This window comes from Cynocephalus volans, chromosome 5 (genome assembly GCF_027409185.1).
Source record: "Cynocephalus volans isolate mCynVol1 chromosome 5, mCynVol1.pri, whole genome shotgun sequence".
In the NCBI taxonomy this organism is placed as follows: Eukaryota; Metazoa; Chordata; class Mammalia; order Dermoptera; family Cynocephalidae; genus Cynocephalus; species Cynocephalus volans.
Window position 1 is genome coordinate 120,178,928 of NC_084464.1, and position 133,059 is coordinate 120,311,986.

General features: G+C 38.0%; 2 protein-coding genes across 4 annotated transcripts; one reads left to right on the plus strand and one right to left on the minus strand.

Moving 5' to 3' along the window:
* Positions 1-29,622: 29,622 nt before the first annotated feature.
* MCM9 (minichromosome maintenance 9 homologous recombination repair factor) lies at positions 29,623-121,215 on the minus strand. 3 transcript variants are annotated; one of them, XM_063096373.1, is made up of 12 exons: positions 118,196-118,499; positions 105,913-106,229; positions 101,538-101,619; positions 97,210-97,410; positions 93,349-93,474; positions 91,296-91,415; positions 55,447-55,621; positions 37,833-38,035; positions 37,007-37,210; positions 35,419-35,501; positions 34,740-34,885; positions 29,623-31,533 (listed from the first exon to the last, which is right to left on the minus strand). In XM_063096373.1, the coding sequence occupies exons 1-12, from the start codon at positions 118,497-118,499 to the stop codon at positions 30,063-30,065; spliced, it is 3,432 nt and encodes a 1,143-aa protein (XP_062952443.1). In that variant the 3' UTR covers positions 29,623-30,062. The 3 variants fall into 3 exon arrangements, with proteins under 3 accessions (XP_062952443.1, XP_062952442.1, XP_062952441.1); XM_063096372.1 differs by lacking the exons at positions 29,623-31,533; positions 34,740-34,885; positions 35,419-35,501; positions 37,007-37,210; positions 55,447-55,621 and adding an exon at positions 121,047-121,215 and having other exon boundaries at positions 37,948-38,035; positions 118,196-118,514; XM_063096371.1 differs by lacking the exons at positions 29,623-31,533; positions 34,740-34,885; positions 35,419-35,501; ... (1 more) ...; positions 37,833-38,035; positions 55,447-55,621 and adding an exon at positions 121,047-121,215 and having other exon boundaries at positions 91,270-91,415; positions 118,196-118,514.
* On the plus strand, positions 75,485-87,721 carry ASF1A (anti-silencing function 1A histone chaperone). The gene is made up of 4 exons (XM_063097539.1): positions 75,485-75,917; positions 81,500-81,615; positions 85,791-85,967; positions 87,345-87,721. The coding sequence occupies exons 1-4, from the start codon at positions 75,809-75,811 to the stop codon at positions 87,555-87,557; spliced, it is 615 nt and encodes a 204-aa protein (XP_062953609.1). The 5' UTR covers positions 75,485-75,808; the 3' UTR covers positions 87,558-87,721.
* Positions 121,216-133,059: the final 11,844 nt, after the last annotated feature.

Here is a 133,059-nt window from a genome sequence, read left to right on the forward strand (position 1 = left end):
TTAACTTGTAAATGGCATGGACCTTACTGGGCAGATGAAAATGTTCTAAAACTTCATTGCAATGATTACTTCCCTATTGTAGTGGTTGCTGCATAACTAGGTAAATTTTCAAAGAATCGTAGCACTGTACATGTAAAATGGGTGGATTTTATGTTATGTATGTTATGTATACCTCAGTAAAGTTGTTTTTTTTTTTAAAAAAAAAAAAAAAAAAAACCTTAAGGGGAAATCTGAGTGGATAACCTCTAGAGAACAGGAAGTCTGTACCTTGTAACTGAGCAGAAGAAAAAGGGACAATGGGGTAGGGTAGCGGGTGAGCAGGATGAATGCCTGGAACAGGTGCTGACCTTTGGAACTTCATTTTGTCCACTTTTATTGTCCTTAGCTCATGCCTAAGTGGGTCACCTCAGGCTAGCATGCTAGAGGCTGAAAGGATACCACCTCCTGACTCAGCCTCCCACTGTAGGTCAGGGCTTCTATGGACTCAAAATGGAAAGTTTTGATGATTCAGGGGCATTTCTGATGGGGCAAGACTATCAAAGCAGTTGCAGATGCAACTTAAAGCAGTTGCATCAAAATGACCATTTCGAAATGTAAAAACCGTGTTTTCTTCATTGTTTTCCTCAGTAACAGAAATTCATAAAAATTCAGTGTAGTTTGGGAATTAGATGAGATTAATGTGTGAGCTGGGGGGAAAATGTCTATTTTTTATATTGCTTACTAATAGAAAATGTGAACATGAGGATTTATTTTTAAAAGTACCAGAAGAAAATTTAGGCAAATATCTCTATAGAATTACTGTAGAGAGAAACTTGTTAGGAATAACATCCAAACCAGAAGCTCTAAAAGAGACAATAGATGGATTTGGTTGGTTGGAAGGAAGGAAGGAAGGAAGGAAGGAAGGAAGGAAGGAAGGAAGGAAGGAAGAGAAAGAAAGGAAGGAAAAGAAAAATTAAGACACAATGTATTAGGAAATTATTATAATACCATATCATATATACCAGACAGATGTTTACTGTGCTCAATATAGCAGATACCTACAAACCAGAGAAATGTGGACAAAGGATGGATATAAGTAATTCAAAGGAGGAAAAATAAATAAATACAATCTGTCAACATATGAAATAGCATTTAACCTGGCTACTGTTTAATAAATGTTATCAAGATAACAATGAGCTATTTTTCACCTATGAGTTTAGCAAAGATTAAGAAGATTGCGGTTGATTAACCACAGTATGCAGGTAAATTGGTATGTAAATATGCATACCTTTCGGCCCAACTATTCTATTTTGGGGAATTACTTTATGGTAATAATTACACATGTGTGAAAAGATATGTACATTGGGATGTTCATGACTAAGTTATTTGTAAAGGCAAAAAATAAGAAGGTTCTCAAATGCCTGTCAACAGGGATTTGATTAAGTATTATACATTGATTCAATAGAATATCTGCAGTAATTAAAAACGAATGGGATCTATATTTTGGAACTTGTGGAAAACGTTTACAATCTGTTGCTAAGTAAAGAAATCAGTGTCATGACAGCATAAATAATATGATCACATTTTTGTTTAAAATTATACTGTGTGTGTGTATGTGTGTAACTTGAAGATGTCCTACCCAGATCCCCCTTCAAGGACAAACATGTTGCCCCAGCTGTCCCTTTAGGGATTGTCTCAGCTGCAGAGCCACCTCTCCCACTGTCCTGCCCTCCTAAGCAGGTAGGGTGGGCACATCCTGACTGAGGCGGGAGTATAACGACAGGTCATTTCAGCCCAACACAGAACAACTCTGATGGGCTGTTTCCACTGCAGAGTTCCTGGCGGGGTCAGCCAAGGCTGTCAGGCCTGCAGTGTAGCTCAGTATCTCTCTATACCCAATTCTGCTTTCTTCCTCCTTTCCACAGGTGTTGATCCCAAAGTCAATTCCTGAAAGATGCCCTGCACAATCAAGTCCATCTCAGAATCTGCTTCCCTGAAAACCCAACCAGCAATTTTTATACCTATATAATGAACAAATTCTAGAAAAAAAATCCATCAAGTATTTTGTATTGGATGGCTCTTATGTTATAATTTTTGGTATTGTTTGATTCCTTTAAAATTCTTCAGATAAAAATAATAAAGCCATTTTCACTTTGGAAAATAAAAAGTTAATGGTTTGGTTTTAGTCCATGCTGTGGTTTGAATGTCCCCCCAAAACTCACTGAATCTTGATCCCCATTGTAACAGTGTTAAGTGGGTAGGAAATCAGACAATGGTATTTGAAAGTTGGGGCCTTTAGGAGGTGATTGGATTGTGAGGACTCTGCTCTCATAAATGGATTAACCCATTTATGGATTAATGAATTAATGGGTTATCAGGGAGTAGACTGGGGGTTTTATAAGGAGGAGAAGAAGGCATGTGGAAAATGCTCTTGCTCAGCCCTTGTTATATAATACTCTGCATCTCCACGGGACTCTGTAGAGAGTTCCCACCGAGAAGAAGACACTCGCCAGCAGTGCCCCCTGGACCTTAGACTTCCCAGCATCCAAAACTATAAGAAATAAATTTCATTTTTTTTTCATAAATTACCCAATTTCAGGTATTCTAAGTAACAGAAAATGGACTAAACTGTCTGGTTAGAATGACTACCTCAAAGTGTCTGTGTCAAAATGGCAGCATCTAACCCATCTGGCATATATCCCTCTTCATGGTGAGGTAAGCTTTTCTGAATACCCTTCTGGCCCATACTCTTCCTACTGCTCTAGCTATTGAATCTGGTAGGAATTGTGGCACTTCTTATACCAAGTTATTTGAGCCTTGTTGAGGTTGACTGTGAAGTGTGAGATGAAGAGCAATTTTGGAGGGCTGTGAGGAGCCATTGAAGACGATGTGCACCACATGAATAGGAGTAGAGGGAAGCATTAAATTCTCACCTTGAGTAGTTCCAGGTAGTCTCTTCTTTTTCATTATGGACAGGTGGAATATACATGTTGGAAGGAGAGCCAAATGATCTGCCACCCAGATTCCCTAGCTTAGAACCCTGAACCATTTGGCAAAAACCTTATGCTGCCTTTACCAGAAGGATCTGTCTTTCAGTTACCCTTTGACTGTGTTGTGGCTTTTCCATATTCTGGCTGCATCTTGTGGTCATGTTCTGGGATGTAGGGAAACTGTAGGGTTAAAAGCCATTGCTGTTGAGAACAGTTTTGGGGCCAACACAACCTTAGGAAATATTGAATTAATTATCAAATTGTAGCAGAGATCGTGAGTCATTCCCTAAAATCCATCCTCCCCTTCTTCATTTAGTAAATACAAAACCCAAGCTTTTGCTGGCACATGGTCTCCAGCTAAAGGCTGCCTTTCCTGCCCTCCCTTGCAGCTTAAATGAGTAGAATCTGTGAGCAGAATCGAAGTTCCAGGTTATCTCCTTAGAGAAGCAACTTGCACATTTCCCTCTTCCTGCTAGTGAGGATGCAGATCCAGCGGGTATGGTGGTGAGGTGTCTATGCAACACCCTAGGGGATGAACAGGCAGCAAGACAGAAGAAGGCTGGGTCACCATCACAGGGTCCCCACCATAGCATCCCTTGACTACCTACATTTGAACTATTAAGTAAGAGAAACAAACTTCTCTCTTGGTTAAGCCTCTGCATTTTGTGAAGGGAGAAGTGCAAAATTATCATTGCTTTTATATTACATTCTTATAACTCTATTATAGTGTTAATTATACTCATAATTATTTGTTTACTTATCTGTCTTCCTCTCTAGAATATTTCTTTCTGAACTACTAGCATAGAGGAGGCATTCCACAAGTGTTTTTAAAATGTTTAAATAATTGAATGGTGGGAAATTTTGTGAAAAGGGGAAGGTGAGAAACTAAATACTTCAATATCATAATTTTGTGCAACCAGAGTTTCCCAGGCCTCTCTAGTCTGGGGGACAACTAGGGTCCCATCAACAATGCATAGAGACAACAATTATTAATGCATAACTATTCACAGCTTTCCCTTCCCTTACCCCCAGAGGAAAATTCTGGTGTTTCTTACTTAGCATTCTGTGCCACTTCACCACTGTCCCGAGCAAGGCTCACAACCATCTTTCAGATCAGGTTAATCAGCATGAGGCCCACCACTGAGATGGAAGGTTTGTGTCAGAAAGGGCTGAGAAAGGGAGACAGGGAGGGGAGCCTGAGGAAACTACAGAGTGTGGGAGCATGGAAGCCTAGGAAGAAGGGGGACTGGAGATTATAGACTATATTTCCTCTGAATGTCACTTGAGAGGTACAAATAAAGACTAGAATTAATTTGCTTTTGATGGCTGGTCTGTGTTTTCTGAGAATGACACTATAGAAAAAGACTGGGCCAGAGGACACAATTTTTTTTTCTTTCTACACCAGTAATAGCTAAAGTTTCGCTGGCTTTTAACCCACATTTTTATGAAAGGCTTCAGACCCTTCCCCAATCCATGAATTATTTTTAAGAGTCCCTGGATGTTGTTTCCCTCGTAGAAACAAACTCTGACTCTCATCATAATGCTGGCTGCTCATAAAGTCATAGGAAGGCAACCCAACCCTCCATGACTGCCACTGGTATCCTGGGGAAAGCTGATATCTCTGTCCAAAGCATGGTCCTCACATGCTCCCCAAATCTTCTATCCTTAAGTACAGTTTTTTCTAGAATCCTTACTATGCCAGAGTCATGATCCTCACAGAGGTGGAAGGATGTTCTTTGTACCCATCCCTGACCTGGTACTGACTTCACCTTCTGCATTTGTCCCTTTTTTGCACAGAGCCCAGACGTGAGTCAATAGCAGGGGGTTGGCAAACTTTTTTTTGTAAAGGGGCAAGTAGAAATATTTCAGGCTTTTCAGGTCACATACCACTCTGTCACATTTTTTTTTTTTTTCTTCTTTACAATCCTTAACAAGTGTAAAAACTATTACTAACTTGCAGACAGTACAAGAACAAGCCTGAGTTTGGCCCACAAGCCACAGTTTGCAGACCCCTGGTCTCTAGGAATTGCACAAGCAACTGGTATCTGTGATACAAGTCCTCCTCATCTTAATTTTTCTCCCCGATGCAGATGCAAAAATTAAAAACAAAAAATACTTCCTTTTTCCGTTAGCTGAAAAGCCATCGTACAATTCAAACTCTTGTGGTCCTGTCCCCCAATTCAAAATGCAGGTCCAAATCACTCTTAGGCTCAAACTGGGACCTGGCATTAGTCTAGTTAAACTCACCTGCAGCAGAAGGCACTGAGCTTGAGATCCTTGTCAACTCTCCAGTGACAGATTAAACAACCTGAGGGTTAACACTCCTGAGCTGTGGGGTGGCTCAGGCAGGCAAGCCGCAAATGGCCAGTGGTTGCCTTGGACATCAGGAGTCCAACTGTATCTTTAGAGGGCTGACAAACCCATTTTTGTTATTCCTCAGACTGATGGATTCGCAGAGTGAAGTCATAGCCGAAAGCTATTTCTGAGTTTTAGCAAGCATTATCAGTCTGTTTAAATGATCTAGAAACCTGTAGCCTGCAGATTACTGAATTTTGAATGTTCAGGAAACTGAGTTGATTATAAAAAAGATTACTGACTTGCAAAAATGCACTTTGTTCTTATCATTTGACAAATAAATTTGCTTCAGTTACTTCAGATACAGCTTCTCATGGTTGGTAAGGAAACGATCTGCTGTGACTGTGCAAAGCAGTGACATTTGCGATACATGGGACCTGAGGGCAGTGACCATATGGCTGATTTCTGCTGGCGAGTGAGATCCCTGATGGACTGTGTGTGAAGACATGCAGGCGTTACTAGAATTTCTGTTTTACCAAGGCAGGATTAGGGGATATCTGCCAACTGGGTTTTCTATGTATCCATATTTATTAGAAGAATTCCAGAGTGGGTCAGGCCATAAAATCAGTCATTTATTTCATAAATATTCTGTGTGAGGCCCTGTACTGAGTACCAATACTAAAATATTTAAGCACAGTGAATGTATTTCTCAATAAAACATCATGACACATCCAAAAGAAATAGAAAACTTAAAATAATTCTCCTAATGTGTAGTCACCTTATGTAGCAGACATAAAGCCTGTAGCTATTTGCAGCTCCCAGCATTGCAAAATCTTTGCAAAAATGCCAAGTAAAACACACACTCTCTCCCTCACACATGCATGCACACACACACGTGCACACCAGTGCTTTATGGGAATGGAAAAGGAAGCTAGGTCTCCCCCTCTAATTAAAAGATATATTCTTTAACCTTTTAGATATTTGAAAGCTAATGTAAGCTCTGAAAAAAAGGGAAGGTTCATCTATTGAGTGATCATTGGGATGCCCCAAGGTGACTAGATCCCGAAAGTAATCACTTCAATGTCAGCATATTTGTTCTCCTTTCCTGCAGTGATACAGAGAGCTCCACTGCCTGTTCTCTCAGGCAGTGCCTGCTGGCAGATTTCACACGAAGACAGAGGGCAATTCTTCCTTGGGAATGGGAGCTGGGCAGGGGCTTTGCTCTGCCAGTTAGTTCAGCTCACACAGCTCCGGCCTGCTGGGAGGAGAATAGACTCACCTGGGCCAGCTTCGACAGGTGAGGAGCTCTCAAGCCTGAGGCCCGGCCCTCACTGGGACCGGAGCCCGCTGACATACCCCCGCTGACCTAGGCACCAGGTGGAAGCAGGACCCCCAGGCATCATTGGGGTATTTCACGAGGCCAGCCAGGTGCCTGTTTCTATGTGCTGAAAAGTAGTGCTTCAGGGGCTCCTCTTGGGTGATACCTAGAAACAGTGGAAAAAACTGAGTTTTGGGTAAATGGAAAGAATTTGCATGGAATGAAAGAGCTGTCTCGCCTCTGTGCGAGTATGCGTTTGTGTGTGTGGTGGGTGTGTTGGGCATGGGAACTTGTAAGGGGTGGTGAGGGAACACTGCCAACTCTTCTTGGGAGCTTGAGAAAAATCCAATTACATTTCTACCTCACAGGATGCAATAACAAAACCAAAAAATTTCAGATGGATTACTTACATGTAAAAAAATAAAAAGAGATTGTGGGCAGATTTGAGAAATATTTAGGAGAATCAACAGCACTTTGTGACTGATTTAGATGTGGAAAGCAAGCAGGAAGGAAGAGTTGGGGCCGATGACTAGATTTCTGGCTTCGGTAACTGTGGGGCTCGTGTGTCCCGTCAGATGTGGAGACAGGGCAGACACTGCCTGGATCACCAAACCACCCCCACCCTGGCTGCTCTGTCACCAAACTCTCAAACAAAGCAGTCCCTGAATTCCTCATGAAAACAATTGCTTCATTTTGCTTGCATGGAAGGAATATGCTTTTTGAAACAAGACTTGGGACACAGATTCCTCTGCTGTCTGACAACAGAGCAAGGCTATGTCTCAAATGAGGGTGTGAGGACTTCAAGATGGTCATGTTTTTAGGACTCCAAGGGTGTGCTCCATTGTGGGATCAGAAATGTTTGATGGTGTGTGTTCTAGATCAAATCTTTAGGAGAACCATGACTAACCTCACAAAGGCACATTAATAAGAAGCTTGATCTGGATAAACCTCAGGATTCCAAAATCCTCACATGTGGCCTCTGAAAAAATTCTGTTTGGGAAATCATTTTAATCTCATAAAGCCCAAAGAAAGTCAAAAAGGAACAAAGCTTACCCCTTTCCTTTCCATTAACGAAGCAACAAAATAAATCCCTAACCCATTTTTTCATCATGGGGTGAAAGTTCCATTTCCAGGCTAACTGGAAATCGCATGCAGAAAAAAACCTCACCGTAGGCCCTTCGGCAGTGAGGGCAGCAGGAGGTGCCTCGTCCCCTCACCACAGCTGAGGTGCGTGATCAGGTGCAAGGGGCAGCTTTCAAACTAGCATTTGAAAAGCTTTCCCCCGTAGTCTCTGTCAACTACAGGAGCTATGTTGTTTAAAATTTGATAGGAGATTATCAATTTTTTTATTAAATAAAAAATTTAAGACCCGTCACCTAATCACAGTGTATTCTTTTGAATTCTGCTTTTGGCTGTGTCTTACTTGTTGGGAGTGGGAAGCAACTCTGTGGTATTTCAACACGTCTTGTGACAGCTCTTGTCCTAGACTGTCTTTTCAAGGATGTTTGGATGCAAAACCACCTTGGAAGATAGAGCCTCTCTCTGGCAGAGGGTAGCCTTGTTTCCTGGCAAGGAGAATGAAGATAACATGTCTCTCTGCGGGACAAAGGTTGGGCAGATTTGTCAACAGTCCACTTGTAAGATTTGGGGCATCCTAAGCTCAAGGTTCCTCAGCTGTGACATAAACACACTGTGTGCACAGCATCCACCTGGGCCTACCTCTGCATCATCTCATGGGACTTGGGGCTCCAAGGGGATCTATGTGAACATCAAGTTCGTGCTGCCTGCTATGCTGTAAATAATAATGTCCTTTGTCTTTGACTGGGAGTCTCATGTCTTCTGCTAGTGCCAATGAAGCTGTGACTGGCTCCACTTGTTAGCTTTCAAGCAGGACAAAAATCTCAGACCCTCCACAGTTTTTGACTTTAGAGTTGGGGGAAATTATAGCAACGATGTGATAAGGACAACAAAGGTAAGTTAAGTAGCTGATGTGAGATTGATGTTGTACTCATCTGGGCCCAGCCAGCTTCCGGGTGATCTTTACTTTCTTGCCCCCATCAAAGGCTCATCAGGCCAGTACATTGTGGGTGCACACCTAGTTATTAACAATAGTTCTGTCATGGGGCAAGAGCCTCTATGTACCAGCCACTCAATACATGCTCTCTGTTTCTTGCAACAGTTTTGAAAGCTTGGTATTAACCCTGACTCGAGGCTCAGAAGGGTTAAGAAACTTCCAATTTCGCAGAGCCTAAAGAGAGGTGGGATTCCAGCCAGTGTTTATCTGGTAGCAAAACTCATGTTCCTTCCACCACAACCCCATGCTATCAGCTATTCAAATCAGGTTTCAGAGGAAAACAAGAAATGTTTCAGTGGTGACGTTGGCTGGTTGCCTAACTTCCTCTCCTCAAATGACTACTGCTACCTTGTTTCTGATTTGCTGCCCTACTTTATTTGACCCCTACTATTGCCGCTGCATAGCTGCTCCTCAGCCCTTTTCCCATTAGCATCTCTTCTTGAATGCAGAGATATTAATAGTGGTTTTCCACTATTAATATTAGATATCTGTGTGAGAGGAAATCGGCTAAGAGGCATTGTGCTATGCATGATGTAAGAGAATAATGACCGGAAGTATAAGATGAACTGACACTCGACAGCCATGAGAAAGTAATCCATGACCTCAGCTCCCAGTCCGTGGGGTTTAACCTGCATCCACCGGAAAGCTGAGTTGGGAGCTCGTCTCTATGTCTTCTCCATGGGGGATCATTTGAGGGATGGCTGCCCTCCAGCCTGTATTTCCAGGAAATGAGGCTTCGATTCCTTGTAGTGTTAACTTTAAAGGGAAGGCATTTTGATGACTTATGAAAGGAGAAGAGCATTTGAAAAGTTGAATGAAAACAGAAAAATCCACAGCTCGCGTTCATTTTCAATTGCCTGGCACCTGCCCCGACATATGTACTGGCTGTGAAATTCCCTGTGGTCGTGAGCAGGTGGTGGGACATCCGCGAAATGAGCTACCAGCTTAGACATTTCCAAGTACCTCTGTTTTCCCAGAATTCATCAAAATTCTCAGCTCTGGGGATGCCTGGGGTCACAGAAGATTTGAAAACAAAAGTATGTTTACAAATTCACCTTCACCATCAGAGGAAATGATACTGTATTTTTGCAGCAGAATTTTAATTCATGCTGCCTTCAGGATAAAGCCAAGGGTAAACACACTCTAAAATGTATCAGAGTTCAATAGCTTACTATTAGTTTATCACCAAAATTGAGTTAGTGAAAACTATATAGCTGGGTAGCCATCTGAAAAGGAAGAGATGCAAAGAGACCAGAGAATATAAGAGGATAGGGAGATAGTTCCAAAGGGCAGATAATAGAAAATATTGTTACACAAACTAACCGGGTTGATCCAAGTCACTGTGGCTAATCAAAAAGGCCCAGTGAAGGGCAAGAAAACTGAAAATCCTCATTTACGTGTGTATTTGTTCTCACTCAACTATCCCCATTCTGTTCGGGTCATGCAACGCCTGCCTCTTGAACTGTACAGGAACGCAGCAAAGAGCAGTGATGAGACCGGAGGGCACCAGGCCTGGCCTCAGGAGGTGCACCCCAGGAGGTTCCTAAAAAGAAAGAAGGGACATAATCTGCAGTTTTGAGTCTGCTTACCCGCAGCCTCTGACCATGTCCACAGACAGTCCAACCACAGCCTGCATCCCTGTCAGCCCAGCCAGCAGCTGGCTGTTCTTACGACTGATGTCAATCCCTATCACCGCAAGTCTCCTTACTCTGGCTGGTTTTGCCAAGCCAGACTGTGGGATTTTTTTGGGGGGCGGGGGGGCAGAACAGTAGATGCTCTCATTATCCAAAAACATCAGTTTTGTGTGGCTCAGCGGCTTGCGGAACCAGGTTTATTTCCTGTTGATGTAATTTTGATGTTTTTGTTTTTGGTGTGAAAAATGTGACACAGCTTTTAATGCAACAGGACCTTAAAGTTGAGGTATTGGATGTCATGAAAGTTGGGGTATATGATCTTCTGTATGTCTGTGCATTTCTTTCTAATGTACATATTTCTGCCTATCTCTCTCTAGGCCTAGGCACATATTTCTCTCTGCATTGCTTTTTTTTTTTAAAAAACTGTCTGTCTCTTGCTAGTTCTGCCTTTTGTTTTTGTCCTTTCCCCTCCTTTTCTTCCCACTCATTTATTCAAAGTTGGATTGAGTGCCAACTACTATATATTGTCTCTAAAAATTATAAATGTCCCCTGCCCTCCCAAATCTGAATCAAGTAGCTTTTTCATGTAGGCACCTAAATCAATCTTATTTCTCATGGTTCAGTGCCCTTTGAAAGAAAAAATATATATTCTTTACCATTCCCTGACTTGTGATGGAGTTTTCTAAGGATGCATATCGTGTTGATCCTATGACAGTCTGTATACAGAATGTTGAGGCCCTTCAAGGCTGGTGAAAAATAAGTGGGTAAAAAAAGAGCATGAGCTCCCAGGTGTAGGAGAAACGAGGCAATAATTTCTGTAAAAATGAAACATTTAATTAAGCTGCCTGATTTTAAACTTTTTAAACATGAAGCATATGGCTCTATAAAGCTTGTAACAAGAACTGAAAATGCAACAAGCTGGTCCAAGTTTGAATTTCTTTCAAATCTATAAACAAGGCATTTTAAATGTTAAAATGATTCAGACCTGTGACTGGGATTTTCCTAATTTATTCTTCTCTTTAAATAGCCAAAATACAGACCTTCTAAGGACCTCAGGCTACAACTTCCAGATTCCTAAATGCGATAAAACCTCCAGGGCCAGCACAGAAGAACCTTGCATGTAATGTCGTAGGTACTAAATACATGTGGGTTGAAATTCATTAGAAAAAAAAGTAAATATGCTGGAAATTGTTTTTCCCCTTTCTAAGAATCTCTCAATTGCTTACAATTACTGGAAAGCCTCATATTTCCACCAATAATTCCAGTCTTAGCAGGAAACTCAGAAGACATGAGGAAAGACAGAATTCATTATTAATGAAAGTACTGCCGCCCTGTAAGGAAACACTGCACTTAATGCTCAGCCTACTCATCTTTCTGTCAATAGCCCCATGCTCTCTGATTGTTTATGGCAGCCCCTGATGCTCACTGGAGAGGATGACAGCTCATTAACAAACACAGGGTGGCCTTAATTAAGCTGCCCTTCCCTGTCTGTGATACTACTTCATGGGTCCTACTTCAGTATAAATTGAGACTTTTCCTGCTTTACTTATTTTACTCCCATTATAGAACTGAAGTCAGATTATTTCTTTAAAAACATGATACAGGACCGGCCCATGGCTCACTCAGGAGAGTGCGGCGCTGGTAGGCTGAGGCCGCGGATTCAGATCCTGTATAGGGATCGCCGGTGTGCTCACTGGCTGAGCGTGGTGCTGACAACGCCAAGTCAAGGGTTAAGATCCCTTTACCAGTCATCCTTTAAAAAAAAAAAAACATGATCCAATTAAGCTTCACTTATTTAATGTCACATTTTCTCACATATTTTGTATTTTAACATGAGGGGAATTCATTTAAGAAATTTCTTTTTGGCCTTTTTCTCCCACTCCTTAACTGATGCTCTATGAGTGCATTAGTTTGCTAGGGCTGCCATAACAACAGGGGCTTAAACTGGGGGGCTTAAGCAACAGAAATTTATTTTCTCACAGGTATGGAGGCTAGAAGCCTGAGGTCAAGATGTTGTCAGGGTTGGTGCCTTCTGAGGGCTGTGAGGGAAGGATCTGTCCAGCCTGCTCTCCGTGGCTTGTAGATGGCCGTCTTCTCCCTGTGTCTTCACAGCGTCTTCCTCTGTGCTTGTCTGTGTCCAAATTTCTTCTTATAAGAACACTAGTCGTATTAGATCCGGGTCCACCCTAATAACCTCATTCTAACTTAATTACCCCTGTAAAGACCCCATCTCCAAATACAGTCACATTCTGAGGTACTGGGAGTTAAGACTTTAACATATGAATTTTGAGAGGTGAGGGAGAGGGGTACAAAATTCAGACCATTACAATGAAGAGGTGAGATTTTCAGGGAGAGGCAGTAGAATGTGTGGTTGAAGGCACCTCCCCTGGGGTCAGATCACATGGGTTCAGACCTCAGCTTTTCCACTTGTCATCTATGTGACCTTGGACAAGCCTCAAATTCTCTGCCCTTCAGTTTCCCTATCTATAAAACGGGTTAATATTGATACCTACTGCAGAGAGATTGTGAAGATCAAATGAATGCTTTTTATATAGAAAGCCCTCTGTGTTTGCTATAATAATTTCCAGCTTTTCCCTTAAAATTCTTCAAGTGCTTATGTATTTTCCTCCCAGGGGAAACGAATTGTGTGTTGATACACCATTAATATGAGAAAAGCATCCTGGCAATTGAGATGATTATATTTAAACTTTTACATTTTCTTTTATACTCAAACTGATAATGACCCTTGTGGTAGGGTATGAAGTGGATTGTGAGCCATATGTGGCAGATTTCTGTCAGGACTATACACTGCCACCCTTTCCACCCCATCCTACATCTTTTCCCCATCTGAAACAAAGGCAACTTTCACTTATGTGCCTAGTTCTTCCTGAGCTAACCCAGCCCAAGATCAGGAGCTCTAAGTTCAGGTGCCTGTCTTCATTTTCACAATAAAACCCTAATTCTGGTCCAATATCCTTCTCTATATATACTGGTAGCTAAATATTTCTGGAGAAAATCTGAAAATCACATGAGCAGATTCCACTAAAATATAATGGTCTCCAGCCTCTCCTGGCCCCTCTGCACCACAGAATCTTTCTCCTTATGCCTGCTCCACACCATCTCCCACTCCCCTAGGCAACTATTCCCAACCCTTCCTCTGCACCTAAGTCCTGTATTGAAAGCCCACTCCTCTCTCTCTCTCTCTCTCAGCCCATGGTGACTGCCTTATTTTTTACCAGGAACACAGTGATTCTAGCAAAACTAAACTGCTTAATCCCCCACACACCATGATGACTCTCTCTTCTGGTCCTTGGCTCTTGCACAGGGGAATACCATCTCTTCCCCTGGGCTCTTCTGTCTTTGTCTAATTTACTCTTATTCTTCTTTTAAGACTGGGTTCAAACATCACATTCCCTCTCCAAAGCATTGCTCATTCAGCATCTGCTATGGTTTGAAAGTTTGTCTGCCTCCAAAATTCATGTTGAGACTTAATCCCCAATGTGATAGAATTAAGAAGTGGGGCCATTTGGGAAATGCTTAAATCACAAGGGCTACACTCTTATGAATGGGACTAATGCCTTTATAAAACGGGCCTCAGAAAGCTGCCTGGCCCTTTTCCCTTTCTGCTCTTCCTCCATCTGAAGACGCAGGAAGAAGGCCCCATTGTGAAAGCAGAGAGCAGCCCTTACCAGACACTGAATCTGCTGGCGTCTTGATCTTAGACTTCTCAGCCTCCAGAACTGTGAGAAATAAATTTCAATTATTTATAAATTTCCCAGTCTTTGGTATTTTGTTATAAAAGCAGGAAAGGACTAGACAGCATCCCTGTCTCACCTAAGCTGAGCCATGTTCTTCGCTGGTGCCTGCCTCACACCCTGCACACGTCTCTATTGCTGTTTTTATGAGACTTTTATATCTTTATCTGTTGACCTATTCATCTCTCCTAATAGGCTGCAATCAGAAGCCCTGTGTGTTCATTTCTGAATCTCACTGTCCAGCATAGTAAATGTTCCTAGAGGGTCCTGTCTTTTCCTCCATTACATGGACTGTATTGAAATCAAATCATTTGTGTGCTGAGCTCCTGAGGGACAGTGGTCAGTGTCTAAATCATTTTCACCCAATGTCAATCAGGCATCTTAGCTGCAAGGAACAAAACCCATCTGTGTTGATTTAAGTACAAAAGGATTTTGCTAAAAGGAATTGGGTAGCTCTCTCAATCAGTGGCAAGATCAGAAAACTGAACATGAAAGAAGGTATAAAAAATGGGAACTAGAAGCAGCCAGGGCCAACATCAAAAATCACACTATTAAACCAGGCCACTTGATGTCCAGCATGCACTGCCTTCCCATGGCATTGCCAACTGTTCCTGGAAACTTGAGATCATTGTGGCATCCACTGTAACCCTCCCGCTGGGTGGATCACCCACCCTCCTACTTCCTGGCTTTTCTGCTCCCTAGTTAGACTGGGGCATGTGCATCTGATTGGCTGAGCCTCAGAATGCCCATACTCTGAGTTCAGGGGAAGCTGGGAAGGTGAGTAGTTGGTGTTTGTAGCTTGGTCAGAGAAGGTGTGAGAATTCCTCAAACAATGAAGGCAGCTCAGATAATGGTGGGCAGAAAAAATGACAAATATCTGTGATAGATCTTTCAGGCTTAGCAGAGCCTGGCAAGCAGATAAGTAAAGGCAGATAAAAAATAAATAAATCATGGGTGAATCTATGTGTTTCTAGAAACCCACTTTGCCAACGGGAATCATGACCTGGCCCTACAATACCATATTTTTGAAAGAGAGAAGAAACAGAGGGAAGAGGATGGGAGAAAAGAACTAACATGTGTTGAGTGTCTGTGACATGCCAGGTGCTGTGCAGGCACATTAGAGGTGTTCCCATGGGTGATACAGTCCTCACTAGAATGTAATGTTCAAGGGGCAGGGACCAACCACATCTGTCTTATCCATCCATCCCCAGTGCCTGGCATACAGGAGGTACTCGATAAATACTGGTTGGCGTTGAACAGTCCTCCAAAGGAGATCTTGTGCTGTTTGTTGATGTTCAGAAGCTTAAGTTCTTCAGGCAGTCACAAAGCCAGTGAGCAGCAGCTCTGCGGGGTGCCCAGTCCCGTGCTTTTCCCATCACAGCACCTGCTAGGATGCTAGAATGTGAGCTGCCAGTACGCAGCCTATTGCTTGTGTGAGATTCTGAGATTTGGAACCTGACTGCCTGTCCCCCACCTCCCAAAGGAGGCACATTATTAAATGTATATTCTTTCAGAGTATAGGTTTTTATAGAATGGGCCCTGCTGTCATGGCTCAGCGGATTTCAAAGCCCTTACAGCTTTGCTCTTTAGGTACAAATTTTCAAAGTTTTCACGAGAGTGAGCAGTTTTTCCACAATGATCAAACGACCTGCCTCCTGAGGTGCCTCCCTTCTCCCAGCCCGTTCCTCAGCTGGCCTCTGTGTCTGCCCAGAGTGCCCAAGTGAGAGTGACTTTTGAAGGAATGTTTTCATCATGAGAGCTGACCGCAGGCGAGCCTCGGTTTCGCCGGTCCCTTCACGCGTCCCCAGCCTCAGTTCCTCCAGCAGAGGCGCCCCCGCCCCCTAGCGGTACAAAGCGGCAGGAAGCGCGGCGCACTCGTTTGTCAGAGCTGTCACTGTGCAAGGCCAGCGAGAGCAGCAAACGAACCGACAAAACCCCTTCAGGACAGTGACCAGGGTCCAGTTGCTAGAAACTTTAGTGAGGAAAAGTTCTCCGTATGTATCCGAGCCCCTTTAACGGGAAATAAAAAGCACTTTCGCAGGGCCACCCCTTGCCACCGTCCAGGGGCGTCGTTCTCAGTGTTCTAAGTGGGTGCAGGCCCTGCTCAGCGTGGCGAGGCCGCCTGCAGTGTCACTGCCTTTCTTAGGTGCTGAACCAAGGCCGAGGCAGTAGGACCCCCTGCTCCGGCCGATGTGAGCAGCTGCGGGGTCTGCATGTGGAGGAAAGAACCACCGCCGCCCTGGCTTAGTGAGCCCCGGGAGGGGGCCGCCCTTCACTTTTGTTTCTGGAAGCGAAGGACGACAGAATGGGAGATGAGCCAAGAACCCTCATGACCTTGGCAACTTGGCTGTGCCCTGCTTTGCCCTGAACAGTCATTCCTTTTCAGAGCTGTTCTGATACAGCTGAAGGAGCAGCACTGGCTCCGGAATCAGAGTTCCAGCTCCACCCGAATCCACTGTTGGCCGTGTGACCCTGACAACTTAGCCCTCCAATCCTGTTTTCATCTGTAAAACAAGGTTAACGATACCTTTCTCACAGAATTGCTGTGAGAACTAAATAAATACTTATGTATCTCATTTACATTACACATATACATATGCGAACATAGTAGGTGCTCAATACCAGTCACTTCCTTCGTCCTCCCATCTTCACAACTGTCCACTCTCCTCAGAGCCGTGTCTGGGAGGACGGCAGCCCGTACAGGTCACGAGGCAGGACCCCCTCAACACCCCAGCAGTCTTCCCATACTGCTCTTGCTCCAGACTCAGTTCACCTGCTTCTGAAATTTTTCAGATGTAAATTTTTATTTGGCAGATTTATCTTTTGTTTTTAAATAACATTGGTGGTTTGATGCTTACGATTTCTTCTGTGCTCTAGCCTTGGCAGGACACAATCTCATTTTTCTATGGTGAATGGGAGCTGCCTTCAACCCACAGAGATTCTTATCTGACCCACAGATTCCCAAGTTCCTTTGATGGATTAAAAAAAAAAGTTAGAATTGGCTGAAGTGCAAAAAGGGTGTGGTGTGGCAACAACAGGCCCTGGAGTCAGTGCCTGGCAGCTCTGGCCACATCCTGAGAGCATCACGTGTGAAAATGCTGCCATCTAACCCAGAAGGTATTCATCTACTGGTATGACCGTAGAGCCTCCCCTCAGTGCCATACGTCTCACTGTGACAGACAGCAGGGAAGCAAGCAGCCTTGTCCACTCTGTCCAGGTTTTCTGTTTAACTTTTGGTCCTGGAATTCTAAGCCCATCTATACTTGGCAGCAGGGCAATTTTTGGAGGACAGAGCATTTCCAAAAACTTTACTGTAATTAGACAGCCTGACTACTAATAGTTGTGGATCGTTAGTACAATGAAGCACTACACATATCTCTTAAATCTGATGATGAAATCAATTAAGAAAACTTTTCTTTTTTTAAAAAAAGATGACCGGTAAGGGGATCTTAACCCTTGGCTTGGTGTTGTCAGCACCACACTCTCCAAGCAAGCTAACCAGCCATCCCTATATAGGAGCCCAAACCTGCAGCCTTGGTGTTATCACCACCACACTCTCCCAAGTGAGCCACGGGCTGGCCCTTAAGAAAACATTTTTAAACATACTCATCTCAAAATTGTTCTTCATAAAATATGCATTCTGTTTTGCTCAGGTGCCTTCCCTAGGTTCAGCATTGCTCCTCTGTCTCAAGTCTTGTGACTAATTTGAAGACAGCGTCTCATGTACAGTCAACACTAGAGTGAAAATACTGGGAAAAAAAAAGAGGGGAAATGGGAAATGAGGATAAATGGTCTTAAATGCCTCATTTAACAAACATTTATTGAACACCAATTACATGCCAGGCACTCTATTTGAGGTATATCAGTAACCAAAAGAGAAAAGAAACCCTGCCCTCATGGAACTTACATTCCAGTGAGGGAAGACAGTGCCATGCTAAGCCATATTGGAGCTTGAGGCAAAGGGAGAAATCAGTAACACTGATCTTGTCTTTATTTAAAATTTTAATATTCTGTTTTCATGGATTTTTTTTGTATTTTGATTCTTCAAAATATTGCATCAAAATATTTATCTTGGTTACTGGATTTTCTGGTGTCCCCTTAATTTTTGTGCCTGAGACAAATGATTTCCTCTTCTCACCCCCATCTTGGCCCTGAGACAGGTACTGGTAGACACAGGTAGTGTGGGTGCTGAGGTACACCACCCAAACTTCCACTTCAAGACCAAAGCACCCATGTTCTCCAGCTGCTCAGTGCTGGCAACTGAATCCCAATCCAGAGATTGCCTTCAGCTATACAGATGCCCAGCCCAAGGCCATGCTCCTTCCCCAGGGGCAGCCTGCAGCCAATGATTGATCAATGTGGAGAGAGAAGATCTCAGAATAGAGGGCAGGTGACAGCGCTGAACTGTCAGAAGCAAAGTGGGAGCAAGTATCTTAATGAGCAGCAAGGTCAGAATGCTGGGCAGGGAAACTGAGAGCTATGGAAATGGCTAGAGTCCCTGGAGACAGACAGATGGGCTGTCAACAAGAGTATTGCTCAACTGATACCAATGATTCGCAAAGTACGGTTCCAGCAAATTGTCAGAAACACCAATTCTTAGGCTCCAGCCCAGACCTACTGTTAGAAACTCTGGGGTGGGGACCAGCAATCTGCAGTTTAGCAAGGCCTCTGATGCACACATCAATACAGTCAAAGGATCATGAGGCAGCTGAAGGCAGCTGTGGCAATAAAAAGTCACAATTCTTTGACCAGCTTCTGGACCTGAAACAGTTTTTGGACTTAGGGCCCGCCCACTGGCTGAAGGAAAGACTGGGGCCTCAGGAGGAAATACCGTGCAATGCCTTGGCAAGTCTATACGACAATGATCACCCCAGTTCTCCCCCAAAGGGACCAAGAGATATTTACATGGGTAACTATACCCTGGGGAAAGGAAGTAGCCCAACATGTTGAGAACTGTTGGATACGAGAGCTGAGTTGACAATGATTCCCAGCTGATACAAAACATGGCCCCCCTACCGCTCCCCCACCTCGCCCCATAGAGTGGATGTGTATGGGGGCCAGGTAATAAATGAACTCCTGGCCCAGGTCCACCTCACAGTGGGTCTAGTTGTTCCAGGGACCCACCCAGTGGTGACGTCCCTGGTCCCTGAATGTATAATTGAAATGAACAATACTTACAAGTTGGCAGAACACCCACATACTCACATTGATTCCTTGGCCTGTGGACAAAAGCCATCATAGTGGGAAAGAACTCTCAAGCTTTTCCCACACACCCCTCTGGGGCATATGGCAGAAATTAGTGCCACCCTTAAAGACCTAAAGGAAGCAGAGTAGATATCCTCATCAGATCTCCATTGAATTCATCAGTCTGGCGCCTACAAAAATCAGGCCCTGAAAAATGTCAGTAGAGAACCGCAAGTTCCATCAACTAGCAGTGCCAATTGCAGCTTTTGTGCCAGATGTGGTATGAGCCACAGCCCCCACTACATCAGCTGATCTGGAGGTAGCAATTGATAGTCTTCTCCTCTCTACCCATTCTAGATTCCCTTCAGCCTTGGTTAGCAACTATGATACAGACAATAAATGAATACATTTCATAGTACATAAAACGGCAAAAATACTATGTAAAAGTTGGATAAGAGGAGGAATGTTTTGCAGTTTTGAATAGGTTAGGGTATTCTTCACTTAGAGATGACATTTTCGCAAAGTCTTGATGAACTCAAGGGTATGATTCTTTGGTAATTAAGGGGAAGAGCAATCCATGCAAATGGAACAGCAAGTAAAAAGTCCCTGAGGCTGGATTATGTCTGGAATATTACATGCACAGCAAGGAGGTTGGTATGTGATATGTCAAAGAGGTAGTTGGTGGCCAGCTTAGAGATCATTATTATAAGGACTTAGGCTTTTACCAAGAGTGAGATGAGCTGATAAAGGGTTTGAGGTAAGTAGTAACATGACCTGACTTTACCTGTGAACAAGACCACTCTGATTACTGTGCAGAGGAACAGCCTGTAGGGAGGCAAGGCAAGAGATAATGGTGGCTTAGACTGCTGTGATAGCAGCAAATGTGGTGAGAAGTGGTCAGATTCTGAACATATTTTTAATAGAGATCCCATGGGGTTTCCTAACAGATTGGATGTGAGGTGCAAGAGAAAGTACATTGTCAAGGATGGCTGAAGGTTTTGGCCTAAGCAAGTGAAAGGACAAAGCCTCCATTCAATTTATAGACATGGATAAAATCTGGGAAGGGAGTAAGTTTGGGGGAAAGAGATCAGGAGTGTAAGGTTGAATATGTTGCAGTTGAGATGTCCTTTAGATTCCCACATAGAAATGTTGAATAGGAGTTGGATATAGCAGTTTGGAGTTCAGGAGATTGGCTAATAGATGGGTATTGAGAGCCCTAAGAATCAAGCACCAAGTGTGGGGATAGAAAAGAGCCCTGGGTTACTGAAACACTGAATGTTTAGGAGATGAGCTGAAACTGGTAAGGAGTGGAAAAGCTTTGTCCAAAAGAGGTTAGTAAGGAAAACCACAGGCATCCATCCAATGTCCTGTAAACCAAATGACAAAGGATTTCAGGGCGGGGACAGTAATCAACTGTGAAGAAGAAAGATAAGGACTAAGAACGGAGCATTGAAGGTCATTGTTGACCTTGATAAGAGAGTTTTGACACAGCGGTAAGGGCAAAAACTTAACTGGATTGGAGAGAAAAGAGACCAAGAATTGGAGACAGGCAATAGGAAACTCTTTTCAAGTTTTGCTTAAAGGGGAAGTAGAGTCAAGAGAGTTGTTTTTTTGTTTGCTTTTTTAAAGATAGGTGAAATATCAGGATGTCTGTATGCTGACAGAAATGATACAAGGGATAAACTGATGAAGTGGGAGTGCAGGGAGAATTGCTGGAGTCTTGTCCCAGAGGAATGAGGGACAGCAGGGGACAGGATCGAGTGCACAGGTGGAAGGGTTTTCTTCGGATACAGTACTACAGATAGTCCATCTATTGTAATGGAGAAAAGGCAGGACACATGGTGAAGATCCTGGCAGAGAAGGGTGCATGGTGGTGGGAACTAGACGAAGAGCGTGGTTAAATAAGGAGTTTCGTAGATAATATTCTCTATTTATGAATTAATATAGGTATTACATTGCTAATTAGTAATGTAATTCTGGTCAAGTTATCTAGTATCTCTAAGATCAGTTACCTAATCTGTAAAATTTAGATAATCATACTACCTATATTACAGATTGTTGTGAGGGTAAAATAGAATAAATAGCACGCAGCAAATAACCTAAATAAGTAACTTTTACCCTTTATCAATATATATTATTTTTAATGGAGCAAAAAGAAGTGAGGGAAGGAGTTGGGATGTATATGTTCTTTCAAATAAGGTTGCGTTAAAGACCTTTAAAAAATTACTTAAATACTGGAAAAAATTACTTGGATCATAATATTATGATTATTATTATAATTAAATTTTCATTGGGGCAAATAAGTACTTAGAATTAATTTGGCAGATTTTAAACTGCTATGAATTTAATTTTTGCTCAAATTTTCTTTGAAACTCAATGTATTTTAGCCTTTTTGGAGAAAGGTCTTATAATATCCATATATGTAATTATAATAAAATTAAAATTTCCTTCACTTTGTAACCTTCATGAAGAAGTTAACAGTATTGGGAAGAAAAAAAACAACTGGATGGTGGCTGGTATGTACCTTCCCATTCAGGGATGGATCATGTTGTACAGATAATTTTTTCCACCCTTACTAGTTCTTAGGGACAAGGCCTAGGAACAAGGGAGTCTCTCCAGATTTACTGTGTCCCAGGCAACAGTGTCATTCCCCATTCAAAGGCAGCAAATCAAGCTTAGATATGTTAGATCCCTCAAGCAGCTTTAGGTTCTCCTTCTTAAAAAGCAGCTTAATTTCTCAACAATGATACAACAAGATTAAAGATTAAAGTTGCAGTACTCCTCAGTTTAAAATTATTCTGGACCAAAAAGGATTAAAGTAGGCCTAAGACACTTATGTATTTCCTTCTCATAGTGGATCTAGTCCCTGCTCCATTGGCAATTGTAAAGTTGAAAATCTGGAAAATGTTCAAATATGTCTTAACTGGAGAGATAATTCCTAACATATATTTTAGAGTATTTTACCTTTCACATACTTCCACCTATTTTGACTTTCATCCAAGTATTCTGAAGATCTATGCTGTAATCATAATGAGCAATTTATGCACAGGAAAATGGAAGCTTGATAACCAGTGACACAATAAACAGCTCCCTCTGTAGCCTGTAGCCTAAGCTGCACTTTCAACACTGCCAAAAATGGCTAGAAATCCCTGAAAAGCATCTAGCTGCTGTCAGGTCCAGTATTTACATGGCTCCCTTGGGAAAGGTGGTCCAAGTGGCTTCAGAGGCATGCTCTCTCAACTCAGTCACTGTAATAGAACTAATAAAGGCTGCAGAATTATAGGACTGATCACCAAAAACCCTTTGGAGATTGGGATGTGGTAGACTCGCCAATCACTGCCTCCCACCCCACACTCTGAGACCATCTCCACTCACAGCTCAGGCTGCAGTGTTTGTACCAGGTGTCCACTTGCCACCCACCCCCCCGCCCCCACTCCCTTTTGAACCAAAGTGAAATCAAGAATCTGAAATAAAAAGCAGAGCCTGAATCAGTAAGATGAAAGTGGATGTATCATCTGGAAAGGTCAAAGAAAGTCACAGCTAGAGCTAGGACCCAAAGCAGGTCAAAAGCTATAAGGTACCTGGTGAAGCCTTGAGTGAGCACAGAAAGTGGGGCTGCCGAGAGGGGCAGTAAACTGGAACACACTCTCTGGGAGAAGCAGCAACGAGGACTGTGAGGACCCATGAGAGGCTGAGTGAGCAGCTTGAGTCTCAACTTTCCAGTTCTAGGCCCACGTAGCCTGGTTAGACTTTGTTTCCTGTCCTTATTGAGACTCCTTGCTGTATCCTTATAGCAAACCTTCTTTTATTTCAGCTAGCCTCTGAGTCCTCTTTAGTGACTCAGTAATACCCAACTTAGGTGTGCTTGATCCTCTACTTTTACGGACGAGATCATTTAAGACAGGTGAAGTCACGCTGCTGGCTAGTTCTAGAATCTGATTCACCTGATTCCCAAGTTCGTTATTTATATCTGGTCTCCTTCATGTATCAGTGGGCACTGAAAAAGTTAGATCCGAAATATTAAGCAACATTTCTTTTTCTTTTTTTTTTTTTGAAAAGATGACCAGTAAGAGGATCTTAACCCTTGACCTGGTGTTGTCAGCACCATGCTTTCCCAAGTGAGCATGGGCCAGCCCATTAAGCAATATTTCAACACTGGTTTGGTTTATTAAGAAAGCTCTAAGTTAAACCAAGTTTGTCCCTACATAAAAACACACCTCATTCAAATGCTTTCTTTTGAGGGCTCAACTCTGCTAAGGCATTAAGGTTCCAACCAAACATGAAGAGTGGCCTAAAAATAATTTGTGTTCATAAGATAAATAATTTATTCCCTGCTTCCTGGGGAGGTCAGGCCCAGTGTGTATATCCCATTTCCTTCCTTGAACTACATCTTCCACCAGAGCTTTACACAGACACATCAACAATTTTAAGTCTAGTTTAACAGTTGTCAAGTTCACTTTTATAAATATTACCTGCTGATGCATTTTTAAGCCTTTAAGAAAGAGGGTGACAGTGGAATTGATATAAGAACAACTGAAGAGTGTGCATCATAAGAGCAGTTACCAGCACTTCCTGTGTATGTCCTCTGAGCTACAGTGAACAGGATGTGTGTAGGTAATGGCTCCCCAGGAAACCCCAAATGAAGTGAGGACTAATGTAAGCCAGAAGCCTTTTATCTTTCTTGAATGTTAACAATATGGAAAGCAGACTTGAAAGACGTTATTCTGAACAATGAGGAATATGCAGTGGCCTTGCCTCCCACTCTTGTGAAGGTGTCGGGTTTGGAACTAGATTACTTGATAAGGTGTACCTGAAAGGGTCACCTGGTCTCACAGTCCCTAGTGACCTAGATTTCCAGGCTAGGTTGGTTTTGAATTCCTAAATATTGTCGATTGGCTAAAAGTAAGCTCCAGGGATCCTCCTGTGGCTGACAGGTTTTTTCTAGCATTGGTCTTCCAGTAAATTCACCAGTTAGGCAGGTTTAGAACTTCAGAAAGGGACAGAAATCAAATGCTCATAAAGAATGTGTACGTTTGTTAGAATGAAAATGTGTCAACCAAGAATGGGTCTTTATTGTTTAGTACTTATAGCTTAAGTTTTGGCATAAAGTTTGAAATGTTGTCGAATTAAGCCAAAGAGTTAAAGATATCAGAATAATATGCTTGTTTTATCTGTATTTCTATAGGATGCTGAAAATTACAATAATAAAATCTCCTCTATAGATTTTAGAATACTATATAAAAACACACTGAAGATTACTCTTTCATAGTATCAGAAAATTCAATTCTTTTATATAGTTACAACAGAATTTAAATTCTGGTTTGGTCCTCTCACAAAGAAAGTTAAGTACAGCTTTTAGTATGTTTAAATTATTTTACATTTCAATCCACTGGCCTGAAATTAAAATATTTTGGCAAGTTGATTCAGAATTAAAGGCTATTTTTTTACACTTTATTGACCAGAATATGTTTTAGACTGTACATATTTCCCCAACACCTATGTGCTTCCTTGGTATACGCACTATAGACTATATAAGAGAAAGTTTTAGCTGTTGTGAAATCCCATATCTAAGAAAAGTAGGGCACAGCAGAATAAAAAGGACATTAAAACATTTTCCAGCTCTGAAACTACTAAACATGACCTAACAACAGTGGTAGAACGTTTTCCCACTAGTGACTCTCCTGTGCATCTCTGAGACCCAGAGTTTGGTCTCTGATAACACTGACCAGGAAGCAAAGTACCTTGGGGATAAATGATTCTACGACTTGGGAAAGAAAAAATGATCTGGAATATCCAGATAGTTGTTTTCAGATAGCATGGATGCTTTTAGAAATATTGGCCTGCTAAAAGAACAATGGAGTCAACATAAAGGGAATTCCCATTGACCAAGCTGTCAGACTTCTAAGCTTCAAATCCAATCACAGTGAAGTAGTCATAAAACAAAAGCAGGCTGTGATAGAAGTTTAATTTTTTAATAAGTAGGGGAGTGTTTTACTGAGTATTTTATTTCTTCTAATAATTGTATCTGTTTATAATATTTAGATATGTAGTTATTTCCATCTGGGTAAGTACCAAAGAATAAACACGTGGAACTTATCATTTGGCCAAATGATCCTAGCAGAAGGTAACAAAATAAAAAATAGTATAAATTGATTAGCACAAATAGGATGTATGGTGGGCACAGATAATAACCAGGTAGAAGGTGGCCTAGGCATAACAATAACCAAGAGAGACAATTCAACACTGTTATTTTGAAATATGAGCCAAGGGAAGCCCCTTCAACCCATAAGAAGGCAGGAAGCAGTGTGTGCCTGGGGTCCTAGGTGAGAGTCAAGGGCAGCATTCCCCACCCAGAAGCAGGCAAGGAGCATGCCAAAAACACCACTTCCACATGGGTCGTCCACCACAGCCACTTCCACAGCCACAGCTGCTGTAAAAGTGGCTTGACACCTCCGCAGTAACCACAGCTACAGTACAGGTGCCCACCAGACACTTGACGGCACTGACACAAGGAGAGTCACCAGCAGAGACTGGGAAAAGAAGAGGACATCTCTCTCCTCAAAACCTACTCCAGAGTAATAGAAGAAGCAACTGCTCTACCAGATGACCAGACATCAATGTAGAGATACTAGAAATATGAAAACCCAAGAAAATATGAAATCACCAAAACAATACAGTAATTCTTAAATACCAGACCCTATAGAGCAGGAAACCCTTGAAATGACTGAAAAGGAATTGCAAGCAACAATCTTAAGGAAACTTGTTGAGATACAAGAAGACTCAGACAACATAATGAAATGAGAAAGAGAAAAAAAAAATCCAGGATATGAAGGAGGGAATTTACAAAGAGATTAATACCTTAAAAAAGAATGTAGTAGAACTCATGGAACTGATTCACTCAACAAAATAAAAAACAGAACTGAGAGCTTTAACAGCAGGCTAGAACAAGCAGAAGAAAGATTTTCTGATCTTGAAGATAGTCTTTTCAAAATAACTCAGGAGGACAATAAAAAAAAGTAAAAAAATTTTTTTTAAATGAAGAAAATCTAAGAGAGCTAACAGACAACCTTAAGTGCACAAACATTTGAATCATGGGTGTTTCAGAAAGGGAAGAGAAAAGAAAAGGCATAACAAACCTGTTTAACAAAATGATAATGGAAAACTTCTCAGACATAGGGAGAGACACAGACCTTCAGATCCAGGACGCTCAAAGATCTCCAAATAGATTCAACCCAGAAAAAGCCTCTCCAAGACACATTATAGTTAAACTGGCAAAGCTCAAAGACAAGAGACAATCTTAAAAGAAGTAAGAGAAAAGCATCAAGTCACCTACAAGGGAGACCTTACCAGACTAACAGCAGACTTCTCCACAAAAACTCTACAGGCCAGAAGAAAATGGGATGATATATTCAAAATACTAAAAGAAAAAAACTGCCAGCCAAGAATACTGTACCCAGCAAGACCATCCTTCAGAAATGAGGGGAAAATAGTATATTTTCCAGACAAACAAAAACTGTGGGAGTTCTCCACCACACGAACAGCCCTACAAGAAATCCTCACAGAAGTCCTGCATCTGGAGTCTGAGAAATGATAATCATTACCACGAATACATAAGAACGAACAAAACCCACTGGTAGGACAAAAATGCAAACAAGAAAGAGAAAGAAACTAAATCTTCCCATCATGAAAAACCATAAAGACAATGTAATAATGCTCCTGCTTTATTTCTGATTTTAGCAATTTCAGTCTTCTCTCTCTTTTTTCTTGATCAATCTAGATAAAGTTTTGCAAATTTTGTTGATCTTTTTAAAGAACCAACTTAGTTTTGTTGATTTTCTCTGTTGCTTTTTAACTCCCTATTTCATATATTTCTGTTGTAACCTTTGTTATTTTATACTTACATTTGCTTTTGGTTGTTTGCTCTTCTTTTCCTATTTTCTTAAAGTAGAAGTTTACATTACTGATTTAAGATTTTTCTTATTTCTAATATAGGTGTTTACAAGTATAAATTTTCCTCTAAGCACTGCAAGAGCTCTGCATCCTATAAATTTTGATATGTTGTACTTTGATTTTTATCTCGAAGTGCTCTCTAATTTCCCTGTGATTTTTCTTTTTACCCATTGTTTACTTAGAATGCTTTTTAATTTCCACACATTTATGAATTTTCTAAATTTCCTTCTGTTATTGTAATCAGAGTACATATTTTCTATGATCTTAGTCTTGTTAACTGTTTTAAGACTTGTTTTGTGGCCAAAAAAAACCCAAACAAATAATCCAATTAAAAATGGGCAAAGAAACTGGATAGAGACACTTTTTGAAAGAAGACATACAAAGGACCAAAAAGTACTTGAAAAAATGCTCAACATCACTAATCATCTGGGAAATGCAAATTAAAACCACATTGAAATATCATTGCCCCCCCAGTTAGACTGGCTATAATCAAAAAGACTGAGAATAACAAATGATGGTGAGGATGTGGAGAAAGGCAAACTCTTGTATGCTGTTAATGGGACTGTAAATTAGTACAGCCACTATGGAAAACAGTATGGAGTTTTCTCAAGCAATTACAGATATACCATATAATCCAGCAATCCCATGTCTGGGTATATTCCCAAAGGAATGGAAATCATCAAGTTGAAAGGATACCTGCACTTCTATGTTCATCATAGCTCAATTTACAATAGCTGAGATATAGAACCAATCTAAATGTTCATGGATAGACAAATGGATAAGGAAAATGTGGTATATGTACACAATGGAATATTACTCAGACATAAAAAGGAATGAAATTCTGTCATTTGCTGCAACATGGATGACCTTGGAGAAGATTATGTTAAGTGAAGTAAGCCAGGCACAGATGGGATAATAGTGCATGTTCCCAATCATAAGTGGGAGTTAAGAGAGAAAGAAGGAAGGAAAGACCACAGTGGTACGTACATTGGACTTGCAGAGGAAGAGGGCACACCTAGGGTTGCTGGGGTTGGAGGGAGGGAGAGGGAGGAGTGGAGGGAGACATAGGGAATAACTGTAATTGTGGTAGTGGGGATGTCGATAGTATTGATCTGATCATCACATTTTGGGTACCGGTGCTGAGGGTCAGCTCTATGCCCCATGAATATGAATAATCTATCTTTAAAAAATCAGAATTTTTTTAAAAAGATACAAATTACTTGAAGTCCTGAAGAGACAAGTTATCTACAAAACTTAAATCTCTCATTGTTAAGAAATGAAACCTCTAGAATCAAGTTTCCCAATAAAGAATACAAACATTTTAAATAATGATAACAGAACAGATCAAAATACCCTAATGACAAGCCAATGAGTTAAGTATTGTCAGCCATGCAAAGCCTAACACATCATTACTACAAAAGATATCATGTTTCAAAGACAAAAATTCATAAGAAAGGGACTTAAAAGTTTATCATTAAAATAAGAATCACATCCACACTGTGGCTCAGATTTGAATTACCCTTGTCTATACAATCAGACCATATCCAGACCAAGATTCAACTGTAAAAAACCCAGATTTCTCTTTTTCCTTTAGTTCTAGTATGACTACTGAAACCCAGGCAAACAATAATACTGAAAGATTAGCAATGTATCCAATTAAGAATAATACCATACTGGGAAGTTATTAAACAAGTAAAGACATAATAAATTACTTAAACAATAGTCTTGATGTTTTAGAATAGGTTCAAATGAATATGCAATCATAAATTTTATGATCACTGCTTATGTGTATCTTTTATCGACTATTTAAAGGTGTTTCAAGACTTCAAAAGACTAATCCATACTAAATTTATATTCAGTTTTAAATTGTCTCTCAGACAATTAAAGACTCTATTAATAATTATGTTACAAGTTCATACTTCAGAAGAGAAAGGCTGTAATTATGGAATGCTAACAACCACTGCTAGAATCCAAAGGAAGAAGTGATTTTTAAAAACGCGCAGAAAGATAAAGCTTGAGTTATCTATTCCTGTCAAACACAGTAATTTGCTTGGTTTTAAAGACAAATGAATCATAACTTAGCAGGAATCACACTTCCATATTAACCAACTGGGTAGCTAAGACAAGTGTGACTGAGACTACTGCACACACTCTTTTCTTCTCCCCACAGGATTTAAGTTGTGTTGAAGGCAGGACCCTCAGGAAAAAAAATCTTAAGCACAAAATATTGGTTCAGAAAAGAAAAGAAAACTCCCAGTACTTCAGAAAGCTGCTATTTTACTTATTACCAGATTTCTAAGAATCCCATGGAATTGTAGGATACAACTCAAAGAAAGAAAAGTATTAACCACATTTAATTTGATGCATGAGGATAAACACAAAAATAACATTAGAAAAATCACATGATTTTGGCAAATCATCACAAATTATAAGAAATATTCATTATACTTAGAACATCCTAGGTGAAAATACAAAAGAAAAAATAGAAAATACCTAATCTGCCTTATTAGATTTATGAGTTCTACCCTCCCAGCATTTGTTCCTGAGTCAATTAAAGAACGGATTTAGGGAAGACCCCTCCCCCTTAAATAAACCCAAAAAACCAGAAACATCTTTGGGAATACAAGTACTCCATTTACAAAATTAAGCACAACATCAATTACTTTGAATGAAGTGCTGGTATGACACTGACCTAGATTGATTGTACAACTTTTTAAGTCATGAAGTTAACTTGAAATTATAAAACCTGATGGAGGAGCGGGTTTTCAGGATGGTGCTCAATATGGCCAACAATTTCTGTGCATTTACGAATAACACGCTGATACCCTGAAAGTATTGTGTTGAGTTGGGGAAAGTGAAATTTTACCAGAAAACTTTTCATAATTATGGCTTTTTTCTTATCTCTTCGTCCCAGTCAAAATCTAATGCTTCATCATCTAGTTCTGGTAAAGTGAAGAGAGATTTTTTGGAAAGAATCAGTTTCTCGGTGGACCCTGGCAACTGAAAAGATTTCCTTTTACTGCCAAGCACTGTAGCTGTGGTTGTAGGAGGGGGGCTTGGGCCTCTCTCATCCTGGTTCTTTCTTTCAGGAGGAGGACAGGATTCTGATTTGGATTCCGATGGGGAGGTAAAGGAGAAGTTTGCCAATTTGGCTAAAGTGCAAGTATGAACCCTGGTGCTTTTATTATTGCATGAAATCTCTTCCTTTTTGTCTTTCTCACAAGCAAGATGAGAATGCCCAGTCTTGTTACCAAGCTCTAATTTAGACTGAATAACTCTCTTTTCAGGGGCACATTCCCTCTTCTCTCTTGATCCATTTTTCTCTGGTGGGTGCCGTGACACCTCCTCTGTCTTACCCTGCAGCTGATCTGAGCTTCTGTTTCCTGAGGTAGAGGTTAACTTTTCTGGACACTGCTCAGGCAGAGCTGCTTCTCTTTTTGTTCTATGTTGGGAAATTTTAGGACTATGAACTGCTATTTTAGTTGTTCCTGGAGACACATGGCTGTGGTCTTCAGGAGTGTGGATCAGTTTTGACTTCTGTTTGAAAGTGAATTTTGCCAATTTGGCCAAAGGGGAACCTGGAGTCTCAACACTGTCAAGTTCAGAGTCTTCAGCCTGAGCAAAGGATTTCAGTCTCTTTCTCTTGAGAGTTTCCAGTGTTCTTTCTGGGCTATGTAAAGAAATGGACTGAGGAGGAGGAGGCAAGGCGGGCGGCTGTGAAGGGGCCCTGGTGGTATTTCTGCACAACTTCTGGGCCCTTTCCTTGCACAGCTTGTGCAGTCTCCTAGGGACATGAGTCAGCACCGAGTCTGATTCATTGGCAGGGACTGTTGCTTCAGAGACTAGTGCTACCCTTTTTGTCTTTTTCCCTTCAATATCATCTGGCCTCAGTGAAGCATCTGTCTCTCCCGGTGATGGAAGCTTCCCAGCTTCCAATTTGCTCCTTTGGCCTGGCTCACTCTTTTCTTTATCCTGAGATTTGTTGTTAGACACTTTCAACATATTTTCCCCAGTTATTTTGGAACCAGGAGACACAAGAACAGAGTTTTTAGGTTCAATCTGCTGAGTTGCCATAAAGTCAAACCAGTCCAAACTGTCATCTCTGCTATTTTTGTGCTCAGATGAATGTTTTCTGTTTGTTGATCTCTTAGGCCCCAGATGGGACGGGAGATCTAGAAGTGGGCTTTTCCCAGGATTGCCTCCAGAAGAGAAGGTATGCATGCTACCATTCATTTCCTGCTGTGTTGAAGTTCTGAACTTTGATTCTTCTGCTGGATCATTTCTTGAGGACCCTGGAGTAGTCTCTGCCTCCACTGCCCGTGGTCGGGGTTGGTGCACTCTCTGATTCTGTAACCTGCAGCAGAGAAAAATAAGGAATACATGTATTGAAGGGAAGAGAATTTGCTTTATATTTTTCATTTATTTAGTCTATGAGATGCCATCTCAAAGGCTTAAATAAAACATAATTCTAAGTTAATATCAAATACAGTCTCCTAGAGCAGTAGAAGGAAATTTTCCTTTTTTATCTATATAGAATTTAAGTGCTCTGATAACCATTCTAATTGAACTTAAAACAGCAGTAAAATAAAGAAAATGAAATAGGAGGTATGTCTACATTTTTAGATCTCTCTGAAAGTTCATTTAATTCGTTTAAGATTGTTTGAAGGTCAGTGTGACATGCTCAGTCTCGTCTCTCATGTTAAGTGTTCATATGCAAGACAGACATTGCTGTTTGCATAGTAGCTGATTGCTGGCCAAGTAAGTTATTGCTCCAGCTGTTTAGTAGCCAGTTTGCCGATCAGAACCAAAGTGAAAGACTGGAGATTATGATCACTCCCATCTCTATACTCAAGTGAGGTACTGAATTTTATTTTTATTTATTTATTTATTTATTTATTTATTTGTTTGTTTATTTTTTTGTCTTTTTCGTGACCGGCACTCAGCCAGTGAGTGCACCTGGCCATTCCTATATAGGATCCGAACCCGCGGCGGGAGCGTGGCCACGCTGCTAGCGCAGCACGCTACCGAGTGCGCCACGGGCTCGGCCCAGGTACTGAATTTTAGCACATCTAAAAAAGTCACCTTTGGGAGTAAAGAGTCTGTGACACCTCTGTACTGATGCTCCCACTGCCCACAGTCCCCACCCCCTCTTAAGCAGCACATTCATGGCAGACACCCCCCAGGCAGCTGTGATTCTTTCCTGCAAAGCCCAGTCATGTTTCAACATGAGTTCTAGGCACCTGCTGTCCATCAATTTGATACAGAGTTAGAATCTATTCACCCTCTTTGAGTGAAGGATCTGTTCAGTGATATTCATTTTACATCTTGGGCATATTAGGAAGTGAAATAATGGCAGAAGGACCACTTTCTAACAGGAATTGTAGTTCCCCAAAGGTAAGTTCTTTAGAAAGCCCTTCCCAACAACCTAGAAATGCCTTTTCATTATAAAGTGCAACATGACCCTTATTCCACGTACTAAATCTGAAAAGAAATTACACCAAAAGCAGATAAGTAAATTATTCTAAAATTCATGTGTAATCATAGAAAAAAGAACATAAGGAAATACATTAAATTTGAATATATATAAACACATCAAAATGTTAACAGTATATATCTTTAGGAAATGAGATTACATGTGATTTTTGTTTTCTAATTAATTCATTACTGCTACTTTTCAAAATACTATAAAGGACATGTATTATCTTTATAATCTGAAAAAACAAATTATTATAAAAATATTGGCTTATATTCATTCATTCACAATAGTTTTGGAAATATCAATACAGCAAACCTATGTTCATTGTTACTAATCTGAGTTACAACAAACAAAAAAGCAAATAGCTTTCAAAATTACTACTACCTAGTATACTTTTTAGCATCAAACTGAGGTCAGGGATACTTGATAATTGTTAAAGTTCCATAACAATATCCTAAAGGATGAGAAATTTAGGGGATAGAATAATTTAGTCCTATTATTTTAGCCTAATTCTTACTTCAGGAATTAAACTCCGCCCTACATAAAATTTCTACCAGCTGCTATACCTTCCTAAAAGACAGTATCTTTGCACTCTTTTCTGAGATGGATAGAATGCCCATCACTTGAGGCAGACTACCACTAGTAAAGCATTTACTGGAAGAAAAGCATGATAAAAATATAAATGGTTTCATTATAATTATGTGATCTTCTTAAGGAATAGAGAGCTCTTTTCCATATGCTAGTTGGGTTTTTCTCACTTGACAAGATTAGCTTTAGATTGTACACTTATTTTGGAGGTAATTCACTTTCACTTGCAGGGCATCTGGTTTTCCTGCTTTGAGGATCAACACCTGAACATACTTCTGCATTATAAAGAAATACCAGTAGCAAAGAACATTTTAAGGCAGAACCCTGTCTCTTAGATTGTCACATACTTTTTTTTTTTTTTTTTTTTCTTCTTTTCCTCCAGGAGGGTCATTTTGAATTGAGGAAGTCTAATTGCCATTTTTGTAACACACAACAACTGATTCTGTGCCTGACATTCCCTCCTTTCCTGAATCCAACATATGTCAGTTTCTGGTCACTTGAGACAGTCAAAATGAGCAGCCTCTCCAAAGGCAAAGCTAAGCCCAGGAGCAGCTTGAAAAGGATCAGCTACATCAACCATAATCGACCCAAAGGAATAACTTAGATCTCAGCACCATGATCCTCTGGATCATAAAAAGAGCAAGGAGGCCAAAAAAAAGAGGGGTTGCTTTTATACAAAGTGCAAATTTACTGCAGTCTGGCACCTGGGTATTAAGAGTCCCCACACTTCCCCCAGAAGGCTGTGCTGAGGTTTTATAAGTTAGAAAGAGAAGGCTGCTGAGAGAAGGGAGTGAGCAAATGGGAGAGAAATGCCTTTAAGAAGTTTTACTGAATACAGTCAACAATCCCAATGTAGCTCCCAAATTCTCCTTCTGCAGCTGCTCCACTTCCACATGCACTCCCTACACCAGACCCCGGCTTCAACATCAACACCAATAACCAGGTGCAGGTCAATTATTAAGCCACTCACACTGATCATGAAGATACCCGAATGGACACATCTGCCATTCCTCACTCCTGAATCTCAGGTACACATTCAAAGTCTAGCTTTTTAGAAGCCCATGCATTTAGGGAGTGTGCAAACTATAAAGTTCAGGCGAAAATTCTTTAGGTAAAGGGTCCACGTTCTGACTTATGCATGTGTCCCTCATGTCTATTATCCACTTTGTAGCAAGTCATTAGAGACGTATGTTTTGAAACATTGCTTCTGTCATTCCTGAGTTGTTACTCTAGCCAACACCGTGTGGAGCAGAGACTAGTCATTTCCCACTGAGCCTGCTTCAATTTCTGACTCCCACAAAAGCGAGCACTAAAATGGTGGGCTTTTCTTTTTTTAAGCCACTGAGCTATGGAGTGATTGATGAAACAGCAATAGACAAGTGAAACAATCCCCTACAGATAGTACAGACAGATTTTCCACTTCACTCACACTTCCTTTGTTTCAGTGCCAAATAAGGCTTTTCCATTATATGCCTTGCTTGATTTTCCTTCCTCACCTTTCAAGTCTTCTAAGCTCTTCACTCAAGAGGCTCTGCAGCTCCAGCTTTTCCAGAATAAGTTCGCATTGCCTCTGGTACTGCTCCTGAGGGTTTTCAGGAAAGGAAGTGTGGAGAGCATTCACACCTCCTAAGAGTGCACCTCCCTGAAGGGGTAACAAAATACAAGAGAAAGTCTCCAAGCCAGTCAACATGGAGGCAAGAATGCACTAGGGACCACTGATCCCAGGTGGCTAAGACCAGCCCTCCACACCCCCTCAATTTAGTGGGCACCTCTAACATTTAATCACATTTCTGAGATGTATTCTTGGATATCAGAATCACTTGAAAGCTTTTTTCAAATTTCGATAGTTCTCTCCTCCAGTTCTTGGTGGCAATCATTGCTTCAAGAGGCCATACTCTCACTAGTGGGACCATAAACATATTCAGGTGTGCTAAGAGGAAAAAGTATCGAGACCCATTACTTTACACCAATGGGAAAAAGCAATGCCACTGACACAATGGATGTCTCTATGATATTTCCCCCTTCTTTTAAACGGTTACCTTTGGATGTATTTCCAGGGATTATTAGGTCTAGAATATAATCGTTTTTATAACTTCTGATATGTTAATAAAGTATCTTGTTTTTTAAAGCAAGCTTGTAATTAGGGTAAATATTAGGTATGCAAAAAATCCCCACCTGCATTGAAGACTCCATTACTGACACCACTGTAATAGCATCTTCCAGAGTCACAGTGTCACGAAACATGAGGCGAGCATGAGCTAAGAAAATAAAACACGTTTGATTTTTAGGAATATTTAAAATGATAAATGTAATTCTCTACCTGCCCCACCCAACTATTTTATGGATGAGCTAATGCCAAATTAACTTTACTGGAAGAAGCACAAAAGTCTATGTTCAACTAGTTTTAAGGTTGTTTCTCGAATACTAGACCTAATCCTTCTGTGTATATGTATGTAATTTTGTGTATTTATATGAAAAAGTACTCTGGGCTCTAGCAAATAAAGGGGCTATATAAACATATATATAATATTCAGCAACTTTTTTTTTTTTTTTTTTCTTAAAAGATGACCGGTAAGGGGATCTTAACCCTTGACTTGGTGTTGTCAGCACCACGCTCACCCAGTGAGCTAACCGGCCATCCCTATATGGGATCCGAACCCGGGGCCTTGGTGTTATCAGCACCGCACTCTCCCGAGTGAGCCACGGGCCGGCCCCTATTCAGCAACTTTTAATCCTTACTTTCTAAGCTATTACAGAAATACACAAAATTTGAAAAACTCATTTCTCATCTCTGGCACTTCTTTTTGTCTATGATCTATGAGCTTTTCAAAGCTACCAGAAGTAGCAAGCCTGAACTTTGGGTATTTCTTGCCCTAATATTAGCTATACATCCTTGAAAAAATGAAGTCCATTTGTTTTATAGTACTGTTTACTAAGCTAAAATAAAAAAATAAAAAAGAAAGATAAAACAATCACAATAAGCTTATATTATTTTATTACATGATACATTTAGTTCATGTGATTTTTTTTTTTTTTTTTTTTTTTTTTTTAAATTTAAAGATGACTGGTAAGGAGATCTTAACCCTTGACTTGGTGTTGTCAGCACCACGCTCTCCAAAGTGAGCTAACCGGCCATCCCTATAGGTCCCGAACCCGCGGCCTTGGTGTTATCAGCACCACACTCTCCCAAGTGAGCCATAGGCCAGCCCGATTTTTTTAAAATTATTTAAACAAAGGCTAAAATGTAAAAGCCAGTGTTAGAAAAAAAAGTTTGAGATGCATGTTAGATGTATATATGCAAGAAAGCCTAATGCTTTAGGGACAGGACAGGACATGGCCTTGTTAATTTGGTTATTATAATGATAGGGGTACATTGCAACTGGAAATCACTGAGAAAAACCAGAGAAGCTACATGGGAAACAATGCCAAAGAAGAAATTATCCCACTCAAAATGCTAACAGAGCTGCCACTAAGAAACAAAACATCAGAAATAAGGCCATCTAAATGAATATCTTAAGTTATAGGAGGTCCTGAGATGTCACAAAGATTCCTGTTTCTTAATGACACCACATTCCACTCAACACCTATAATCTGTCCTCAGAAGAGCAGGTGTCTTATGATTCAGAGCATTTACTTTTTAAGTGACTGTGAGCACCTTAGAGTAGGGATTATATTTATCCATCTTTGAATCCTTTATGCCAAGCCCCATTCCTTGCACACAGTAGGCACTCAACAAAAGTATCATTTGTTGAATGAAATAAACCTTCTGCTAATCGTATCAAGCTTTCCAGCAGGCGGATGGTTGTCCGGGCAGCATTCCGGGAATCACTTTGCCTTTGCAGCTGGTAGTACCGGAGAAGAACTTGATTACCCACATCAGACAGTGTGGGCTGCAGATTCCTAATGAGGCAGAAGTAGGTTTTCATTTTTTCCATGCTCCAAAGCTTCTCTGATTTGCTTGGGTAACCTGTGTATATCAGGTGTTGGGTCAGTAATTTCTAAGAACAGGCAAACACCTCACTTTAAGGATTTTGATAATTTACTTGTATTCATACTTTAAAATATAACTTCCAGAATTTGTGGCCACTGAAATCTAGACCTTGTTCTCTGCATAGCATACAGTTCCAAAATAAGCAGTCTTAGAGCTAAGCTTAATAAAGTTAAGCTTCCTACAGGGGTTAAAATTATTTGGAATAATTCTGGTCTGCCCTATAGTAATAAAAAGTACTTGAGTAAATCCAATTTAAAGAGAATCCCATATTTAGAGATTTCTGTTTCATAATTAACTCTGGTTTTCTTTGTGTGCAAGCGGTGAGTGGCAATTCTATATTATAAGCTTGTCCATTCATCACAACGGACATATTTAACTATGATCTCATCAGTAGCAGGTAGAGGGAGACCCCTTTCCTTCCGTTCTTCACTCTGGGACCCACTAACTGGCTCCTCTCCTTTACTGCTTTCTGTCTAAGCATCTCTCTATTGTCTGTTAGGAGGGAACCTTGGGTATTCATTTAATTTTCTTCAAAGGGAATTTCCTTTAGTTATGACTAAGCTGTCTCTGTCACTTCGAATGACTTGTCTTCACATACCTTTGTTTTCTAGGATAAAGGAGGAGATTACGCGATCCCAGTCTTCGTTCTTGGTATCAAGCAGAACCAGGATCAGGTCAAATCGACTTAAGAGTGGACTGCCAAGGGCAACATTCACGGACACAGATTCGCAGGGCTCGTATTGGCCCTTGGGGTTGGTCGCTGCCAGGACAGTTGTCCTTGTGTTCAGCTTGCACACGAGGCTGCCAAGAGAGACAGAGTACAATTCATAGACTGTGAGATTGATTCCAAAGGCAAGATTAAACTTGTTAATAAAACAGGGCTGCTCTTGCATCTTGAAAATCTAGAGAAACTCCTGTGAAAGAAAATGTGGAATGATAAAAGGAGAAATTAAAAATACCAAGTTCAAACAAAGTACATTGACCCTAGTCAATCTTGAAGAGACGTAACTGCTCAATAAACACTTTTTATGCCCCTACTATAAGCGGACCCTTCTGCCAGGGCTAAGAGATACACAAAATTAAACCAAGCATAGATACTGTTCTTAAGCAATCAGAGCAGCACAGGTCAACTTCTACAGGTATAAAGTTCGCAGGAAATTGTAAGATGATGATGTATTCATCTACACAGATGGAAAAGATGATCAGAGAAACATTATGAAGCAGCTTTTGAACTGGGCTCTTCAAGACAACTGGACATTTTAAGTGGTGAGAGACGCATATTTGTGAAGAAGTGAGGATGACTTTGAGAAATGGTGAGGAACTGAAGCAAAACCTTTCTGTGTATTCACTTATTTTGTTTTGATTTTTTTTAAACATGAAAGAAACAAAAGAGAGAGAGAAAGAGAGGGAGGAGAAGGAAACATCAGGATCAACTTAGCATCAAGTTTCTGGGAGCAACTGTGAAGGGAGGCCTGAAGAGGGTTGGGCTTGGTGGACAGGCTGGATAGGGAAGGATGGTGGACGGTAGAGAGAATAGGATGCTAGTGCAATGGTCCACAGGCTTCAACAGTCCTAAAATGATGATGATGATATGTATTTTTTCTGCACTAACTTCAAAGAGTGAAAAGATTCCAGTTTCTGCAAAAAGTAATTTTCCATTTACTTAATCCACATGTTTAAACTCTCCTACCAACATAGTAATAATTCTTCTAAACATTGTAAAGTTAGGTTGCACAAGTTATTTTTACCAGTACAGATCCTTCAGAAAGTGCCCTTGTTTTTGTGATGGTCTCCTATTACTCCCATTACAACCTTCACAGGGTGATCCCCATCCTTACCCATGGCTTCAGTCACCACCTATATACGGGTACTTCCAAATTTAGCTCCAGCCTGGGACAGTGGCTGCTATATATATGTTCTCTAAACCTTGTTTTCTTTACCCCTGGGGAAGAGAGGCAAGATTATATTTCCCGCCCCTCTTTACAGTTAAGTAGGGCTGTAATATCAAGTCTGGACAACGGAATGGGGGTGAAAAAACATGTACCACCTCTAGTTCTGGATCCTAAAAGCCTTCCTGTGCAATCCTCCATATTTCCTCTCTCTATTTGCCCATGGAGTACACAAGAGGATAAGGCCCTGGAGCCAGAGCACCACAAGAGAGAAGGAGCCTGGTCCCTGAACAACTGTGTGTAGCACATCACCCCACCCTCAATCCACATCAGATTGTGACATGCATAAGAAAAACTTCCTTTGGCAAAGTGCTGCAGGAAAGAGAGAAGCATAGGAAAGTAACTGATTAATTTTCAAGGAGAAATGAAAGGCAGTAAAGACAGCTCAGAAACTGGAGAGGTTTTGAAGGACTGGGGGGGAAAAATCACTTCTAAACCCCATTTATTAAGAGGCAAGACTGAAAAAGGCTTTGAACAACAAAGTCCAGTACAGTTTTTCAGTTGTATAAAGTGACTTAGTTTGAGAGTGAAGTCTTTTGCTTTAGATGGACTTAAGTTAGCCACCATTAAGTAATGGAGGCTACACCCATGTCCCTAGCAGCACCGTACACTATAGCTGAGAGGGAAGCTGGGCTGATCAGTGAGACCCAAGGTGGCTTTAACAATACAGATTCCCAGGTCCCACCTCAGAGATACTGAAAAGTGATGCTCAGTCAAATGGGGATTCACGCCCTACTCTTCCAGGGCTGTTAGAATCAGTGTACAATAAATGTTTACTTGTCTGTCTTGGCACAGGTTGTGAGCATTTTGAGAACAAAGGTCTTATCTTTTCATCTTTGTGGTGCCAGCAGCCAGAAGAGAACATGGCACTGCTTAGTGCCCAAGACATATTTATTGGGCAAAACAATAAATTGCTATCTTGTCGTTTTAAATTGTCAGATTGTACTTCCTACCCTAGGCATGTGAATGTAATTTAGTAGCACCAAATATATCATTGCAATGTTAAATTCTCTCCTAAAATGTATCCCAGCAAATAGTGAGCGTATCTTCTATTATTTAAGAATCTAGAGATACCCTGCCCTTGATGAGATGCTATTCTAGTAAGTTTGAAAAGAAACTTGAAAATAATGAAACATTATCTTTCCCATATCATTACTTAGTTTAGCATCCTATGGCCTTAAAGATCACCATCACATAAAGTTCTTTCAAATGACTACACAGCACCCTGTGGCACCGGGCTGCCATTCATTAAGCACAGGCACTGATTTGAACAGTTGAAAAAGACAGGTAAATTCAAATATTGACACCTTTTTTTAAAGCTCACATTGCACCACTACCTCTTGATTTCCTCTTACTTCTATTTCATTAAGCAGCAGAACAAAATGTAAGTAATCAAACTACTAAACTTTACAAATGTTTCTAGACTTAAATAACATAAGCAAAGAACAACATAATTATTGGTCTTAAACATGTACCGACTCAATAAGACCAATTGATACTATGAATTACATTTGAGTAGACTCTAGGCATCCTGGGTGTTTTGCCATTTTTTCTCTTCTAACTATAACAAGTTTTTACACAGCAGAAATGACATTGGCTCCCTCCCAGCCACGTAAGCATTTGAATGGGGGGTGTATGGATTATGATATGCCCTTGCAGGTACAGTATATGCCCACCACATGAAAACACTGTATAACGTTTAACCTCAACTCAAAAAAGCAATTTGTGGAATCAGCATAGTTAAATGGAACAATTAAGTGTGCTGTTATTTTAGAAAGAACTTTCTAATGCTCTGCAGTGTATATAAAGGGACACAGTAAAAAAAAAAAATCTCTGAGAAATTCTCTGCAGCCTTGGAGGCCAGTCAGATATTCTGATCCAGAGATTCACACTAATATCCTTAAGGGAGATTCGAATCAAAATCCCTTCAAAAATCAATTACACTTTAGTCACTTGAGACATTAAAGAGAAATAAGAGAGAGAAACCAAAAGCAGACACATTCAAGAGTTCCTGAAAATGATGTTGCAAGGTACGAAATGCCTCAAAGGAAAACTTGAAGTGGTCCATGAGATAGGGCCCCAGAACAGCTAGATGATGACAGCTCAGTGAAAGATTCATTGTAGAGTACAGAAGCCTTTGACTGCTGGCCAAAGGAAGAGAAGTCTTTGAACTGAGGAATTAGGAGTAAGTAAGGTTTTTCCTAAGGGTAAAGTTCACACTTTTTTTATTTTGGTAGGATTCATGATTAAGTGTTACTTTTTCACACTTAAGCCTTCTTATCTGCTACTAATTAACATCGTGTTATGCTGTAAGTCTCTAGAGACATTTTCTCTAGAGAAATTTTCCCAAGAGTTTTGCATTTGGCAATTAACTCTACACTTCGCATCTGGAAGATTAACAGGTCTCTAATTAGCGGTAATGAACTGAAGATTCTGAAAACTGTTAGCCAAAAACATTAGATGAATTACTATTGGAGGCAGATCCAACTTTTTCTTAAATTATAGAGTGACACAGAGGGAGTGCTATGAAGAAATGAACACATGAGCAAACATGGAACTTGAAGAGTGTTTTCCCTGGTTCCCACCACCAAGCAGATGATTTGATAGACACTGGTGATTGGGGACACATTTTAACTGCTGACCCCCAAGCAAAACCAACACGTACTATTCTTGTACTTTTCTGTAAGTGACATTATATCAAAATAAAAGTTAAAAAAGAAAAAATTTAAAAGGACAACTTAGAGGGAAAAAAAATCACATAATTGGTGGTAGCTATGATCTGGGGAGAAACTGTAAAAATTACTATAGAGTTTGACCAAGAGTCTACATGTTATTAGGTAAACGTGACCAAGTACTGTCTTTAAAACCTTGCCATCCTTTTTGTCTGTCTCTTTGAAACCCACTGAGCTCAAGACATTTCTCATAAAGAGCTACTTCCTATACAGATTGGATTCACCAGGCTATTGTCTGTTTAAACTATTGTCTCCCAGCACTGACAAATCTGTCCTTGTTATAACCTGTTCTTTGGTTTATTCCATAAGTGATTCTTTTGTCCTCATTACAGTTCTGGACAGACGGAACATCGGAATGCCCACCAAGCACATAACCCCACAATCCTTTCTGTGTAAACTGCCATACAGGAACAGCTGATTGGCATCTAACGCAAGAGCAATCAATTCACGAACTGGCTAGAGGCCTAGGAGCTGCTCTTACATAAATCTTTTCATGGGGATTACAGTGTCTAACTGGGCCTATCCTGAGTGTATTTGAAATAAAGACAGGAAAGACCACTGAACTAATCTAAAAGACCCACAAACACAAAAAATCAGTGACAGAAAAGTACCTGACTCAGTAACGGGAGAGCAGGTTTGAAGATGAATAAACTTCTTATGCTATGGTGGCAATGAGATAATCAAGGTACTATTTTATATCTACTTTGAAAAACCCCAATACTCCCAAATTATGCTATAGTAGAACAGCAGTTAAAGTAGTACAGAGAAGTTCAGTAACATGCCCAGTTAGTTTGTAAGTTGAGCTGGAACCTTAACATAGCCAGACTAGCTCTGGACTAGGCTCTTTACTATGGTAATTATGTCTCTGCCCAATGCATTCTTGTGGTCACTAAAAAAAATGAGAGAGCTGTTGATGTTGTTTCCTGAACTTGTTCCATGTCTAGCATAGATCATGTTCAGTACTTCATGATATAAAGTAAAACCATATTTTATGTAAATATTCTACAATAAACTAGCCAGCAGCTGAATTAGCCATGGCTACGTGTGTAGGCCAGCCCATAATTTGCAGCATCTTAAAGGTAACCACTTAAAGGTTATCCATTTATACTCATTAGATGCTTGAATTCTTATATAATTTTTCCTAGTCTAATCTGGAAGACCTCTACAACCCTACAGACAACCTACTTGATATCTAGTAGCTCTAATCACTAAAAAGTCTTCCTAGTACTGATTTTAATTATGCTCCCCTGAACTTTCTATCTATTGATTCTAAAGGATACAGAACAAGTCTTATTCATTTCCATATATGAACTTTTTAAAATAATTGTAGGTAACTACTCTCCAATTATTTTTCTAGATATGGTTCAGAAGAAACATGGGTAATGTAATAAAAATATACAGTGAAAGTCAATATAGTAGTCCTTCTTCCCTTATCCATAGTTTTGTTTCTGGGGCAGTTTTAGTTACCTGTGGTCAACCAAGGTCTGAAAATATTAAGATATTTTGAGAAAGAGACCACTTTCATGTAACTTCTATTACTGTATACTGTTTAATTGTTTTATTTTATTAGTTATTGTTGCTAATCTCTCACTGTGCCTAATATAAATTAAGCTTTATCACAGGTATGTATGTATGGGAAAAAATACTGTATATATAGTTTGGTATTATCCACGGTTTCAGGCATCCACTGCGGAGCATGGAATGTGTCCCCCACAGATAACAGGTGACTACTGTATTACAAGTTAAACAGGAAAGAATAACTGAAAAAATAAAATGTTGACTTCCACGTTCCCATAGGATCATTAACAGCCACTTATATTCAAACCTCTCAACCCATCCTCTGAAGATCTTACAGATAAACAAGGAGAGCAAAGAAATCCATAGAACAAAACCCAGAATGGCAAAACATAAAGAGGTGGAATAGGATAAATGTCAATTTACATGTAAGTAGAGAAATAGACATTAGAAAACAGCAAAGCTAACTTTAGAGTCCATCACGGAGTAGCAAGATCAGTGGAGACTAAGCAAAGAGAGGAGAGAGCAATGGCGTTTTTACCATGGAGGAACACCCACATAAAGATAAGATAAAATCACCCACATAAGGAGAGAATTCCACAAAGAGTGGAGAAATATCAAGGACAGGTTTGAGACCTCATGAATCAAAGCAGTTGACTACTGGGGAACAGAAAGAGGGGCCTGAAAGTTCCTGGGGTTGGGGTGGCAGTTTAGGCTGGAGTAGATGATGACTTACAAGGGACAGGAGTCCCTCAGAGTCTTGGTGATCAGGGTAATACGGAGACAAGCAGTGGATATTAAGGATCCTATAGAAACAAATTACTAAACGAGAAGACACATCAACCAAGCCCCTTAGAAAAAACATTATTAAGTAAAATGCATTTAACTGAGACTTCTCTGAACTAAAAATTAGTAAGTGATCCAAACCTCTCACCATCACTTTAATAGAATACCTGTTATTAATGATTCAGAAAAAAAATGACATTTCAAAATCCATATAAAACTACATGAATCAAAATATCTGTTGATAATACCTCATCCCACCTCCCTGCTAAAACAATCCCCAAAGCAAATCTGTAATATAATACCCTGACTTGAATTAAATATCCTTAATCAAACATTTGCATACTTGAAATACCATCCCAAATCAGAAATTCAAAAACTTATAACACCAAAGTATAAAAAGCAGAAAATGTATATCCAGAGATGACAAAACTCAAGAAAAATATGAGAGGGGAAGAGAGGGAACATGAAATAATTTCAGAAATTAAACATTTAAATCTGAGGTATCTAGAAGAGAACAGCCAGGACTGAAAATATAAGAAAAACTAACCAGGAATAATCAACTGATGTGCCTAGTAAAAATATTACACTTTAAAGACAAAGGAAAAAACCCTCTGGGCCTTCAGACAAGAAAACTAAATCACCTACAAAGCAAAGGGTATCAGAATGGCATCAGATTTGTCAAGAGCAACATATAAAGCAAGACTACAGGGGAAAAAAATGTAAGGCAAGGTCTTTACATCCAGCCAAGCAATTCTTCAAGTGTAAAAGCTATAAAAAATGGTTTGAAACATGCAGAAACTCAGTATATACTCAGAAGCCTTTCCTAACGAAGCTGTTATGAACTTCAATCAAGAGATGATGGGGATACCCTGGCATTCCCAAAAAGGACTGATGATGAAGCACTGAATTTTAGATGTAAGACCAAAACAAAGGAAGGGATAAAAGTGAAAGAACAGTATGAAAATGTTATTTGTTCTGACAAAGCATAAATAATACAACTTTTTTTTTAAGTGAAGAGAAGGGAGAAAGAGTAAAGAAGAATATAATAATCTATGAGATACCACTGAAGCAGTGCCAAATTATATATATATTATGCTATCTTTTGGATGAGAAAGAGGAGATGCACACACAAGCACACATATATAATTGTGTGTTTTGCTTATTCTTGCAAAAAAAAGACATAAGAAAGATACATCAGGAACTAAAGAAAAGAACATCTGTAAGGAAGAGAAGAAAACAGAATGAAAGGAGAAGAGATGTGATTTCTTTGGTATATCTTTTTTATATAGTTTTGACTTCTGAACCATGTTTCACAAATTCAGAAAATAAAATTAAATTGATTCACGTCAGCAAGTTGACCAACTGGAAGACCCTACCGCTTGTCTCTCCCACAAACAGACAAACAATGAATAAATAACTACACTTGGATAACAACTAAAGGAAAGCGCCAGAGTACATCAGTAACAGAAAAGCTGGTGAGCACAGAAACTTAGACAGCCACAAAGAGAAAGAAAGGAAATACCCGGCCGCCACCACCCCAACCCGCAACCCCGAGGATCAACTGGGAACCAGGAGGAACTTCTCACTGATGGGAAAACTTGAGAGACAGGTCCCCAGCAGCTCCCATCACCATCTTAGACATCTAGAGTCCTCAGTAATGGGGACCCCTGCAGTCCTCACAGGCAAGTGTTGTTCATGATGTAGAGAAAAGGAAATGCTGGTACACTGTTGGTGGGAATGTAAATTAGTACAGCCATTATGGAAAACAATATGAAGATTCCTCAAAAAACTAAAAAAAGAACTACCACATGGACCCAGCAATCCCACTACTGGGTATATATCCAAAGGAAAGGACATCGATATAGTGAAGAGATATCTGTACCCCCATGTTTATTGCAGCACTATTCACAATAGCCAAGATATGGAATTAACCTGTGTCCAATAGTAGATTAATAAAGAAAGAAAATGTGGTAATAGACACATAACGGAATAGTATTCAGCTATAAGTAAGAATGAAATTGTGTCACTCACAACAACATGGATGAGCTTGGAGGACATTATGTTAAGTGAAGTAAGACAGGAACAGAAAGAGAAACAATGCATGTTCTCACTCATATGTGGAAGTCAAGAAAGTTGGACACATAGATTTAGAGAGTAGAATTGGGGTTATCAGAGACTGGGAATGGTACGGGAAAAGAGGAATAATGTGAGGTTGATTAACAGGTACAAAATTACAGCTAGATATGAGGAAAAAGATCTAGTGTTCTGTAGCACTGTAGGGTAATTAACAATAATTTATTGCATACTTTCAATTAGCTAGAAGAGGGGATTTTGAATGTTCACAATGTGAAGAAATGATAAAAGTTTGAAGAAGTAATGAAAAAAAAAGATCAGTGGTTGACAGGGTTTTAGGGGAGGTTTAAGGAGAAGATGGAGGGAGGAATGAATAGGAGGTGAAGCACAAAGGATTTTTAGGGCAGTGAAACTATTCTGTATGATACTGTAATGGTGAATACATGACATTATGTTTTCGGCAAAACCACAGAACTGTACAACACAAAGAGGGAATATTAATGTAAAATTTAGTTAATAATAGTAACGTATCAATATTGATTCATAATTGAAACAAATGTACCACACAAATATCAGATGTTAATGACAGGAGAAACTGTATATGTTGAGGGGTATGTGAAAAATAGAGTAACCACTGTTTATGGTAGAAAATTTTTAAAATATAGTAAAGTACAAAAAAGAGACTTAAAATAATCTTCCTAATACCACTATTTAAACATAACCACTATTAATTGTCTTGATTATTTTACTGTGTGTATGTGTATGTATATCCACAATATGCCTTACTGTATACAAAATTGGACAAGTTACTGCACATACAGTTTTGCATATTTTTTCTACTTAATATTTTTAAACTAGCACTCTTCTTTATGTGACATTACTTATAGGACTTTTCCTGTTGTTCTGATTTCATTGATGCTTTATTTTTTTCAATCCCTATTACGTTTGGCAAGTAGTGTGGACTGTACTAACATTTATAAAGCAAATGTATTTCACAGGGCCTAGTTTCCAAAGCCCTGTAGTTTCAGGTTTAGCCTAACCTTTTAAAATTACATATAGAAATGTTAAGTTTGCAAAAGAAAGGAAACTTTCCTCAGGCTAAAGTCTCTGTTGTGGATATAGAATTGTAACACAGCCTCTCTCTTGAGGGTTCCAGGAAGTTTACCCCTTCGGGATGTCTCACTGCTCAGAAGAGATGGGCTTTGAGTAATCCTTTTTGCATCTCTGTCATCCCATGTGAGGCAAAGCAACAAAATATACTTCTTTGCAATGATGGTTTTGTTTGAGCATGTTTTCCTTTCTTATCTGCACGATGCTTCTTTTCTCTCTTTAAAGCAGTGGTTCTTTTCTTGACTCTGAGGCTTTATGAGAAACAGTCATGGCGTGCCAACCATACCTCTTTTTGGGTCTACTGCTCTTCTTAAAACCTAAACAGTCAAATGGCTTTCATTAGCTCAGCCCTTAAGTGCAGTAACCCATTTGAGAAACAAAAATTAGACTAAAGTCTACCTGTTTAACAAGATGGTCTCAAATTTTCTGGTATCCAGCTGTTTATCTTGAACAGACTTCTAAATTTTCTTCTAGGCTCATCTATGTATTTCTTCACAAAATGGTAGAGTACTATGCTATTTTCTTAAAAAGAAGAAAATCTTCTCTGCATCTTCTTGAAAAGCCTTGCATACTTTGCCTTACAATGTAAATTTGTTACCTTGCTTTCTCTAAAACAGGGTGAGGCCTCACTGATAAGTTTTAACATTCTTTAGAGACACAATCTAAACCTGACTGTCCTTTTATATTAGTGGGTTTATTTAATTACATTTTAAACAAAACCTGTAAGATCCTTATTTGTTTTTGTTGTTTATGTCTGTATATATACGTATGTAAGCTGTATGTTATGTCTAAATGTTCATGTCTGTATGTGTGTTTGTATTGTCTGCATGGTACCAAATTGGCTTATAATTAATGCACGCTCATTAAATAAATAAGTATACTTTTCAAGTTCATGTGACTTTAATTTTTTAAAGTTTTGATAAAATAAATATATCTTCAAAATTTGATTTAAAACTTTTGCCTAAATTTGTCTGTAGGTCAATACGCCTCAGCTCTGCCTCCTGGACATACTGGGAGAAACAATATCTTTTAGACATTATCTTTGCTCCACATGGCCTCTCTGGATTCCACGTGGCCCTAAATGCCACGTGGAAACTTGGGACCCAGGATGGCTAGTGAAAGGGGACCTATGCCCAATATTTCATAGGCCCTAGTTAACATTATCTGATAAGGGTACAGATTTTATACACCACATTTTTTGGCTGGGAAACCATAAATATTTAATTGGTAAAAATAGCCAAGACTCAAACTTGGCTTTGTGTAATCTGCTCTGATAAATGGACGCCTATTTACTAACCTGAATATATAAAAATGTTCTTATCCGTACACATTGTTGCCTGCATTTACTTAACCATACAGGATTACATTTGTCTTTTCTAGAGGTCTTTTAAGTTGTGCAGGATAATTCCTTGTGTTCGCTCCTTTTGAAATCCTTTGTCATTTTGGTTTTATTTTTTGTAGTAATTTGTGATCTTATTCAACTAAGTGTTTTAAGTCTTTGTTATTTGACAAACTTTCCAAAACTAAATTCTGAAAGCTCAACCTTGTGACTTAAATTAACTTTGAGGAGTTCCAAGGGCCCTGGAGCTTCTCAAAGGATATATAAAAGATGTATCAAAACTAATTGGCTTATTTGATAAATTAGACTATACGGGAAAGCATTGGCTGTACTGAGATGTTATAAATATGTGTTCCCAAAATCTTGTAAGGTTCTTGAAAATCTGTATCTTGATATAAATGCTACCGGTCATAATCTTGGTTCAACTATAATTTTAAAATGTTATGTCTTCAAATATTTCATGAAAAAAACCTCTGATAGGTACAATTTCCTTACAAACTTTGAGTTCATACCTTTAAACTAAATTTACAAAATTCTAATGAAGAAACTGATAGGTTTATGAAATTGCTCACCAAGGTCAAAACAACAAAAGTTAATTAATGAACTGATTAAAAAGAATTATGGGTTTTTACAATTTCCTTATTTTAAAACACTGCTGGTTCTGTTAATAAATTTTGTTTTCCAGATTTAAGAAAACTCTCTCTCTTAAGCTATCTATAACTGACAACAGCTTAGTAAAATATCATTTAAAACAGAATTAAAACATTTGTTTTCTCTATTTGATCCCCCCAAATTTAATAATTTTAAGTTTCTTTATGATTATTATGGCAAAGTGTCTATTTTCATAACTTCAATAAAAATTAACTCTCTTTATAACAGGATATAATTTAAAACTTTGTTTATAAGCTGGCATGTCTCTTCTAAGTTGTTGACCCCTCTTCATGTTGCCGTAATTTGGCCTAACTGCTGCTTCATCTTTCCCCCTGACGTGGGACAGAACATAACCTGAGAATGAACCTTTCTGGCACTGAGGGATCTATACAAAGAAAAGTAACACCTTTTCAATCAAAATCTTGATCAATGCTTTTATGAGGTACACTTTGATTGTAAAGGGGGAAATAATATCTTGTCTACAAAAGCAGTTCTCTAAATTTTCTCGGCCTTAAAGGGGATGTTTATAATTTGGATGAGACATCCTGTTCTTAAACAAAAGATTGGTAATTGATCAAAAATTTTAGAAAGATTAGATGCTTTGATAGCAGCCATGTCCTGGACGGGCAAACATCAACAAAACTCTCTGGACTCAAAATCAACTACTATATGGAACAGAACCCCATTCCAGAGTTTCAACAACTGGCAATTCCACTCCAATTCACAGCACCAGGAGTGATGCCGATGCAAGAGCCCTGAGAGACGATGACATCATCAATCCTCGCCTGAAGTAAATTAAAAGGACTTGCCATGCTAAATGATACTAACTTTGCTTTAACAAAATGCTTTTGTCTTAACTGTGAAAACCTGATCTATAGCCTTTGCTTTTTCTTTTAATTAAATAAATAAAATGGGGGAGACGTGGAGAATACTAACATTTATAAAGCAAATGTATTTCACAGGGCTGAGCCTCCAAAGCCCTGTAGTTTCAGGTATAACCTAACCTTTTAAAAATACATATAGAAATGTTAAGTTTGCAAAAGACAGGAAACTTTCCTCAGGCTAAAGTCTTTGTTGTGGATATATAATTGTAACACAGCAAAATGTCCTTGGAGCAGGTTAACCTAAAGTTGCTTTATTGTTATGTAAAAATACTGAAGAAACTCCTATAGGAAAACACAGTATTTGCTAAGAACAAGCTTTTGCTGGTGGACCGACAACCTTTTGCAAATTGCATTATGGAATGTCACCTTGTCATTTCACTGCTGTTACCAGCTTCTACTGTTAAACTGTACTTAGCCATCACTCCACTTATGTTTCTTTTCTGTAACTTTCTGGTCTGGAGAATAAATACAGGGAGAGAACCCCAGTTCATGGTTAATTTCCCTAAGGAAGAATGCCTCTCTTGAGGGTTCCAGGAAGTTAACCCCTTCAGGGTGTCTCACTGCTCAGAAGAGATGGACTTTGAGTAATCCTTTTTGCATCTCTGTCATCCCGTATGAGGCAAAGCAACAAGTAGGAGCAATTGCAAATAAAAGGTTTGAAAAAGAAAACCCTAAAAGTGAACACAGAAATTTAAAAAACAATTTCCTGTTTATCAAATTAATAATATAACCACACAAAGAAAAGAATTAACTCAAACCACTTTTGAACGTGCATTCTGACAGTACATAACCTTCATGGAATATATTCCAAGCACAAAAATATGGCATAGAAAGCTTGAATATTACTAAATCTTTTGTGGCTGTTATTGGCAATGGTGTTGGTATAATAACTCTGAAACTATTTTGAAAACTCCAATAAATTCAGAAATATAGGGAATCCTGAAAACACCTTCATATACATATGAAATAAATAATTTTGGAGAGTTGTAAATATCTTTTCACACAGGCCTAAGAGGATATTGGCTAGAAAACACAGTCTTAAAGTGTACAACTGGTTGCAGAATGTGAATGTACTCAACACTACTGAACTGTACACTTAATAATGGTTAAGATGGTAAATTTTATGTTAGGTGTATTTTACCATAATTAAAAAAAAACTGAGTACTTAAGTAGCTACAGCTTCCATCTATTGATGATATGGCAGGCACTGAGCCAGGAGGTTGACATATATGAACTCTAAGTTGAGAACATCCCTGTAAGAAGGGCACTGTTATTTTCATTCCACAGATGAGTGAACTGAGGCTCAGAGATGACAGTTATCTCCCACAAGGTCAAAAAATAGCATCACTTGATGGAATTGACTCTAGGTCTTTCTGACCCCAAAGCTTATGCTCTTTGCACCATAACCACATTGACTTTTCAACAAAAATATTAACAATTTAGTTTTGCTTTATTTTAAACGAAGGTCTATTCATTGTTGTTGTTACTGTTTGATATTGTTACTGAGTGATGACAGTGGCAGTTTTAAATAATTTTACTAAGGATACACAAAGAAGCAGCAAATTATGAAGGAAAGATGTCTGATCTCTTGGAAGCAGCTGTTCTTCTTGAGGGTTCCTGTTTCAGACCACAATTTCTGTGTAGAAAACATGGAACTTAGTAACCCAAGGAAGAAGAGATTCAAAGCCAGGTTGCAGTACTGCTCTGTTTTAAAACATAATTTAAATTTTTGAACAGTGTAAGAAACGTTAAGCCTGGTTGAAATTTTCAGGCTACCATGTTTAGAAATATTATATTTAAAACCAAAACAGCTACTATAAGATGCTTCTCAGCACATGGTGGTTCTGTCATCCCTAAGAAAAGGCTGAAAATCGACTGCTCAGTAAGTTCAAAGAAGACCACAGGAAACCAGGCTCTGTTATTACATGGTAATTAAAAAATATCTTCACTAAATTGATTGATAAAAAAGAAACCTTTTCAAGACAGAGAAATAAAAGATACAAACCACTGAATAGCTTTACATTAATTATACAACTATGTAATGTTTAGGAACTGAGTGTCTTTTAAAATGCATAATAATAATAAAATAGTACAAATGTCTTTATGAATCCAGAAATACTTAAGTGGGGGGAGGAAAAAAACAAAGCCACTAACGTCTATACCAGATAGCGAATGAATAAGACCTAGTTTAACTATAATAACTAGAGGAAAACAAAAACCCCATAATTCCTTAAATTCACTAAATTCTAGTAATCTATAAGTGAAATATATACTGAAATACTTTGAAAAGTAAAATTCTTACATAAATGTAAAGAAATTAGAAGACTAAAATACTGGTTGTGATACATGTCACAGTTCAAAGAGGTATTAAACCCTGGATAGTAGCCAAAGCAGAAACATTTGAAAAATTTTATTTTGAAACCATAATAATACAAATGCTTATAACAATAATAACCATAATAGCAATGCTTACCATGGTGCAGTGGTCTAAAAAGGAAGTCCTAGAGGAAAATTCATTAAATCAAAGTACTAATGGGCATGCTGCCAGTATGGATCTGGCCATCACATAATGGGCACGAGTGGTGACAATCAGCTTTGTATCTCATGAATATTCATAACCAATAAAAAATGTACTATGCAAAAAACCAAAGTACTCAGAGTATTTCTCAGGCAAAGCTCCTTTCAAAATATACATTTGACAGATAGTTTAAAGGAGAAACAACGAAAAATTGGCTATAAATAAAAGCAGCAAAATAATTAAAGTTCAAATCTCTTGCCTCCTAGCATTAAGTCCTCTCCTTTCCAATGGACAAAAAAAATTCAATCTGAAAATTATTCTTAAAATTATTTCTTTCGGAAGATGTCACTCCAATTAAAAAAGGATTTTACTGATCATAAATGCACACCTCCCCTGGCACTGTTATTCCTCTCAATTCTCTTCAAATCTATCTTTACATGGTGTCTCTCTGTGCAGGTCTACCGCCAGGGTTCTAAGCTTGAGCTGTGAACTTGTGCCCCTTCATTCATTGTTACCTTTTAGGGCAGAGAGGAGTACAGGAAGAGAAAGTGTTTAGAAACTACAGTAGCAATTTGATAGAGTGATTTCAAGTCTGTTGAGTCTAAAAATAAAATGCATGGATTTGTATATTTTTTAAATTAAGGGTTATTGAGGTATATGGGACTGTGCCCTTTTTCTAAGCAAAAACAACAGATGGCCTAAACAGATAAAAGGTGGCCCAACAAGGGAAGTTAAGGGGGAGGGCTAAGCATAGAGAGGCAAGGCACGTGCACGTTTGACCTTTTCAAGGATTGGCCTAAGCTTGGAAATCCCTGCCTGCTAAGCATATAAATATGATCTTTTGTGTTACAATAAATGGAACTGCCTGACAGAACCCCCGCTGCCTGTGTATGTGTTTGTTTGTTCCCTATCTGGGAGAGCAGCAGCATGCTCACCCATCTCTTGGAATCTCTTTTCGTCCCGCATCCTAGGGGGGAGAAAAGGGCAATCCCCCAGTGCATAAAGTAATTATAGTTATGACAAGACTATATCCAACCTCTTGGTGTCATAACTGACAGCACTGCACTGATTTTGGAACTTATGACATACTTATAGACAGCACAAAAGGTTCACACTAATTCAAACTTAGCAGGGAGTAAGACAGTAGAGGTGATTAATAAAAGATTTTCACTTCCAAAGATTTGTTCTGTAGCCTATCGTACCGCACTCCTAATTTTCTCCCTTTCTAAAACAGATTTGTAGAATTTGTCTCAATTTTTTCCTGATGTAAGGATTATTTAGGAATCTTGCAAAATGTCCCAGATTACTTTTGGAAAAGGCATATCAAAATAAGCCATATATTCTATGAACTACCAAACATGTTAATTAAATGGAGACAGTATGAGAAGAGAAAGCCTTTGAAGACACTCAATAAACTATACCTCTAATTTCCCCTGCTAAAGAATTTAGAAGCAATAATTATTTCAAAGTATGTTCTCTCAACACTTTTATTATGAACTTATCACTTTGCTGCTATTTTTGTCTATCTTTCTCAATAAAATAGAGACTACCTCATGGACAATGTTCTAGTCATCTTCGTACATCTCAGTGTCTAGCACAGTGCCTGTGCTAGCAGATTCTTCATGAATATATAGAGTGAAATCTGATAATGTTCTACCTGTTCTTTCTTGTATCCTTTTCCTGTGTGCTATATCCTGCTTTCCCACTCTCCCCATCCTCTCACTCCTCATTACTTTTTTGCTAAGTATACATAAATAGATCTTATAGGATCTATATATACCACCAGTGTCTGCCTGGCTCACTACTGTTTGAAGACACTGTGGGCAGCCCTATCTGCCTGCTCAGTTGGTTTCACATGCATAATAGTAGCATTAGGTCTGGGATAGTTCTGGCCCTGTCATTTGCTGGGATGACTTGGCAGCCTGTTTGGTGGCCAGGCTTTGTAGCCAGGTAAGTTTCCCATAACTAACTCAGGGCCTGGTGAGTGGATTTCTGTCTGAACTTGGCTTATTTTTCCTCCCTATTGGTCATGTGTCATCAGGGACTCACATACCTCAATCCAGAGTCTCCTTAAGTCACAACAGGCACTTCATCTCATGCTGATATGTACTATTATTTATTATTTAGCTGTCCATATGCTGCAATCAACCTCCCATTATAATGTATAAGGAGAATCCCATTGAAAGGAAAAGCTATGATTTATTTCTTTTTGAATCTTTAAAAATTCTTAATACAGTAATATGCCCAGAGTACATTTACAATATTTATTAAAAAACAGAATGAGTTGAATCCTTCACTGAAAGCTCTTCATAAATCCTCTCCATTAGTAAAGTCGACCTACATTTATACTTAACTTTTCCCTTTCTTTTTTTCAATAACACATTTTTATTTCCTCATACACCTCTATGGTCTGATAAAAAAATACTATAATGTGTGTCTGAAAGGCTGATAACTAAACATCCCTGAGAACACAAACCACACCTTGCAGCTCACCAAAGTTCACATTTTCCCCTAATCATACAAAGGGTCTTTGAAAAGTTCATGGGAAGATTCATATTATCTTTTAATACCAGTTTTCCACGAACCTTTTGAAGTACCATAGTTTGTTTAATAATCTCACTCTTTCCACTCATTTTAAAGAAAAGAAACTCTTACCCGGCCTTAGCAACACTTATGGTTTGTTGCTCCATTGCTTCATGGATACTGGTTCTATCATGCTCTTTGAGGCTATTAAACTCATCAATACAGCAAAGACCCGCATCTGCAAGTACTAATGCCCCAGCCTCCAAATTCCATTCTCCTGAGTCTTTTACAGCAGTTACTGTCAGACCTAAGGAAACAAGGAAGCTGTCAGCTTTTATTTTCAAAAGCATATAATATACCTATGAAGGTAAAGAAATATCCACATTTTAAATAGAAGGGCATAAAGTAAAGGCTTTTAAAAATTTATTTTATTTTATTTTATCAATATACAATGTGGTTGATTATTATGGCCCATTACTGAAATCTCCCTCCCAACAACCTCATATCTGTTCATTTGTCATAACAACTTCAAGGAATTGTGATTGTTGTGTCTTCTTCCCTACCCCGCGCCCCTCCCCCTGTTAATTGTGTATATATTTATTTATTTTTAGCTCCCCCAAATAAGTGAGAACATGTGGTATTTCTCTTTCTGTGCCTGACTCGTTTCATTTAATATAATTTTCAGAATACTAGTCTGCTATAAAAAAGAATGAAATACTGCCATTTGCAACAACATGGATGGACCTAAAGTAAAGGCTTTTATTTGCAGTTTACCAAGAATGAATGACATCAGGACAATTAATTCAGGTATCCAGCTACTAGGAGATGTCAGAATCTCCTATATTCTAAAATCTAAGGTGTGTTATCCAGTATTCTGTGGCAAACAGAAGTCCCCAAATTTGTTTCTCCTTGTAGGTGCCCTGACTAAGTACTAAACTTTTGAAAGGAGCAAATAGATATCTAGAGACCTAAGAGGTTCTGTACAAAAAATGATCCAATAATAGGAAGAGTACTTATTACAGGCCAATGATGGAAATGAAAAGTTTACTACTAGTCACAGTATGAGGGAGGGGATTTTCTTCATATGTCTTGTTGATTTTGATTTGTCCTTTATACCAGTCAATAAAGCAGAGTGGTCAAAACAACGGCTTTGGAGTCAACTAGACTTGATTTGAATCCTGGATCAATTCTGGCTGTTGAATTGTAGGAGCAAATTTCCTAATATATATATAGGCCTAAATTTATCTGTAAAATATGATTTATCTGTAAAAGGGGACAACAGAAAATATCTGTATAAATAAATTTAAAAATAAATAGATAAATAAATAGTTTTATCTGTAAAAGGGGACAACAATAGAAAATATAGATTCTTGGGTATTTAAATAAAAAATAACTAAAGCTCCTTAAAAGGTATATGACACATAATGAGTGCTTGTAATAACATCTGTTGATAAAAATTGATAAACCTCTGGTCAGACTGACCAAGAGAACAAAAAAAAGTGAGGAAACAAGTTATAAATATCAAATGAAAGAGGGGACATAGTTATAGACTCTACAATGAACTAATAGTAAGGAAAGACTATGAACCACTCTACGCCATAAGTTTGATAGATGAAATGGTCTTAGATTTAATGAAGCCAGCATTATCATGATACTAAACTGATAAAGACATATTAAAACTATAGGCCAGTATCCCTCATAAACACAGAAGCAAAAATCCTCAACAGAATACAAGCAAATCAAATCCTACAATTCATAAAAGGACAACACATTGTAACCAAGTAGAATGCAAGGCTAATTCCTAATTCAACATTCAAAAATTAATCAGTATAACTCACCATATCAGTAAACTAAGAAAAAAAAGCACGATCACCTTGATAGACATGGAAAAAAACATTTCACAAATCTCAACACTCATTAAGGATAAAACTCAAAAAATTAGGAATAGAAGAGAATTTCCTCCCCTAACTGCTCCGCAACATCATAGAACGTAAAAAAAAAAAAAATACTATTAATAAATTAATTAATTAAAAAAGGGGAACTTCCACTACTTGATAAAGGGTATTTAAAAAAATCCTACAGCTAACATACTTAATGATAAAAAACTAAATGCTCCCCCCCACCCCCAAGATCGAAAAATGCAAGATTTCTGCTCTTATCACTCTTTTTAAAAAATCATACTAGAGGGTCTAGCCAGTGAAATAAAGCAAGAAAAATAAATGACATACAGATTGAAAAAGAAATAAAACTGTTTAAATTTGCAGACAGTATGATTCTGAAGAAAATTCCAAATAATCTACTAAAAAGAGACTAGAACTAACAAGTGAGTGTGGCAAGGAAGGTTGCAGGAGACAAGCCAATACACAAACATCAATATTTTTCCTATAGATGAGGAATGAACAATTATAAATTGCAATTGAAAAATGATACAATTTATAATAGTACCTGAAAATACAAAATATCTGGGTATAAATCTTATAAAATATATGTAAGATCTGTATACAAAAAACTACAAAACAATGATTAAAAAAATCAAAGACAACTTAATCAAATTGAGAGAGTTTCTTTTCCATGTTCATGGAATAAACTAAAAAACTCAATATTTCCAAAATGTCAATTTTTCTCAAAATGTTCCACAGTTAAATGAAATTCCAAACAAAATCCCCGTAAGTTTTTTTTTTTAATTTCAAGGGGCGAACCCGTGGCTCACTCAGGAGAGTGTGGTGCTGGGAGCCCCAAGGCCGCAGGTTCAGATCCTATATAGGGATGGCCAGTGCGCTCACTGGCTGAGCGCGGTGTGGGTGACATGACGCCAAGGGTTGCGATCCCCTTACCAGTCCCCCCCTCCAAAAAAAAAAGCTGAACAAATGGAAAAGTCAATATCTCTTTTCAGATCCATCAGAGAAGTGAGGTCACAGAACAAACCATTGCCCCCAAATTAGAAACAGGCAGACACAGAGAATCACAACTTACCTGAGCAAAAACTCATGAGCAAAAATCTTTGTGGAAACCACTTCCTGAGAAGGAAAACCAGAATAGTAACTGGTGAACTCCTGCAGGCTCAGAGTGGACAAGTCTGAGAGTTAAAAATTCAAGGAGGACCTAGTCAGAGAGGGACCCCCACATTTTAGTGAGTTTACCTCCAGCTGTACCAGTGACTCACACTGAACATCAGAGAAAAATTCCCTCTTGCTTCTGGCAAGGGAAGGGAAAAACAAAATCATTTGAAAATACATCAGAACTTCCTGTTCTTAACAAGGCTTGTCCCTAAGAGAAACTATTTTACCAGAGCTATCCATACCTGGGGAAGGGATATATCAACAGAAATTTCAAAATTGAAAACAAAGAGGAAAAAAGTCTGAAGAAAAAAGAAGACAGAATATCCAAGAACTGTGAGACAACTACAAAAGGTGTGACATATATGTAACAAGATTACCAGAAGGACAATAAAGAGAGGAAGGAACAAAAGCAATACTTGAAGCAACATTATAGAAAATTTCCCCAAAATAATGTCAGACAATAAATTACAGATCCAGGGTGCTTAGAGAACACCCAGCAGGATAAATGTCCAAAATGCCTTCACCTAGGCATATTATATTCAAACTTCAGAAAATCAAAAATAAAGAAAAAATCTTGAGAAAAAACTATAGGGGAGCAAAAATAAGAATTATATCCAACTTCTCAGAAACTATCCAAGCAAGAAGATAGTAAGTTAAAGTGTTAAAAGAGAAAAGTCCTATCAACCTAGAATTCTGTACCTACAAAATTATCCTTCAAAGACTTTCTTGGACAAACAAAAATTACAGAAATTTGTTGCCAATGGACTTGCCTTGCAAGAAATGTTAAAAGGTCTTCAGAGAGAAGGAAAATAATATAGGTCAGATTTACATACAGAAAAGAAGAATATTAGAGAATTAATAAGTAAAGGTAAAATTAAAATTCTATTTTTCTTATTCTTAATTGATCTAACAGATAAGTTTGTCCAAAATAATAATAGCAATGTATTCAATTATGTATGCTTATGTATGTATACAGGCTAAATTATGTTCAGGTGTAAGTAAAATGAATGACAACAATGACACAAGGGAAGAGAGTAAGGAATTAGGAATATTTTGTTATTATAAGGTATTTGCACTACCTGTGAAGCAGTGTAGGATTATTTGAACATGGATTAGATATAAACATATACTCAAACACTAGTGCAATCACTAAAAAAGTAAAAAAAGAAATATATCTGATATCCTAAGAAAGGAGAGAAAATGAATCATATAAAATGCTCATCTAAAATCACAAAAGGCAGAAAAAGTGTGGAAGACAAAAACAGGAACAAGGAACACAGGCAACAAATTAAAACAATAACAAGTATGGTACATATTAATCCAGCTATATCAATAATCACTTTAAATATCAATGGTCTAAACACACCAATTAAAAGACAGAAATTGTATGAACATATTAAAAAATAAGACCCAAGTATAAGTTTTCTACAATAAACCCACTTTGAATATAAAGACACATACAGATTAAAAATAAAAAGGTGAAGAAAGATATACCATATTAACACTAATCAAAAGCAAGCAAGAGTAGCTATATTAATTTCAGAAAGAGCAGACTTCAGAGCAAGGGAAGTTATCAGGGATAAAGAGGGGCATTACATAATGATAAAGGGGCCAAATACCCCAAGTAGACCTAACAATCCCTAACGTGTATGCGCTTAACAACAGTCAAAATATGACAGGCAAAAACTGATAGACTTGTAAGGATAAATAGATGAATCCTCTATTATAGTTGGAGACTTTATTACTCTTCTATGAGAAATAAATAGATCCAGTAAGCAGTAAATCAGTAAGGACATAATTGAACTCAACAGCACTTAATCAGTTAGATGTAACAGACATCTACAGACAACTCATCCAAAATAGCAGTTACATATTCTTCTCAAGCTCACATGGAACACTCATCAAGACAGACTATATTTTGGACCATAAAACATATCTTAACAAATTTTAAGAAACAAATCCTACAATGTCTGCTCTCAGATCACAAAGGAATTAAACTAGAAACCAATAATGGAAAGATAGTGGGAAAATCCCCAAATATTTGAAAATTAAGCAAAACATTTCTAAATAGCACTGGTTCAAAAAAGAAATCTTGAAAGAAATTTTAAAAATGTTTTCAACCAAATGAAAATGAAAACACAACTTATCAAAAGATGTAGGATACAAAGAAAGCAATACTAAGAGAGACGTTTATGCCACTAACTGCATATATTAGAATAAAGAAAGATACAAAATCAATAATCTAAGCTTCCACCTTCAGAAACAAAAGAAACAGGCCAAATTAAACCCAAAGTAAGCAGGATAAAAATTAGAACAAAAATCAATAAAACTGAAAAGTGGAAATCAATAGAGAAAAATCAACAAAACCAAAACCTCGTTCTTGGAAAAGATCAATAAAATTGATACATCTCTGGCTGCGATAACTAAGAAAAAAAGAGAACCATAACACCAAAACCATGAAAAGACATAACAAGAAAACTATAGGCCAATATCTCTCATAAACAAAGATGCCAAAATCCTCAACAAAATATTAGCAAATCAAGTCCAACAATGCATAACAAGAATTGTACACCATGACCAAGTGGAATTTATCCTTGGTATGCAAGGCTGGTTCAACAGTCAAAAATCAATTAATATAACCCATCACATTAACACTCTAATGAAGAAAAAAATAACATGATCATATCAATAGATGCAGAAAAAGCATTTGACAAAATTCAACAGTCATTCATAATAAAAATCCTCAGTAAACTAGTAAGAGAGAGGAATGTTATAAAGAACTTCACAAAGAACTTTATAAAGAACATTTATAAAGAACATAAAAAAACTTTACTCAACTTTATAAAGAACATTTACAAAAAATCTTTAGGTAACATCATAGTTAATGGTCAGAAACTTGAAGTTTTCCCAAAAAGATCAGGAACAAGGTAAGGATGTCCCCTCTCACCACTGATTTTCAATACTGTACTGGAAGTCCTAGCTAATGCAATAAAACAAGAAAAAGAAATAAAAGGTATACAGATTGAAAAGGAAGAAATAATACTGTCTTTGTTCACTGATAACATGATCATCTAAGCAGAATATCTGAAAGAACTAGCCAAAGAACTCCTGGAACAAATAAGTGATTTTTTTCTCTCTTTCTAATAAGAGATAATAGCAAGGTTGTAGGTTAACATGAAAAAGTCAATCACTTTTCCATATATCAGGATTGACCGAGTTGAATTTGAAATTAAAAACACATTACCATTTACGTTAGCATCCCAAAATATGAATACATATAATAATAAATCGAACAAAATATGTACATGATTTATACAAGGAAAACTACAAAACTCTGATCAAAGATACCAACAAGAAACTAAATAAATGGAAAGATATTCTATGTTCATGGATAAGAAGACCTAATATCAAGATGTCAGTTCTTCCCAACTTGATCCATAGGTGCAACACAATCCCAATCAAAATGTCAGTAAATTACTTTGTGGATATCGACAAACTGATTCTAAAGTCTATATGAAGAAACAAAATACCCAGAATAGCCAACTAAACATTGAAGGAGAACAACAAAGTAGGAGGACTGACACAATTCAAATTCAAGACTTACTACAAAGATACAGTAGTCATGACAGTATGGTATTGGTGAAAGAACAGACAAATAGATCAATGAAACAGAATAAAAAGCCCAGAAATAGACCAACATGAGTATAGTCAACTGATCTTTAATGAAGGATCAAAGCCAATACTAGAGCAAAGAGAGTCTTTTCAACAAGTGATACTGGAAAAAAAGGACGTCCACATGCAAAAGAGCTAGCACACAGATCTTATACCTTTCACAAATATTAACTCAAAATGGACCATAGACCTAAATGTAAAACACAAAACTATAAAACTCCCAGAAGATAACAGGAGAAAATCCAAACAACCTTGGGTATGGTGATGACTTTTTAAATACACCAACAAAGGCATAATTAATAAGCTGTACTTCATTAAAATTAAAAACTACTACTCTGTGAATTACAATGTCAAGGGAATGAGAAGACAAGCCACAAACTGGAAGAAAATATTTGCAAAAGACCATCTGATAAAGGAGTTGTATCCAAAGTATATAAATATTAAAACTTAACAATAAGAAAATGAACAACTCAATTAAGAAATGGGTAAAAGACCTGAACATAAACCTCACTGAAGAAGATATACACACGACAAATAAGCACAAGAAAGGATGTTCATCATGTCATTAGCAAACTGCAAATTAAAATAACAATGAGATGTCATTATGCATCTATTAGAATGGCTGAAATTTAAAGCACTGGCAATACCAAGTGATGATAAAATGTGGACCAACAGAAACTCTCATTCATTGCTTCTGGGAATGCAAAATAGTACAGCTACTTTGGAAGATGATTTGGCAGCTTCTCACAGAAGTAAATATATTTTTAAGATACAATCCAGCAATCGTGCTCCTTGGTATTTACCCAAAGGAGTTGAAAACTGATGTCCACACAAAAACCTGCAGGTGAATGTTTATAGCAACTTTATTCATAATTGCCAAAACTTGGAAGCAACCAACTTGTCCTTCAGTAGCTGAATGGATAAATAAACTGTAATACATCAGAAAACAGAATATCATTCATTGCTAAAAAGCGAGCCATAGAGCCACAAAAAGATAAAAGTCATATTACAAAGTAAAAGAAGCCAATCTAAAAAGACTACATGCTATATGATTTCAACTATTTGACATTCTTTTAAAGGCACCTCCAGTCAATGCATACTTATATGTACCTTTTAAAAGAAGTACAGCTGTTAGAGAAGGTTCTTACATTTGAAAAATATTTTGCCCTTTGCAGGATAAAATTGAGATTGTTCAGTTAAGTGCTTGGCAATTTTGGCAGACAAATTACCAAAGGATAACAACAGCACTCATCTTTCTATGGTTTGTATCCTAAGGTAATACTCAGTGGATCAATGTGTGGAACTTATTGTATAAACATTACATTTTCTCCATGAGGACATGGAACCAGTGGCCCATTCTACAAAGGTTCCTTAAAAAAACTAAAGGGGGAACACTGGCACCAGAGGTTAATAGCAAACCAGGAATAAGAGCTGCACTTCAAACAACTGAATGGCAAAAAGAAGTTAAAATCATCATTGCAGGGGTTCCACTTCCGGAATGGCAGTGTGAGGAGCTCCATGGACATGCTCCTCAGTGGAGCAAACATAACTGATGAAAATTATTTTTAAAAACCCAACCTTTTATAGTCTCTGTAAATTGTCCCAAGGACAAGGAAATGAAGAAACATTTATTCAAGAAAACCTAAAACTTAGTAAGAACAGTGACAGTCTACAACACTTAAACCAAGACCTGCTTCATTCCTCTCCCTTCTCCCCAGCTTAGCTGGATGGAAAATTCACTCCAGGTGGATGTGATCAAGAAGAGAGCTCCCTATTATCTCAGCTCTTCATCAAGAAATAAGATATCTCGCCAGAAGGGACAAACAGCATTTCTTATCCCCTCAAATTCTGAGGCACAGAAGCTAAATTCCTGGTGAGTATAGCCAAGAGGTCGCAGACCTTCCTTCCTCCATCCAATCCCAACCCACAGAGCAGAGAAGTCTACCCCAGGTGTGACAGGCCAAGAATACTGCGTGTACCAACTACCATCCATCCTCACTCACAGGAGTAAGGTTCTATACCTGGAAAGGCAAAGCTGATAAAAGCAGAGACTACCACTCCCACCTAGCACCTGGAACCATGTCTCAGAGCGTTTGACAAGAGGAGAGCAGTCCACAAAAACAGAACTCTGAAAGTCTCCCCAGAGAAACTGACTTTATTTGGAAGAAAGTGCAAGAAATTTCAAGCCTAATGGAGATTTTGGGGCCAAGTAATGAAAAGAAGGCTGGTAGCTATATGGTAGTAATGAACTAAACCATAAGCCAACTAGTTTACCAAAGAGAACCAGCAATAGAGATAGCTAAGCTAAAAAGAGCCCTCCTGGGGTCAGAACAAACCTCAAATACTGGACTCAAAAACTACCCCTGCCCAAATTTAGTTGGACCAGATTGTGGAGCAATCTATGCCCTAGGGCACTATAAAAACAATAGAATAACCAGTAAATAGTGGAGCCTAAGTGCTGAGCGTGATAGGGCAGACAACTTAACAGAGAGATCAAGGAAAGAGACAAAGAAAGCCTTGCTAAAACCATTATCAGTTAAGGGTGACTATTTGCATGCAAAATACTGTTCCATCTGAGGAGTAACATCAGAGACTTCACACTGTGAGGAGACACAGACTTCATTAAAATAATCTAACCAAGTTATTAAACAAATAAAAAAGGCAAACAACAAAAACAACCCTGGAGAGGGAGGTGGGGATCAATATAAAGAACTGAGACAATAAATTAATTAAAATATCCAGTTTTTTACAAGATATGATAGGACATACAAAGAATCAGGAAAAAGTGGTCCACATATAGAAAGAAAAAGTAGACAACAGAAACTGCCTGAGAGAGGGCCCAGAAGTCAGATTTAATAGGCAAAAACTTCAAAGCAGCCATTATAAATATGTTCAAAGAACTTAAAAACAAGGAAGGCACGATGTCTCATCAAACAGATAATATCAATAAAGTGATTAATATGATAAAAAAGAACCAAATGGAAATTCTTCATTTGAAACATAAAATATCTGAAATAAAAAATTCACTAGATGGCTCAATAGCATATCTGAACTAGAAGAAAAAACAGTCAAACTTCAAGAAAGATTGGTAGAAATTATGAAATCTGAAAAACAGAGGGAAAACACATGACAAAAAATGAGCAGAGCCTCAGAGAAATGTCACACACCATTAATCTGACCAGTATACTTACAATGGAAATACCAGAAGGAGAGGCGGTAAAGAGAGGAGCAGAAAAAAATGTTAGAAAAAATAATGTCTGAAAATTCCCTATAAATTTAATGAAAAATACTTGTCTACACATCCAAGAAGCTCAACAAACTCCAAGTAGAATAAACGTAAAGAAATCCCCAAATCATAGTAAAAATGCTAAAAAAAAAAAAAAAGGTAATGAGAAAAATTTAAAAGCAGAAAGAGAAAAACAACTCTTTACTTGTAAAGAAGCCACAGTAAAAGCTAACTTCTCAGCAAAAACAGTGGGAGCCAGAGGCAGTAGATGACATATTCAAAGAGCTGAAAGAAAAAAAAAAACCTGTCAATGAAGAATTCTATACTCAGCAAAACTATCTTTCAAAACTGAAGGCAAAATAAAGACATTTCCAGATAAACAAAAACTGGGAACATCAGTAGCTAGCAGATCTGCTTCAAAAGAATTACTAAAGGAAATTCTTCAGGCAGAAAGCAAATCACCTCACATGGTAATTCAAACACAAAAGAAAAAAAGAGTGAGCACCGTCAAAGATAATTATGTAATTAGAAAAAAAAAATTAAAGGCATTTTTCTTCCCTAAACTGATTTAAAACTCAATTGTATAAAACGATATGCATGTAATTGTATCATTGGGCCTATAACATATTGAAATGTAATATATTTGGCAATAACAGCCAAAATAAACATAGGTGGGAGAAAATTATATTGGATTAAGGAAATAACTCCAGATGGCAACTCAAATCCCCCAAAACAAATAAACAGAACCAGAAATAGTAATAAGAAAGTTAATATAACAAACTTTATATATACATGCTTGCTCTTCTTTCTTTTCTCAGCTTCTTTAAAAGGCATAAAATTACATAAAACAATAATTTTAACCATGTATTGTTGTGTTTGCAACATATATAGATGGAATATGTATAACAATTATTGCATCAAAAGAGGAAATGGCATAGAACTGTAGAGGAATAATATTTCTGTATCTCACTGGAATGAAGTATATATCTGCAGTAGATTCTGATAAGTGAGCCCTATAGCAACCAAGAAAATAACCAAAAACAAAAAAAGAAAAATCATTAAAGAAATAAAATATGCTACACTAGAAAATATTCATTTAATGCAAAGAGAAGCAGTAAAGAAAGAATAAAAAAAGACTTGAGACATAAAAAGCAAAAAGTAAAATGACAGGCATAAATCCAACCATATCAATGGTGTTCAACATGAACAGATCCAATCAAAAGGTATAGACTAACAGAATATATTTTTTAAAAAAGAAGATCCAACTGTATGCTGTCTGTAAAAGTCACTTTAGAGTCAAAGAAGCAAATAGGTTAAAAGTAAAAAGAAAGAAAAGATATATATGTACACAACAACAAGAAAGTTGGAGTAGCTATACTAATATCAGTTGAAACAGATTTTAAAACGAAAAAATATTACTAGAGACAGAGAGGGGCTTATTACAATGACAAAAACATCAATCCAATCAGAAGATACAACCAGACAGAAGATCAACAGACATACAAGACTTAAACAATACTATAAACCAACTACACCCACATCTATAGAACACTCCACTCAACAATAGCAGAATATACATTCTTCTCAACTGCCCATGGAACATTCTTCAGGTTAGACCAAAAGATGGGTTAATTAAAATAAGTCTCAAGAAATGCAAAAGGTTTGAAATCATACAAAATATGTTGTCCAATAACAATGGAGTTAAATTAGAAATCAATAACAATGAAATTTGGATAATTCATAAATATATGAAAATTAAACAAAACACTTCTAAATCATCATTGGGTCAAATAGGAAATCCAAAAAGAAATTTAAAAATACTTTGAGATGAAAGAAAATGAAGACAAAATATACTACATGTAGAAATGCAGGCCATACTGACTCCATCTTCAGGTCCCTCCAACTTTACTATGCCCCCCCCACCTCATTCCCCTTAATAAACTCTTTACTAGAAAGTTATCCATTAATCTGAAGCAAGACAAGCACAGTTAAGACAATGACTGAAAAATTAAGCTAATTTAAGATAAAGATCAAAGCTTTCCAATTGGCCCAGGTAGTACCCTTAAGATCAATGTTCACTGGTCACAAGACATTTAATACATTATAGTCACAAGACATCCAGAGGTTGACCACATCAACATACTGTAGACACACTACCTTTCATCTCTAAGTTCCTTTATTAACCCCTACTTCCCTCCAAATGGTGCAGGGAGCAGCTGCACAAATATCTGGATCACTACCTGCCCAACCCTTCCTGTATATAAATTACCCATTAATAAACTCTTTGTTAAACTATGTGGAGTTGCCTGCTTCATTTTTTGGTCTCAATGTGCCTTCTCAGTTCAGAGATAATTTCGTCTTGTCTCCATCTTCAGACAGCACAGCTAAAGGATGCAGATAAAGCAGTACTTAGAAAATAACTTATAGCAGTAAATGAATACATTAAAAGAAAGATTTCAAAAATCAGTAATCTAATGCTTCTACCTTACGACGATGGAAAAAAGAACAAACTGAGCCCAAAGCAAGCAGAAGGAAGGAAAAAATAAATATTAGAGCAGAAACTGATGAACTAGAGAATAGAAAACAATAGAGAAAATTAATGAATCCAAAAGTTGACAAACCTTAGCTAGACTGACCAAGCAAAGAAGAAAGAATCAAATTACTAAAGTCAGGAATCAAGGACAGGACATTATTGCTGACTTTACAGAAGTAAAAAGGATTTTAAGGGAACACTATGAATAACTGCATGCCAACTAATTAGATAATTTAAACAAAACTGACAAATTCCTAGAAAGATACCAACTACTGAAACTGACTCAAGAAGAAAAAGTAATTGAACTGAACAGACCTATAACAAGAGAATGAATTAATAATCAAAAAACTATAGCTTCACCACAGATAGCTTCACTGGTGAATTCTACCAAACATTTAAAGAATCAAATGCCAATTTTTCATAAACTCTTCTTTAGAGGGAGAAAAGAGGAAGGACCACTTTCTAACTCATTCTGCATGTCCATACACTTACAAAGAAGAATTCAAAATATAATTAAGAAAATATTTCTATTTACAATAGCACCAAGAAGAATAATATACTTGGGAATAAATTTAACAAAAGAAGTATAAGACTTAGACTCTGAAAACTACAAAACGTGTTGAAAGAAATTAAAGACAACCTAAGTAAATGAAAAGACATCTCATGTTTACTGATTGGAAGACAATATTATTAAGATGGCAACACTCGCCAAAAGTATCTACACATTCAATGCAATCCCTATCAAAATCCCAAGTGTCTTCTTTGCAAAATTGACAAGGTGATCCTAAAATGCATACTGAAATTCAATGGATCCCAAATAGCCAATCTGGAAAAAGAAGGACAAAGTTGGAAGATTTACACTACCTGATTTCAAAATTTGAAATCTTGTGATCTTGGATTAGGTAATGTTTTTTGATAAATGACATCAAAAGTACAAGCTAAAAAAGACAAAATATATAAAATGGGCTTAATCAAAATTAAAAGCTATTGTGTGACAAAGAACGCCAAAAAATTAAAAGATAACCCACAGAATGGGAGAAAATTTTTGCAAAACATATACTTGATAAGAGACTTGTATTTAAAATATATAAAGAATTTTTACAACTCAATGATAAAAAGACAAATAACCCAATTAAAAAATGGGCAAACAATCTCAATAGACACTTCTTTACAGAAGAAATGCAAATGGTCAATAAGTAAATTAATGGTGCTTAACATCTTTAGACATCAGGGAAATGCAAAATTAAAACCATAATGAGATACTACTTCACGCATCAACATGGCTATACTCAAAAAGACATACTAACAAGTGTTGGTGTAGATGTGGAGAAACTGGAACACTCACACATTGGTGATGGGAATGTAATAGAGTGTAGCTACTTGGGAAAACAGTCTGGTAGCTCCTCGAAAGGAGTTACCATATATGACCTAGCAATTCCACTCCAAAGGATAAACCCAGAGAAATGAAAACATGTTCTCCACAAAAATCTGTTCACAAATGTTCATAGCAGCACTATTCATAACCAAAAAGCAGAAACATTCTAAATGTCCATCAACTGACGAATGGATAAATAAAATGTGGTATATTCATATAGTGAAATACTACTGGGTAATAAGAAAGGAATGAAGTATCGTTACATGCCATAACATGCATGAAACATCAAAAACATTATGCTTGAAAGATGCTGGTCATGAAAAAACACATATGGTATGACTCCATTTATACAAAATGTCCAGTATAGGCAAACCTATGGAGACAGAAAGTAATTCAGTGCTTGCCTCCTGCTGCGGGGATGGGGACTCTGGGGGTGATAGTTAAAGGCTACAAAGTATCTTTTTGAAATTATAAAAATATTCTAATTAATTGTGGTGATGGTTGCACAACTCCCTGAATATTCTAAAAACTATTGACTCAGACACTTCAAATGAGTGAATTATATGTTACATGAATTATATCTCAATAAAGCTGTTATTAAAAAACTATTACTGTGTAGTCATACCAGGGGTACTTGGAGGTAGATTCTTCATATGCTGGATTCAAAGCCTTACTAGGCACAAATTCTACCAACCAAATATCTACCAATTAATTACCTGTTAGCTCATTAGTGGAACCTTTTCCTTCCCTATCCTGTCTAGTTTTTGACTTGTTCTAAATGACCATGCATATAAGGCCTCTACTCTCACAAAGTGCACTTGCCTAGCTTCTCTGCCAAGCATGACTCCATCTAATGTCATTTGTCTCTACAGTAACCAACTAGAAAAGCTGCTATGCTTAGGCTTTGTGCAAGCAGAAGTCTAGCCTAGAGATATTTTAAAGACTTGAGTACTCTCTCTACTGATCACTACTTTTTTCCTGATATCAGGCAAATAAGAGAGCTTCTGATGAATAGGAGAGGTAGACAGAAAGAAAAGGAGGGAATATAAAACATGGAGGAAGATGGACTGCAAGTGGAGACTGAGTTCAAGAACAAAATGAGTTTAGAAAGAGCCAGATTTATAAGAGGACTGAGAAGACATGGTAAAAAGAAAAATAGAAAAAGAAAAAACTAGATATGAGAAACAGAAAATAATTATTGGGCATTTCCATTCATATTCTTCTTCTGGTCAAAAACAATATAATGATATTAATACCAACAAATTATCACCAATAAACTTAATTATGCTGCTTCAGAAAGCTGACTGATGTCATTTATAGCTATCTAAAATATGTTTAAAAGTATAGTCCAGCTATGGACAGGGACCAAATAGTTTCTACCTTCGACAAATTTGTAATCTAATGGTGGGTAGCAATAAACACAAAATAGCAAAACTTTGATTAATGAGGTGGAGCAGAGAATGGGAAGGGAGTACACTTTCAGTAACAACAGAGAAACCCTTATAAAAGGTATAAGGATACAATTCCAGGATATGTAGCTCCATCTTCCCTCACCTCTGGACCATCCCTTTTGGGACAGGAGGCTTAATGTCTGTAGTGCCTCCGTGGGAAGACTCCCTCAGCTTTGCCTTGGCTGGTTCCTCCTGTCACTCCCAGTATGTACTTGGGCAACCTCATTAACGGAGCTTTGTTCCACAAGGAGTTCATTAATCAGACCATTACTACAGTGTCTGCCAGCTTGTGGGTTCTTCCAGGACATGGTATCAAATCTATTTTTCTACACATAAAGGCCACTTTAAATTTTACCTGATGCGGCAGAGAGAGAGTAGATGGATACTAGGTCAGCAATTAGAGGAGTAGGTTTCTGAGCACCAGTGTCCTCATTTGTTATATGAGATAATACCTTACCCTCTTACCATACCGGGACATTGCATGGCTCAAAACATAAGTTATTTAAAAGTTCTTTACAGATGGTAAAGAAAACATCTTTTCTTTTTGCTATTTTAATGTAACTGGTTAAAGCTGCATCTAACACATCTTGTATTCTCTATCACACTTATTTGATTACACAGTTATCTTTCTCCTGGACCAAAAGGTCTTTGTTTTATCTTTGAATATTTCACAGAGGCTAGCACAAAAATTTCAAATAATAAATGCTCTCTAGGGCCGGCCCCATGGCTCACTTGGGAGAGTGCAGCACTAGTAGTGCGGAGGCTGCGGGTTTGGATCCTATATAGGGACGGCCAATGCGCTCACTGGCTGAGCATGGTGCAGAAAACACCGTGCCGAGCGTTACGATCCCCTTACCAGTCAAAATAAAATAAAATAAAATAAAATAAAAATAAAATAAATGCTCTCTGAATATATGTAATGAGTTATTACTATTAAAATAATTACTGTAGAGTATATTCCATTTAGAAATGTCTATAAATACACCAAATGTCTACATTCTACATTTATACAAAAAACTTTATTTAGCACTATCATGAAATTTTGACATCCATATTAAAACAAGCCCTACATGAGAGACTTTTTTTTAAAAGACAGGGACAATAATCCAAATGATTCTTCAAAGACAATTCAACACAGTGATAATGTAATTACCAAAGGTGGCAATCTAGGATTTGAACAAAGGAAGAGTTTAGTACTTTCATTCCTAAGATAATGTTTGCAGTAGGCAGGGACCAAGACTCAATTCAATTCACAGTTCTAATACATTTTAATTTAACTCGATTTAATTCCAGAACATTTTAATTCATTCTTGCATCTTGTTTTGTATGTGACCTTAATTTAACTTCAAGTTTCAGATTCTTAGAAGTCTTTGGTAGATGAGCCTTAGATCAATGGAAGCAAGCTGCATCTTGTCTCTTCAGAATTGAAGCTGTATGCCCAATGGTAGACACTTCCTCTGAAAAATGGCTACAGCACACCATTCCACACTACACTGGCAAGGCTAAATGACCACCTCATTTCAAATCAAGGTGTTGGGAAAACAGAATAATTTAATCAGGCCCCCTCACCTTAGGTCCAATTGGGGGTGGTACAGCACATTCTTTGTAAATAAGGTGTGGGTGGAGTTAGTGCGCATGTACAGGGCTGTGACCTAGCTGCCATTTTACTGCCTCAGGTGTCCGCCCTGCGCGGCCATGCTCTCCGACCTATGGCTCCAAGGACCTTTTTGGCTGATTACCTAGCTCATAGACCTGTGTGTGAGGGGTCTGGTGATCCAGCCTGGTGTGTGAAAGGTCTGGGGACCCAGCCTGGCATGTGAAGGGTTTGTGGCCCAGTCCAGACAACGGGCCTGAGGGGGTCTGTGAGCTCCAGACCCAGGCCTAGCTTGACATGAGGAAAAGCCTCGATAACTAACATTTGGATTAAATAAGCATAGATTCTCCAATAAGCTTAATTTTGAGGAAAAAAAGTGTTATAGCTGTATTACTTTGTTAGGGCTGCCATAACAACATACCACAAACAGTGTGGCTTAAACTATAGAAATTTATTTTCTCACAGTTCTGGAGGCTAGAAGTCCAAGACCAAGATGTCAGCAGGTTTGGTTTCTTCTGAGGCTTCTCTCCTTGGCTTGCAAATGGCTGTCTTCTTGATGTGTCTTCACATGGTCTTTCCTGTGTGCGTGCATGCCCCTGGTGTTTCTTTGCATGTCTAGATTCCTCCTTCTTATGAGGACACCAGTCATATTGGATTAAGGCCCACTCTAACAATCTCATTGAACTTAATCACCTTTTTAGAGACCCTGTCTCCAAATACAGTCACATTCTGAGGTACCAGAGGTTAGCACTTCAACATATGAATTTTGAGGAAAGAATAATTCAGCCTGTAACAATAATTAACTAGGTTCCTTTACTTCTGCCCTAGGAATAGCTTAGACTTTGTTCATTTTAGAGCCCTAAATCTCTCTCAGCTATCCTTCCTCCAAGTAATCTGTAGAGAGAAGCGGTTTGGGGATTACATTCCATGTAGCCCTCCAAGCATTATGTGGGCCCCCGTGGGTACTTAATAAATGAAGACATTCACAGTAACCCATCCGTTGCAATATGTTTAGCTGTCTGAGAGTCACCAGTTGTTCAGCAACAGGTCCTATAGACTGCGTCTGAAATCAAAGAGATGATTTTACTTTTTTTTTTTTTTTTTTCCTATAGCATACCAGTTAATTTAGAAATATGCCAGGGCACATCTGAGGAAACCTTTTGGATTTTTCTGTAAGATTCTGTCAATGGTGAGGATAGTATTGCAGAGAGTGCTCAAAGGCCTTTTAATATTTTTGATGACCGCTAATAAAAGAATTAAGATAGGAGATGCAGTATGAGTGGCCTAGAGCTAATTTTTGCAACTTCTTATGAGCTATTAGAACATTGATTTTTTTTTTCTTAAGTCCTGTTGTACATAACATGTTAAAAAATTTTTTCCATCAAGAAAATAAGCCAAACTAGCAGTATCCAGGTAGATCTTCTCAGTCTTTGATGCCACAAATCCACAAAAAATGAATTTTATGAGACTGGTCGTGTTATGGCACACCTACAGTCAGACTGCAAAGTGAGCTTTATTTTAACAAGCATATAATGTCATTTTTTATAAAACAAGTGAATTGGAATCTCCTCTTAAAAGTGCCTGCAATAATCAGACAATTACATATATCAATTGCATAAATCAATGTCGTAGAGTCATGTTTTAAACTTCAAATGGTCATTTTACCATACATATCCAGCATGTCTTACAGCAATTTCCACTTTATCTCAGCTAGTGTTAGGACCACCACTAATATCAGTAGGAGTGAAGAGTATATTGTTTATCATGCAATGTAATCTGTATCTATCAGCACAATATGACTTTCATACTCCAATGCACATAAACAACTGAGCTTGAAGAAACCTATTCTGGTAGGTCCTATTTGACGGTTCAGTCATTGACAATAAAATGGGACTCCCCCATCCCCACGCTAACTGATTTTCCTAAATGTGGGGAGGCTCGATATTACATGTCCCACACTAACTTTCAAAACACCATCTCATCAAAAGCAGCCTACTTAATTATTAAGAATGCCCAAAGAAAGACAAACCAAAATTCTGGACATTATACTAAGAGAAACCTCTTCCAGCATAGATGAAACTTAAGAAATAATTTCCTCTGTGAATTTAATTAGTCAAGTTTGGTAGTTTCATTCACAATACTCAAGGGAAAAAATGATAGTTTATGAATAGCAGGTAATAAAACAAACCTTTATACCACTCTTACTTATTAAATAGAAACAATTTAATTTCACAAAGGTGTTAAAAACTCTTCCTTTCCCCACAATGGCAGTCAAGCAGCATAAACAAATCGATATTTCCTCAATTCAGACCTGAACTGTCAACAGGCAAGCAAAGGTTCCTTAGAATTTGTTTGTTGTGCCAAATATGTTTCTATACTAACGACTTAGGTCATACATTTTTTAAAGGTCAAAAAGTCTTGGTATGCCTCTGGGTTCTCTCTTCTTCCCTTCTACTATATTTGTTGCCCTTTTGGTCTTCTGACATTTCCATTTTATCCTTTTCTGTTCCTGCTATGCTTCATAAACAGCAGAAACCTGGGGCGTAACTGATCACATCCCTGATAATTTCTCATTCTAGGACTTTCCAGATCTGGGATAGGAGGAAGACGACCCATGTGCAGCCCAAAGAATACCTATTTGGATTACCCAAGCAAAGTATGTCGAAGAATCATCTCCTCACCCTTCATTTTGTGTCTATAACTAACGGCGCTGTTGCACCCAAACGTAGACAGTGGCCAAAAACTAGATTTCCAAAATGGCTTTGCTCCTTCGAGCTGACATCGGTCTATAAAATGCAATTTATTTTCTCTGCAACCAACACTTCTCTCTACTACTTGTATTACCCGATACACAGTCAGCTGAACCCAACCTAGTGCAGACAACAGTCTCTGCTAAATTCGGCACAGCAGGCAGAGCCGTTGCATTAATGTAAAAAGAACGTTAAAATAAAAAAAAAAAAGCCAAACAAAAGAAGCCACAAAACGCAAACCCGAGGGGCGGGCTTCTCCCAGGATCGCGCCCTGCCGCCGCGGCCACACCCCCTTCCCTGGCCACGCCCCCGCCGCGGCCCCGCCCGACGTGAGGCGCGGGAGTCGCAGGGCCGGGGGCGGGGCCTGAGCAGCCCCTCCCCGCCGCCGCCGCCTCCGCCGCCGCCGGCCTACGCGCGGGCCTCCCAACCCGTATTCCACTCACTTTGTTCTCCGTCTTTGTCCTAATCCACACCAGCAGGTGGAGCCGCAGTTAAAGTTTCCGAGTCCATTCCGGGAGCGGGAGCCCATCTTGCTCGCTGCCGAGGCCCTCGCTGGAGGAGGAGGGTCAGAGCTCGGGTGCAGCCAATCGCGGACAACGCTGCTAGTTATCAGAGCAGAATGGGCTGTAGTTTAGTGAAATAGGAAAGCTGCAAAACACTGTGGAGTGCTCCCGTGTGAATAAAAAGAGGAAAAAAAAAGTTTCTCAAGTCGCCGCTGCACGACGTCGGGCCGGCGCCGGGGCGGGGGTTTGCGCTCTGCCGAGCGGCCGCGCGCTGGACTTTATTGTGCCGCAACAAGCCCCCGTTCCCATTGTTTGTGGTTTTTCCCAAAATATGGCAAAGGTTCAGGTGAACAATGTAGTGGTTCTGGATAACCCTTCTCCTTTCTACAACCCGTTCCAGTTCGAGATCACCTTCGAGTGCATCGAGGACCTGTCTGAAGGTGAGTGGCGCCGCCCGCCCGCCCGGGCTGTCAGTTGCGGGCTGCAGACGTTGAAAGTTTCCCGGGCCCGGCCTCGCGCGGGCGGCTGTCCTCGGCGCCGGGCGGGCTGCGGGCTTGGCTCTGCGGAGGGAAACTTGAAGTTGATGGACGACAGCCGCGAGGTGCGCGCGGCGTTCGGCCGCAGCCCAGGCGCCTGCTGCGGCTCAACTTGCGACGAACTTGTTCGAACGGAGGTAGCCATGTTGTCAGCTTTGTCTGGCGAGCGGGCGGGCGGTTCGCCGAACCCGCACTCGCGCCCGCGCTGCCGGCTGGGGGTCGCCCCGGGCTGTCTCGGCGCTGCGAACGGCCTCCGCGAACCCCCGACCCCGGCGGGGAGGCCGAGGTGCGAGAGGCGTGCGTGTGTGGTCGCGCCGGCGAGTTAGGAGTGGAGCCATCTTACCCGGAGCAGAGAAGTGGGCTGGGGACCCCGGCGTCGCGACGCCCCCTCTTGCCCCGCCGCGGGTTACGAACGCAGCCCCGCCTGCCCACCTGGTGCCCCCGAGCGAGAGGCAGATCCACGGTTAGAGCTTACGGGAGAGACGCCGTCCTCCCCTGGCTGGCCATGCCGGGCCGCTTCGGGGAGGGGAACGAGGCTGTCCTCGCGCTGATTTCTGGTTCCCTCAACCAACCAGCGGGGGAGGCGGGCGCAGGTTCGGCCCCTCCGCGCCGCGGGCCGGGCTCCGGCGCTCCACGGGGGCCGCGGGTCCTCCCCGGCCGGTCCCGGGCTGCGGGCATCGGGATGCTCCGGGCGCCCGGGGATGCTGGCGCGCAGGCTGCCGGACCAACGTGGACTCCTTTTCCTCATGACGAAAATCTCTCTCAGGAAGAAAAACATTCCTAAGCTAGGGAAGTTACATTTAGCCCAAGAGCAGAAATAAATAAAACACTTAAATCATTTCCAGACTATCTCAGGCTGATAAACAGTCTGAAAAAAAGACTTCAAAAACGTGTTGAAGTCTAATTGAAATAACTCCACATCCAAACAGATACAGAATACACCCTGAACATAAAACACAAACGTGGATTAGAAAATAAAAGGTAAAGTCCCGATGGCAGTGCAAAAATTTTTAGTATTTCTTCCAAATACGTTTTAAGGTCTTCAAGAAAGATACATATTTTTAATGAGTGCAGACTTAAGCTAAAACTTGACAATTTTTTACTTTTGCTTTTCTAAGATTTTGTTAAAATAATCCAGTGCTTCATTTTCAAAATATGCGGGGGAAAAGTTTTAACTTCATTAATGTTAATTTTACAATTAAATAGGGTACATACTTCTTTGAACTTAAAGTATATTTGGCAAAATACATTTAAAATTATTAGGCTAATGGTGTTAAAGCATTATTTTCATTTAAAAATTTAGTTCTTAGTTTCTAAAATGTATAGGGTGTTAACTTTAATTATAAAAGCAATATATGCTCATTCTAATAAACTTAAAAAGTTGTGTAGACATATAAAGTAACAGTCCTCTGTCCTCAGTGCCTTCCCCCATCTCTCTCCTTTAAGGTAAGCACAATTAATATTTTAATATGTGCCCTTCTGTGGTTTTAATACATATATAAAACATAAATGCACATATTTTATATGTAGGTTTGAAAGATGACTCATTTATTCAACTAATCTCCAAACAGGCCACTGATAATAAAATTAAGGAGTATTTTTCTTATTATTCTGAAATAGTTTGAGTACTCTCCATACTACTGCCAGGCCCCTTTCATACCCAACAGTCAGTAATTTTCCTTTTTATTGCCAATTGCATATAAAAATGGGTAAATATAAGAAAGACCATTGATCAATCCATTCCAATTTATACTATAGTATTTTAGGTATTAGAAGGCCCTCACATTACAGGTATTTCTCTAGTGATGCCTTCCATTTTATTAGTCAATTGTGAGCAAGGAAGACAGATGATTCAGGATGTTGTTACAGGGCCTTTGTGTTGAATAGCTGAAACCCGCCATTCATAGAAGCCAAACAATGTTCCATTTTTATCTGAGGTCCATGTAGGATATACGGGTTTTTACAATACAGATGTCAAGAATACACCTACTTCCACTGGCACACCTCACTTCCAGGGCGCCATTACTGAACATTTATTTGGCATTTTAAAAAATATTTAAAGCTGAGTCATACTGGAGCTGCAAAGGAATCTTTCAAAAAGGTGCCATGACTGTTTACTCCACCTAGAGGCTATGTGGATTAAGGAAATTGAGTTTACTTAACAAAGGCTCCTTATAGGTTCCATACTTTTATATTATAGTTCTTTTTAAAAACCTGTTCTTGAAATTAAACTGCAGAATATTCTGAAGAGATTTTCCACTTCATAAATTATTTAGTCTCAAGTCCCAAACCAGAGTTCGGTCACCATTTTTCATACTTAATCTTGTCAATAGCTCCCATATATTTTCACTTTCCTTTAAAAGCCACCCCGTAGCTTTGCTTCAGAAAATGCCTTGAGTAGTATTTACTGTTAATTTGGTTGTTGCTAATACAAGGCTTATACTGAGGGTAGGACAGCCTTAAAAATGGGAGGTCAAGATTGAAGCAGAGGCTTTCCTGACAGTCTGGGAGACAGGAGACCCTGGAGGTTCTTGATCTGATGGTCACTAAGCCTTATAAAGTTTTGATTGACCTTCCTGCCATTTTTAAGTTTATATATATCAATAATAGCTACTGTTGGTTGGATGTTTACGTTGTACCAGAATTGAGCATGGTGATTCACACTTTCAAACTTCAGCCTTATTCTAATTCCAAAGACTATGTACTTTCCACTAGTCCACAATTCTTCCCAAGTAGTGTAATTATCTTAAAATTCCTTTGGTAACTTCTCTCACTCACTCCCACCACAAATGGATATACTTTGTGGTTGGGAAATGAAACAATTTAACTTTTTAAATAAATGAATAAACTCCTTGAACCGATAACCTGTGTAAAGCATCTGACCTTATCCCCTCCCTCCTTCAAATATAGGGGGCAGGGGAATGAAAGTTGTTTAAAAAATAAGTAAAGTAAAACAACTGATGCTAGTTTTTTAAAGAAAAGTATTGAGCATTTAAAACTCAGTAGCTACAGCAAGCATCCTATAAGCAGAAAAAATCAAGGTACAGGTGTTCCCTGAGTTGCAGCCTGTACTCGTTAAGGCTAGATTATCTCTCCATCATCTCTGCTCTCACCCATGCTTCCCTGCAATGAAGTTCCACTATTAGTTTGAGAGCTAGAAAGGGAAGGCCATTTTTCCTGTTACGTTTTTGGAAAGAGCCCAGGCTTTGCAGTTTCAGAGGCACAGCTTGGATTTTGATTGTTCAGTTTACAAACTGTGAATTTGAGTAGATTATTTAACCTCTCAGAGTCTCAACTTTCTTGTTTGCGTAATTGGGATAATTACATCCATATGATAAAACTGTTGAGGTTTAAATAGCAGGTGTGAAGTGGCAAGACCAGTGCTTGGCACATAGTAGGTATTTTATAAAAGTAGGTTTATAAAAATCATGGCTGTGTTCCTATGCCAATCCACAAATGACGATTAGGAGGCCAAGAACATTATATGTAGTAGTTAAAATTTTAAATTAAAAACTTATGAAAACCTTTATGTGACAATTCTCAGTCCTATCTTTACTTGGCTAGTTTAGTGGCTTTCACACCTCTTCTTAACGAGTTTCTTCACTTAGCTGCTGGGTTACCTACTTCACTGGCCACTAGTCTTGTAACTTTTATTGATTCATCTTCCTGACCTCTCAACTTTGGAGAGCCCCAAGGTTCATCTATTTTCATGACTTTATATATCACTGTCAATTTCCAAATTTTTATCAGACCTATCCAGTATCTCTTAGATATCTAGTAGACATCTCAAATGTGTCTAAAACTAATTCCTGACTGCCCTACCACAATTTATCTAGAATGTAACTGCTTCACACCCCCATTGCCACATGTGGTCCATGCACCATAATTTTCTTGCCTCAATTGTCAAAATACCCTCCTCTTTCTTCCCTTGCCCTCTTACAAGTTCTGCTGAATACAGCAATCAAAATTATGCTTTTAAAATGAAATATGGATCATGTCATTTCTCCACTCAAAACCCTCCAGTGGCTTCCCTTGCCACTCAGTGGAAGAGCCAAGTCCTTATGATAGCTTTCAAAATCTTGCGTGATCTGGCCACATCCCTTGTCCCCAATCATATGATTGGTTATTTTCCCCTGCTCATTCTGCTCCATCCAGGCCGCCTTACTTTTTCTTGAACCAAGCATGCTCCTGCCTCGAGGCCTTTGTATTTGCTGACTAGATAGTCATATTGCCTGCTTCCTCTCATGATCTCATGAGATATCAGATCTGCATCTGAAAATATTCTAGAAGCTGGAAATATAAGTGGTCTAGGTCTAAAACAGGACCATGACATAAGTCCTCAGAAGATGACTACTCACTTAATAAGAGAAAGTATAAACCTAAAGTAGCTTTCAGTTCAATAAATTGCAGTTTATAACAGTTTGAATAAGAAGTAGTGCCTATACAATTCCTATTATCAGTTTATTTACATGATTATACAAAAATGGCAGCACATGGTGGCACTAACTATATCTGACCCCTTTGGGAGTGCTTGTGTAGTTTCAGAGTAGTGAATCCAAGAGGCAGGCCACACAGTGCTAAACCCCCTAACAGGATGGAGAGGTCTCCCAGAGATGATGTGTATGTGTAAATTGTCCTCTTCCTCCTACTAAAGAGGGGTCTTCAAAGAGCAGCAGTTCTACTCATCTCTGGGTTCTTCTCACAGAGCACGTTGTAAAAGATGCTCAATAAAATCTGCTAGACTGAATTACATATAATGTTTTGTGTTGCACTTGAATGTGTCTTGTCCTCCTTGTGCTTGTCTCTACTTCATATACTCTGTTGTATCAAGTGGTGTAAGATCCTGGTTTGCTCTTCCCAATTTAAAGAATGTATGTATGGCTTGAGGGTGTGCCATATGGAAAAAGCCCAACTGTGGTCCTTTAACAGTTGATAAGCTGAAGCCCCTTACTTCTGAGCCATAGGGGAGGTCTGCTAATTTTTCAGCTTTGGAGCTTTTATGATTTGTACCTATGCAACATAGTGTAGGGCAGCCCTTCCGAGGTGTGTTTAGGAGGCTGTTAAAGTATGACATACAAAAAAAGGGGTGGAGGGATTCCACAGTCAAACGGATTTTGGAAATGCTGGATTAATGTTACTGGTGTTCTATACTGAAAGGTGTCTCAGAACACTTACTATGCCAGTGTGCTTTATGAATCCTCAAGACAAGGTTTATAGTATCCCTCAAGTTTTTGGTTGTCTTGTTTGTGAGGAGCACTGTGCAGGGATCTGTATTTCACAAAAGAGCATTTTGAGAAACTCTGGTATGAAGTACGAATTCTGGTAAGAATTTTATAAGGAGTATTTCAGTGCCTTCCTAGATTTTCTGCTATGAGAAGCCAATTTTAGCAGCCAGTAAATGGTTAAGTGGACATTAAAATGGTCTTTGATTTCATCTTGTAATGAAATTACTGAATATGAAATAATGTTTTGGTTTTTAACCCTAGACCTGGAATGGAAAATTATCTATGTGGGCTCTGCAGAAAGTGAAGAATACGATCAAGTTTTAGACTCTGTTTTAGTGGGTCCTGTTCCAGCAGGAAGGCATATGTTTGTATTTCAGGTAAGATTAATCTTTGTAAATGCATATGCCGAATATGTTTCTAAATAGACTATATTATCTCTAGGTCCTTATCCCTTTCCTTTTTGACTAAATCACTCTGATGCTGCTGCATTCACTTTTAATCTGCTTCTGTCATGTTTCAAGGAAGTCTCTGAGTCATAAGGGAACTCCACTTCTTGGTTTGATATGCTGAGATGTTAATATGATGTTTATTTCAGGGAGATGCACAGCATACAGTAAACCTTATACTGTATCACGGCACACATGGTGGTTAATTTTGGGCTCTTCTTGTCAACAGTTCCTCAGTGTCAGACTTTCAGGGAGGCTGTCCAACAGCCCCAAGCATGGATTCAAAATGCATATTACTAACTGATGTAGTTTGTAATAGGTATCTTCAGTTTTAGGGTTTCAGCCACGAGGAATGATGATAATGTAACAAAAACAACAGCTTTATTTCAGCACAATCAGTAATTGAACTAGGTTAACAGGTATATTAGTAGACAGAGATGTGTGATCTTGGGTCACTGGAATTGAAGTCCAGTGGTTTACTAAAGCATCTAGTCTACATGTCTTATAGAGGACTACTATTGCAAATCCACTACCTCACTAGTCATTTGTGAGAGGAAATTCTAATATAAATTATGTTCTCAGAGATACTACTGACCATATTTGGGTCTGTGCCAAGGCTTCAGACATTGTCTTCTGTATTCAAAAATGTTATTTCTTTTAATCCATGTTAAATTGCTGTATAAAACTATTCAGTCCTTTCTCAATTATCCATGCTTATTAGAGGGAGATATTTATAACAGTCCAAAGAGTGACTAGCCCTAGCATTTTAAAAATGATTCATTTTTGTTATAAGTATTTCTACTCAATAAAGTTTCATGAGTTAAGTAGAACCCATGGAAAAGACTTAATTAATCCAGAAAGAAAATCTAATTCTTCCTATCCCTGACCTCCCTATTTTCTCATTTCACAGATGGGACCAATTTAAATGAATACTGTTGGTCAAGTAATCCCATGAGAAATGGGCAAAGAATCATTTAGACACATGCCATCTCCAGAGCTGCTGCTACTTTTTCCCTTTCCTAAATATAGAATTCAGAATCTTGATCTCCTAGCCTTAGTGCTTTTTGTTAAAAAGCAACAAATACTTTAGGGTATAGCGTATCTAAACAAAAGGTTAAGAAAAGCTAAAATATGTTAATTTAAAGTGCTCTTAACCCCTGTTGGGTGAGTGCATAACCTTGTGAAAGACGTGGGTAACAGAAAATGCCCTGCTCTGTAGGAAGAAGCACTGCAGTTACAGACCTGGGTCAAATCCTGGCTCCTCTACTTATTATTAGCCATGTGTGGCTTTAAACAAGCTCCCTAACGTCTTGGTCACTCCAGCCATCAATAAAATGTGAATAATATCTTACTGCACAAGAATGTTATGAGGAATAAAGCAGTCAGTACAATCACTGACAAATAGTGCCCTATTTCTATAGTTAGAACTAAATTTTTATTCCCTTAGCTTCCTGAAATTGTTATATAAAGTAGCAAGATTTGCTTTGACCCACAAGCCTGGGGAACCCATACTTTACTGATGGTAATTCATGATGTAGTATAAGAAACTTGGGTTGACATATAGTGGTACATTTTATGTCACATCAAAACTTACAAATAAATGCTTGTTTTTGAAACAAACCTTTAAAAATTTTTTCTTCGTGTTTATATTGTTAAGAACACTCCTAAGCTTTTGGCTTAGAGTGGTGTAGGAAAGAAATTTATTTAAAAATATTTCCTTCTAGTGACTTTCAAGTAGCTTCACCTTGCTATCAGTGCACATGTTGCCAAAAAGAACAGAAAGCACACTGTGATTTAGGTCATGTTTAGCCCATGTGTTTTACAAAATTCACTGTTATCAACAGCAAGAGACTAATGTACAGTTTTTTTGTCATGTGTTTTAAACTACTGAGTATTCTCTTGGTCTGCCATGTCTTTCAAAGGGTAACAAGAAGATGTTCAGACATCTGCCTAGTATTGATGGTTGGAGTGTAAGATATCTGCCTGTCACTTCTCTATCCTAAATGATCTGAAACACCTGAAAGTTTCTCTACTCAAATTTGCTGAGGGGATGGGAAGCAATATGCGGGGGTGGGGTGGGGGGAGGTGTCCCATAGCAGCACTGAACTATCTTAGTTTCCCATCTCCACTCACTTCCAGGTACATTTGAATTCCTTTGGGTACTCTGGAAGTAACCTAACTCCTCTGGGGATAGGGTGCATAGGATCTCTAAGCCAAATAGCACATTCTCCAGGACAGGTTCTCTGTCCCCATCCTGGTGTCTCTGCAAAGAGATCATAAACTCCTTCAGGGCAGGAGCTGAGTAATGAATAATTTCAAAATACTAAGTGCTCACAGCTTTGCCAGACATGATATTATAAAAATGAACTGATACGACTCCTGCCCTAGATAAAGCTTAAAGTCTAGCAGGGAAGACTGAAGAGTAAACATATTTACATTGTTGGGCATACATTTGTAGAAGATTTGTATCAAGTAATATAAAGCCTATAAAAAAAGGAATTTATTGATTCTACCTTCTCAGAAAGGGCTTCACTGAGAAAGATACATTTGATGGCAAACTTCAAAAGATGAATTTCTCAGGATGTGAGGGAAGGATCTTTTAGGCCAAGGGAATAAGGTGTGAAAGATTATGACCATATTTTAAAGAACCTGCATAGATCATATATCTAGAACAAGGGTGAGAGGTATGGAGTTAAAGGTGGTGTGAATGAAGATGCTGGTTGGAGGCAAATTGTGAAGGGGTATTATAAATGAAGTGAAAGAACTGAGATCTTATCCCTTAGAAATGAGAATAATCATCTGAGGTTTTAAAACCAGGCACAGGGATAGGAACAGATCTGTGTTCAGATAGCTAATGCTGGCAGTAGTGCAAATAATAGACCAGAACTGGGGCAACCATTCAGAAAGCTTTGGCAATATTCCAGATAAGAGATGAAGACATGAATTCAGCCTTCAGAAACGAGAAATGTTGAGACTGACTAGATGTAGGAGATAAGGAGGTGAGCTGAGGGTGACGGGGGTTTTTAGTCTAGATGACTAGATAGATATTTTTGCCTTTTTGTGTCATCTACACATGCGTGGTAGGCATACAATAAACATTAGTTTTTAATGTCTCCAAGGTAAGCCATTGGCTGAAGTGTTCACCTAGGCCCAGGAATGTTCTGTGATGTCCAGCAACAGTAAGCTAATTTGCTGGGACTTCATCCACTTACAACCCAGAATGGCTGCCTCAGGTCGTGCCTGTGTCCCCTCAATCTCTGGCTCCTTCCATCCAGTTGGTCTCTTTACTGTCCTGCATACTGCTGTGAACAGGGCCCTAGTCTTTGATCATGCTCTTAGCCTCCTGTAGCTTGCTTGCTTCACCTTCTGCATTCCTCAAAGTTCAGCTTACAGTAACTTAATTCACACTAAGGTCTTTGACATCTGCCTAAAACAATCTTTATCTTCACTGAATTTCCACAATATGTGTGGATTAAACAGCACACTTGTATTATAGTGCCTCAGCAAAGTGACTATTCATGATACAGGATTATTAATATTTTTTGAAAATCTGGTACATAGCTATTTCTATCCCATTTTCAGTTTCATACTAATTTACTATTAGAATATCTGTGAGGGGTGATTGAGTGGGTATGAGATATAAGCGTCCTGGGTCAAAGACGGAAACTGATAAAATAAACATTTGCTGCTAACAGGCTGTGTGGAGATAATATTTACTAATTTAGGTCTGAAAATAATGACTGGAAAGGTTAGAATCAATAACATTATTGACTTAATTGTCTACAACATTTTACAAAAGGTTTCCTAATGAATATTATTGCATAATCCCTCATGAAGCACCACACACTGTAGACAGAATTATTTCCCACTAAAAGTGTAGTGATGCTTTCAAGAACTGAGGGCACTTAGGTATACTGTGGAGAATCATGAACTATGTTTTCTAGCTGTAAGTCAATCTCAGAAAGGAGCATTTGCCTTCCCAGTATATTTTCCAAGTTTTTGTTGCTGCACCCTCAACTGACAGTGCTCAAGGTAACTAAAACCCCAGTCTTGCCTGCTGTTAATAGCCTTTTGTGTGTGTTTCTTTTCTTTTTAAACTATTCTAGGCAGATGCACCTAATCCTGGACTCATTCCAGATGCAGATGCAGTAGGTGTAACAGTTGTGCTAATTACTTGCACCTATCGAGGTCAAGAATTTATTAGAGTTGGCTATTATGTAAATAATGAATATACCGAGACAGAATTAAGGGAAAATCCGCCAGTAAAACCAGACTTTTCGAAGGTAATGTTCTTACTATTCCTTTTTAATTACTCTTACCATACAATTTTTTAGGCAGTTGCCATTTCATAGTACACTATAAAAATGGGTTTGAGACAAAATATACTTGAGGTCCTTGTGCTAACTGTGCAAACTAATTATTGTTCCATTACCATGGACAATTGATCTCAAACCTTACCTCCAGATGAGTCATTAGTAATTAATGTTGGGCAGATACCTTGAGAGGTTCTGATGGTTTAGAAAAATGAAAGTGCCTCCTGTAAGAAACAGGATTTTGTTTCTGGCTTTCTGTGTAGCACTTCTCAGACATCAGATTCTAATTGTTTCAACCTTCAGGACATGCCAATTCATGTTCATTGTATTGATTATTGAATAATGATATTTTTGTCTGTAATTCTTCCCAAAATTATGGGGGAAGTTTTGTGTGTGTTTTACCCATGAACACTGTTACCTCAGAACACCTATATGCTTCACTTTATCTGCTATTCTTAGAGGTTAAACTAAAGGTCTTAAATATTTCTGGTGATGGAAAACAGCTTAAATTCTGAGAAACTGAAATCTGCGATTCAGCATTCTCGAAGATACTTAGTCTCTTTGATATTCTATTGGGAACTTTAACAGCAAATGATTTTGTGAGTGGGCAAAGTAAATGAAGTTAAACATTGTGCTCTATCTGCTAGACCATGCAGGAAACATTACTTGGCAATAGAATAAAATGTTCTCCTTCTTGATAATAAGGCTAGAATGTTTCTCATCCTGGTTATGGGACCTTTGATTGATCCAATTCATTAATTACCTGCTTGGCACCTTATATAACAGAAGAGAGAAGAAACTAGAATACTGTTTCTAAGAGTTAGCCATAATATTTAAAAGGTAGAAAAGCACTAATAAAGAGAGATTATATTTGGCATTTGGGGAAATTTTTCATTCCTTGAAAACATATCAAAAATAAAGGGCATATTAGTTTGTTAACTAAAGCAACCTCTGAAGCATTCACCTTCAAAAAAAGAAATTCTCTCTGAAGCAAGTTTAGAGGAGTTAGATATTTTATTGGATAGTAAAAAAATCTGATGAATTCCCTCAGATTATCTATATCTTGTTTCCATTAGGCTAAAATAATTTCTTTGCTACAGCCATAGTCCTTGTTTTTAGTTATATTTAAGGTGGGGTTTTTTTTTTTTTTTTGACTTATACTTTTTTATATGAACTTATAGAAGTACTAATATAAAGAATTGATGGGCAACAATAATCAGCCACAATGTATATCGACAAAATAAAATTTAAAAAACAAAACAAAACTATTTTTTTAAGTTCCTATTTGCATAATGGTGACCTAACTTTCTTAGTGTTTACCATTTATATATTTCCTTCCTCCTCTAGCTTCAAAGGAACATTTTGGCATCTAATCCCAGGGTCACAAGATTCCACATTAACTGGGAAGATAACACAGAAAAACTGGAAGATGCGGAGAGCAGTAATCCAAATCTACAGTCACTTCTTTCAACAGATGCATTACCTTCAGCATCAAAGGGATGGTCCACGTCAGAAAACTCACTAAATGTCATGTTAGAATCCCACATGGACTGCATGTGACCACCTGCCATCCCTTTAGTACAAATTAAGCTATTAAAAACACACAGAACTATTTCCCTGAAATTCCATAAGTACATAGTCAAGACACAATGTGAAGAATTTGTTTAAAAACATCCTGTAGAAAGTTTATAAGAAAACCAGTATTTGAGCAAATTGTGAAATATAAATACAACTATTTTTAAGTAATTTTTTCTCTAATGTGTTATTTTATTGTTCTGCAATTAATCTGATTAAAGCATATATATTATTGTCTTTTCCTTTATATGTAATTAAAGCACTTATAAAGAAATATATGAATCATTAGACTAGGTTATAAAGATGTCTTAGTTTCTTGGACATTAATCTTTGGACCACTGGCCTTTAAAAGACTAAGTTCACTTCAACTAAAATGTTTCTTCCTGTAAAGACATATAGTATGGTTTTAATTTAAGGAGCAAATTTCCATTCTTTTTTGGCACGTCCTTAAAAAGAGGATTTGAAATCAACTACATGCTACCAGGAACTTTAGAATCTTACTTCCAAGGCCACCCTGAAACATTTTATGGTGACTATTATAGTTCATGTAATGCTGGACAGCATTAGGTTTCTAAGATAATAACAAATGTGGCTAGCTGTTTATAAGGTACTCTAGCTATGGTTTTTGTTTTTATAATAGAGTTTAGGACATCAGAACACTTCTTGAATCATACAACATTATTGCCCAGTAAATTCAGTAGATCAAGAGCAAATACAAATTCCCTAAGTTTAAGAATAGGAGAATCCAAAGGCTCAAATCTGTTTATTAGATTTATTAAAACGCTATGAACTTAACTTTTGAAAATTCTTTTGATAAATCATCTTGTTGGCAGTATTTATGTAAAAACAGTGGATTTAGAAAGGTATATTTAGCTTTATTATAATAGATAAGTTACTATTTTGGAAATATATGTATTTTCACACCTGTAGTACTCTTCCCCATATCCTCTGACCCTCATGAAGAATAAAATCGGGCATATTTGAGGTTGACATATTCTAGATAGCTTTTCCAGATAACAGGTTTTTTAAAAGCAATGGTGGAAAGGAATTCATTAACCAAATGGGCCAAAAGGTACTTTTTCTTTGAGAGATAGGTCCTTTCTCAAAAAATTTCTTATGCTTCATTAAATTAAGGGTACAGTATTTTTATTACCCTTGCTGCTAAGCAAGACAGCCATAAGATACAGCTTATGTAGTGCCTTCATATGTAAAACTTTTATACTGCACTTTTTAAAGCTTCTATTTTGAGGAAAGGAAGAGGCAGTTGTTTAAATATGGATTCTAAGTTGTATATTCTAAAAAAGTGAATTTGTAAAGCAAAATTCTGCTAAATGTTAAACTTTGAAATTTAATATGCTAGATTAAAATACTGTCTTTAACTAGTTCATAGCTTTTAAAAGTAAAATACTTCCGACTTAAAATTAAGAATCTCATTTTTGTCTAATTGCAATTAAAAGAATGTTAAAATGTTAAAATGAAAATAAAAGTAATACTTTTCAACAAAGAGCTCAGTGATTAATATACCAGGAACAAGATATGTGCTTGTTAGAAATAAAGCATATATGAGCCAAATCAACAAATAAAACAATTTACTGCTGAGTTTTTATTCTAATTATAATGATCAGTTTGTAGTGACATCAAAGGGCTAGGTTTTTATATCGATTTGTAAACAGCCAATTCTCAGAAATTTGGGACTTAAAAACTACCACCTTTTATTATCTTAAATTTTATGGCTCTTTAAGACAATTTTTCAAAATGAAAATTAATGACTGAAAGTAAACAGATTGAGAATTCAAACATTAAGAACTAAAAAACTAGTATATAGGGTTTTTTTTCCCCTGTTTAGCCCTAATTACAGACACTATGTCTGAATTAGTCAGAAGGTGTAGAACTGTTTTCCTCCTTTTGATCATAGTAAGTAGCTGTGTCCTGAGAACATAAACATGAACAAACTACTTATGCCACTGAAGAGAGAGATGAGGTGAGTAGGTGGGAGGGAATGCAGTTGTCCTTTGAGTTGAGAAAATCTGAGGAAGGGTGCATGCATTTGCTCATTTTTAACCTTATATAATCTTAGGCTTCCATGTGGTCTTACTGGTTTTAGGATTTGGGGTTTCTAATTTTATCTTTTTTCTGCCCAAATAAGAAAGTTCATGGCAAGAGTTTTCAAAAACATTTTACCATAATCTATGGTAAAAAGACTTTTTTTTTAAAAAAGCATAACCCTGTAACAAGTATGTATTAAAAATTTTCATGAAAATGCACCCTTAGTGCCCCTTTACTATGTGCAGTGTTCTGGTATTTTTTGTTGTTTCATTTTGAAAGTGCTGCTTTTGACCCACTGAACTGACTTATGACTGCAATATACAATATGAAGAAAAGCTAGTCTGGATGAGAAGTAGCAACAACTTTTCTGTAACTGTAAAATTTATATTCCTCTACCTGTCTTTTCTCTCATATTTGGAGTATGATCTTTGCATTTAAAAAAAGGGGGAAAGGTGCGAATATACTTTTATACTAATTCACTAGTCCAGTGAATCAGCAGTCATTTCCTTTAAAACTGCCCAAATAGTCTGAAATTACACTAGTAGCCCACAAGATAGCTTGGACTCATATCTTGACACTCCCTGTCATTACTTAGGAAACATTCCACATAATTTATTTGGGAAACATCTTTATTTGTCTGTTGATATCATTTTATACAGAACTCTAGAACACTGGGTCATAAGGATTTTAAAATGCACAGGAAATGTTCTTTATACATTCTTGCCTACTTCCCCTCCAGTATACTGAAGCTGTCCACTCCTCTCAATTCCACAAATCCCTTCTTGTCAATGCTTAATGTACTGTTCAGTTATATGTCAAAACCTTAGAGCCCCTTAACGGTTTCCCACTTATATAGGACCATTAGTGGAGCATTTTCTGCCGTATGATACATTTTAAAGTATAAGCTTCTCATAAATTTCAGCACAGGCCATGGAAGTTAGGCTCCCTTAACAAGTAGCAAACAACATTTGTAAAATGTGTAAAACTAAGGGCCTATTTTTAGAAGAAAAGAGATTTTACCCCAATCAAAATTGTAAAAATACAAAATGCCACCAAAACATTTAAAAAAATATTTTCCTAAATTCCCTAAGTCACTTTATAATCAAATCTTGACATTCTGTCTGAAAAGGCTTTTAAATATACTTGCTGAAGAATCATTGCGTGAATGAAACACTCCACATTGTAAGGATGAAAGTGTGCTTTCCAAATACTAACAGACAAATTTTCTACCTAAGAAATTTCAGTAGGAGCTACTGTTGCCCATAAGATCTAGGAGCATGAAAATGCCTAACGCTCTATGCCATCTATGTACTTTTGTAAAGTGAAATTTCCCTCTATCCATACTGTTTTAATGTTCTGTTTGCTGGGTCTTCAGAAAATGCCACATGATGTGTGTACTTTTTCCTACATAAATATGTATGAAGGTAATTGCTAAAGAATGAAAAAATTGAATAGGATCATTCAAAACTAAGATGCAAAGGTAAGTGAAGGTGGAGCCTTTAAAATATTTTCTTAAGAGCCACAAAAATAATACTGCATATGTTCCTTCCATTTTTGGTGGTAACTCTCAAAAATTAGCTTGAAATTTATCTCATTACAGATATATTTCCATAAGAAAAAACATTGTATTGGTTTCTGTAGTAATGTTAAATTACTTGAAATTGTCATGTAAAATACCTGCACTAGTAGATCCGATTCCCGTCGTCAGCACAGATCTTGGTGTAATCTTTGCTGCATATTTGAGGAATTGAGATTTCCCTGTGCCAGGATCCCCAACTAATAAAAGATGAGATTCACCTAGAAAAAAGTAAATAAGTAAAGTTCTAAATTTCTGTGAAGGGACCCATGAATAAGTGTAATTAATCAAAATGAAAATGGTCCGCTTGGAATGCCAACAAAATTTATTTTATATAGTGTTTTTGCTATATATGTGTATGTACACACACACACACACACACACACACACACACACTCACTCACTCACTCACTCACTCACTCACTCACTCACTCACTCACTCTCTATATATATATTTTTTTACTTTGGTGGCTGGCCAGTATGGAGATTTAAACCCATGACCTTGGTGTTATAAGGCTGATTTTTGCTGCATATTTTTACGTAAGGTCATTCAAGGAAGGATTTAACAAGAAAATCTTTAGAAAAGTTAACTGTCATTATAAATATAACAATCTTTAATTGATTACTGAATGTGAAATTTAAAATCTAAATTCTACTAATAGATTATGTGCTACTTCCATATGTTTAGGCTTATGTTTAATATTTTTTAAAATTTTGTCTTATAAAGTTTCTGATTTTATTTAATCTACTTTTAAATACAGTAGTCCCCCCTTATCCACTGGGGATATAAGACCCCTGATAGATATCTGAAACTGTGGATAGTACCAAACCCTATATATACTATGTTTATTTGATCTGATAACTAAGATAGCTACTTACTAATACGTAGATAGTGGATACAGCAGACAAAGGGATGATTCACAGCGCTTGTAGGTGGACAGCTTGAGATTTTATCCCGCTACTCAGAAGGGCATGCAATTTAAAACTTATGAGCTGTTTATTCCTTAAATTTTCTATTTACTGTTTTCAGACTGTGAGTGACCACAGGTAACTGAAACCATGGAAAGTGAAACTTCAGATAAGGGGAGACCACTATACCAAACTACTGCGATTAAATCTTTCTATACAAGTCATACAAGTATTTTATTCCATTTTTATTTAGGTACTTAAAAGTGTTAGGGATTTCATAACTGCTTTATAAATATTAAAACACTTATGATACTAACAAGTGAAAATCTTCTCAGTTTATGAAAATTTTAGTAACTTCGTGAAATGTATCTTAAAATAATTAAGTACTCTTATTTTTCAAACATAACAAAGGAACATATGAATATCTTATGGTATGTATTTTCTTATTGAGCAAACAAATTTCTTCATACTCAAGTATTTTCTAAATATATTAATAGGAAACCCCTACTTAAGCTCAACATTTAGCAGAGTGCTTGCAAAAAGTAGGTAATCAAAACATAATATACATAAACCTTATACTTACTATTGTATACTGAGCTATATGGTTTTAGAGTCCCTACTAACAGCCTGATTTAATACCCTTTAGTCTTCTGGTTTAGTCTTTGGTTATTATGGCCAAAATCTGCTAATGCCAGATTTGGGTCACGTTAGTATGTTAGCTACAAAAGAGCTTTCTGCCATCCTGACATAATTACACACTTAGAGTAATTTTTACTTGAATGTGTGACCTCCAGCAGCACCTCATGGCAGGTGGCACATTTGCTATCTACCAGCAGAAGGGGAATCAGCAGGCAGATGAGTAAGAGCAGCAGTCTTTGAGAGAAACACACGGACAGGCACAGATGGAGAGATGCTTACTTAGAGACATTAAAATGCACTGTATCTTTTCCTCTGGGGATCCAATGAAAGATAAACACAGTAATAGAAAGATTTTATTTTGTAGCACTCTTATAGGCTAGAGCAAAAGCATATTGCCATTGAAAAATTTATGATTTCATTTAGTCTTTCTGGAATTCTAGAAAGTAGCTTCTGGTATATTGATGCTAGACTAAGTCTGAGATACTCAGACAATTTCCACCTTTAAAAGGTTACATTTGGAAAATAAAGCTAAACAAGCAGTTTTTATTCAGGAAAGAAAAAGTCTACATGTGTTAATATTCTCAAAAATATTAGACAGGTACTAACCTCTGACCCGTGTTCCTGTAGCATCAGTTCTTTGAATCCCACCAGCCAGCACCATGGCCACAGCAAGCTTTACTAGATACATCCCAAACACTTGAGGGCATAAGCTGGCCAATATTTCATTCCTTCCTAGGAAAAGGAGAAAGATCAGAAGTTACCAATCATTTTCAAGAAACCCTAACTGGAATCTCCCTTCCTATCCTAACTGACCATGCTCCTATAAACATATTCTTTCTACCATCTAAAATGATCAAAAAGGCTGATTCCAAATGACTAAAAAGAGTGAATATCTTTGTTTTGGTTCTAAAAGTCCTTTTCTTCTTAATGCCATGAGATGAAAAGTCTGCTTTTTATTCTTGGGTGCTACCTGCTTAAGTCTATGAATTTATCATACTTTCGAAAGGACATAAAGAAAGGAATCTCTTTTTCTTCCTCATCTATTACCTATCAGACCAACATTATCCCTTAAAATAATACCAGGTATACTTCCTATGTGGTAATCTTAGTAAAATTACTCCATTAAGTAAATAAAAGGAAGGTATGTCCAATCTCAGAAACTGAGTTGGACCATAGGAACTAGTAGCCTTTAAATACAGAGGTAGATGGAGCTCATGGAACTTTTCCAAAAGTTAAAGAGAAGTAAGAGAAGTAAAATCTCTCCACTCTGCAAGTCAATTCAGCATTTGCTCTGAGCAGTTTGGTAAATTGTTTTATCTGGAATAAGTTACTGGGATATCATGGTATTAAGATCATTGCAAGCTAAAACCCTAGCAATCCAAGCTGGAGATCTTGAATTCTTCTGATCGTGTACTTTCACTTTTAAAAATCACTGTTTTAGGTTCTGTTTTCAGAAATATCAAAGCACTAAACCTAAGTTCTGCCTATCTCACCCATGAATGAAGTACATATTTCATTCGGTAACTGGCCAAATCAACCTATGAGATTATAACAAGGCTTTCCTGAGCCTTTCCACGATTTATGACCCTGTACACAAAGACTACTTTTTGTAAAGAACCAAAATTGACTCACTGGCAACTAAGCTATGGTGCTGTGACCTAGGATGGCAGAAATGGTAAAGAAAGAAAATCTTTCAGCAAAAAGGGAACCAGAAAGAAGACTTAGTAAATCCAAGAAGTTCGTTAACTGCTAGAAGGAATCCCTCCCTCTCCTGAGGTAGAGAGCCCAGAGAAAAAGTTTAGGGATCTAAACAGACAGAAGACCTGACAGCAGGTAAGTAAATTTTGACCAGAATCAGAGATTACACATAAAGAAAGAAGGAATAGCCCCAATGAGCAGGCTTCAGAGTAGGTAAAGTGACCTAGGAATCACCCAAGCCACAACTGTTACAGACCAGCTTTGTGGAGTAAAGGTGGATTCCGTGACTATGTGCTGATGAGAAGCACATCCCAATAGTAGAGAGCCCAGGCTCTGCTATTGTGTCTGGATACAAATCCCAGTGCTATTATTTACTAGCTGTCTGACCTTGGGCAAGTTTCTTAACCTCTCTGCCTCCATTTCCTTATCTGTAAAGTGGAGATAATAATGGTATCACACAGAATTGTTAAGGATTGAAGGAGTTCATAAGTGTACAGCACACAGAACAAAGAGTACCTGACCCACAACAGGAACTACTTGCTAACTATTTTATTACTTGTATTGTCTTATTTCTGTTCTCTAGTTTTCCTTATGCTGTAGTCAACCCCTACTATGAAGGCAGGACTCGGGTACCAGAGAAAAGCAAAGAGGAAGGAGCATTATACTAAATTTGTTGTAAAATAAGTTGAAAAACCTGATTACTTGAATCATAGCAGTAGAAATTCCCATGGCTGTATCATGGAAGAGAATGCATTAAGGTGAATACAACCCCCATCTCCACCCCACCTCCCAAATTTCTGGTTCTAGACCATGTCAACAGCATGGCTATGGCCTAGTTATCCACTCTTGTGGCATGGCACTCAGTTATCCCAGTGAAGAGAAGCTCTTATATCTAACATAACTGAGTCACCCAGAGTGGGTTAAATGGCCCAGCATCTAAGCACAAAAGTCAAGGGATCCCTGAGGTCACTGCATATCAGGATAAAGCCCCTAGGCTCATCCTAGTCAATACCCACAATATCAGGTCTTAACAAAACAGGTCATCTTCCGAGAGCCAAGCAGTGAAGCAATTTTCCCAGCTTTTGACTGGCAAAATAAAGACACCCTGTTGGATACAGCTCCCACGTTTTCCTCTCCTCCCCCCAACACACACACCCATACTTTGAAACAGTCAAATACAGTGTACTAGTACTGGTCCACAGGAAACTAAGAAGCGTGAATATATTCATGCTGAAATGAAAAATGTCTCATTTTCTCACTGTCTTCCTACTTATATTTATCACTAGGTTATTATATTTACTTCTTCCTTTTATCCAACAAATGAGTTGTACAATTATAGCCTTCTAATGAAAACAAGATGGACTCTTTATTTTGGGGGACCAGGAGGTATGGGGATCTGAATCCTCGACTAGGTGGGCTCTTTTTAATCGCCAGCACAAAGCACTTATGAAGGTCTAGTTAAGAGCGCCAAATGATGGCCTTCCTGCACTGTTATAAGGCAGTTGAACTGTATCACTGGAATGAATAAGAAATAACCATGGTCCAAGGAAGAGTTACAGATTTTTATAAGGACCTAATCCTAAGAAACCATTTTCAGTAAAAAAAATTCATTTAAAAATGCATATTATGGGCCGGCCCTGTGGCTCACTCGGGGGAGTGTGGCGCTGATAGTGCCAAGGCCGCAGGTTCGGATCCTATATAGGGATGGCCAGCGCACTCGCTGGCTGAGCGTGGTGCAGACTCCCAACGCCGAGCCGGGGGTAACGATCCCCTTACCGGTCCAAAAAAAAAAAATGTATATTATTCTTAATGTATATTATTCTTATTATTCCTATTTTGTTAAGAACATACTTAACAAAGCTGTAGCGTAAAGAACTTTTGGTTCCTTCTATACAGATCAGATGAAAGATCAGGAACTACTACATATGTCGTACATACATAAGCAAAAAAAAAATCATCCCATAAAATAAATGCAAACTGCCCAGATTTGGGCAAAAGGGGGACTTATTTTGTGAAATAATATCTGTCTAGTTCAGCATGTGATTTAAGAATAAAGTAATCAATATATATTAGATTTGAGATGAAGTTTATTAGAAATAGTCTATTACTAGCTTCAGTTTATTCTTCTCAGAAGATGCCTCCAAGGAAGAATGAAAACAGGCATCTGAAGATTTAATTGGTGTTTTACAGATTTGGGATTTTTCAATAAAAACACACTCTATAAACTCAAAGGCTGTGATGTTTTATTCTACATAATTACATCTTAGTGTCACAGTCAAAATTTTTGCTCTGATAATAAAGATTATTTTCTGCATCTTCTATCTCATCAGTTCTTTCCCACTTATTTCCTATTTTAAAATCTTCAGCTAAAATAGTGTGAAGTTATCTTTATTATCAAAAAATACATCAGAAAAGGAATATTGGCTTTAATAGGATGAGGTTTCATAATAGGATGAGTTTTGCCTTTTTATAGAGGAACTGTATTTCTAATTGAAAAAAAAGGTAGAAAACTCTGAAACTGTTCTGGCAGTATATGAAGTGTTTAGAATAATAGAAATAGAAAATGTCCAGGAAGATCACAAAATAGAAAAGACCATGGTAGAAAATGGCTTCAAAGAGAGACTACAGATGTATTGACGAACGCTACTCTTTGAACGCAACCACTGAGTTATGCAGCATGTAAGGACGTCCCTAAAACATAGACATCATATTTAACTACTGAATGTAATGCCGCTAATAATTATCAGCTTCATGCCTTTAATCACAAACCTGCAAAAGGATCGCTCTTATAGAATTCCCAAAAATCTTCAAATTCCTTTCGGACCTCCTCATCCATGATGATCCCCAAGGACTGCTCATTATTTACTTGGACGTAATTGGCTTTTAGGACTATCTCCACTTCACAGCGCACATCTTGCTGAAAGGGCTTCCACCGTTGCATGACGACTCCATAAATAGTGAGGTCATCCCCTGGGGGGAAAAAAGCAAGTCCAGCAGTAGCATCCTGCATGCTGGGCACAATCTCATGCAACAAAGGATAAGAAATCAGAAATAAACCACTCCCTTACTAGGGTTTAGAGAGTGCACATTCATCTAACAAACAATTTTGGGGCAAAAGAACACCCCAGATTCCTAGGTTTTTTGTTTTTGCTTTACAGACATGTGTATCTGCACAGCTAAAAGCCGGAGCATTTTTATTTTTCATAATCTGCTGCATGATAACCACAACAAATTATCACCCTTCACTGGGAAGGTAGTCTACTGGATGATTTATTCCTCCTAGTTACATTGGGTAACATGTTCATCCTCTTAAAGTCTCTAACCATTTAGTTCTCAGTTAGAGAAGAGATGGAATTGCAGCCAGAAGGTTAAACTATAATCAATTTGGTATCAGGAAAAGAGATAATCTTGTGATGACTGGTACCTAGTTTTAATTTCCTACATGTTTATTTTTACTTAGCACATTTGTTAACATTTTACTTACTGCCTTTAAAAAAAAAAAGAATCAAAGGAACAATGTACTAAGAAATGAATGAATACCTATTCTACTTCAAAGCTCCCTCCCATAAACTATGAAAGCACAAGACACACCCTGCTTTTGTTCCCTCTCAGAGGTTCCTTCATACCGGAGGAAACCCTCCCATTCCTGGTAAGTAGAATATAAAACATTTATAGATTTTTCTAAGAAGCTCTGCGTAGTTTATAGGCACATTTGCCAAACATTGACATCTGTACTTGTTACTACATACAACGCAATGCATCCATTAATGAGTATATATGAATGCTTGACATTCAATATTTTGATACCAGAGAAAAGGGGGCCAAAACCAAAAACCAAAAAAACCCATAATCCTAGTCCCCCCAAATTTCAATCTTGTTGAATAAAGGATGTTGGATATACCCCAAACCTAATCTTGATATTTATATTTTGCACAAGTGTCTCAGAACTAACAGGCAATTATTCATTTCCAAGCTGTGTGACAATTATGTTATTTGCTGATGAAAAATGCCTTTCACTCTAAATTTCAATGAGTAATTTGTAAACTGCAGAGCTTTTGATTTCCTAAAGAAAAATGTTCTGTAAATGCTAAATGCATGGAACTGGTGGGTGCCAATCCACAGACTAGAAGGTACATTTCTAGCTACAGGCAACTTCATACTAAATGGTGACATTAAAATACGTGCTTTACACATTTCTAAGATCTTTCCTAAGCCACTGTTTGGATGGTTTTCAAAGCCAATCAGGAACACTGATCATTCAGTACACTGTCTGCTCCCAATTTTTTAGATAAAAACAATTGGGGCAACTTCATATGAGCACTTGGAACCATCTTCTATTATGGTCATTTTAATAAATTACATTTAAGTTGTTTCCAAATTAGTTAAATGAGGAACTTAAATTTTAGATATATCACCCATTACAGATTGAGTACCCCTTATCCGAAATTCTTGGGGCCAGAAGTGTTTCAGATTTTGGAACATTTGCAGAATACATACCCAGTCAAGCATCCCTAATCTGAAAATCTAAAATGCTCTAAGGAGTGTTTTCTTTGAGCATCATGTCGGTGCTCAAAAAGTTTTGGATTTTGGAGCATTTCAGATTTTGGATTTTCAGATTAGGTATGCTCAATCTGTAGTAATAACCTGACTTCAATAAGCAGTGATTATGTGGAAAATGCAGAATGCTCAAGACTGAAGACTGGCTAAGAGCACTGACTCTCATCAGATTTGGATTTAAATTCTAGCTCCAGCTCCATTGCTCATTGCCTATGTGACCTTGGACAAATTATCTAACTTTCCTGAGCCTGTTTTTTGACCTACAAAATGGGAATAATTATATTTACATCATAGGACTATAGTGAGAATTATGTCAGATAATGTATGTAAATTACTTAATGCAATATCTAGAACATAGTAAGTTCTCAATAAACATTAGCTATTATAATACTAAACCTACCTTACATTTGTAGAGAAACTAATACCTTTAAAACTCTTCAGTACATAAGTGTTTCCACATACTCAAATATTTATTTAATGGCAGATATATATGATCATCAGAACAACTGTGAGCTATATGAGGTACTTCAAAAAGTTCAGGGAAAAATGAAATTAAAGGATGATACAAATCCTTCCATGAACTTTTTGAAGTACCCTCACATCTGATAGTTCAAGGCAATAGATAATAATTTAAAATTTTTGTATTTTTCTATGGTAAATATTATAAACAATATTATTTTCAGAAAGCTAAAATTCTTACTTTTACACAATCCAATCACTTTGTGCCCTTATATCCTCTGCAGCATATTTACTACTGCAGCCATTCCCAGTCAGACCCATCTCTCTGATCTCCTGCTGCACTGAAAATTTTCAGCATACAACATCCAACTTTATTACTCTGTGTATGTTGAATTGGGATTCCTAACTAGACTAAATTACTGAAAGACAAGTATTATACCATTTATGTCTTTTGATTCCTGCAGAGGTTTGAAGCTATAGATAAATGAAAAAATAGCTGTTGATAGACTGCTTCCATGCATCCCTCATTATTAATGACATTTGAAAGAAAAATAACTTGAGATTTATTTTCAGTACAAAATAAATTCAGTTTAGATGAACTTCAGGAAGACATCTTATTCTCTATCAAAGGATATTTTCATTTTCAAGCTGAGCTCATACAAGCACTGCTTTGCTGATCCAGATATTACAAAATTAGTTAAAATCTGGAGGCCTGTATAAACAAGGTACTTTGACATATCCCTGTGTCATTTAGCAGGCAATCCATGACCAAAGCTGATATCTCCTTAGTATGCTATCTAAACAACCATAAACGGTTAATACACAAAGTCAGCTGTTTGCAACCTGAAGATGGCCCTCACTGGAACCTGGACACGCTGGCACCCTGATCTCCAACTTCCAGTCTCCAAAACTGTCAGAAATAAATGTTTATTGTTTAAGCCACCCAGTCTATGGTAATTTATTATAGCAGCCCAAACTGACTGAGGAGCCACCCCCCACAATTACTTTTAAGTTTGACTTCTTCCTAGTCTCCCCAATGAAGAGATGTTTAAAAGGAAACAAGATGAGTTGAAAGGGGCAAAGGAGAGCTAGGAGTAGTCTGGTTGGCCTAATGATCAAAGCATGTAACTCAGAATAACATTTCAACAACCAGGCTTCTGGAGCCCTCAGATTTCCAGAACAGTTCTGAGGCTGAGAAAGTCTTTGATTTTCTTTGAACATTGTAGATTATGCAGATCAACTGCCATCATAAGGCCTAAATCCCTAATGAGGTTCTATATATCCTCTGTTTGACTGTCACTGAGAAAAGGAATTCATCATAATCCACGGCTCATGTTGGACATCTCTGATTATTAGATACTGAGTCAAAATCTACCTCCCTGTACCTTCAGCCCACTGAAATCCAACAGTATCGTCTGTAAGTACAACTCTATTTCTATACAACAGTATTCTGACTACTGAAAATTGGCTGTCATGTCCTTCTCCATGCTAAACACTTACAGTTCTTCCATGAAAATGATTTCAAGTTCCCTCCCAATTCAGGTGATTGGCTAAAGAAAACAAAGAAGACCCTCAGAGGACAGCAGACCAAAATCAATGTGACTCCTATCGTGGTGTCATCAGCACAGAGCAGAAAAGATCACCTCCTTTCTTCTAGACACCAATAAGACTTGCAGTAGCCTTTGACAGTCACATCCTCTGATTCATTTTATAAGACTGTCCTCTAAATACACTAATTTTTTTTAAAGTTGCTGCTGTTAAGCTATCATACACTGAACAGAACTCTGGATTAGAAGTCAGTGGACCTGGATTCATGTTCCAGTTCTGCCACTTAATTCTCTAAGTGACCTTGGGCAAGTCAGGTTCTTCCTCTATAAAACAAGTAGCTGGAATAGATCTCTAAGCTCCAGCACAGCTCTCTTTCCTGCTATCACATCCTACCTCCATGCTACTGTCTACTCTCAAGATGAGCAATTAAGCCTCTACACTCCCTTGCCACTGATCTTGGGAAAATAAAAAGTGGCTTTTCCTAATCAGTACTTTATGATCTCCTACATAAGCTAACAAAAGTTCATTCTTACCAGATTTGCAACTGTCTACTAAGTCATCTTCCAGAATAACTTTCATTGATCGTGGAATACTTCCAACAGATAGCCTTTGAACCTAGCAAGGAAAGGGAAAAACAAAACAAAACAAAACTGATACTGAGTATGTTTAAATACATGCTGACAAAGTATCTGCCTAAGCCTGGTAGTCCTTGAAATTATTGTTTCTATTTCTCTGGTATTATACAATTTAATTATGAGGATTTAAGGATTTTTTTCTTAAAAATTGTGTCTACTATCAGTTTAAGAATTCACTAAAACTGGAATAAAATAAAAACACCAATATGGAAAATATCTCCAAATATAATCTACCTTGCAAGTGGTCAAAATAAACATATGCTCCAAATAATAAACATAATAATAAAGTTAACTTACCTAGAAAAGAGGTATTTCTTTCTTGATCTTTAGTCATAAGACCTGGGATAAATCACCCAGTCCCTTTGATTATTCCTTAGTAACAGAGACCTAGTTTTATTCCATGTGGACGTGTGCCTAGTAAGAAGACTGCATTTCCTAGGCTCACTTGCATCTAGGTATGGACATACAACTTCGTTCTGGTCAATGATATATAAGCATAAATACTGTAGGAGACTCCCAGGGAGACTGCTTAAATGGAGACTTGGTTAGGTGGCAGGTGCTTTTGCCCATCCCTTTTTTAGGTTCTCTCACTAGAATACAGATGTGATAAAGTTGTAGCCACCATCCTGGACCACAGACAACCATAAGAATAAAAGCCATGCATTAAGAATGGTGGAAGAGAAAGACAGGAGTCTGAGTCCTTGACACAGAGCAACCTACATACTAGCCTTGGACTGCTGATCTCCTACTTGTTTTGCTTTATTTTTAATTTATATTTTACAACTGAAACATAATTGATTTTACATATTTATGGGGTACAGAGTTGACTATCAGTATTTGTATACAATATGTGATGATCAAATAGTATTAGCATGTTCATCATGACAAATCATAATTATTCTGTGTCCATTACCCAACTTTTCCTTAACCCCTTTCCCCCTTTCCCACCTCTAGTGACCATAGATCTGTTCTCTCCTTCTGAAAGTTCAATGTATTATTGTTGTCCCTCCCTCCCCTCCCACTTATGACTGAGGACACGCAGTATTTCTCTTTCTGTGCGTGGCTTATTTCACTTGGAGTAATTTTCTCCAAGCTCATCCATGTTGCTGCAAATGGCAGAATTTCATTCATTTTTATGGCTGAGTAGTATTCCACTGTATAAATATATTACATTTTCCTTATCCAGTCATTGTCAATGGACATTTAGGTTGGTTCCAACTCTTGGCTACTGAAAATAGAGCTCTGATGAACATGGGAGTGCAGGTATCTCTTCAACATGATGATTTCCATTCCTTTGGGTAAATACCCAGAAGTGTGATTGCTGGATCATATGACGGTTCTAGCTGTAGTTGCTTGAGAAAATTCCACACTGTTTTCCATAATGGCTGAACTAATTTACAGTCCCATTAACAACGTAGGAGAGTTCTCCTTTTTCTGCATCTTTGCCAGCATTTGTTATTCTTTTTTTGTAACAGCCAGTCTAACTGGCATGAGATGATATCTCAATGTGGTTTTGATTTGCATTTTCCTGATGATTAGTGATGTTGAGCATTTTTTCATGTACCTGTTGGCCATTTGTATGTCTTCCTTTGAGAAATGTCTATTCAACTCCTTTGCCCATTTTTTAATGGATTATTTGGTTTCTTTTTTTTCTCACTGTAAAGTTGTTTGAGTTCCTCGTATATTCTGGATATTAATCCCTTGTCAGACATATAGTTTGCAAATATTTACTCCCATTCTGTAAGTTGTCTTCTCACTCTGTTGACTGTTTCCCTTGCTGTGCAGAAGCTTTTTAGTTTGATATAATCTCATTTGCTTATTTTTCCCTTTGTTACTTGAACTTTTGGGGTCTTATTCATAAAGTCTTTGCCCAGTCCTACATCCTGAAGTGTCTCCCCCTATGTTTTCTTCTAGGAGTTTTATAGTTTCAGGTCTTATACTTAAGTCTTTAATCCATTTTGATTTGAGTATACAGTGAGATGTATGGGTCTAGTTTCATTCTTCTACACAATGGATACGCAGTTTTCCCAGCACCATTTACTAAAGAAGCTATCCTTTCCCCAATGTACGTTCTTGGTTCCTTCTTCGAAGACTAGTTGGTTGTAAGTACAAGGGTTGATTTCTGGGATCTCTACTCCATTCCATTGGCCTATGTGTCTGTTTTTATGCCAGTACCATGCTGTTTTGTTTACTACAGCTTTGTAGTACAGTTTGAAGGCTGGTAGTGGAATGTCTCTGGGTTGGTTTTTTTTATTTGTTTTTTGCTCAGGATTGCTCTGGTTATTTGGGGCCTTTTGTTGTTCCATATGAATTTTAGGATTTTTTTTTTTTTCTATTTCTGTAAAGTGTATCATTGGTATTTTGATGGAGATTGCACTGAATCTGTAGATGGGTTTGGGTAGCATGAATATTTTCACAATGTTTATTCTTCCAATCCATGAATATGGAATGTCTTTCCATCTTTTTTGGTGTCCTCTTTAATTTCTTTCGGAAGTGTTCTGAGTTCTCATTGTAGAGATCTTTCACCCCATTGGTTAAATTTTTCCTAGATATTTTATTCTTCTGGTAGCTATTGTAAATGGGCTTGCTCTCTTGATTTATTTTTCTGCTTGTTCATTGTTGGTGTATAAGAACAATATTGTTTTTGAGTATTGATTTTGTATCCTTCAACTTTACTGAATTCTTTTTTTTTGGTAGAGGTTATAAGTTTTTCTCTGTATAGGATCATGTCATCTGTGTACAGTGACAATTTCACTTTGTCTTTTTTAATTTGGATGCCCTTTATTTCTTTCTCTTGCCTGATTGTTTGGACTAATACTTCCAATGCTATGTTGAATAGGAGTGGTGAGAGTGGGCATCCTTATCTTGTTCCTGTTCTTTAAGGAAAAGCTTTCAGGTTTTCCCCATTCAGGATGATATCCGTGGTGGGTTTGTCATATATGGCTTTTATTGTGTTGGGATACTTTCCTTCTATATCCAATTTGTTGAGGGTCTTTATCAGGAAGGGTTGTTGAATTTTGTCAAATACTTTTCTGTGTCAATTGAGATAATCATATGGCTTTCGTCCTAACTGTTGTTGATATGGTGTATCACATTTATTGATTTGCATAAGTTGCCTAATGTTAAATCTCAAAGAACTAGAAAAAACAAGAACAATCTGATCCCAACACTTGTAAATTGAAAGAAATAATTAAGATTGGAGTAGAACTAGATGAAATAGAGACCAAAGGAATGATACAAAAAAAATCAATGAAGCAGAAAGTTGGTTTCTTGAGATGATAAACAAAATAGACAAGCCATTGGTCAGACTAACTAAAAAAAGAATAGAGAAGACCCGCATAACAAAAATTAGAAATGAAATAGGAGACATTACAACTGATACCAGAGAAATACAAAGAATCATTAGAGACTGTTAAGAACAACTATATACCAATAAATTCGAAAATCTGAAGGAAATGGATAAATTTCTGGACACATACAAATTACCAAGACTCAACCAAGAAGAAACAGAAAACATGAACAGGGAAATAATGAGCAACGAGACTGAAGCAGTAATCAGCAGTATCCCAACAAAGAAAAGCCAGATGGCCTCATGGCTGAATTCTACCAAACCTTTAAAGAAGAATTAAAACCAATCCTTTTCAAACTATTCCAAAAAATTGAAACAGAGGCCATTCTCCCAAACTCATTCTATGAGGCCAGCATCACCCTAATACCAAAATCAGACAAAGACACAATAAAAAAGAAAGCTACATGTTAATATGCTTGATAAACATAGACACAAAAATTCTCCTTGTTTCAGATGACAGAATAAACCTTTGTGTTTAGCTATAAGTAGAGAAAAAACAGGCTCTCCCTCACTTGTTAAAGAATGTTTATTTTACATATACTGCATTTGACACAGCAAATAAAATAGGGCCAAAACCTGAAAACCAGCTTACTCCAATATTTAATTACTAGTTAAACTTACTTAATTTTCTCCTGTCCTTAATTAAGAACAGCTAATTCAGACTTATTATTCACTTCTTTAATTGTTACATAATTAAGTCATTCCACCACCTTCTTGTCAACGCACTATCTAAAAAGATGATTATTTCATGGTTTCTACAGACTACATTCTAACACATGTGCAACAGTTTCAAGCTTGGCCTTCCACAAAGTATGACACAAGTCCATTTGTATCCATTCTGCATTTCCTAATCCTAGCAATTCACTCATAGCTGAAAACCAAATCTGCAAACTTGTTACTTTTCTCATTTATTTGATTATTTACCTGTTCCTGAATTTTGATTTCCTGGTAATCTCTACACCTAGTTGGAGATGAAGACAATCCTGAGAGGCAAGTGAATTTTGAGGAATCACAGCTCTCCAAGCTGGGACATGAGGATGGCCGGTAGAAGGTGTAGTACTGCTCAAAGTCAGCCTTCACCACAAATACATGCTTGCATTTGTTACACATGTAATCCCGCTCAAACTCCAGGACCTTGACTGGACTTGTTCGAATCACTGTCCCAGTGACAGATAAAAAATGTCCTACATCCTTGGTTTTAGGGATGTGCTCCCTTACCAGCTCAGGACAGACAGGCAAACCTGACGGGAAAAAACCAAAACAAAAGAGAAACAAATCATCAACTTATACCTTGAAAATTGATTCCATGGAATATATTCGTCTCATATTTCCTGGGGATGAAATTACAATTTCAGGAAAAAAAAAAAAAAAACTTGTGTTTTACTTAATGAAAAATCAGATCATCAACTCAACTAAAAATCAAAAAAGATTTCAAATAAAAATTATCAATGGACTCTTCTAAAAGCACATATCTAGATGCTATAATAATTAGGATTTTAAAAAAGTATTGATTCTCATAAGATGGTTATTTCAGTAGGATCTAAATACAGTATATAATTGTAATCATATTTACAAAAGAATATACTGCCACTTACAACACATAAAATCAGTTGATGACTCTTTGAGTTAACCACAAAGCAGAGTGATGAGACATGTTCCACAGTGCTAGGTTATTGCTTTTTTACTTTTTTTTTTTTTTTTTTTTGGCAGCTGGACAGAAGGGATCTGAACCCTTGACTTTAGAGTTATAACACCACTCTCTAACCAACTGAGCTAACTGGCCAGTCCAGTTATTGCTTTTTTTTTTACTTAGGTTCGGGATTTATTGATACATAAATCAAACAGTGTTTTCAAGTTCTGACTAACCAAGAGATTTATCCACACATAACTTTATTCTTTAAAAGCCTTGTGGTTTTCAACATTAAAAAAAAACAGGCAACTGAAAAGGTACAAAATGCCAAAGAAAGTTCTTATGTGGAAATGCCCTCTTTCTCATATTTGGCTACATTGCACCATTGGAGAAGAACAATGCCAGCTGTGATGGTCAAAGGCTGCCTCCTAACAGGTTTATTGGGGTAGCATTTGTTATGCTGGTTCATGTCCCATTGTCCATTGTCTTACACTCAGGATTTAGTGTCTTGAAAATCTAATAAATGTGCACACTGAGGACCGATCTATAAAATTTGCCAAGCTCATGAGAAATAACCATAAGAAGTATTACTATACCTTAAGATTCTATGGTAAGCATGTTTTTTCCTGTTGACACATCTACTCTGAAAGCCAAACAACAAAATACCAATAGTAATAATAACAGTCAGAAAGTGTGGGAAGCATGGGGGGAGAAAAAGCAAATTAGAGGAACTGAATGTTTATGGTGCCAGGCTAAGTGAACCTGGTGTTACAGGTTACAAGTCTAGAGAGACTTGAATTTTCTCTGTTGGCTGGCTGAGACTCCCTTCATACTCTGTAGACTGTAATAAGATGAAAAAGGTGGGCATTGCCAACATTTGACTCCTATCTCAATGCTTCCAAGGCTGACTTGCCAATTTCTTCATGGATATATTCTTTATTTATAGTAATTTAGACTGTATCGCACTTTGCTACTAAGGGAGCCATATCTTTGCTTAGGACGATTTAGTATATCTATGCCCTATTCTGTGTTGACTTTACAGTTTAACTCTCAGAAAACAAACTTATTTCCCTTATTTCCAAATTCCAAGGGAATGCTTCATTAAAAAGCCCTAAACTGACAAATGCTATTATCACATGTAGGAATAGACAGAAAGGTTGGGGCTGGTTTAAAGCAGGTATTTTATCCACTAAAAAATATCCACTCTATTCATTTCTCACTGTTAATCTAAGGCATCTATTAATTCAGGTGTATTTAATTAAATGCTAAGATACCAAGAATATACCCACATTTCTAATTACAACCAAGCAAAAGCCAACCAACAACCAAAAGCTTTTCATTAAAAACAGGTCTCATTCGTAAGTCATGTTGCTTATGCTTCGGGGGTACAATCTCTTGTTTTTGGTTCATATCCTAGAGCATTAAGAAACAAGAAACAACCAAGAGAAGATCTCTCTCTCCCTTACCTGGCCTTAATTAGAACATATATTATGGCAACATAACACTACTTGTAGGTTCTGTTACATTTTCTTGCCCCCCACATAAATAATTTTTTTAGAAATTGAGATATAATTCATGCTATGGTTTGAGTGTCTCCTCTAAAACTCATGTGGAAATTTAACTGCCACTGTAACGGTGTTGAGAGGTGGGGACCTTCAAGAGGTGATTAGGTCATGATGGCTCTGCCCTCATAAATGGATAATGCCATTATCGCAGGAGTAGGTTAGTTATCTTGGGAGTTAGGCCCCCTTTCTCTGCTTTGCGTGCTTCCTTGCCACTTGATACCCTCTGCCACATTATGATACAGCAAGAAGGCCCTCGCCAGATGCCAAGCAGAAGCTGGCACCACAGTTGTGGACTTCCCAGAACTGTGAGCCGAATAGATCACTTATTTCTACAAATTACCCAGTCTGTTACAGCAGCAAAAATGGACTGAGACAATTCACATACTATAAAATTTATGCTTTTAGAGTGTATAATTTGGTGGTCATTAGTATATTCATAAGGTTGTACAACCATCATGACTGTCTAATTCCAGGACATTTTCATCACATCAAAAAGAAATTCTGTACCCAGTAGCAGTCACTCTCCTTCCTCCCTATCCCTAGTGGCTGTCAACAACTAATCTACTTTTTGTCTCTATGGATTTACCTGTTCTGGATATTTCCTATAAATGGACTCATACAATATGTTGCCTTTTGTGTCTGGCTTCTTCCACTTAGCATAATGTTTTCAAGATTCATCCATATTATAATATATAATATATAATATATATAATATATAATACTTCATTCCTTTATATGGCTGAATAATACACCATCAGATGGACAGACCACATTTTGTTTATTCATTTATCAGTTGATAAACATTTGGGTTGTTTCCACTTTTTGGCTATTAAGAATAATGCTACTATAAACATTCATGTGCAATATTTTCTTTGTTCAATTATCTTAGGCATAAACCCAAGGAATGAAATTGCTGGGTTGTATGGTTATTAAAATCATTTTTTAAATAATTTTATTTTTATGTCTGTAAATAGTCACTAAGTGTTCTCTATTGCATGTATACTGAAGGATACTCAAGTGGGAAATATGATTATTAGCCCGATTTGCTTCTTGAAGTATAAAGAGAATCTACTAACAACTACTTCTGAGAAAGATGAGGGATAAAGAGAACAGGAAAAAAAAAATGGGTTATGAAAACCTATTTTAGCCATAATTTCTTTGGATTTTTGAAACATCTATTTTCTCTTCCTTGACCCTAAAGAATTATTTTTGGAAAGATAGCGGAATAGACAGTTGCCAGCATCACCCTCTCCCACAAATTAACCAACTTACAACTATTTAAAAAGCAACGACATCCAAGCTGGGGCTGCTAGAGCTCAGGGGAAGAGGAGGAGAGACGTACAGAGTGCATGAAGGCAGGAGAAGCCACGATGAGAGAAAGAAAAAGGATCACTCTTACCATTTCAAATCCTGGGCGCTTTGAGGCTGGAGCTGGTGAGTGCACGGAGCAAGAGCTGGCAAAAGCTGCAGCTGTGCCCTTCCTATGAAGTTGCTTGGAGGCAGCAGGGGAGAGGAGGGCCTTGGTGGCCCCCAGGCTAGCAGGACCACTAACAGGGTTCCTGTGGGCCCACAGAGGAGCAAGGAGCCACAGCAACTGAAAAAATGAGCCACTGAGAGGCTGGTGAGTCATCACAAGGGAACAGCACATGGCTCCTCCCATGGAAAGTGTTTGGAGTGTGGAGGGGTGAGGGAGATGGGCCCACTGGGGGAACACTGGGGCACAGCAAGGACAGCTGATCTGCTCCCCAATCAGCGCAGGACCACTCTGTGTAGAATGGTCAGGAATATGGAACTGCAGGGGGAGCAGTTTGCTGAAAAGATTCAGGTCTGGACCAGAGTTTCTACACAGAGTTTCTACAGGAGTACTGGATCTCATGCAACCCAGAAGTACCTACAAAGTCAACCATTAAAACCTGAGCTGCACAAAAAGCCTTCCCCAGGGAATCAGCAGCAAAGCAGCAATTTAGCTCAACCACAGAGCTCAAGTACTGGTCCCCACAGGAAGTTCCCCCATTTTAGAAGTAAGCAAAGGACAACAAATTAGTTCCAGTGCAGAGTTTAAGTAGTGGGATCGGTGAATAATCCAACACAAAACTAAAAAAAACCAAAATACCACTGACCAGAGACAAAGTTTGATATTAACTGGTAAAGGTCTCACTTCACCAAAGAATACATAAATCCTAGAAGGACCTGAAGCCCTCTGGGCCCCCAAGCCAGGGAGGGAGAAGGGCCAGGGCCTCAGCCCTGTCCCCCCAACACCCACACCCAGCCCAGCAATAACCACCCAGCTGCTGCAGGAAGCGCCCCAGACTCCTGAGCCAGGGCAGTGGGGAGCCGAGGGCTTCAGCCACACCTCCTGACATCTGCATTCAGCCCAGCAATGACCAAGCCACCACTGGAAGTCCCCTGGTCTCCCCTACAGGAATGAGGGGGATGCCATGGGCCTCAACCATCCCCCCTTTCTTCTTCCTTCTCCCACCCTATCTCCTCCCTCCCCGCAACTGCTCCACAACAACTTAGAATGTGAAAACAGACAGAACTGGGGACCAACCCCTTCTTCTGCAACCAGGCAAGCCACCACTGCCATGGGGCCTGCCTGGGGTCCTGAGGCTTAGAACCGAGGACTGACCCCTCCTCCCACAACCAGGCATGCCACTGCTGCCACAGGGCCCACCCAGGGTCCTGAGGCATGAAGCTGTGGAATGACCCCTCCTCCTGCAATCAGGCAAGGAGCATACCAATAACACCACTTCCATGTGGGTGGCCCACCACAGCCACCACAATAGCCATGGCTGCCACAAAAGCAGCTAGACACCACAACCACTGTGCAGATGGCCTGCCAGTCACTTGAGTGCATTGATACAAGGAGAGTCACCAGCAGAGACCAAAGGAAATAAGAGGATGTTTCTCTCCACAAAGCCCACTCCAGAGTAACAGAAGCAGCATCTGCTTTACGATAATAGTGGGGGACCTGAACACTAGTGTCTCAGCACTGGACAGATCATCTAGGCAACAGCTTAACTGATTAACTGTTACTGTTTCAGAAGGAGAGAAGAAATCTAGGGTTACCAGAAGTGGGAGTGGGGAGGAAGAGAAAGATAGGAAGAGACTGAATAAGGGGTGTAAAGAAAAAGTATGATTTGTAATTATATATATATATGCTAATAATATTGATTTGATCAACATACATCAATGTTGAACCCCCAAAATATACATATACATAATAAATTACAATTCAATAAAAAAAGAATTATTTTTGCATTCCATTTCTACTCCCCTCATCCCAGTTTTGCTTCAGATGCGAATTGTTCAGTTTAAATTATATTGTCAATATATTGAAATGTAAGAAAAACTAAGATGATAAAACCAGTTTATGGAAAATATTGTGTTACTCTGATGCCATGCATAACTGCAGAATGCCCAGAAAAACTACAGACTACCTAGTATGATTTAGTAGAGTGTTTGGATTTTCAATGCGATGAAATTATATATAATCAATAGAGTCTTATATAATTGTATAGATGCTTGCTATTTTTGGCTTAAAAACAAATTTTGGTTTGGAAACAAAGCTCAGTATAATTTTATTGTAGTTTTTTTCCTAGAAAGCTATCTTTAATTTGATAGGGTGTCTTACTGTGAATAGCAGTGGAACGGAAGAACAAAACACAATATCTCCCATTGCTTCTACAATAATCCAGGAAAGAAATAATGAAAGCCTGAATCTAAATCTCCAAGGCTGCTCACAGATCTAAGAATAAGAAAACAAATCTGGACTGAACTACAGGGCCTTTTGTGACTGGCTTCCTCTCTTCCCAAGTCCTCTGAGCACTTGAAAACTTCACATATAGTATTTGCTTTGCCATGATGCTCTCCCAACCCCACCACCCCCCAAAAACGTCCACACTAAGAAATGATATAATGGTTAAGAATACAGATTGTGGAGCCAGAACACCTGGGCTTGAGTCATAGCTGTATCACTAGCTGTGTGACCTTGGCCAAATTAGAACCTCTCGGATTTTTCTGTAAAATGACAATAACAACAGAACTTACCTCACAGGGTGATAAGAAGACTGTAAGAATTCATATATGTAAAGTTTCATAGAACATTACCTGGCATATACCAAGCACTATTTAAACTAGTTTTTATACATAATATTATATTTCTTCCTTAAAACATCAGTTTAAACATAATTTTCTTAATGAAATATTTCCTTAACCCGCTTCAAGTTAAATTCCTTCTTTTATGTGCTTTTACACACTTTTCTCTTTCATACCACCTACCACAATTTAAATAAAAGAATTAATTATTATGCTTCTACACTAGAACATAAACTCTATGGGGGCAGGACTGAGAAAGATCTCATTCACTGTTATATCATCAGAAGAAGCATCACGCTTTATAAATAGTAAGTACTCAAAAATACTTGAAAGAAAGATGAAAGGCAAGGGAAGGGGGGAATAGATATGAGAGATATTAAGGACACTCTGTCAGCATCGAGAACAGTTAGACATAAGGTGTAAGGATGAGGGCAGAACTGACAGTGACTTCCAGTTCCCTGGTTTCATTAATCAAGTCAGGGAATTCTGCAAGGCACATACATAGTAGGCAATCAATAAATATTATTTAAAAAATGAATAAGGAAACAGTATTGTCACTTGAAGGGGGGCACAGAGAGTGGAGGGAAATCATGACTATACTTGTAATACACTGTAAGAAGTTCATAAGAAGACATCTGATGGACCATAGGATATTTGAATACAGATCGGATACAGAGCTTAAGAGACCTGCCTGGCTTAAAAAAAAAAAAGTTGGCACATGTTGCTCTACAGGTGCCAGTTAAAGCCTAGGTTCAGGACGGAGGTTGCCCCATCATGAACAGAATGCAGGATCCAGGAGAAGATTAGCCAATCTGAGCCCAAAGGACCCAAACCCAACAACTAATGGGCAAGCAAAGGAAGAGGCCCCCACAGCCAGTAAGGGAGGAAAGGGCAAGAGAGTGTTGTCAATGGAGCCAAGGCTGGAATTTCATAAAGTGGGAGGAGTCAGTACCAAACCCAGCAGAGAAATAATGGAGGAGAAATACTGAAAAGTGTCCCTCCATTTGGCCATGAGGCAGTCATTGGTAATACTGATGAGGATAGTTTCAGTGTTGTGGAGGTGAAAGATGAATGGAGCCAATTATGCTGAAGAAGGAATGTATTTGACAAAACATTTGGTTATGTAAAGAGCAAGAGTGGGTGAAAAATCAATGGGAATACACAGTTGAAAGAGGGGCCTTTTCCTTTTATAAAATGGGAGATACCTGAAAGAGGTCAGTTTCAGATAGGATTCATGGTAATCACACCATCTATCACACCTCCACAATCTCCAATCTCCTCCAGCATTTTGGCCTGACTGGCTGACTGACTTTACAGCACCTGGCCTATACCCATCTTCTTACCCTGGTCACGTACCCATCCCTACTGACCTCAGTATACAGGTTAATAGCTCATCTAAATCAGGGTTCTTGATTAGAAGTCATGGCTGGGCTTTAGGAAATATCTGAACTCCCTGAAATTTAGGCACAAATTAATAATTGTATACATATCTGCATTTTTTGGAGAAGGTCCATTACTTTCTCAGTCTATAACCCAGAAGAGCCACTTATTTAAATCCTCAGTCCCATAGTTCTATTGAGACTTGTACATCATTACCTCTAAGAATAGAAAGGAATTACTTTCTGGGAATAGTCACTAAATCTCCATCAGCTTCCTCTTCATTTAATAATAATGCCTCTCTTAATTCCTACTCATACCTCACATCCTACAAAATCTCCCACAAATGCTATAACATAGTAGTGACATTCATAATCATGTACTTTTAATAATTTTAAAGTACATAATTTGGGGCCTTATTCACATATTGCTTTACATTGTTCCTCTGTGTCCAGCCCAGTGATTTAATACACACTTTAAGACAAGGAGAAAATTAGTGAATAAAAGAGAAGAAACAGGCTTTCCTTCTATCTCTCTAGCTTCACCTTTACCACAGCTGGTTTCAAGTGCCCCAGTCCAGAACAAAATGCCTGAATTTTTCTGTGCATTTCATGTCGCTTATCACCTCTGTCCCTTTCCTTATGCACTCTACTTTGTCTGGAGAACTACCCTTTTCTCCCATTTATTCTGCCAGGAAGACTGTGCTCAAGTCCTCCCCTCTGCAAGAAAATTTCCCTAAGTACAAGCCAGTACACTCACACATACACAAATGGAACAGCTAATCAAAATGATCAAATGAATGCACGATGGCATAAATGATGACTTTTTATGTCTGGAGGAAACTTCTGCCCAGGAAAAGTAAAAAGAAAGGTACTCCTTGGTTCCAGGGACATCCTTCTATCCTTGCAATTGATGTCCCAGGCCTCTGCATGCTGGGTCATGTGAAATCTACACAAAACTGGTTTTATTTCAATCAGCATAAAGAGATGTGCTAGAAAGTCATTACACACTTGGAAGGCAAGTTGGAGGTGGGAGGGAGGCAGGACCTGGCTCTAAGTGTCCTTTTATGTTCACTAACACTCTGTGTCCCCCTGGAAGTGTGGCCAGAATGAATACTTGCTGCTCTCCCCAGCAAGGACCCTGCATCTAACCCAATTACAATATCTCTGAAAAAAGAACTATATAAACAATTAGCTTTTAATTATCTTCTATACTTTTACCATACAGAGTAATATGTCATCCTTAATGTTCTTAAATCAAAAACAAAAGCAGTTTACAATTGACTGAAATTACAGAAATGGTATCTGCTAGGATTTTTTTTAATAATTGAGCAAATTAATCTAAAACATGACAGATTATGTGGTTTATTTTGTATAGTAAAGTAAATGTATTACTGTAAGTAAAGGGTAGTAGAAGTGTGTACATGTCTGGACCTTCAGATTCTTTTCTTTCATTTTATATTACTATAATTTTAAAATAAATTTATAAAATAAAGATGATGATAAAGGCAACCTAATGTTAAGCAAAACCAACCATACACAATCAAAATGTTAGTAATAAAAAAGCTGAGACAGAGTTTTGACAGCAAGATCAAGTTATTTTAGGAAACTGTTTTAAAGAAAGATTAATTTATTTTCATCTTTCTGTCTTACTATACACAGTCTTCCCTCATTATCTACAGGGCACTGGTTCCATGTTATCCCAAATACCAAAATCTGACGATGCTCAAGTCCCTGATATAAAATGGCATAGTATTTGCATATAACCTACATACATCCTCCCTTATACTTTAAGTTATCTCTAGATTACCTATAATACCTAATGCTAATATCACGTAAATAGTTATACTGTTTAGGGAATAATGACAAGAAAAAATCTGTATGTGTTCAGTACAGATGCAATTTTTTCTGAATATTTTTGATCCACAGTTGGTTGAATGCACAGATGTGGAATCCACAGATACAGAGGGCCGACTGTATATTACTATGTCTGCTCTTCAACCATACCAGTGAAGCATGGGAAGCACATCAGCCACTAAGCCACCATTAGTGCTGAACACACAAACCTCTAACATTCTCTGACCTATTCACTGGTAAAAGGGAAATTTATGAAATACAGCTATGTCTATATCTGTGCTAGAGATATGTGCGTATTGACTACTTTGGGTCTGTGGTTCTCAGAGTGTTATCCCTGGCTGGACCAGCAGCATCAGCTGGGAGCTACTGGAAATGCAGATTCATGGGCCTCATTCCAAACCTCCTCACTTAGAAACTCTGGGGCTGGGGCACAGCAACCAACGGTTTAACAAGCCCTCCAGGTAATTCTGATGCCCACTAATATTTGAGAACCACTGTTTTAAGTAACATACAAATGCCGTTTTTTCTTTCTCATTTACTTTGAATACCTTTCATCTAAACCATTACGAATATCAAGTAAATTTCAGGCTAGTAAAAATCCCAGAAAACAAACTAAGAAATGTAGGTGTAGGAATAAAATTCAATGCATATCCTGGAAAAACAAACCAGAAACTGTCTTATGTTTCTGAGGAGACTGAACCAGAGAGGCATCCTGGGTTTTAATATTTAAATGCCTTGCCTAGAGTCCAAGATGGAGGTGTGATATACCTAAAACAAGACTATTTCTATTCCCTGATCTTTCACACATGTTGCTCATTCTGCTTGAGACAACTCCATCCCTCCCTGGTCTACTTTTTTTTTTCTTGTAACCCCTGGTAATCCCTTTAGGAGAATTCACTCCCTGTTCTGTGAGCTAAGACCTTACATATATCTAGAGTGAGGCATGCATCACATAACATAAAAAATATCATTAAGCTCCTTTACAATTAAAATATGTGCATATGCATGTATACAAACACATACACACCATCGTGGAAATATTTGACTATATAGCTGTCTCCCCTACAGCCTCGAGCTCCTTTAAAGGAGGGACTATACCATATTCTTTTTCGTTTTCCAAGAGCCTCGCAAATGCCTACACACGTTATGTTTGTAAAATGAATGTTACTATGCTTGTAACATAATTTGAAGTTTACTTTTCCAGAGAACAACTGAAAAAATAGGCTAATTCACCTGAAACTAAAAGGGTCACTTAGGCAAACAGAATTTTATTATTTAAACTGAGCATGGAAAGGTATCTAAATATAAGGGCTGAATAAAACCATTTCCGAAATACCATTTCAACGACATTAACTAAAGCCCCTTTTAACAATCCTTTTGCAAACTTATTAGAAGGAGACATTTCTTCTTGATCCCAGCAAGAGATTACCTAGTGCCCCAATGCATAAAGATTAATAATATTCATAATTTTATCCTAGCAAGTGTAATTGCAGATATTATTTTTCATTTCAGTCAAATGTCTGGTCTTCTTAGGAATCTTAACTTGCCTCCAAGGTTATCTACATGACTCCTAACTTTTTTGGAATCACAGCAACTATTCTTGTTGATTAGAAATCCCCACCCTTCTCAAATGTACTATAAGGTAACTATTTATTCTTAAACAAAAGGGTATGTGTTTTCTCCAACTTAATCACATATTACCTCAAATATTCTGGAGTCTGCTTTTAATTTCACCAAACCCTTCTTTCTCATTAAAAGAATAAAGCTATACCAGCCTTCATTAGTTTATATAATAATGACATATTTAAAAAAACATTTTTTTAAATTGGAGTAACATGGACTCTAGAGGTACAGAAACTGAGGCTCAGTAAGTAAAAGTGACTTGACATGACTTCCAGCCTAGGGGTGTAATTCTAATTAGGTATCCTCTAAATTCAATTCTTTTCAACGCTATGCCTTCCAAGAAATTACTTCCATGCACTGAACTGATGAAAAATTGTTACACTGTAGTGACACTTTTCCCTCTATTCTTAAGATTTACTATTCAACTCTATCCACCCTGTTAAAAATCACTTTTAAAACAGAAAGTGAGAGGCAAGAAGCAAAGACTTGGAGGCAGGAATTCAAGGACATGGCTTTGCCACCACAAGCTGCTGATTATGCCACTGCAGTTTCTTAAAAATTAAGTTGCTTAATCTGTCAGGTGCTCAGCAAAAATTTAGTGAATGCTTAGTAGGTGAACAGCACAATGCAAATCTTGATATATGAAAATAATTAATTTCCTAAAATAGTTTTGAAGATCACTGGGCAGGATCTACCAATTTTCTAATTCTTTGTATTGCCAACTCTTTTATTGTTAGTAGTCACAAAGCTCATAAGGCTGCTTGGATTACAATTGTATACAGACACACATAAATACAAATACACAAGTATAATGTTGTCTCCATACATTCTCCCTCCCCTCATTTGGCATGGCTAGTACCTTATCCTTCAAAATTCCCAGAGAAGACAATATAAAATCATTATTCTGCTCAAAAAGAAGTGACCATCAACTGCACAACAGTTATATATTTTAAGTATAAATATCAGTTATTTCTTAGTGCTTTCAATCCAACATGTGTTACATTTTTCCAAAATCTTCCTAGAAAACAACATGGTGGTAAAATCTTCACATAATTTACCTGATATCCTGGCATGAAGATTCTGCTTCATAGAAATACTCTCAGGCTCAGAAAGGGACTGGAGAATTGTCAAGGCTGACCTTCGGAGTGCATTATCAAAAATAGTTAGTACTTCACTGGGGAACATGTTGAAATATTCCCCAATTTCCATGTTGGTCTCAAAAAGGGTCATGGCATTAACCAAAACTGAGTAATGAGCATCTTCATTTTTTTCCTTCAAGATTAAAACAATCTCATTCTTATGGTATTCTGAAACATATGACTCAAACACTTGACCAATCAGTGTAACTTGATCTCTATTCATCTTGAATCTAGGTTACTAAAGAAAAAAAAAAAAGATTGTATTATTATACCTTTGATATTCAAGATTTACACACAATTTAACAAACCAGATTGTTTATAAATCATCTTGACTCTGGGTCACACTATAATCACAAAATAATATCTGAATTCAAATCTTAATTAGTTCTGAATGATCTGTTACAGTCATTTAGTTAATGAACTTTGAAAATGAGTGACGTTAAATCTAAGTTAAAGAATTATGTTGGTACTGATTATTCAAACACAAAATGGTCTGATGCATTTCCCATATCTTTTCCCAAAACTTCCTCCTCATTAACCCTACATTAATATATTATAATATACATAATATATGTAAAAGGCCCGCCTTTTCTTTGGCCACATTACACAAACATTTGCTCTTAAGTATAAAATTTTAAACACCAGTCTTTTGGCAAAAGACACTGCCAGTAGAGTTCTTTGCAAGCATCCTGGTTCTAGGTTTTATGCATATAAAGAGCACATGGTTCTCTTTCTCTCCCTCCTTCTCTCTTTAGTTACGCACACAGGCATTCATGTACACTTCTGCTCCACAAATGGGACACACTCCTAATTAGATTGACAGCCAGTTTTAATTTAAATGATTAACAGATTGGCTTTAGAAATTTATATTTGCAGGTGAATTTGTTTCCTTTTTTCTCTTCCTAACTTAGGAAAACTACTGGCTTCAGCAAAAATAGTTGTTAAGAGTTTAAAGAAACTACATAAACTGTGGAAAAAAAGGAAAATTCATCTTTTAATGATAAACAACTAGAATGAAAATAAATGCAACACATACCATTACTTGGCCTATCTCATTCCCCTTGCATTCTTTTTTTAAAGAAAATTGTATCTAGAGAAAAAAAGTACCTACCCTCATTCCGTTATCCTGTACACACTCAGATCACAAATTACATATGTATAAACCCAATTCGATGTCCATTTCCTAATATCTACCATATACGAGGCATTATGCTAGCAAGCGCAAAGCATAGTAAAAGGTGCTTTATGTCCTCAGAGAACCAAAGGACTGATCAAATAAAACAGTGCTCTACCAGTGGTAAAAATGCAACAGGAGTAGGAGCACAAAGGAGAGAGGGATAAATTTAAATGGAGTGACAATCCCAGAGGCAGTACTGGGCAATGAAAAGTAAGAAACTCTCATGTGTTTTGGAAATATAGCAAGCACTGGAGGAGATGTGTACTTTAATTTGACTTATTTCATTTATCCAACATTTACTGTACTAGGTTCTACAAATATGAAGATTAAAGAAGATTGTTATAAAGTTCAGTTTAGCATCTTAAATATGTGTTACACATGCTATTTATTACCAATATTTTGCTTTCTCTGAAAATCTAGTATTCTGGAAGGCGTGAAAGGTGTAAGGAGGGTATACCACAGTTAGGCCAAGAATCCTGACAACTATGGGAGGCCAGAATGATATTGAGAGAGGAATAAATGTATACCCAAGAGAACGAGTGAAAGTCATTATGGCCAATACACTGATAAGTACCTCTTTTGGGTTAGGTAATATACATTCAGCCAAACGTAAAAGCAGAAAAAGCATTTGGGAAGGAACAAACCATACAGTATTTTCACGATGTGGCCTTTGCTAAAAAATAAAAAAAAAGATCTGGACTTCCAACAGTGGCTACAAGAGACTTTCTAAGATTCTATAAATGCATATTAAATTTAGAGCGACAAATCAGCAATTTGAACAGTCTACAGAGGGCAGGAAGACGGCAGCCACAGATTACAAGGTACAAAAAATCAGATAATTTTGTCCCGTTAGAACAGCAATTTATCTGGTTAAATGGACCATCTTTTTTGAAAGTAAACGTCTGTGCAAAGCTGACTAATCAACTGTTTTCTAAGCAGATTGTTAGCCCTATGCACATGCCTACCCAGATAGAGACTGGAGGCACTTAATATTTTGAGAATGGTCATTTCACAGCTTTCAAGTTCCCTTTCCTTTTCCTTATTGAATACTAGGGGTCAAAATAAAGTCGCTTTCTCTATTTTGCCTTCCTGACCAAAGTGAAGAGCCAAAAAGAAAAGACCGGAAGGGCGACTGACCATCCCTGTACCGGCGTCCTCTAGCCGGTGCCTGGTAACCCCGGTAGCCCCGCCCACGCCTTCACCTGCCGGGAACCACGCCCCCTCCGCGAGGGGGCGGGGCCGAGCGACGCGTCCTGAGAGCCGCCCGTTCCCGCCAACCTCTCCCCGCGGGGCGCGCCATTTCCGCGCCTCCTCCCCGCCGGCTTGGCTGCTCACAGGCGCCCGGCAAACGCGGAGCTGACTCGTCCTCGGAGGGATGCTTTCCCAACTTCCATTCCAGTCCACGGGGCCTCTGCACGCAGCCCCTGCCCTGCCGCACCTTGGCAGGTCTCTGGCACTTTCCGGGCAGCTCCTCCGCCTGACCGGTCCCGGACTTGAGCAGTTTTAGAACTAAAGAGACGCAGGCGCGACTTGGGACTAACTGCAGGAGAAAAAAATAAGTGACCCTGAAACGAGGCGGCGGCTGTCACTTACTGGCTGAGACGCAGTGTCAGAAGTCACCGGGGACGCGCTGCTCCGAGGCCGAGGGGCGCGGAGAGCTCCGGCTGGGTTGCGAAGTGGTCACCTGGCCCCAGGGACGCGAGGAGGCTGGTGAGGGCGGGGCGTGCGCGTGCCTGTGGCCGCTCGAGCAGCCGCAGGGGCGCGCAGGCTCCGTCGGGCCTGCCTCGCGCCCGCGACTGGGCCCGGCCTGCGCTCCAGACGGACGCCCGACCGCGCACCGCCTCAGCTTCCCCTCCCGGGCGGCTCTTCCGGGTAGAGGCGCGAGCTAGCGCGCGCCGGGAGCGGCGAGGCTGCGGGTGGAGCAGGGCGAGCTGGGGCGGGGCGAGGAGAGACCGGGGCGGGGCAGAGTGGAGGGGCGGAGCGCGAGGGGGCGGGGACAGAGCGGTCGTCCCCAGGCTGGAAGAGGAGAAAGGGCACATGGGGCGGCTCTTTGAGATCATACAGATTGAGTTTTTGATCTAAGAAGCTTATCTAACAAAGATTCTCTCCTACGTTTTCTGATAGAAGTTTTAGAATTTTAGGTTTTATATTTAGGTCTGTGATCCAGTTAGAGGTAAATTTTGTATGTGGTGCAAGATATGGGTCTTTGGTCATTTTTCTGCATATGGATATCTAATATCATTTGTTCAAAGAGCTTTCCTTTTCCCACTGAACAGCCTTTACACCTATGTTAAAAATCAGATGTCTTTAAAAATCAGTTTGGGTTCTATTCTTAGACTTTCTATTCTGTTCCAGTGATCTATTTGTATGTCTTTACAAAAATACCACTGTTTTGATTCCTGGGGGGTCATAATGAGTCTTGAAATCAGACAGTGTTTGGCCTCCAATTTTGTTCTTTTTCAAACTTGTGTTTTCATATAATTATCTAGATCAGCTTGTCACTTACTATTTAAAAAGCTGGGATTTTGACTGGAGTTACAGTGAATCTGTATATCCATGTGAGAATAATTTACATGTTAACGATATTGAGTCATATGACCCTCGAATGGAAAGTAAGCATTTCCATTTACTTTTGTGTTATTTCTCTCAACAATGTTTTGATCTTTCGTCGATCTGTCCCTAAGTTAAATTTATTCCTAAATCTAGGGATTTGGAGAGAAGATTATAGTTTTTGAGGCTATATGTAAGTGACATTTCAAAATTCCAATTGTTTTTTGCTAGTATATAGAAATATATATATATATATATATTTCTTTTCTTTTTTTTTTTTTTTTGGTCTTTTTCGTGACCGGCACTCAGCCAGTGAGTGCACTGGCCATTCTTATATAGGATCCGAACCCGCGGTGGGAGCGTCGCTGCGCTCCCAGGGCCACACTCTCCCGAGTGCACCACGGGCTCGGCCCGTAATTGATTTTTTTAAAGATTGACCTTGTATCTGCAATTTTGTAAAAACCCCTTATAAGTTCAAGTAGCTTTTTTGTAGATTTCACCAGATTTTCTACATAGTGGGATATGTTGCCTGTGAATAAAGACAGTTTTACTTCCTTTCCATTCTGGATATCTTTTATTTATTTTTCTTGCCTTTTTGCACTGGCTAGAAGCTCCTATGCAATGTTGAATAAAAGTGATAAGACCAGACATCCTTTCCTTGTTTCTAATCTTAGAGGGAAAGCATTCAGTCTTTCTCTCTTATTTATGGATTTTAGTTGAGGGGTTATTTGTAGATGCCCTTTATCAAGATTTTGGAAAGTCAGTTCCTTTCTATTCCTAGTTTGTTGAGAGCTTTTATCAAGATTGGATGTTAGATTTCATCAATGCTTTTTCTGCATCTATTAAAGTGATCATTTTGCTTTTTTTTTTTTTTAGCTTCATACCTGGTATATGGATTGAATTGTGTCCGTCTCCCTCCCCCCAAAAAGATATGTTGAAGTCACAATGCCCAATACCTGTGAATGTGACCTTATTTGGACATAGATCTTTATAGAGGTAATTGAGTTAAAATTAGCTCAGTTTGGGTGGGCCCTAATCCAAAAGGACACATATACACAGGGAGGATGCCATGTGAAGAGACACAGAGAGATGATCAATGGCCGAGGAACACATGAGGTTACTAGAAGCTAGGAGAGGCATGCAATAGATCTTTCCTTAGCAGCTTGTGAAGAAGCCTGGCCCAGTTGATACCTGAATTTTGATTTTCTGACTTCCATAACTGTGAGATGGTAAATAGTACAGTCTTCTAAGCCACTCAGTTTGTGGTACTTTGTTATGGTAGCCCTAGGAAACATATGGTGAATTACACTGATGTTAGAATGGTAAACCAATTTTCCTTTTCTGAAATACTTGTAATCCCCACTTGGTGTGATGTATTATCATTTTTAAATATTGTTGAATTTAATTTGCTAACATTTATTTAGAATTTTTGTATGCATGTTTGGGATAATGGTCTTTTTTTTTTTTGGTAATGTCTGTCGTGTTTGGATATCAGGATAATGTTAGCCTCATGGAATGGGTTGGGAAGTATATCTGTTCTTTTTGTTTTTTCTGGAAGACTTTGTGCTAAATTGGTATTTCTTCCTTAAATATTTGTTAGAATTCCCCAGCAAAGCCACTGTGACCTGGAGTTTTCTTCGTGGGAAGACTTTAGCTACAAACTCAAATTCTTCAGGTTATCTATTTCTTACTGAGTTTTGGTAGTTTGCTTCTCAAGGAATTGGTCCATTTTATCTTTGTTATCAATTTTATGAACATGAAGTTATTTGTAATAATTCCCTTATTATCCTCTTAATGTATATGGGATCAGCAGTGATGCCCTCTATTTCATTGTTACACAGGCCACTCATCTCTTGGCTGAGGCCTCTCGAAATTGGTACCAAACTCACAGGTCTGGCTGCCAGCCCCTAGACAAAATAAACAACCCAAAAGTCAAATGTTGGTGAAAATGGAAGTCAGCTTTTATTCAGTAATACCAGCAACCTGAGGAGAGATGTTCGGTTCACTCATCTCTCCAGTAAACCTGAAGGAGAATGGCCAGGCTATAGCCATCTCAAAGACTCAGGTTTACTGAGGGGTTTTCAAAGAAGCATTGAAGGAATGGAATGTGGGAAAATGAAAAGCAGGATAGAGGGGCATGTGAGCAGCGAGAGGCTTCATGCATGGTCTCAGGTGCAAAGTCTCACCAAAACTCCATCTGGTTTCTGCTCTTATCCTTGCTGTCACCTATGGTCCTTCAGGAGGAGTGGAATCAGCATAGTTTTACTGGTGTCTTCCTGGGTTTCCCAGTGTTTGGATGGTACATACAAGACTGCAGCTCCACCATGGCTGGAAAACAACTTTATATTCATGTAAATAATGCCGTCTTGCCCCATAACTAAGGTTCAATATATCAAATAACCATAGGAAAAAGAGGAAACTCAGTGAAATGCATGCCAAGAAAAAAAAAACTGTGTCTTCTTAAAATTTGCCTACAGCCCATGTAGTTTTAGGTCCCAACATGGCTTCAGTCCTGCTCACTCCAGCAATTCCTGATATTGTTTTTTTTTTTTTTTGGTAATTGCCTTAGGGCTGCTATAACAAAACACCATAGACTATGTGGCCCAAAAAACAGAAATTTATTTTCTCATTTTTCCAGATGCTGGGAAGTCCAGGATCAAAATGCCAGCAGATTCTGGTGAGATCCTGGTCACCTTCTCACATCAGAGAGAGAGCGAGCTCTCTGCTGTCTCTTCTTATAAAGACACTAATACTATCATATCAGGGCCCCACCCTTATGACCTCATTTAACCTTAATTACCTCCTTACAGGCTCTATCTCTAAATACAGTCACATTGGGAGTAAGTGCTTCAACATCTGAATGGATGGGGGCACAATTCAGTCCATAGCAGTGGTGATATCCATTCCTGTCCCCCAGCTACAAAGGAATTCCACCAGTGCCCGCTCCTGCATATTTAATTTGGGGAACTGTAGTAGATAGGGGGATTGGGTCTGAACAGATGGAGGGAGGGTGGCTTTCTCTGGATTCTCCGTTTTCTCTGTGATTATCTGATGGTGTTCCTGGAGGAAAGACCTGCGTGAGGGTGAAAACCTTTTTACGGCTGAGACACCTAGAGACATCATGCTCCCACATTTTATGCTCCCACATTAGCCCCGCACCTGGTGTTTAGCAGTTCACTAAAAATTTCTAGTTTAATCTTCCTACTACCTCACGTGCAATGTCTAATATGCTTATTAATCATATTCAGTGTATTTTTATAATCTCAATCATTGTAGTTTTCATCTCTAGAATTTAGATTTGGGTCTTTTAAAAAACATTTTCTATCATGTCTCTACTTAACATGTTCTACCACTTAATCTTTCATATTGTTAATTATGTAGTTTTGAATCATTTGTTTTATTTCTGTAAATTCTTAGTTGTATAGTTTCAAACTATTTACAGTATTTTTGTCATTCTTAGTTCATATTTGTCCTACTACCATTTTGTATTTCTTCATTTTATTCTATTTTATCTCACAATTTTCATTCTACTAAAATGTGAATGGGAATTTTTGTTGCTAAAACAATGCCTTTCATACTGAATAATGTTTAATTGTTGTCATATCACTAGAATAGTTGTTTTTATGACATTTTACTCTTTTTTTAAAGCTTCTAAAACTTTCAGTTTATTGCATATCCCACTACTCTCCTCCTCTGTTCACTCTAATCCAGCAACAGTGCTGTTCCTCAGGCAGTACTGGTTCTCTCCTGCCTTAGCACTTTGCATTTGCTGTTACTCCTGCCAGGGATGCTCATCCCCCAGATATCTACATGATTACTCCCTCATAGTCTATCCACAACCCCACTCCCTACCTTTCCTCCCTTGTTTTATTTTTCTCCATTGTACTTATCCCCACCACAATCTAACAATACACATCTGTGCTTTGTACTTATTTTAATCTATCATGTGCACACATTTTATCTTTATATATATGGATATATATATCCATATCCTCCCACAACAATGTAAGCTCCACTGGGCAGGGGTTTTTGTCTTTTTTTTCACTGGTATATCCCTAGTCTTAAAACAGTACATGGCACATGGCAGGTGTGCAATAAATGTTGAAAAATATTACTATTTTTCCCTGATTTTAATTTTTAAATTTTCTTCTCCTTTTAACTTCTTATCATTAGTTTTCATTGGGAGAATAGTTCATGAGGTTCATAGGATCTCTTTTTGATGTTTCCTGCTTAGGGAACTCAAACCATGCTCTCTAATAGATGCCACGCCCCTCCTCGGAAAAGAATTGGCCTCATTAAACTTAGGCAGTGTTAGGAGGACCATTACTGAATTCACAGATTCATTCTGTCTAGATTTGACTTTCTAACAAAGGTATTTAATATGCCTTAATGTTTACATACTTCCTTTCAGGGGGCCCATTTATTATTTTAGTGCCTGCTGTCAATTAAACAAATGAAATAAATATTTGTCTCTGAAGATTTCAGTGCCAGGGTAGGCAATGGAGTTGCTAAATGCTTCATAGAGACAGCATGAATTGGAAGCATTCCAATGGACTGTTTTCAATGAATCAAAGACAAAATTTCAGGCTCTAACGTTTGATAACTGATATTTTGAAGAGCAAGTCATAGGACAGCCTTAGAGAAAGTTTTTTTGTACTCTGAAGCAACAGTCTTCACTCCCATGTGGTGTGAAAAAGGAATCTTTGTGATGCAGACAAAATTATTAAACTTTATATTTATTCTATTTTTGAACCTAAAAATAACATTTTTAGGGATTTATTGAAAAAATTGACACTGGATCCTTATTATGTTCTCGAGGTCTCCTAAGGGGAGAGTGTGAGGTCTACAGCTGGTGAGTTGAAGAGAGACAACACTAGTCAATTTCTTTATTTTCTGCTATAAATATTTTGCAGATTGCATATACTCCTTTTAATTCACCCTACATATTGTGTATTTATAAATTTAATTAACATTGAAGAAACTAGACTACATCACCCAAAGAGTCCTTGAAGTGTTAATGCCATCACCATAGGGATGGTTTCTTTTTCTTACTCTAAAATTTTCTATATAATGTATATATTAGTTTAATAATATATGAATCCATAACTTCTATGAGGTTGTGTGCTCACAAATGTTTTACTATGGCTGTGTGATTTAAAACAAAAAAAGCAGGGAAAAAACCACACACACACACAAAAAAATGAAAAAACAGGGCTGGCTGGTTTGCTTACTTGGGAGTGTGGTTCTGATAATACCAAGGTCAAGGGTTCTGATCCCTGTACCAGCCAGCTGCCAAGAGAAAAAAAGAAAAACAAAAAACAAAAAAAAAATCCACACCCCCACACACGAACATTGCTTTAAGGACTAGGGTGAAAAATTTATAGAAAGGGTAACCTCTTCTTATTTTCTTCCATCTTTGTAGTAGGACCATGTGCATCAAACCCTCCTTGGGGGTACTTTATTAATAGACTGATTCCTTGGCTCATCTGAGACTCAGAACAATAATCTCTGGAGGTGGTTCCCTGAAGTCAGTGTTTTAAACAATTAGCTTAAGTGACTCATGTACACCAAAATTTAAAAACCATTACTTTAGATGGTATTTAAATAATTAGTTATTTCCCCTCAATATTAACTCAACATAATTCCTGAGCTCATTGGTACCTATATTGGTGAAATTAAGGTACAGTATTACAAAGAAACTAAAATGAAGGCAGCTACCTGAAAATCTTTTTGAATATCCCCAATTTCCCTGGAAATTACCTCATAATCACCTATAAAAAGTTGTTGACAGAAAAAAAGACACTCTATTTGTCATATGTTTGGGCATTTGTTTTAGCATCTAGTTTACCTAAACTACTGGGAATTTAAGACACCTGGCTAAGTCAGCAAGACAAGATACAAAATTGAATTTGGAGGAGAGTATTCATGACTATTTATACTTGTTTGCTACAAAGTTTTCTTTCTGAAAGTTACCTTTTTCTACTCAGTTTAGTTGGAATTTGGTGGCCTCACAGCTCCAAGGCCTACATGTTATAGGTGCAGCTACATGATCAAACTCAACTTTTTTCATGCCCAGTTCTAAATTCTTGGTGAGAATGAGATTTGTCCAGTGAGCTCTCTGTGATCTTTGGTCTAATTAGCTACAGCCAAGATGGCCAGGTCATATAGTTAAACATGACTACAAGGGCCAGTTCTGTGGATCAAGGAGTGTTGTTGGTGGTGGGGGGGGATGGGTCTTTAGAAAAAGCAAAGGTGTTATTGATTAATCAGCTGGGCACAGATCCCTGTTAACTCCTACGAGCCCCCAAATGCCTTTAATTTTAGTCTACATACCCACCAACTTACCCACCATACGCTGGGACCTGGAATACCTATTAACTCATTTAATGTCTAAAACTGAGTCATGTTACCTTTTAATGAGGCTAACCTGGGCCAATCTACTTAATAATGAATCATGCCCATCCCTTCTTAGCCCCTGCACTCCTGATCCCTCATGATCTACCATTCTTTTTCTTTTTTCCATAGTACTTATCACTTTTTAACATTCCATGTATTTACTGTGTTTATTGTCTATCTCCTCCGCTTCTAGTCTAAGTTCCATGAGAGGGATATTTGTATTTTGTTCGATGACATATTTATCCCAACCACCTTAAGTAAAGTCTGGCACTCAATAAGTATTTGTTAAATAAATTAGTAGTTGTACTATAAGTTCTATGGCTATCCTAGGAAGGAATGTGTAATTCAGTGCAAGTGCATGGAGAAAGCATTCACAGAGGACAAGAGAGTTCAGTTGTTGGCAACAGAAGGGTATTTCAGACAACAGCCCAAAAAACTCAGAGATAAGAAGGATAAATGTCCTTGGTAATATAAAAGGCAGAAACTCTATCTCTGACTGTACATTCCAAGCATCTTCTGTTCAGATACTGCGACATAAACATATGCTCAGATACCAGATAGCAGAACATTCATATAGAAAATGGCATGAAGAAAAAAGCAAAGGGAATGAATCTTTAAATCATTTGTAAATATAGCAATTTATAACTTAAAATAAAATTTATTCAGAAAACAATGTAGAGTCGCTGGTATAGTACTCTGCTACATAGTCTTTTCTAAAAAATTGTGATAAAACATACATAAAATTTACCATTTTAATCATTTTTAAGTATACAATTCAGTGGCATTACGTTCATTGACAATGTTGTGCAAACATCACCACTATCCATCTTTAGAACTTTTTATCATTCCAAACAGAAACTCTGTACCCATTAAACAACTCCCCTGTACTCCCTTTCCCGGCCCCTGGTAACCTGTATTCTACTTTCTGTCTTTACATATTTGCCTATTCTAGGTACCTAACATTAAGTGGAATCATATATTTGTCCTTTTGTCTGTCTTGTTTCACTTAGCATAACGTTTTTGAGGTTTATATATCAATTTCATTCCTTTTTAAGACTGAATAATATTCCTTTGTATTCATCTATTGACAGACATCTGGGTTGTTTCCACTGTTTGGCTATTGTGAATAATGCTGCTAGGGCCATTGGTGTACAAGAATCATTTCAAGATCTCTGCTTTCAATTCTGCCTTTGAACATATACCTAGAAGTGGAATTGCTGGATCATACGGTAATTCTGTTTAGCTTTTTGAAGAACTTCCAAACTGTTTTCACAATGACTTTGCCATTTAACATTCCTACCAGCAATGTGCAAGGGCTTGTTTCTCCACATCCTTGACAAAACTTATTTTCCATTTTTTAAAAATAAAAGTCATCCTAATGGATGTGAAGTGGCATCATCTCATTGTTGTTTTGACTTATACTTCCCTAAAACTAGTGTTATTGACCATATTTTCATGAACCTATTGGCCATTTGTATATCTTTTTTGGAGAAATGTCTATTTAAGTCATTTGCCCATTTCTGAATAGGGTTGTTTTTTTGTTGTTGTTGAGTTTTAGGAATTGTTTATATATTCTGGATATTAATCCCTTATAAGATATATGACTTACAAATATTTTCTCCCATTTTGTGGGTTGTGTTTTCCATTGATAGTGTCCTTTAATGCACAAGTTTATTTATTTTTTCAAATCCTTGATGTTATTTTTTTTAAATTTTATTTTGTCGATATACAATGTGGTTGATTACTGTGTCACATTACTAAAAGCTCCCTCCCACCTCCCTCTCCCCCTCCCACCCAACAATGTCCTTTCTGTATGCTTGTCATAATGCACAAGTTTAATTTTTTATGAAGTCCAATTTATCTATTTTTTTTGTTGCCTGTGCTTTTAGTGTCATATCCAAGTCCAATGCATGAGGGTGTTACCTCATGTTTTCTAAGAATTTTATAGTTTTAGCTCTTATGTTCAGGTCTTTGATCCATTTTGAGTTAATTTTTATATATAGTGTAAAGTAAGCATCCAACTTCATTCTTTTGCATGTGAATATCCAGGTATCCCAGTATCATTTGTTGAAAAGACTGCCCTTTCCCAATTGAATGATCTCATCATGCATGTCAAAAATCATTTCACAATGATTTATGTGAGGGTTTATTTCTGGGTTCTCTATCTCTATTTTGGCTGCTAATAAAAGTAAATTAAAATTATATTGTTAAAATTCAATATACATTCATATATTACCAAGGTGGTTAATATATGGTAATCTTCCAAAACGAAATTAATATGGATACCCTTTATGATGGTGGTGTCATGTGACAGAGAATGTTAAAACGTTTGTGATAACATGAAATGAAAAATTATGCATGTCATTTTCAAAGAATGTCTATTCCAAATTATGCTGTTGATCTTGTTTGTGAGAAAGAATATGTTTTCCATTTTATATATGAAAATAAATTAATATTTAAGAGACTGCCTAAGGATAGCTATGGGCTATGGGCCCAAAGCAAGATGCTGTTCTCAAAATATTTTCATATGCTTTTATCATTAACACATTTTTGGTTTGTGATATATTTCTAAATATCTAATTTGTATTGCTTTTTGACAAACTTTTGCATAGGGTTCCTGTGTACATGAATTAAGAATTTCTAACCATGTTATATTTAAAATTTTTCCTTCTCCACCCCTTAGTCCACATTAATACTTTCTACAACATAACAAAAGATACAGCAAAACAAACCAATCATGGTTCAGCTGTTCAAGAAGCCCTCCTGCTCTAGCTCCGGAATAGAGTGCCGTATATGCAAAGAAAGTATTGTTTACAGTTCTCTCCTTAGGACCCATCTCTTCACCCCAGAGTTCAAATAAAAGTATTTGAGGGAAAGCCACAAGTTAGAAACTTAATGTTTGATGACGGTGAAGTCGTAGGTAAATATTTTAAGATTCATTTAACAACAGGTTTTAATAATGCCTACATATAATTGGTTATGAAGGACGTGATAGAATGAGATAAGAAAGAAACATCTTGACCTTCGTGTAATAATCATTTGGCCATCAAAGGTATGGCAATTAATAGTATTTCCTCACTGTGCTTTAACTTACAAAATTGTACCATAAAAATAATAAGGGTTTTAATAATGATAAATAGCTGTATCATTATCATCACTTTTTTGCAAATACCTTTGCTCCTCTGACCTCCCTCCTTCTGTTGTACTTACCTAACAACATCCTAATCCTGGTTAAGTCCAATTATCCAATCCTATAAACTTGTATCTGAGTAGCTAAGGATGGCCAAAAAACATAATCATGCTGATGAGTTTCAATATACTGTCTAACAATCCTTTTACACTTCTCTAGTACATGTGCTCTTCTACTTTTCAAGACAACTGTTTTCTCACCTGTAGCAATTTATATTTTTCCCAAGACCTTTCATAAACTGTCTCATATTATCTTTTAGGAAGGTAGGGTACAGGGTATCATTTTATTACATGACTCAGGAGACTGAGTCACAGAGGTTAAGATAATTGTTGCTGGTGGCAGAGCCAGTACGAGGGAGCCTCAGAGGAAGGAGCTTCCTATCACTGGAGGTGTTTAAGTTCAGTCAAGGATGTTATAGAGGAGATCCCAGTACTCTACGGGAGATTGGAAGAAATGGCCTCTAAGGCCTCTTCTAACCCTAAGATTCTAGGATTCCAGATTGCTTTTTATATTATATCAAAATAAATGTCTTGCTGAGACTTTATTTTCTCTTCTCTCACAATGTTAACCATTTATACATGACTTCTCTGACAGTCCCTTTAATATTATTACATATAATCCAGTAGTAACAGTTGAAGGCTATAAAATTTTTGCTTGTTTCTTCTTTCTTCTGTCCTTTTATTCTGCCCCGCCCCCCAATCTCCAGCATAAAAGCATAATAAAGTCTCCTAAAGACACCAACAAAACCCATTTTGACCCTGCACCCCTGTCTATCACTTCACTTACTAAGTTTATTCAAAGAGGGGTTTTCACTCATGGTCTCAACTTCCTCAACTTGCATTTAACTCTTCCCTGGAATCTGGCTTTTGCTGCCACCATTAGCCTGAATCTGCTCTTGCTAAGATGATCTTCTAGTTGTCAAATGGACACTTCATTTTTTCCCTTTCCTGATACCTCCAACAACACTTGACATTGTTGGTTGGCTGCTCTCTCTTTGAAACTTTCTTCTTCCAGAACAACATGCTTTTTTGGATATATAATTCTACTTCTCATTCTTAGTCAAGCCCTCCCTGTCCCTTAAATATTGGTGTCTCCCAAAGTTCTGTCCGCAACAAACACCATTCCTTGTTGTTTTCATACTCGTGGCTTTACCTATCTGATATATGCCATGCTTCCAAAACAGTCTTTTTTTTCTGAGCTTCACATCTTTGTGTTTTACTGCCTATTAATTATTCCAGAGAACCTTTAATTTCAACATATCTGAAATCAAATTTCATCTTTTGCCCATACTTCATTTTCTTTCTGTCACCAACTCCCAACGATTCTTCATCTTCACTCTTTTCCTTCACCTTCATTCTATTAATAATTCTTCAGTTCACTCCTCATCTGAACCAATTCAATAAGTCACTAACTGCTCTTGAACAAATTGCAGCCAATATGGTGATTTTTCCTTAATTTTAAATCTAATCA

Bases quoted from the DNA above. Each gene is read 5' to 3' on its own strand.
- MCM9 (XM_063096373.1), bottom strand. From the start codon at position 118,499: ATGAATAGAGATCAAGTTACACTGATTGGTCAAGTGTTTGAGTCATAT. The intron at 101,620-105,912 runs GTAAATAATCAA...TTTCCTTGCTAG, and splicing joins AAATCAAAATTCAGGAACAG to GTTCAAAGGCTATCTGTTGG. The intron at 38,036-55,446 runs GTAAGAGTTTCT...CTCTCTTGGCAG, and splicing joins ATAAGTGTTGCTAAGGCCGG to CCTCGTGTGCAAGCTGAACA.
- ASF1A (XM_063097539.1), top strand. From the start codon at position 75,809: ATGGCAAAGGTTCAGGTGAACAATGTAGTGGTTCTGGATAACCCTTCT. The intron at 75,918-81,499 runs GTGAGTGGCGCC...TTTTAACCCTAG, and splicing joins CATCGAGGACCTGTCTGAAG to ACCTGGAATGGAAAATTATC. The intron at 85,968-87,344 runs GTAATGTTCTTA...TTCCTCCTCTAG, and splicing joins TAAAACCAGACTTTTCGAAG to CTTCAAAGGAACATTTTGGC.